The 144,179-nt window shown below is 45.1% G+C and overlaps 1 protein-coding gene and 1 pseudogene across 1 annotated transcript; both read right to left on the bottom strand.

Annotated features, from left to right (window-relative positions):
• Positions 1-38,406: 38,406 nt before the first annotated feature.
• LOC123161716 (ras-related protein Rab-2-A-like) lies at positions 38,407-94,320 on the bottom strand (annotated as a pseudogene).
• Positions 94,321-102,853: 8,533 nt separating this feature from the next.
• LOC123162343 (probable high-affinity nitrate transporter 2.4) lies at positions 102,854-106,837 on the bottom strand. Its single transcript, XM_044580137.1, has 2 exons — positions 105,520-106,837; positions 102,854-103,523 (listed from the first exon to the last, which is right to left on the bottom strand). The coding sequence occupies exons 1-2, from the start codon at positions 106,698-106,700 to the stop codon at positions 103,244-103,246; spliced, it is 1,461 nt and encodes a 486-aa protein (XP_044436072.1). The 5' UTR covers positions 106,701-106,837; the 3' UTR covers positions 102,854-103,243.
• Between the last annotated feature and the right edge of the window lie 37,342 nt (positions 106,838-144,179).

Here is a 144,179-nt window from a genome sequence, read left to right as displayed (position 1 = left end):
GTCTGCAACTTTCGGAATGAATGAAACGTCAAGAAGTATGTTTTCTGGTTTAATATCACAGTGTATAATGCAGTCTCGACAACTCTGATGCAAGTAGGCTAACCATCTGACAACACCCAAGGCTATATGGTACCTAGTAGTCCAATTCAACAGGGTAGAATTGCTTTGAAATAGATTTACATCAAGAGAGCGATTTTGACATGTGTTCATAAACAAGCAACCTCTTAAAACTCTCACAACAGAAGCCAACAAGCTTGACTGGATTGATGTGTTGGATGGCTCCAATCGAGCTTACTTCTGCTTTAAATTGCTTCTCTCCTTGATAAGTGTCGTCAAGCCTTTCATTGCTATGTCAATTGAGTTATCTATAAATCCCTTGAATACGGAACCAAAACTGCCTCCCCCCCCCAACTTTTCTGTGAATTTTTTTGTGGCACATTGTAAATTTGTGTATCTAAATGCAAGGATTCCGTTAGAACCTTGAGCACCATTCAGTATGCGACCAGACATCTTCCTTTTGTTTCTCCAAATCATTAGTATGAGGATGAGTCCAAATAAGCCTAGAGCAGAAACACATGTACCAGTGGAAACTCCAATAGCAACACCTCTTCTCTTGTTTTTCAAACTTTGAATATCTTTAGCAGAAAGGCGAAGGTAAAGAGTTTCTTCATTTGAATTGGCCGTGTCTCTACATTGTAGTTGTTTTAAGTTTAGCAATTCATTGTACCAAATAAAACATCCACTGTCGATGTAGGAATATGCAGTGCAAGAGCAGTTATTCAGACAAACTTTTACGCACGCAATCACACTTGTAGCAGATTCTAATTTTGGGGCATTTTGAGGCAACCTAACACATGACACAGAGTAGAACTTGTTTGTGGTCTGTGTTGTGCTTTTGTTGCTAATGCAGTCTAATGGAGTAGTCCTCGAGCACCCACCAGTTCGATCTTCTAGCTCCCAATGCTGGGGGGATGTTATGGCGAAGCCCTCCATGTAGTTGTGATGTGGAACGACGTTATCATTGCAATTTGCGAAAGGTCCACAAATTGCATAGACATCACACTGAGTTTTCGGTTGGGAGTAGAAAATTACCCAATCATGTGAGCCCTCAAACCAAATGAACATCCTTAATTGACATAAGACGTCAATGACAAATGGCTAACCATATTTTCATGCATTAAGCTATCTCTACTCTTAATGTTTGAGTTGGTTGAATAGTACGGTTTATTTTTGTCCCATCACTTTCAACCGTTTTATTTTGCTGGTTTTTTTCATCCCCTCCCCCACCCCACCGGTTTATTTTCGCATCACTCTCTCACACAATGAAAAAAATCTGAACAGATCAGAACTTTCCATACTGACGCAAGTTATTTAGTAATATCTTTATGTGAAAGAATCAATCACGATCAATTTCTAAAGTTCAAATCTAAATTAATTACCTCAAATCGCTCAATCACATTAATTAGGAAACAAATAACCAATTTTAAGAAATCTCATTATTAAAGCATTTATGTACCTACTTAATTTGTAATGGAATATTATCTCATTATTCTCTACTCCTAATGTCTCAGTACGTACGTCGCTTCGTTCGCTCGTTCCCTCCCCTCTACATCGATCGAAAGAAGTCGCCAGCCCTACCCCTCGCACGATCTCCTCCACGTTTCTAGTTTTCTTTTTTTATATCCAAAAATATCAGATCGCAATCCATCTTTCCTTTAATGCACATCTCTCCTGTAAAAAATCGGGACACATGCCCTTCCTTCTCATTAACATGCGTTTCTCCTGGATATCTGGGGTGCAATCCTCTCGTTCCCACTAATCTCTTATATATATGCCTTTCCTAAAGATATCTCGGTCCTGCCCGGCTTGATCTAATTCAATTTAGACGAAGGACACCTTCAGAAACAAGACGATCTACTCAAAGGCTGGCTTGCTCCACGGCCTCCACCTGCTTTTTCAACTCACGATGATTACAACGTGAGCTACATGCATTTATACTACTCCCTACATTCCCTTATATAAGGCCACTATCAAAAATACATTTTGCATCAATATAAGGCCACCAACAGTAATTGAGGCAAAATTTAATGATGTTTTCTCGTACTAGCAACTTTTTAATACTTACATGCATGTAGTCATAATGACACTCAGTCACTTTCTTCCCATTCATTCGTTGCATGCTTGTGGTGTATTAATGAACCCGGTTAACAAAAAGAAAAGTTGACTTGCGAAGGAGTCATTAAATTTTATCTTGGTACCTGTAATATGAGTTTGTGGCCTTGTATAAATAGAGTTAGGATTTCTATACTACTCCCAAAAATAGATTGGCGTTGACTGAGGACACATGCAAGCGTTTGGATGGCTGCCCAAAATTCTGATGTAGTGACAATCAATGAGATCTATACTACTCCCTAAGTAGAGTTAGGATTTCTATACTACTTGGACAATCAATGAGATCTATAGGAAAGCGGAAGAGAGAACTAGCAAGCCGGTGATTTTACTGCTTTATCTAGATTCATTGTGCTAAATCAAGTAGTTCTAACCTAGCTGTTACAGGATTCACCGATTTAGTCCATGTTTTGCTTTTCCATTTTTTTGTTAATGGAGTGAATTTTGAAATCTCATATTTCGGTTAGTTTTTGGTCGGTCAGCTTGAGTAGTAGGGTCCGTTTGGATGGAAGCCAATGACAACCCTGCCAAAAAAATGGCGTTGACTGAGGACACATGCAAGCGTTTGGATGGCTGCCCAAAATTCTGATGTAGCCAATTTTTTGGTTAACACATTCAGTTTTTCACAAACCGCGGGGTGATTCGGCGGTGGAGAAACCTTCCGCTAAAAAGTTGGCACGCCTAGCATTGGCAGGGCGGCTGCAGGCGCTATCCAAACAAGCCCGTATTCTCTCTTTTTTGTCCCAGTTGGTATTTCATATAGGCTACCTTGCTATGTTATATATGTTATATAAGATACTTCATATAGGAGGTCAAGCTTGAAAAAGGTAGAATTTTCAACAAGTCAAGAATCATGTTAACCAGGCTGTCATGATATTTCCCCTGCTTCAAAATGCTCCATGAGATGTTAGTTAACATGCCTCTGAATGTTGATTGCTTTTTACAGAATTTTGACTGTTTATGTAGACTTTGGTTCATTATGACAACGACAAATATCACTTTGAGGCGCTCGCCGTGGCAGACGGGGATGGGATGGCGCTGGGTACACTGCTGATAACAAAATGTTGTGACGGTTCCAAATGAGAACTGAACTTACTGCATAAATATTCAGTTATATATCAATGCGGCAAATGTTTGCGTGTTCTGTAAAATAGCATGGCAAATTTTAATCCAAATGTTGTCTGTCTTCAGTCATCTAAAAACTAGCATGGCAACTTTGTACATGATACAATCTTTCAGCGTGGCAAACTAGTTAATAAATTGTAAAAAAGATGGTACCAAATAAACTTATATACGGTCATGTAGCATCCTAATTTTTCGTATGGCAACTAAGCCATCAGTATCCTTCCAATGGTTTACTAAATCGACATCTGTTACTGAATTTAGAGATCAAGAAAGCATCAGGTTACCTGTGAAAACTCATGCAGGGAAGAGGTGTTACTGCTGCTCATTCCACACATCGTCTGCCGATGCACCTCCTTCCAGTGCGTTGTTCACTGCTGCCTCTCCCGACGCATTGTCCGCTCCCTACTCCTCCCTCCAACAGGTCACCCAGAACCTCCTGCATGGCGTGCTGGTGCAGAACCTCTGCTGCACTCCTCATTCCCTCACGATTGTTGTTTGGATAGCAACAGTGGGTAAAGAGGGCTGACGTGAGCAAATGAAGCAGCAGGTGAACCGCAGCCTGCTCCACCTGTCCGATAGGGACCCGAGGTCATGGCCACCAGCGAGATGGACGCTATTGTGCACTGACGGGCTCCTGGTCTTCCTCGCCGCCGTCTTCGGCACGCCCCATCCCCCGTCCACCAGCCTGTCCCCCCCGCATTCCCCCGCTCGCGTGATGCGCCCGGCAGCTCTACCTTGCGCTCCCACCCTTGCTTCTCCCCTCACGACGCATCTTGGTGAGGGGTCCGACTGAATCACCGAGAGAGGGGAGAGGTTCCGCCGGAAGACCGGGAGCTCATCAGCATTTAGCGCCATGGTCCTTCTGCATTCTTCAACACCCGCCCTCTGCACAGCGTCGCCACCGGGTCCCCCACCCATCGCTCCCCGGATCTGGTCGCGATCCATTATCTGGCCGCTGCAGCTCGCCGTAGTATTAGTCGGAATCGAGCTAAATTGAGGATCGCCGGGAGAGAGAAAGTGAGGGAGAGTGGGAAATGTGTGACCACTTCGCTGGGTGAGGGATAGAGGAAGTGATGGGTCGTGTTGTTGGATTCGGTCGGTCTCTGGAACGAATGACCCCTGCCGATGACGTGGCAATACTTGTGCGTTAGGATTGGTGCTTAGAGTCCAACGGTAACAGATGCCTTGAGGACGAGATCGTTAAAACCTGAAATTCAGTTGTTATCTTTTTCGGAAAATAGTTCAAAAAATTGTGTGGGTGAAAATGGATCGTTCCTAAAAAACTGGATCCGGCTGCGGAGCAATACAAACCGACCTCCTGCCCCACTCCATAGAGCATCTCTAGCAGATTCGGTATACCGCGTCCCGCAAAAATAGATTTACAAAACATTGCAAAATGCTTTCTTGCGCATTTTTACGGTAGTTTTGTTCCGACAGAACAGATCTCGTAAAAATATTTCATGGTCCCGGCAAAATTACACAACCGCCCTTAAAACGCCCGCTAAATTAAAATTGGGTACGCCTTGGCCGCTTCCACCACGAGGATCTCGTCAGGATGGACAGAGGGCCATTGCTGGAGCTCACAACAAGAAGAAACCATCTGCATCGATCTTGTGGCGGCGGCAGCAATAGCTAGCTAGCACAGGCCGCCGCAGCAGCACCTAGCTAGCTAGCGGCGGCAGTAGCTAGCTCGCAGAGCTGCAACTAGGGTGCGGTGGTCGCTGACATTGAGGCTTTGAGGCGAGGTCGCGCTCGGGGAAGACCATGGCGCGAGCTGAAAGTTCCCTCCTGCCAACTGTTTTTTATTTTTCAGGTCCAGTAAAAATTGCCCCCATTCCCATAGATATAGCGGAGACGGCCGCAAAATATGCAGGATCCCGCAAAAAAATCCAGGATGGTTGAATATACATGATCTCTCCGGGGAAAAAAACATGCCTCCATCCCATTAACCGGCAGTTATTTTGTGGATGGCCCAGTTTACACTAGAGATGCTCTTAGCCCGAAAAGAAAAACAATCGAGACCTGACACACGCCACACAGGGGGATAGATGGAGCGAGCGAATAAACCAAAGAGAAAAGTCTGGAAAAAAATCCTGGACTTCATAGAGCCGATCTGAATCTAACCCTGAATTCTCAGTCCTTGAAATTAGCACCCTGTACTTGTCAATCCTGGCCAATCTGTCTTTAGACTTGTTTGTCACGCCGGGAAAAAGGTCAACCCCGAACGAGATGCTCACGTGTCATCTACATGTTCTTCCTCACTCTCTAGCGCATGACCATGCAAACCCAAGAATACATGGGCAACACTGCTAACTTGTCGCAAATAATAACTGTGTTACTTAGCAGTGGTTGTCTCTCCATTTGCATGGTGGAGGAAGAGATTAGCATGATTGACATTGTGGATATGCATGCCATACATGTTTGTGCTCTTCAAGTGGGGAGAAGAAGTGTGTAACAGGTGGACTAGCTTAGTCACTGAGAGAAGTTATGATCTCACTAGGGATTGTCTGTTTCTCAGCACCCCAAAATTGGTCTAGATTGGGAGAAGGTCAGGATTGACCGGGATCGATAAGTACGGAGTGCTAATTTTAGGGATTGAAAGTTTAGGTTTAATTCAAACCGGCTCTACGAGTTAAAGGTTTTGCTTTAGATTTTTCTCTAAACCAAATAGCGCTACGATTTGTGCAGATCCGACGGTCACAAAAAATAGCCTGAAGCAAATTTAAAAATAGACGACTCAAAATTAGAAAATTTGTTATTTTATACATGCAAAATTTGACATGAATTATCTTTATAAATGTCACCACACAAAATTCAAAAGGCCCGTGACAACGCACGGGCATTGTACTAGTAGGTGTAGTACTTCTCTTGGTCATTTTTGGCGAATTTAGAACGGAAAAGGATAACATGTCCTGCACTCTCTGGAATTGCGGAAAAGTATTTGCCGTTCCATGCACCCATGGACCAATATGGCGTTGATGAGTTAAATGGTGCAAGTAATAACTGGTCGGCGCCACTAGGATCTAATTCATACCAATATGCACCGGTAGCTGGGTTGATCAAGTCTTTCCAAGAAACTGTACGACGTTTCAAACCGGTGATCCTGTCCCATCCAATTTTTGCCTCAGGGAAAAATGTATCTGTGAGAGCATAGCAGTGGTGCCATGTTTTGTCATTTTTGCTTGTGTGGACCAAATTATTGACTTGGTAGACGGGTTTTGGATGACAAGGTTGCCATCGTGGGAGATTGTGAGCTCTAACAAGGTGGTGTTCTTGATTGGCTTATCCCTGTTTGCAACCAGGCTGAAGTAAATTTGGGGAATGTACTGAACCATATGCCAAGGTACCAGTTGGCAGTGCTTCCGTAGGATTTGTTGCTTGTTTCGAAGAAACCAAGCACGTCCCTCTGTTCCAAATAAATTACTCAACTTTGTATTAACTTTAGTACAAAGTTAGTATGAAGTTGAGTCATCTATTTTGGAACGGAGGGAGTACCTGCCATTTTTGGAGACGAGCTTGTCGTTGACGGTAAGCACTTGGCCTGACAAGATGGTGTCCGTCACACCAGCTGGGGTGCATAGGTACAAGAGTATGGTGAAAACAATGAGGAGAGGCATGGCGAATTGAAGGTGAGGGCATGCAGAAAGTTGTGGTGCAGAGGATGGAAATGTAGACCGGGTACTTAGGGCGTGTTTGGTTTAAGTTTTGAACAGTAGTTGCATTGCATACACTTCTTAACCCAACCTGGTTGAGAAAAAACAGGTCCTAATACGCCATATGCAACTTGTTTGGTTGCCTGCATCTAGTGTCCCTGCATTAGGTAATACGAAAGTGCACTTTGTTTGGTTGGCTGCATTGGCCCTAGCGGCACATGAACACGGCGTTTGGTTGCATACGGCGTACATTGTTGTGCTTATCTTGTACCCTAGTTGGTGAGCTTACCCACAATGATCACACCTAGCACACCAATGCCACAACACAGCAATGGTGACGAACTGGGCGAAGATGATGAAGTTCTTCAGCTTCAAGCCGAACTGACGATCCACCTTAGCAGCTTCCACTTTGACAGCTCTAACCTTGGCACTATCGACACTGCTGCCTCCGTGCTTTCGCGCCCAGGCGGAGTAAGCTTGTTCTGCTGCCTACCTAGTCTTGAACCCTCTATAGTTGCTGTTACTATACGATGCCACTTGTGCATTGGCTTCTTCCCATGAACTATAAACCCCTGGAACCTCACCGATGAACACGGCATACCACTTGCCCTAGCAATGCACAAGAGCAACAGTTGAAGCAGCAAATCAATGGAGCACAAGTAGGAAGCAAAGTAGCACACAAACAACAATGGAGCAGAAGAGAAGTAAAGCATGCATGATCATACGGCATAGCAAGTTAAACCTAGCACTACCTTGGTGTTAACCTACCACCACATCCAAAAGAGGGTGTCGTCCTACCACCGCAAGTTGACCATCAACGTGAGGGGTTAGTATATACCACCTCACCAAAATATACAGACCATCAAATAGTTTTTGAGCCCTAGCTACACAAAATGTACGTCCTCATCGTCATCGTCGTCGTCGTCGCCACCGACATCGCTGTCGGGGATCATGCACGCTCACAGGCAGCACTACTCTAGTAGTAGTGCTTGCCCAGCCAGCTCCTGAGCCACAACACCCTATGAGCGTTGGCCATGGCAACGAACCCAACACCCTGGGCCTTGTTGTCAAGCAGGTGGCTGAGAGCTGCCATGAGAGCCTCGTCGTTGAATCCACCCTGGGTCATGACAGCGCCATACAGGTCAGGGTGGACGTCGAGGGGCTTGCACTCCCTGATGGCTATTGCCACCTCCTTCACCGCCTCAGTCATGCTGCAAAAGACATTGATCTCCTCCTCCATCAGGCCTCCTCTCTTCCTCTTCCTATCATGAACGGGGTCAAATGGCTTGTCGAAGGGCTTCACAGCGGGCTTATCAGGGCCATCAAGGACCTCGACGTCCGGTGTCCCAGGGAAGTCTGGCATGGGAGAACCAAGAGGCTCACCCGAGCCCATGGCATGCTTCCAAGTTGCCAGCCCGAAGGAGAAGATGTGCTGCATCTGGTTGTAGTTCTGGATGGGTGTGTTGAGGAACTCAACGTCCCTTGGATGGTCCTAAGAATGAAACACAAGTGTTGTTAGTTGCAATTAGGAGTAGGCAACGGTGGACAGTATGAAAAGGAAGAGGGATGTGAGCTAACCGCGACATGGCCGTCGTAGTGCTCTGCCTCCAGAACTATGGAGCAAGTGTTCTCATCCCATGAGGCGCCGCTAAGGTCTCTCAGCTTGGACACTTGGATCCATCGACTTCTCCACTTCCTCAGGTGGTTGTACACCTGGGTGGCAGACACCTCTCGTCCACAGAACTTGAACACCTGCTTCGCAATGATGTTTAAGTGCACCTCCTTGAAGTCTTTGTCAGTCATAATTCCACTAGAGATGAGCTCACACATCTTGTTTAACACGAACGTGGACATGAATGGCTGCCACTTCATGTTGTTGGACCTATCATCCTTCTTTGCCTTTGCTGCTGCTAGCTTGATTGCAGCGGCAACAACAGCAGCAGCAGCAGGAGTTGGCTCAACGAGCACTACTGGCACATAGAGGGAATCAGACTCGAACACCTCTGAATTAGGTGCCATCTCGGACATAGGCTGCGAGTCCTCGACAAATGATGGAGCAAACTGGCTGTCAGACACGACAAGGGCCTGACTAAGATCTTGCGTCTGCGTGGTCATGTCCTACAATCGTAGCACGCATTGACAGTGAGTATAGCACACAACATACCGGACATTTCATGAAAGCAGGAGCATACATGTACATGGTTCATCACTATCATAGCAAGCACATGCTTCATCACTATCATACTAAGCATACCAGACAATCTATGAGCAGGAACATACATCTACAACAAACAACATGCTACAAATGGACCACCAATAGCTACAAATCACAGATCTAAGCATGATTCAACACAAGCACAAGGTTCAACTTCAAACTCTACTACTAATCTAGCCTACCACATGCTTAAACATCTAGCCCTATCACAAATTGCAACCGCAGCATAGCAACCAACCATATCAGCTCACAGATCATACCACTAATCAACCATGCATCTAGATCAAATCCTAGCTGCAGCTCAGATCTAGCTAGAAGGAACAGGGAGAAAGGGGGATTGAACTCATAGAGGCCATGGCTGCAGCTTGAGGACGAGGGGGGATGGTCGTGGAAGATGAACGCCGGCCGGTGAAGAAGCTCTGACGCCGTGGACTGCCGACCGATGAAGATGCGCCGCTTACCTGCTCGTCGGTGTGGATGTGCGTCGGTGGAAAAGCTCAAACAGAGGAAGAATGGTGGCGGGAGTTGGGGCGGTGAGGGAGGGGCTAAATAGGGGTGGAGCGGCGGGAGGTGAGCCGAAATCCTCCCACCAATTTTTTGGTGACGCGGGCGAGCTCGCGCCATCTCCCCTGCTCGCACGAGGGGAGAAGCACGTCGCCCTCCCTGCCTCGCGCGAGCCAAGCTCGCGAGTTACTGCCGACTCGTGCGTTTCCCCTGGGCCTGGCCTAGACGTGCTTTAAGTTTCGGATGACGCGGGCCACACAGTGAATGCAGGAAACCAAACGGGCCAAATTCTTCCCGCCCGGGCCAGGCTGGGCCTAATGCGGGCAACCAAACACACCCTCAGTGGTTATGGTAATAAATAAGCACGGTGGAGTCGAGCACAACCGTGATACTAGCGGAGTGGATTTTTTTATTCCAGTGGTCAACTGCATCTTGCATAGCATGCACGGCAGGCCAACGATGTAGCCTAGTCTTCTGGACTGAATTTGACTGGTGGAAAGGAAAGGGTGAGAGCATCTCTAACACACGCGCTATATAAGCGCCGCGTAGAAAAATTAGTGTTTTTTTGCGCGTAGCGCTCCGGCGCTCCAGCGGAGGCGCAAAAGTATCACGTGCGCGACATAACTAGTTCAGCGCGCGGGTCGAAACGCCATCACGCACCATTTATTTGCTGCGCCCGCTCCCGCGCGCTGGACACTCGAGCGCCCGCTCGCAACTCCACCTACCCCATCCAGCCGCTGGCGCTGCCGCCGCCCGCGCCACCCCATTTCTTCCGGCGACCGTTCCGGTGCTTCCCCGACCTATTCCCGCACCGCCGCTGCTTCCTTCATCTCCCTCTAGTCACCGCCGCCCCTCGCGCGCGGCAGTCCTCCGACGAACAGCGCTCGGCTGCCCACTACCGCTCGGCGCCCGCAAGGTGTTCGACAAAACAACTGCAAGGTATGTATTGCTTCAACTTCACATTTTTTACATGAATTTGGTGCATGTTGTTTGTAGTTTTTATAGCGTAGTTTAAATTGAACAATGTAGATGAGTTCGTCATATGATTCTTTCAAAGAAGAATTTGATATGAAAGAGGAGTAGGATCTTGCAATGATCCTAACTATGCACATCAATAAAAAATCAAAGCACGGTGGTTCGGTTATGGGTCGGCAGAAAATTTGGAGGGATAGGATCGATGCCCACAACAGATTGATGAGGTACTATTTTATGGAGAATCCCACATATCCCCGAGTCATACTTTCGTCGCCGGTTTAGGATGAGCACCGAGTTGTTCAGGCGCATTGCAGAGAAACTAGCGAGCCATGACCGGTTTTTCAGCAAAGGAGGAATGCCGCCGGAGAGCTCGGGCATAACACCTTTCAGAAGGTGACAGCCGCTTTGCGTATGTTGGCACGGTATACCGTTGATCTAGTTGATGATCACTTGGCCATGGGTGAGAGTCAAGCCATCATGTGTGTCAAGCGCTTCGTGGTCGGAATTATGCAAGTGTTTGACCAGGAGTATTTGAGATCTCCCAATGCTGAAGATGCCGCAAGGCTATTGAAGATGAACAAAGCTCGCGGCTTCTCAGGTATGCTTGGCTCAATAGATTGCATGCATTGGAGTTGGAAGAATTGTCCTAAGGCATGGCATGGGCAATTCCACGGCCAAAAAAGGGTTCCACTATAATCCTTGAAGCGGTGGCCGATCAAGAGACTTGGGTTTGGCATGTTTTTTTGGAATGCCTACATCTTTGAATGGCATCAACCTTGTCGACAGGTCACCACTGATGAATAAGATTGCAAATGGTGAACTGCCACCGGTGCAATTTGTAGCAAATGCCCGTACATACAACTATGGCTACTATCTTGCGGATGACATCTACCCAAAGCGGCAAACATTTGTGAAGCCGTTAAAAAAACCGGAAGGTAAGAAAAATCTTGCTTTCCACAACGCTCAGGCGGCGACTAGAAAAGATGTGGAAAGGGCTTTTAGAATTTTGCAAGCCTAATTTGCTATTGTGAGAGGACCGGCTAGATTTTGGAATCAAAAGATGCTTTGGTACATCATACACGCTTGTGTGATCATGCAAAAACATGATCATCGAGAATGAGCGTGGCCAAGATGTAGACTACTCTCACTATGAGCTCTTGGGACATCCCATGCGAGTGCGACAGAGGGCTGAAAGGGTGGCCCATTTTGTTGCCTCCTATCATGTCATTCAACGTGCCGAAACATATGATGATCTTCGGAAGGATCTCATTGAGGAGTGGTGGGCATGGAATGGCCGGCAAAGAGCATCATGATTTGTGTGTTTGATGTTGTATTGTTGAACTATTTGTTGTATTGAAAGATAAACTATTTGTTTGAGTTGTAATAACAAAATTGAACTATTTATTGTTGATTTATTTTATTTGTGTTTGATTTTCCTTGTTTGTGTTTGGAGCGCATATATTGTTTGTGTGAGAGTGCGCGCTGCACATGGTGAAGCTACGCACGTGCCAAAGTTTACAGCGATCGCTGGAGCCAGCGCTCCCCGCCGCGCCAAAACAGTTGATCGGCGCGCTATAAACGTATTTTTAACGCGCTGCGCGTTGAGCGGGTGTTGGAAATGCTATGAAGGAAGAGGAAAAAGAAAGAAGGAGCCAGGAGATGTGGACGCCAGGCATTTGGGTACAAGTCAAAATCTGGACGCTGTCCTCGGTTCGGTTACCTGGCGAACGGGCCAAAAAAAGGTCTTTGGACTTAAATAGCTACTCTAGACACTTCTGACACTCAGTTTTTATAATTTAGTACATATTTATTGCAGTTGTAGTGCATATGCACAGATCAATTTGCATAGTTTAGTGCCACTTGCTTATATCAATGTCATCTTACGTACTTCTGATCATGAGTTCAGCGTTCAGATCCACCATGGGGAACTTTCTTTTTGTGATCTTGGACAGGACAGGGTATTAATCGACGCAGAACTAGATTTATATTTCTTTTTCACCATACAGTGAGATTGAAAACCTGGTCTTTGGTTCTAGTTATGGTTTTCTTAGAGCAACTGGGCTATGCTGAGGCTGCAAAATGTGGAATTGGCGCGCAGCGCTCTGCTCACTATGACAAAATTAGCACGGTGGAGTCAAGCACAACATCCAAACAGGTGGAATGAAAACTGTTGTGTCAGAGGCGGTGATCAGCTCTATAGCCTCCACGGCAGGGCAACTATCTCCTCCGGTCTAGTCTTGCTCTCGACTGGATTTGCGTGGTGATCGACGAGGGGACGATGAACGACAAAGAACTGGTCAGAGATCGGTCTAGTCCTGCTGGCCTGGGCACCAGGTATTCTCTGGCTGCCGTCCAAGATCTAACACGCAGTATTATTACATTGGTTATCCTGCAGTGTTCGAGTCGAAATGTGGCTTCTTCATTGACTCACAACACCCTCCTTCACCTTCTGGTCTGTCTGCCAATACTTAAATACTACAGTATTTACCTATAATTACAAGGCTAAAGTTTAAGTGCCCTCAGTACTGTGGGTGAATCATGGGCCTATCTACTAATACATACTCACTCAGCTTCAAAATAAATGTCTTAAACTTTAATACAACTATAAAGTTGAGACACTTATTTTGAAATGGAGGAAGTGTATTATTACATTGTCCATATTCGGGGCAATTTCCTTATTGGAAGAACTGTTCTATCATCATCAACATGTCTTCATTGGAAAAAGAGAGACTAGGAGATGAAAATGTGCCAATAGGAAAAGACCCATATCATCAAAAACTGGCCCTGAAGGGGCATCGCAGCACCAATGCGAGGGTTGATGCAGTCGCAGGGACGGCCTGTAACGGCAGCGTGGACCGCGTGTCGTGACGCTACGACCCGAAGGGGTTACGCAGTGCGCGGGTTGATGCAACTGCGGTGACAGCCTCTGGACGACGGTGGACCGCAGGCAGCGGCACTACGACTCGAAGGGGGAGGATGCAGGCGCGCGTCGGTGGAGCCGTGGGAAGAACCGCAGGGCGGCGACGCTACGGCCTGACGGGGGACACAACAACCCATTGCTCAATCGGTGGACGAATGCATGTGCTCCACGATGATCTTCACTAGATCCTTGCAGTTGATCCGACGAGAAGGCACAACGTGATGTAGATCGGTGCTGCGTGCGGCGTCCAAACATCTGTGTCCAGCGTCAAGAAGGATGCGTCGCTGCTGCACATGTGTATGTGCACGTAAGCTAGCTAGCGTGGATGGGAACCGCGCACGCGTAAGGCCACGAAGCATCGGGGGCACGCATTGCGGCAGTACGCACCCGGCCGCCACACTGTTGCGCGCCTGTGTGATATCTAGAGATGACGAAGCTGCCGATGGTAGTCAACTCAGATGGTGGGAATTTTCGTTAAAAAGGACCACCTACCCAGTAAAATTGTCAAAAAAGACTACATGTGAACGAAAATGTTAAAAAGGATCACCTGTACCATGCTGGCAGGTGTGCCAGTTGACACGTGGCACATGCCGCCATGGTGTCTGGCGGCGGCACCTGCCGCCACCGACTCAAGCAGCAGCCTCAGTTGCACAGAATTTTGTCCCATAGCACACGCGAAAACGGAATGGATTAGGGACGTGGCACCTGCAACCACGCTCCTTGGCGGCAGCCTGTGCTGCTTTTCTGCCTTGCGCTGTGTCAGAAGCCGCTACTCCATCACTAAGACTACCCACAGTGGGAGTAACATAAATAGTAACATCACACATATCTAGATAAAATAGATGATGTGGTAAGCAATAAATGAAGAAAGAGAGGCATGTGGTAATATAACTAGTTATTAGTAGTATGAGTAACATCACACATATCAAGACAAGATGAGTCTATAGCCTAATAAATAAAGTGTTGCATGTTATCACAAATATGTTACTTCCCACTATAGAGGTAGTAACATAGCCGCACTCTAGTAACATAGACAAGTAACATAGGGGGTGTTTGGTTCAGAAGTCCTAGGACTTTTTTTAGTCCCAGGGACTAATCAAAAAAGACTCTCTAGTAGAGTCTTTTTCTAGTCCCTGTAGAAAAAGTCCCTCCCGTTTGGTTTCTAGGGACTTTTTAGGGACTTTTTTTAGTCTCTGGGACTAAAATGTCCCTGAACCAAACATCCCCATAGGCATGTTACTAGTCTAAGTTACTGTTGAATCATGGATGGGCTTTAGGCCCATATGAACAATGATTCCTAGTTAATCTTGAGGCTCATGTATGGTATGGCAGGTGGTGGGAAGTTTAGTCCCACCTTGCTAGTTGAGGAGAGTTGAGACCTCTTTATAAGGGCTGCTCTACCACTTGCCATTGGGAGTTTGGGAAGAGGAGTGGTACACGCGCGCTCCTCCTCCACCGCCTGCCTCTCCTCGCCACGCCACGCCATGCCACGCCATGCCACGGGTTGCGGCAATGAGCCGAGCCGGAGCTTATTTTTGCCACTTAGGAACGAATTAATTAATGAGGGATTAATTAACAAATCTTTAACAGGTGGGCCACAGTCTGAGACGTTGGACTGTTTCGACGCTTGCGTCGACTCGGCCGTGGGCCTTCGATGGCCTATATAAGAAGGCTCTGCCCAGTGGAGTGACCTAGTTCAATTCACTCACTCCCTCTCGCATAACCTAGCCGTTATCTACTGTTCCTTGCTTTGTGCTGCCTCCGACGACCCCATCCCGACGACCGCGCGCACGGTTGGTCGGGAGAGCAGGTGCCTTTGGAACCCTGCCGTCCGAGATCCTGCCCGGGAGAACGACAATAAGGTTTTTGGGAAGCGTCTTGGTGCGACTGATCCCGATCCGTCCCTAGCTCCGTCAACCTCTGCTTCCACTACTTCCCCTGCATGAACACCATGGCCGACGCCGTCGCCGCCAAGAAGAAGGCCACCGACGAAGCCGAGGTTGCCGCTGCATTGGCCTGGCCAACCGAAGGGTATGATCTGTTCATCCCTCACTTACTCGTGCCTGGCCGTATATGTGCTGATCATAGATGGTTTGCTTCTATGTTCTGTATGAAGGAAATATGCCCTAGAGGCAATAATAAAGTTATTATTTATTTCCTTATATCATGATAAATGTTTATTATTCATGCTAGAATTGTATTAACCGGAAACATAATACATGTGTGAATACATAGACAAACATAGTGTCACTAGTATGCCTCTACTTGACTAGCTCGTTTATCAAAGATGGTTATGTTTCCTAGCCATGGACAAAAGAGTTGTCATTTGATTAACGGGATCACATCATTGGGAGAATGATGTGATTGACTTGACCCATTCCGTTAGCTTAGCACTTGATCGTTTAGTATGTTGCTATTGCTTTCTTCATGATTTATACATGTTCCTATGACTATGAGATTATGCAACTCCCGTTTACCGGAGGAACACTTTGTGTGCTACCAAACATCACAACATAACTGGGTGATTATAAAGGAGCTCTACAGGTGTCTCCAAAGGTACATGTTGGGTTGGCGTATTTCGAGATTAGGATTTGTCACTTCGATTGTCGGAGAGGTATCTCTGGGCCCTCTCGGTAATGCACATCACTATAAGCCTTGCAAGCAATATGACTAATGAGTTGGTTGCGAGATGATGTATTACGTAACGAGTAAAGAGACTTGCCGGTAACGAGATTGAACTAGGTATTGGATACCGACGATCGAATCTCGGGCAAGTAACATGCCGATGACAAAGGGAACAACATATGTTGTTATGCGGTTTGACCGATAAAGATCTTCGTAGAATATGTGGGAGCCAATATGAGCATCCAGGTTCCGCTATTGGTTATTGACCGAGAATAGTTCCAGGTCATGTCTACATAGTTCTCGAACCCGCAGGGTCCGCACGCTTAAGGTTTCGATGACAGTTTTATTATGAGTTTATGAGTTTTGATGTACTGAAGGAGTTCAGAGTCCTGGATGAGATCGGATACATGACGAGGAGTCTCGAAATGGTCGAGATGTAAAGATCGATATATTGGACGACTATATTCGGACATCGGAAAGGTTCCGAGTGATTTGGGTATTTTTCGGAGTACCAGAGAGTTACGGGAATTCGCCGGGGAGTATATGGGCCTTATTGGGCCATACGGGAATAGAGGAGAGATGCCAAAAGGAAGTAGGTGCGCAGCCCCTCTCTGGTCGGAATTGGACAAGGGGTGCAGCCCCCTTTTCCTTCCTCCTCTCCCCCTCTTTCCTTCTCTCCTACTCCAACAAGAAGGGGGGGGGGGAGTCCTACTCCCGGTGGGAGGAGGACTCCTCCTAGCGCGCCCCTCCTGGCCGGCCGACCCCCTCCCCCTTACTCCTTTATATACGGGGGCAGGGGGGCACCTCTAGGGACAACAACAATTGATCCTTGAGATCTCTTAGCCGTGTGCGGTGCCCCCCTCCACCATAATCCACCTCAATAATATCATAGCGGTGCTTAGGCGAAGCCCTGCGTCGGTAGAACATCAAGATTGTCACCACGCCGTCGTGCTGACGGAACTCTCCTTCGACACTCGGCTGGATCGGAGTTCAAGGGACGTCATCGAGCTGAACGTGTGCTAGAACTTGGAGGTGCCGTAGTTTTGGTGCTTGATCGGTCGGGCCGTGAAGACGTACGACTACATCAACCGCGTTGTCATAACGCTTCCGCTTTCGGTCTACGAGGGTACGTGGACACTCTCCCCTCTCGTTGCTATGCATCACCATGATCTTGCGTGTGCGTAGGAATTTTTCTGAAATTACTACGTTCCCCAATAGTGGCATCCGAGCCAGGTTTTATGCGTTGATGTTATATGCATGAGTAGAACACAAGTGAGTTGTGGGCGATACAAGTCATATTGCTTACCAACATGTCATACTTTGGTTCAGCGGTATTGTTGGATGAAGCGGCTCGGACCGACATTACGCGTACGCTTACGCGAGACTGGTTCTACCGACGTGCTTTGCACACATGTGGCTGGCGGGTGTCTGTTTCTCCAACTTTAGTTGAACCGAGTGTGGCTACGCCCGGTCCTTGCGAAGGTTAAAACAGCACTAACTTGACGAACTATCATTGTGGTTTTGATGCGTAGGTAAGAATGGTTCTTGCTCAGCCCGTAGCAGCCAGGTAAAACTTGCAACAACAAAGTAGAGGACGTCTAACTTGTTTTTGCAGGGCATGTTGTGATGTGATATGGTCAAGACGTGACGAGATATAAGTTGTTGTATGAGATGATCATGTTTTGTTGAAGTTATCGGCAACTGGCAGAAGCCCTACGGTTGTCTCTTTGTTGCATAAGATGCAAGTGCCAAATAATTGCTTTACTTTATCGCTATGCGATAGCAACAGTTACAAGAGCAATAGTTGGCGAGCCGACCATTATAGATCAAGATGATGGAGATCATGGTGTCATGTCGGTGACAATAGAGATCATGACAGTACTTTGGAGATGAAGATCAAAGGCGCAAGATGATCATGGCCATATCATGTCACATATTTTGATTGCATATGATGTTTATCTGTTATGCATCTTATCTTGCTTTGATTGACGGTAGCATTTTAAGATGATCTCTCACTAAAAATTATCAAGAAGTGTTCTCCCTGAGTATGCACCGTTGCGAAAGTTCTTCGTGCTGAGACACCACGTGATGATCGGGTGTGATAGGCTCTACGTTCAAATACAACGGGTACAAAACAGTTGCACACACGGAATACTCAGGTTAAACTTGACGAGCCTAGCATATAACAGATATGGCCTCGGAACACGGAGACCGAAAGGTCGAACGTGAATCATATAGTAGATATGATCAACATAGTGATGTTCACCATTGAAACTACTCCATCTCACATGATGATCAGACATGGTTTAGTTGATTTGGATCACGTGATCACTTAGATGACTAGAGAGATGTCTGTCTAAGTGGGAGTTCTTAAGTAATATGATTAATTGAACTTAAATTTATCATGAACTTAGTCCTGGTAGTATTTTGCAAATTATGTTGTAGATCAATAGCTCGCGTGGTTGCTTTCATATGTTTATTTTGATATGTTCCTAGAGAAAAATTATGTTGAAAAATGTTAGTAGCAATGATGCGGATTGGATCCGTGATCTGAGGTTTATCCTCATTGTTGCACAGAAGAATTATGTCCTTAATGCACCGCTAGGTGACAGACCTATTGCAGGAGCAGATGCAGACGTTATGAACGTTTGGCTAGCTCAATATGATGACTACTTGATAGTTTAGTGCACCATGCTTAACGGCTTAAAATCGGGACTTCAAAGACGTTTTGAACGTCATGGACCATATGAGATGTTCCAGGAATTGAAGTTAATATTTCAAGCAAATACCCGAGTTGAGAGATATGAAGTCTCCAACAAGTTCTATAGCTAAAAGATGGAGGAGAATCGCTCAACTAGTGAGCATGTGCTCAGATTGTCTGGGTACTACAATCGCTTGAATCAAGTGGGAGTTAATCTTCTAGATAAGATAGTGATTGACAGAGTTCTCTAGTCACCATCACCAAGTTAGTAGAACTTTGTGATGAACTATAGTATGCAAGGGATGACGAAAACGATTCACGAGCTCTTCATGATGTTGAAATCGACGAAGGTAGAAATCAAGAAAGAGCATCAAGTGTTGATGGTTGACAAGATCACTAGTTTCAAGTAAAGGGCAAAGGGAAAGAAAGGGAACTTCAACTAGAATGAAAAACAAGTTGTCACTCCCACGAAGAATCCCAAAGCTGAACAAAGCCTGAAACTGAGTGCTTACACTGCAAAGGAAATGGTCACTGGAAACGGAAATACCCTGAATATTTGGTGGATAAGAAGGATGGCAAACTGAACAAGGGTATATTTGATATACAAGTTATTAATGTGTACCTTACTAGTGTTTATAGTAACCCCTGAGTATTTGATACTTGTTCGGTTGCTAAAAATTAGTGACTCGAAACAGGAGTTATAGAATAAACAGAAACTAGTTGAGGGTGAAGTGACAATGTGTGTTGGAAGTGATTCCAAGATTGATATGATCATCATCGCACACTCCCTATACTTTTAGGATTAGTGTTAAACCTAAATAAATGTTATTTGGCATTTGCGTTGAACATGAATATGATTTGATCATGTTTATTGCGATACGGTTATTCATTTGAAGTCAAAGAATAATTGTTGTTCTATTTACATGAATAAAACCTTCGATGGTCATACACCCAATGAAAATAGATTGTTGGATCTCGATCGTAGTGATACACATATTCATAATATTGATGCCAAAAGATGCAAAGTTAATAATGATAGTGCAACTTATTTGTAGCACTGCCGTTTAGGTCATATCGGTGTAAAGCGCATGAAGAAACTCCATAAAGATGGATTTTCGGAATCACTTGGTTATGAATCATTTGATGCTTGCGAACCGTGCCTTTTGGGCAAGATGACTAAAACTCCGTTCTCCGAAACAATGGAACGAGCTACTGACTTATTGGAAATAATACATACCGATGTATGCGATCCGATGAGTGTTAAGGCTCGTGGCAAGTATCGTTATTTTCTAACCTTCACAGATGATTTGAGCAGATATGGGTATATCTACTTAATGAAACATAAGTCTGAAATAGTTGAAAAGTTCAAAGAATTTCAGAGTGAAGTGGGAAAATCATCGTAACAAGAAAAATAAAGTTTCTACGGTCTGATCGTGGAGACAAATATTTGAGTTATGAGTTTGGTCTTCATTTGAAACAATGTGAAATAGTTTCGCAACTCAAGCCATCTGGAACACCACAATGTAATGGTGTGTTCGAACGTCGTAATCGTACTTTACTAGATATGGTGCGATCTATGATGTCTCTTATCGGTTTACCACTATCGTTTTGGGGTTATGCATTAGAGACAACTGCATTCACGTTTAATAGGGCAACATCTAAATCCATTGAGACGACACCGTATGAACTATGGAGCAGTAAAGCTAAGCTGTCGTTTCTTAAAACTTGGAGTTGCGATGCTTATATGAAAAAGGTTTTCAACCTGATAAGCTCGAACCCAAATCAGAGAAGTGCGTCTTCATAGAATACCCAAAGGTAACTATTGGGTACACCTTCTATCACAGATCCGAAGGCAAGTTATTCGTTGCTAAGATGGATCCTTTCTAGAGAAGAAGTTTCTCTCGAAAGAAGTGAGTGGGAGGAAAGTAGAACTTGATGAGGTAATTGTACCTTCTCCCTTATTGGAAAGTAGTTCATCACAAAAATCAGTTCCAGTGATTCCTACACCAATTAGTGAGGAAGTTAATAATGATGATCATGAAACTTCAGATCAAGTTGCTACCAAACCTCGTAGGTCTTCCAGAGTAAGATCCACACCAGAGTGGTACGGTAATCATGTTCTGGAAGTCATGTTACTAGAACATGATGAACCTACGAACTATGAGGAAGCGATGATGAGCCCAGATTCCATGAAATGGCTTGAGGCCATAAAATTTGAGATATGATCCAAAGTATGGACTTTGATTGACTTGCTCGATGATCAGCAAGCCATGTTAGATAAATGGATCTTCAAGAGGAAGACGGACACTGATAGTAGTGTTACTATCTACTAAGCTCGACTTGTTGCGAAAGGTTTTCAACAAGTTCAAGGTATTGAATACGGTGAGTTTTTCTCACTCGTATCGAAGCTTAAGTCTGTCTGAATCATGTTAGCAATTGCCACATTTTATGAAATCTGGCAAATGGATGTCAAAACTGCATTCCTTAATGGATTTATTAAAGAAGAGTTGTATATGATGCAACCAGAAAGTTTTTGTCAATCCTAAAGATGCTAACAAAGTGTGCAAGCTCCAGCAATCCATCAATGAACTGGTGCAAGCATCTCGGAATTGGAATATACGCTTTGATGAGTTGATCAAAGCATATGGTTTTATACGGACTTTTGGAAAGACCTGTATTTACAAGAAAGTGAGTGGAAGCACTACAGCATTTCTGATAAGTATATGTGAATGACATATTATTGGAAATGATGTAGAATTTTCTGGAAAGCATAAAGGAGTGTTTGAAAGAAGTTTTTCAAAGAAAGACCTCGGTGAAGCTGCTTACACATTGAGCATCAAGATCTATATAGATAGATCAAGACGCTTGATAAGTTTTTCAATGAGTACATACTTTGATAATTTTTTTGAAGTAGTTCAAAATGGAACAGTCAAAGAAAGAGTTCTTGCCTGTGTTGCAAGGTGTCCGCACGCTTAGGGTTTTGATGACAGTTTTATTATGAGTTTATGAGTTTTGATGTACCGAAGGAGTTCGGAGTCCTGGATGAGATCAGATACATGACGAGGAGTCTCAAAATGGTCGAGATGTAAAGATCGATATATTGGACGACTATATTCGGACATCGGAAAGGTTCCGAGTGATTCGGGTATTTTTCGGAGTACCGGAGAGTTACGGGAATTCACCGGGGAGTATATGGGCCTTATTGGGCCATACGGGAATAGAGGAGCGAGGCCGAAAGGAAGGAGGTGCGCAGCCCCCCTCTGGTCCAAATTGGACAAGGGGTGCATCCCTCTTTTCCTTCCTCCTCTCCCCCTCTTTCCTTCTCTCCTACTCCAACAAGAAAGGGGGGGGGGGAGTCCTACTCCCGGTGGGAGGAGGACTCCTCCTGACGCGCCCGTCCTGGCCGGCCGACCCCCTCCCCCTTACTCCTTTATATACGGGGGCAGGGGGGCACCTCTAGGCACAACAACAATTGATCCTTGAGATCTCTTAGCCGTGTGCGGTGCCCCCCTCCACCATAATCCACCTCGATAATATCGTAGCGGTGCTTAGGCGAAGCCCTGCATCGGTAGAACATCAAGATTGTCAGCACGCCGTCGTGCTGACGGAACTCTCCTTCGACACTCGGCTGGATCGGAGTTCGAGGGACGTCATCGAGCTGAACGTGTGCTAGAACTCGGAGGTGCCGTAGTTTCGGTGCTTGATCGGTCGGGCCGTGAAGACGTACGACTACATCAACCGCGTTGTCATAACGCTTCCGCTTTCGGTCTACGAGGGTATGTGGACACACTCTCCCCTCTCGTTGCTATGCATCACCATGATCTTGCGTGTGTGTAGGATTTTTTTTGAAATTACTACGTTCCCCAACACTATACGTGCTAGTATACTTAGGAATCGGTATGAGATGCATACCGTATTTGCCATGCTTACTGTTTACTCGTGGATTAGCCTAATCGGAAAAGTGCTAATATTTCTAACAATCCAAAAACGTTATTTTAGGCACTTTTCGATTCAAGGCTTTGCTGCGACACTGAAACCCGAAAAGTTTTCTGGGACTTATTTTATGCATTGGCAGACAAGGACCACCTTGTGGCTCACAGCAATGAACGTGTTGTGGGTTGGTGCTGTGTCTCCCACAGAAACGATTGTGCCTGAACAGGAAAAGGCATTTAGGGAGGCAACCACCATCTTTGTGGGAGCCGTTCTTACTGTGATCGAAGACAAGTTGGTTGACACATATCTCCATATGCGTGTTGCCAAAAACTTGTGGGATGCGCTCGAAGCTAAGTTCGGCGCAACCGATGCTGGGAGGGAACTCTATGCCATGGAGCAGTTCATGATTACAGGATGGTTGATAACCGTTCTGTATTGGACCAGGCTCATGAGATACAGTGCATCGCTAAGGAGCTGGAGCTCCTGAAGTGTGAGTTACCGGACAAATTTGTCGCGGGTTGCATTATTGCAAAACTCCCTCCTGGATGGAGGAACTTTGCTACTTCTCTCAAGCACTTGAGACGTGAATTCTCTGTTAAGGATGTCATCGGTCATTGATGTCTACTACACAACCTTCTTCTTGTAGACGTTGTTGGGCTTGCAAGTGCACAGGTTTGTAGGACAGTAGCAAATTTCCCTCAAGTGGATGACCTAAGGTTTATCAATCCGTGGGAGGCGTAGGAAGAAGATGGTCTCTCTCAAACAACCCTGCAACCAAATAACAAAGAGTCTCTTGTGTCCCCAACACACCCAATACAATGGTAGATTGTATAGGTGCACTAGTTCGGCGAAGAGATGGTGATACAAGTGCAATATGGATGGTAGATAAACGTATTTGTAATCTGAAATTATAAAAACAGCAAGGTAACTAATGATAAAAGTGAGCGTAAACGGTATTGCAATGGTAGGAAACAAGGCATAGGGTTCATATTTTCACTAGTGCAAGTTCTCTCAACAATAATAACATAGATAGATCATATAACAATCCCTCAACATGCAACAAAGAGTCACTCCAAATCCACTAATAGCGGAGAACAAATGAAGAGATTATGGTAGGGTAGGAAACCACCTCAAAGTTATCCATTTTGATCTATCTATTCAAGAGTTCGTAGTAAAATAACATGAAGCTATTCTTTTCGCTCAATCTATCGTAGAGTTCATACTAGAATAACACCTTAAGACACAAATCAACCAATACCCTAATGTCACCTAGATACTCCATTGTCACCTCAAGTATCTGTGGGCATGATTATACGATAAGCATCACACAATCTCAGATTCATCTATTCAACCAACACAAAGTACTTCAAAGAGTGCCCCAAAGTTTCTACCGGAGAGTCAAGAACGCGTGCCAACCCCTATGCATAGGTTCATGGGCGGAACCCGCAAGTTGGTCACCAAAACATACATCAAGTGGCACATGATATCCCATTGTCACCACAGATAAGCACGGCAAGACATACATCAAGTGTTATCAAATAAAAGACTCAATCCGATAAGATGACTTCATAGGGGAAAACTTAATTCATCACAAGAGAGTAGAGGGGGGAGAAACATCATAAGATCCAACTATAATAGCAAAGCTCAGGATACATCAAGATCGTGCCATAGAGGGAACACGAGAGAGAACACGAGAGAGAGAGAGAGAGATCAAACACATAGCTACTGGTACATACCCTCAGCCTCGAGGGTGAACTACTCCCTCCTCGTCATGGAGAGCGCCGGGATGATGAAGATGGCCACTAGTGAAGGATCCCCCCTCCGGCAGGGTGCCGGGAAGGGCTCCCGAGAGGTTTCTGGTGGCTACAGAGGCTTGTGGCGGCAGAACTCCCAATCTATCTTGATATTCGATGTTTTTAGGGTACGTAGGCTTATATAGGCGAAAGAAGTCGGTCAGGAGGTGCTCGAGGGGCCCACGAGACAGGGGGGGGCGCCCCTATCTCCTGGCCTCCTCGAGGATCTTCTGACATAAACTCCAAGTCTCCAGGATGATATTCTTCCCAAAAATAACGCTGCCGAAGGTTTCATTCCGTTTGGACTCCGTTTGATATTCCTTTTCTTCGAAATACTGAAACAGGCAATAAAACAACAATGGGCTGGGCCTCCGGTTAATAGGTTAGTCCCAAAAGTAATATAAAAGTGTATAATAAAGCCCGTAATCATTCAAACAGATAATAAAATAGCATGAATGCTTCATAAATTATAGATACGTTGGAGACATATCAGCATCCCCAAGCTTAATTCCTACTCGTCCTCGAGTAGGTAAATGATAAAGAAAGAATTTATGAAGTGTGAATGCTACAAGGTGCACAAGTTTGATCAATGATAATTTCAATCACCTTTCTAGCATGATTATATGTCATAACAGTAGTTCATCTCATAAAACTTTTCATGAACTAGTAACAAGCAATTCACATGTTAAAGCATAGACCATAAACTTTCTTGAAAACTAGCAAACTTCATTCTTAGTCATCAAACAATTGCAATTCATCTTACTTTCAGGAAGAGTCTATGTTAGAGCTTTGATTTAGCAAACTTCACATACTCAACTATCATATAGTCTTCTACAATTGCTAACACTCACGCAATACTTGTGGTTATGAAGTTTTAATCAGACACAGAGAAAGATTGGGGCTTGTAATGTTGGCTCCAAATGTATTCACCTTTGGGTGATGTCAACAATAATAGTTCATGCTAACATACATCCAATTGGATATATATATCAGGATCACTCTAATACAAAGTGCTTGCCAAAGGATAAAATAAAAAAGGGAAAGGTGAACTGCATAAAGTAAAAGACATAAAGTAAAAGATAGGCCCTTCGCAGAGGGAAGCAGAGGTTGGCATGCGCTTTTAGGGTTGGATACACAAAATCTTAATGCGAAAGAACGCCACTTTATATTGCCCCTTGTATATGGACCTTTATTATGCAGTCCGTCGCTTTTATTTCTTCCATAACAAGATCGTACAAAGCTTATTTTCTCCGCACTAATAAGTCATGCATATTTAGAGAGCAATTTTTATTTCTTGCACCGATGACAACTTACTTGAAGGATCTTACTCAATTCATAGGTAGATGTGGTGGACTCTCATGGCAAAACTGGGTTTAAGGATATTTGGAAGCACAAGTAGTATCTCTACTTGGTGCTAGGAATTTTGGCTAGCATGAGGGGGAAAGGCAAACTCAACATGTTTGAATGATCCATGACAATATACTTTAACTGAGATGTGAGAAAACATAACCCATTACGTTGTCTTCCTTGTCCAACATCAACTCTTTAGCATGTCATACTTAATGAGTGCTCACAATTATAAAATATGTCTATGATAATATATTTATATGTGAAATCTCTCTTCCTTCAATATTCTTTCATGAATTGTTCAAATGACCAATACAATGCTTGCTAATCGTCAATAAATTTACAACCTCTACTTATTAGATGTGAAGTCATTTCTCCCCATGGGATAAGCAAATGAGACATATATAATTTCAGATTTGTGACATTCAACTCAATCAACCATTTACTCATAGGATATAAGTGAAGCACACGAGTAAATGAAAAACTACTCCAAAGAAATATAAGTGAAGATCAATGAGTAGCTAAATAATTATGCAACTATGTGAAGACTCTCTCTCAATTAAGAATTTCAGATCTTGGTAATGTATTCAAGCAGCAAGCAAAGAAAAACAAAATGATATTGCAAGGATAGCACAACTCATGTGAAGAAACAAAAACTTAGGTTCAACTGATACTAGCCGATAGTTGTTGAAGAAGAAAGGTGGGATGCCTACCGGGGCATCCCCAAGCTTAGATGCTTGAGACTTCTTGAAATATTATCTTGGGGTGCCTTGGGCATCCCCAAGCTTGAGCTTTTGTGTCTCCTTAATTCCTTTCATACCGCGGTTTCTCTTTTTATCACAAAGTTTCATCCACACCAAACTCAACAAGAACTCGTGAGATCGGTTAGTATAAAACAATGCAAAACCTTATCATTTTCTACTGTAACAAATCACTAAGATTATTATTCAACATTGAATACTAAATGTCTCTGCATATTTAATACTCCTATCCTCAAATAGAATCATTAAACAAGCAAGCATATGCAAACAATGCAAACATAACAGCAATCTGCCAAAACAGTAAAGTCTGTAAAGAATGCAAGATTCATCATACTTCCCTAACTCCAAAAATTATGAGAAACATACTACGCGGTAAAAGATTTATCAGATCTCATTATGCAAAAAGAATCAACATTATATCAAACTCTGACTTTTCTAGGGAATTTTTGCAACAACGGTAAACTTTCTGTTTTCAAACAGTAACATGTATACTAGCAAAATAAGCATGGCAAAGGCTATCCTTGACATTTTTATTGAAATAAAGATGCAAAACATTATTCTTAATAACAGCAAGAAAATACTAATAAAGTAAAATGACGCTCCAAGCAAAACACATATCATGTGGTGAATAAAAATATAGCTCCAAGTAAAGTTACCGATGAACGACGACGAAAGAGGGGATGCCATCCGGGGCATCCCCAAGCTTAGGCTCTTGTTTGTCCTTTAATATTACCTTGGGGTGCCTTGGGCATACCCAAGCTTAGGCTCTTGCCACTCCTTATTCCATAGTCCATCGAATCCTTACCCAAAACTTGAAAACTTCAACCACACAAAACTCAACACAAAACTCGTAAGCTCCGTTAGTATAAGAAAATAAACCACCACTTAGGTACTGTAATTAACTCATTCTAATTCATATTGGTCTTAAACCTACTTTATTCCAACTTTTCTATGGGTCATACCCTTACATACTAGCCATAGATTCATCAAAATAAGCAAACAACACAATGAAAACAGAATCTGTCAAAAACAGAACAGTCTGTAGTAATCTGTATCAAACGTATACTTCTGGAACCCCAAAAATTATGAAATAAATTGGTGGACCTGAGGAATTTGTCTATTAATCATCTGCAAAAAGAATCAACCTAAAATAACTCTCCAGTAAAAAATGGCAGCCATTCTCGTGAGCGCTAAAGTTTCTGTTTTCTACAGCAAGATCATATAGATTTCACCCAAGTCTTCCCAAAGGTTCTACTTGGCACTTTATTGAAACAAAAGCTATAAAACATGATTAATACAGTAGCATAATCATGTGGACACACAAAAACATTAAGGGTAAATATTGGGTTGTCTCCCAACAAGCGCTTTTCTTTAATGCATTTTTAGCTAGGCATGATGATGACAATGATGCTCACATAAAAGATAAGAATTGAAACATAAAGAGAGCATCATGAAGAATATGACTAGCACATTTAAGTCTGACCCACTTCCTATGCATAGAGATTTTGTGAGCAAACAACTTATGGGAACAATAATCAACTAGCATAGGAAGGTAAAACAAGCATAACTTCGAGATTTTAAGCACATAGGGAGGAAACTTGATATTATTGCAATTCCTACAAGCATATATTCCTCCCTCATAATAATTTTCAGTAGCATCTTGAATGAATTCAACAATATAACCAGCACCTAAAGCATTATTTTCATGATCTACAATCATAGAAAATTTATTACTCTCCACATAAGCAAAATTCTTCTCATTCGGAATGGTGGGAGTATCATAAGAGACTTGAACACTAAAAATTGTTTCCACATTAAAAGAGTAATGTTCAGAAAAAGGGTAATCATAATCATGACAAGTTTTATAAATATAATCATCACTACTTTTTATAGCATAAGTTTCATCATAATAATCATCATAAGTAGCAACTTCATTCTCATCATAATCGATTGAAACCTCTCCCAAGATAGTGGAATCACTAAATAAAGTTGACACTCTTCCAAATCCACTTTCATATTCATCACAATAAGATTCAACATCCTCCAAAATAGTGGGATCACTACTTCCTAAAGTTTACACTCTTCCAAACCCACTTTCATCAATATAATCATCATAAAGAGGAATGCTATCATCATACAACTTTGCATATCAAAACTTGGGATGCTAAAAATATCATCTTCATTAAAAGTAGCATCCCCAAGCTTGGGAAAAACATTAATTCCAGCAAATATATTCTCAAATATTTCATCCTCATCAAACATAATCACTCTCATCATCAGAAGTATGGATAGCACCAATAGTATAGCAATTATCATCATGACAATGAGTAGTAGGAGCAACATCATCTGGGAGAGATACCTTTTTACCTTTGCTGCTCCTTTTCTTCCTTTTCTTATTCACATTATGTGTGGATTTAACCCTCTTCTTTGAGCTCCTTATTGATGAGATTGGTTGAATAGAAAGCTCCTCCTCGTTACCTGATTCATCATAAGAAATAATAGGAGAAGATTGGGAAGTCTCTTCCCTTTGATTAGTATTATCATCATCTTCTATTTGCTTTCTTTTCTTTAGGTAATTGGCAATATAAGGATTTTCAATGCAATTCACCATACAATACATATAAATCTTCTCTAGATCAATATCAAGGAAATGCCCAAGATTAAATTTTGGAATAAGCTTAGTTGCACGTTTCAATTATTCATAACCCAAAAGCAAACTAAGTTCATTGTAATGAGCAAGGAGATCAAATCATCACAATTTTTGGACACGATTCGAGCATGAAACAATTTGCATTGGAGATGTAAATGATCACGTTCATTACAAAGTTCACAACGATAAAGATATCTTAAATTTTCAGTGCTAACATTGAGCCTTTCTTGAAACCATTTAGTTTCTAAATGCTTATGCATCTTGCAATATATGTCTTCTCTATTCGGTGTGTTCATGCAAACATGCACTCCACAAAAGTTGGCATGCTCATAAGAGACATTTTCGTCATGACTAGTGCAATCATCATTAGTACTATGGATGTTCAAAGAGTTCATACTAACAACATTGCAATCATGCCCATCATTCAAAGATTTGCTGCCAAACATTTTATAGATTTCTTCTTCTAGCACTTGAGCACAATTTTCCTTACCATCATTCTCATGAAAGATATTAAAAAGACGAAGCGTATGAGACAAACTAAATTCCATTTTTTGTAGTTTTCTTTTATAAACTAAACTAGTGATAAAACAAGAAACAAAAAGATCCGATTGCAAGATCTAAAGATATACCTTCAAGAACTCACCTCCCCGGCAACGGCGCCAGAAAAGAGCTTAGTTGACAGGGCGTGAGTGCCTCTTACCTAGCCTCCCCGGCAACGGCGCCAGAAAAGAGCTCAATGTCTACTACACAACCTTCTTCTTGTAGACGTTGTTGGGTCTGCAAGTGCACAGGTTTGTAGGACAGTAGCAAATTTCCCTCAAGTGGATGACCTAAGGTTTATCAATCCGTGGGAGGTGTAGGATGAAGATGGTCTCTCTCAAACAACCCTGCAACCAAATAACAAAGAGTCTCTTGTGTCCCCAACACACCCAATACAATGGTAGATTGTATAGGTGCACTAGTTCGGCGAAGAGATGGTGATACAAGTGCAATATGGATGGTAGATAAAGGTATTTGTAATCTGAAATTATAAAAATAGCAAGGTAACTAATGATAAAAGTGAGCGTAAACGGTATTGCAATGGTAGGAAACAAGGCATAGGGTTCATATTTTCACTAGTGCAAGTTCTCTCAACAATAATAACATAGATATATCATATAACAATCCCTCAACATGCAACAAAGAGTCACTCCAAAGCCACTAATAGCGGAGAACAAACGAAGAGATTATGGTAGGGTAGGAAACCACCTCAAAGTTATCCGTTTTGATCTATCTATTCAAGAGTTCGTAGTAAAATAACATGAAGCTATTCTTTCCGCTCAATATATCCTAGAGTTCATACTAGAATAACACCTTAAGACACAAATCAACCAAAACCCTAACGTCACCTAGATACTCCATTGTCACCTTAAGTATATGTGGGCATGATTATACGATAAGCATCACACAGTCTCAGATTCATCTATTCAACCAACACAAAGTACTTCAAAGAGTGCCCCAAAGTTTCTACCGGAGAGTCAAGAACGCGTGCCAACCCCTATGCATAGGTTCATGGGCGGAACTCGCAAGTTGGTCACCAAAACATACATCAAGTGGCACATGATATCCCATTGTCACCACAGATAAGCACGGCAAGACATACATCAAGTGTTCTCAAATAAAAGACTCAATCCGATAAGATGACTTCAAAGGAGAAAACTCAATTCATCACAAGAGAGTAGAGGGGGGAGAAACATCATAAGATCGAACTATAATTGCAAAGCTTGGGATACATCAAGATCGTGCCATAGAGGGAACACGAGAGAGAGAGAGAGAGAGAGAGAGAGAGAGAGATCAAACACATAGCTACTGTTACATACCCTCAGCCTCGAGGGTGAACTACTCCCTCCTCGTCATGGAGAGCGTCGGGATGATGAAGATGGCCACCGGTGAAGGATCCCCCCTCTGGCAGGGTGCCAGGAAGGGCTTCCGAGAGGTTTCTGGTGGCTACAGAGGCTTGCGGCGGCGGAACTCCCGATTTATCTTGATATTCGATGTTTTTAGGGTATGTAGGCTTATATAGGCGAAAGAAGTCGGTCGGGAGGTGCTCGAGGGGCCCACAAGACAGGGGGCGCGCCTAGTAGGGGGGGGGCTATCTCCTGGCCTCCTCGAGGATCTTCTGACGTAAACTCCAAGTCTCCAGGATGATATTCTTCCCAAAAATAACGCTGCCGAAGGTTTCATTCCGTTTGGACTCCGTTTGATATTCCTTTTCTTCGAAATACTGTAACAGGCAATAAAACAACAATATGGGCTGGGCCTCCGGTTAATAGGTTAGTCCCAAAAGTAATATAAAAGTGTATAATAAAGCCCGTAATCATTCAAAACAGATAATAAAATAGCATGAATGCTTCATAAATTATAGATATTTGGAGACGTATCAGTCATCTTAGTGTTGAGCAGAACTCGAGAGCAAGGGACTCACATGTGAAAGGGGCAGAGGGTTCTTCTAGTGCCAATGTGGTGCAGAAGAACTTCCACAAGTTCAAGGGAAAGAACTCTGTCCAGCAGAATACTACCTTTAAGAAGAATGGTAAGAAGAAGGACAAAAAGAGAGATGGCTGCTTTACTTGTGGTTCAGAGGAACGCTGGAAAAACAAGTGCCCAAACAAGTACAAGAAGTCAGGACAGGACTCCAAGTCTGTCAATGTCACTCTGAGCAACAATGATGCGTCATCTGGGTATGGTAACCTGTTTACCATACTTTCAGTTTGTCAGTCCATCGATTGATGGGTTGACACTGGGGCCAATATTCATGTGTGTGTGTGTGCAGATGTGTCTTTGTTTTCTTATTACCAGGTCTCACGAGATTGTTTCGTCCTGACGGGGAATGGCTCACATGCTTCTGTTCATGGTGTTGGCACGGTCGATATGAAGTTTACTTCGGGAAAGATCGTGCAACTGAAGAACGTGCAGCATGTCCCCGCCATCAAGAAGAATCTTGTCAGTGGCCCCCTTCTATGTAAAGAAGGGTTTAAGTTAGTATTTGAGTGTAACAAAGTAGTCGTATCTCGGTATGGACTATTTGTTGGAAAAGGATATGATTGTGGTGGTTTGTTCCGCCTTTCCCTGGAGGATTTCTGTAATAAAGTCGTGAACCAAATTCATTCTAATGTGAACAAATATGAGGTTTGGCATTCACGTCTTTGTCACATAAATTTCGGTTGTATGACGCAGCTAGCTAAAATGGACTTAATCCCGAATTTCACTTTAGCCAAAGGCTCTAAGTGACATGCGTATGTGCAAGCTAAGCAACCTCGTAAGCCTCACAAGCTTGCGAAGGAGAGACACCTAGAACCGTTATAGCTCATACATTCAGATCTCTGTGAGATGAATGGTGTATTGACTAAAGGTGGAAAGAAATACTTCATGACTTTGATTGATGATTCCACTAGATTCTGCTATGTGTATTTGTTAAATACTAAGGATGGGGCTCTACACTACTTTAAAGTCTATAAGGCTGAAGTTGAGAACCAACTTGAGAAGAAAATAAAACGAGTCTGGTCTGATCGTGGTGGAGAGTACTTTTCTAATGGGTTTGATTTATTCTGCGTGGAACATGGTATTATTCATGAGAGGACGCCTCCCTACTCACCCCAGTCAAACGGGGTTGCCGAACGGAAAAACCTAGTCTAACTGATTTGGTTAACGCCATGTTAGATACATCGGGTTTATCCAAGGCATGGTGGGGGGAGGCTGTATTGACATCATGTCATGTCCTGAATAAAGTTCCCACAAAGGATAATGAAACTACTCCCTATGAGCAATGGAAAAAGAAAAGAACTACAGTCTCTTACTTACGCACTTGGGGCTGCTTGGCGAAAGTCAACGTGCCGATAACCAAAAAGCGCAAGTTGGGACCAAAGACTGTGGATTGTGTTTTTCTTGGCTATGCCAAGCATAGCGTTGGCTATATATTTCTAGTGGTGAAATCTGATGTACACGACGTGAAGGTCAATACGATCATGGAGTCTAGGGATGCTACATTCTTTGAGGATATTTTCCCCATGAGAGATATGCAAAGCACTTCTAGACTGGAATCTGATGAGACTCTTGAACCTGCCATTCCTATGGAATATTATGAACATAAAAGTGATGAGAGTTCCACGTAGGATGACGAGGAAGCTCCTGTTAGGAGCAAGAGACAATGGACTGCAAAGTCTTTTGGTGATGATTTCCCCGTGTACCTCGTGGATGATGACACTCCTAGTTCCATTTCAGAAGCTTATGCATCTCCGGATGCTGACTACTGGAAGGATGCGGTCCGTAGCGAGATGGATTCTATCTTGGCTAACGGGACATGGGAGATCACTGATCGTCCTTATGGTTGTAAACCATTGGGATGTAAGTGGGTGTTCAAGAAGAAGCTTAGGCCCAATGGTACTGTTGAGAAGTACAAGGCTAGGCTTGTGGCCAAGGGTTATACCTAGAAAGAAGAAGAGGGTTTCTTAGACACTTCCTCACCTATGGCTAGACTAACAACCATTCGAGTGTTACTCTCTTTGGCTGCCTCGCATGGTCTCCTCGTTCATCAGATGGACATTAAGACAGATTTCCTTAATGGAGAGCTAGACAAGGAAATTTACATGCAACATCCAGATGACTTTGTAGTAAATGGTCAGGAAAGAAAGGTATGCAAGCTAGTGAAATCCTTGTATGGCCTGAAACAAGCGCCTAAGCAATGGCATGAGAAGTTCAACACTACTCTGACATCTGCTGGCTTTGTTGTTAACGAAGCTGACAAATGTGTATACTATCGCTATGGTGGGGGCGAAGGAGTTATACTCTGTCTGTATGTCGATGACATACTGATATTTGGGACCCATCTCAAAGTCATTGAGGAGGTCAAGGCTTTTCTATCTCATAACTTTGAAATGAAAGACCTGGGCGTGGCTGATGTTATCTTGAACATCAAGCTACTAAGAAACTCTGAGGTTGGAATTACACTTTTGCAATCCCACTATGTTGAAAAGTTTTTTGAGCCGTTTTGGATATTCAGACTGCAAACCTTCTGCAACACCATATGATCCTAGCGTGCGGATTCGAAAGTTCAAAGGCACTGCTATAGATCAATTGAGATATTCTCAAGTGGTTGGTTCACTCATGTACCTAGCATGTGCTACTCGTCCTGACATCTCATTCGTTGTGTGCAAACTGAGCCGGTTTGTTTCCAATCCGAGAGATGTGCATTGGCATGTTGTTGAGCGAGTGATGCGTTACCTGCAAGGTACTGCAAACTATGGGATTCACTATTCTGGGTGCCCGATGGTACTTGAGGGGTATAGTGATTCGTATTGGATATCTGATGCTGATGAGATGAAAGCCACAAGTGGACATGCCTTCACACTTGGTGGTGGTGCTGTTTCCTGGAAGTCTTGCAAGTAGACGATATTAACCAGATCGACTATAGAAGCAGAACTCACATCATTGGACACATCATGCATCGAAGCAGAATGGCTTCGAGAGCTTTTGATGGATTTGCCGGTGGTTGACAAACTAGTGCCGGTTGTCCTTATGAACTGTGACAATCAAACGATGATTGCCAAGGCTAAGGGTTCAAAGGACAACATGAAATCACAAAGCACATAAGAAGAAGATTGAAATCTGTCAGAAAATTAAGAAACTCTAGAGTAATAGCGTTGGATTATATCCAGACGGCTAAGAATCTTGCAAACCCTTTTACTAAAGGGCTATCACGGATTATGATAGAAAATGCATCGAGGGAGATGGGTATGAGACCCACGTAAGTTGCCATGGGGGTAACCCAACCTATGTGATCGGACATCCCGTGAATTAGGACCTGGGAAAACAATCCAGCAGTCAACTGAGGAGAGTATCCTTAATAAACCCACTCCGTAGGAGATGCAATACAACTCTTAATTCTGTAAGGCAGGCTGACTTTTGTCTTAATGTGTTCCAAAGCTTGTGCAAGCAAGATGCTAACCTACAGAGCATTCTTTGGAGGAACACACCTATGTGAGCCCGACTGCTGGTCATGGTCTATGAGATTGGGTAATCTTTAGGAAGCTCATGAAAAGGTACGGAGTATGACTAATAAGCTCCACCCGTGGGGTTTAGCCTTTGGCAGCCACGTATCAGCTGACAATAGGCGAAACCTTTGCACGACAAACTGACAATTCAAGGCATACTCCATTGTTCAGTTGTGAAGAAGTCTAATCCTGTTGCTCTAGGTGGAAGTTCAACTTAACAGTCTCCACTAAAATTTCTGATATATCAAACATTGTTTGGAACAGTTGACAAACTTATGTGCCTCGAGATCTGGTGGGGGATTGTTGAATCATGGATGGGCTTTAGGCCCATATGAACAATGATTCCTAGTTAATCTTGAGGCCCATGTATGGTATGGCAGGTGGTGGGAAGTTTAGTCCCACCTTGCTAGTTGAGGAGAGTTGAGACCCCTTTATAAGGGTTGCTCTACCACTTACCATTGGGAGCTTGGGAAGAGGAGTGGTACACGCGCGCTCCTCCTCCTCCGCCGCCCGCCACGCCTCACCTCACCTCGCCTCGTTACGACGCACGCGCGCGCCACGGGAATGAGCCGAGCCGGAGCTTATTTTTGCCGCTCAGGAATGAATTAATTAATCGGGTATTAATTCCCTTGCCGGGGAATGCGTTGACTCGGTCGTGGGCCTCCGACGGCCTATATAAGAAGGCTCTGCCCAGTGGAGTGACCTAGTTCGATTCACTCACTCCCTCTCGCGTAACCTAGCCGTCATCTACTGTTCCTTGCTCTGTGCTGCCTCCGACGATCCCATCCCGATGACCGCGTGCACGGTTGGTCGGGAGAGCAGGTGCCTCCGGAACCCTGTCGTTCGAGATCCTACCCGGGAGAACGGCAATAAGGTTTTTGGGGAGCGTCTCGTTGTGACTGCTCTTGATCCGTCCCCAGCTCCGTCAGCCTCTGCTTCCACTACTTCCCCTGCATCAACACCATGGCCGACGACACCGCCGCCAAGAAGAAGGCCACGGACGAAGCCGAGGCTGCCGCCGCGTTGGCCTGGCCAACCGAAGGGTATGATCTGTTCATCCCTCACTTACTCGTGCTTGTGCTAGCCATATATGTGCTGCTCATAGATGGTTTGCTTGTATGTTCTGTACGTGCTAGTATACTTAGGAATCGGTATGAGATGCATACCGTATTTGCCATGCTTACTGTTTACTCGTGGATTAGCCTAATCGAAAAAGTGCTAATATTTCCAACAGTTACTCCTCATTCTGGCTAGTCTAAAAGATGCCAAAGGCCGTCGGTTGCACACATGCAAGATTATGATTACTTTTTCTAAAAGGAAGTACTACCACTACGGACGGCTTGTAATCTTATACAGTAGCACAGTTAGAAATCATTAGAATCTGCCGCGTGGTAGGACACGCTGCCGCCAGGATGCGTGGCGGCAGGTGCCACATCCCATGTCTGTTCTGTTTTCGCGTGCGTCATTAGTCGAAATTCTGTGCAGCTAAGATTGCCGTCCAGGCCACGTGGCGGCAGGTGCCACGTGTTGGCTGGAGCACCTGCCGCCATGGTACAGGTGGTCCTTTTTAACATTTTCGTGGTCCTTTTTGATAATTACAATGGGTAGGTGGTCCTTTTTGACAAAAATTCTGATGATGGATCAGAGGCACGTTGGACGGACGGCGGCGGGTAACTCAAACCGATCATAGATTAAGGTCGCAGGATCCCGCGCGTGCGGATTGTTTTACCTTTACGTTTTAGGGCCCTAATAACTTTGTTTTTTTTTTCTGTTCGATCTTGGCTTCGGTGACGGCGACGGTGATGCTGAGTAAAGAAGCTTCAGATTCTTCTCCGATGAGGCAATCATCTCTATGGTCGGTGATGGATTTAGAAACTAGTCTGCTCAAGCGGGGATATTGTGGCGGGAGCGTCCTTGTGGTGAACTTGTGTCCTCAGGCTCCGCCATTGCGTCCGCGTCTGCTCCAGCATTGTTGCGAAGGTTGAGAGGTAGTTCAGGAGTGGATACAGATTATGGTAATTGGCATCTTCCATTCATCTACCAGGCGTACTACGACGATGCTTTGGACGCCTGGGTTGGGTTTCAGCACTCTGACGGCACAGCTGGTGGGATCAAGGGCTATTACCATCTCTCCTCCTGCAACGTGCCGTCCCTCGGCGATGGCATGACGCCACGGCCGGCTTGGAAGCTTTGCAAGGAGCCCCTGACGTTCCTGCAGGCCCCGTTGAGCGCCATGTGCCGGAGGCTCGTCCACATAGGACATAGGACATGGAACGTTCTGCCTCGTCGAGATCGCGAGGCGCTGCTCGTGTGGCCATCAAGGCAATCTGCTCCGCATGACGGTGTTCACTGCCAGCTACCGAAAGAACGGCACGTGGCCACACAATCCGGGCCTGGTCGCTCTTATCTACTCCAGTAGTTATGCTCCTCTCTCAACTTGCGATCCTCCTGCGTTCTGGATGTGACAACGAGCACGGAATGGAAAATTTGTGTAATCACTCTATTTTAGTAGTACTTTCGATCCAAACATACTTGAATAGGGGTACTTATGCTGCATGGATATTTAGATGCACTTATGCTGCATGGAAAGTAGGAGGTGCCGTTTGAAATATTGTTCTCGAGTGTGAGTGTGTGACTAATCGATTGGGTTTGGCTACTCATAATGTGGACCAGGAGAAGAAAAAAACAGCATGTCCAATTTCATTGCAAATTGAAGTGCACAGTGGAGAAAACATACAAGAGAAACTGGACTGAAATTGTCGACAATTGAACAACGCAACATAGTGATCACATAGCACTCTTGAATCAGCCTAATTAAAGGCGTCCCTGCTTGATCTCAAGGGAAATTTTTGTAGTAGAAAACACAACTACATAAATATCCTAGGCAGGAACTAGGCCAAGCCTACGAGCGGGGGCGTCTCCCTCTAGTCAAAGCACTTGTTCACCACGTGCTCATTATTCACTAAGCATACCAAATTGATGATAGACTTTTGAAGTTTCAACTTATTAGAAGACACCATCCTGGATTTTCTTGAATATGACTCGAGCAGTCTGAACGAAACCCTGCATTTGATTTATTTTTGGAAAAGGGGTGTAACCCCGGTCTCTGCATCAGAACGATGCATACGACCACATTTATTATAAGCAAATAAGTTCAACAAAGATCATGAAGTCTTAAACAAATGAACCACAAAACGGCTCACGAAGAGGGAAAAATAAAAGCCACAGCCGGTAGGCAAAATGAAGACAGGAAAACTAATTGCCTATCCTATTACATGACCGCCATTCAAACCGGCTGAATATAGCCTGAGCTACCATCTCCCATCGGGTAGATCCAGTAACCAAATGCTCCATGGCCTCCGTCTGAGTGAGTAGCGACCACATACGGATCAACGTAGTGGCTCGGAAGATAACCTGCAAAAAATGAGTATTTGTTGTTCTGTTAAAAACCAAATCATTCCTGCAGTTCCAGACTGCCCAAAGTAAAGCACATACTCCTACACGAACGTGTCTCGCTGTTTGGGGCTCTATCCCGTCAAGCCACGTCCGAAATAACGTGTTGATATTATTCGGAGGAGTAATATTAAAAGCAATGTGAACAGTCCGCCATAGAACCTTTGCCATCGGACAATCAAGAAAGAGGTGTTTGATGGTCTCATCGCTATCACAAAAACTATATCTCGTAGAACCGGTCCAGTTGCGCTTTGTCAAATTGTCCTTAGTTAAAATGACTTGTTTGTGTACAAACCACATAAACACTTTAACCCTCAAAGGTACTTTGACATTCTAAACATGTTTGGAACTAACTAGGAATAAAGCTAAAGTTGATCACATCTAAATACATAGATTTAACCGTGAACTCTCCATTCCTGGTTAGCTTCCAGCTCAACGTATCCGGTCGTTGAGAAAGCTGCACATCTATCATTCTTCTCACCAAATGGAGCCAGGCTTCCCAACGTGCTCCGGCAAGTGTTCTCCTAAATTGGATATTGAGGGGAGTGGATCGAAGCACGGTAGCAACGAAAGCGTCTCTTCGTTGCACGATGCTATAAAGAAATGGCATGAGAGAATGCTTAGAGAGGCATTAATTTGACATAGATGCGCCAAAGGATCGATCACTCTGTCACCTCCTCAACATTTTGCGCAGTTTTCGCAGATGCCTCCACAAAGATCAGACCATGCTCATTTGCGAACTTCCTACCTTCCTCATAGCTCACAGCACGCCTCAGAGATAGATCACATTTGTTTCCAACTAGCATTATTGTCATGTTGTCCTTTGCAAGTCGCCTCACACCCCTTAATGAGCTTGTGAGATGATTGAACGTTTCCCTCCTGAAGATCATCGTAACAGAAACACCGTGATAAAAGTTCAGGAAACCATGCACTTCATCTAACTAGGTAGCTTTTAGATTGGACAAGTACCTGGTGATGTCATAAACTAGAAGAGCTCCATCAACTTCATCGTAGTACGATCGAGTGATCGATCTGAATCTGTCTTCGCCTGGCTGTAATGTGAGATGGTCATTTGCCTTGAGAACTCAATGTGATGCTAATGTTTATGGCACGGCAAACCTTGTATACACTAGTAGAAAAAGGGTCTAATGTGCACCTCATTAGTCCCGGTTTGAAATTGAGTTGGCACTAATGTGACCATTAGTGCCGGTTCCAACGGCTAGGCGGGCTGCTCTCAGTAGTATCGGTTCATGGAGAACCTTTAGCACCGGTTCGTGCCATGAACCGGTACTAAAGAGAGTGGTGGCAGGATATTGTCAGACTGGGGCCCGTCCAGCACCTTTAGTACCGGTTCGTGGTACGAACCGGTACTACAGGTCATCCTACATATAAATCCTTCGTCCAGCTCGCTCTGTTCTCCCCCTTTCCCCTCTCCTCTCTGTTCTTCCTCTCTTCCCCTCGAGCTCATCACACATTTTGTCCAAATTTTGTCAAGATTTGAAGGCCCCCATCCATTCAAGTAATCACAAATGTTAGCAACTTTGTCCTTTCATCTCTCATTGCTAGATAGCTCTTGCAATGCTTTATATAGTGATTAATTTGTGGGTTTTAGTAATTTGGGAGGAATTATATGTGATAGTTTATTTGATTTATATGCAATTTGAGCTTAAAATAACTCTTAGTTTGCATATGTAGGTGTGGTTTACTTAGTGCCTTCCCGTCTCCGTCGTAACCACCGTCGATCGTCCGCACCGACCTGTCGCCGGCACCACCTTCTGGTGAGCCTCTTGTTCTTATCTTTTTTATATATAAAAAATCACGTTTGTGTGATTTAGATATATAGTTACTTGTATAATTATCTTACCCGTACATTGTTTGTTATACATAGTGCCATGGTTTTGATATCCGTCCCCATCGGCCCTCGTCCGTGTTATGATTCGAATGTGGTATATTATCTTTTAAAACTATTTGTTGCATTTCGTGTGTATGACAAATTCTGCCCATCAAGTTAACATAGATATTTTTATCTAGGAGGTATGTGAACCAGAAATTCCAACCGACCCTATTGTCGAGAGGTTAAATTTACTTGAAAGAGAAAACGAGTATTTGAAAGAAAATTTGAAAAGAATTGAGGGGGAGAAGATGGAATTGGAGTTGCATGTTGCCGATGTCGTCGATGATCACAAGATCAAGATGGAGAAAATGCGGTTGAAGATTAGAAAGATTAGAAAATATGCCATTGATAGTGAGGCTTGGTATCATTATGCTCTTGGATCAATTGTTACCTTAGTTGCGATCTTGATCGCATTTGTTGTTGCATTTAAATGCTTTAGCTAGAGAGTTATTTGTATGTTGCATTTAAGTGTTGTATGAACTTGTATTAATTTGGTCTATTCGTTGGTGTGTAATGAAGATGCGTCGGCAATGGATGTACGATGGCCGATGCTCTCCCCAGTTTGTTGATGGCGTGCATACTTTTCTGATTGCGGCTCAGGCAATCAAGCGGGCGGATGGTTTGATGCCTTGTCCATGTGCTGGATGTAAGAATGATTACAATTACTCTAACTCAAGAACCATTCACTTCCACCTGTTTGAGTCCGGTTTCATTCCCCACTATAATGTTTGGACCAAGCATGGAGAAAGAGGGGTTATGATGGAAGACAATGAAGAAGAAGAGGACGACGATAGCTATCCTGGCCATGGGTTCCCTGAATACGATGATACAACAATGGGGGAAGAAGCTGAGCCGGCCATGCGGGAAGAAGCTGAAGAAGAGGCATCAAATGAGCCCGCTGATGATCTAGGTCAGGCCATTGCCGATGCAAAGAGAAACTTTGCAAGTGAAAAGGAGAAGAAGAAGTTGCAGCGCATGTTAGAGGATCACAAGAAATTGTTGTACCCGAATTGCGAAGGTGACAAGAAAAAGCTGGGAACCACACTGGAATTGCTGCAATGGAAGGCAGAGAATGGTGTATCTGACAAGGGATTTGGAAAGTTGCTGGTAATGATAAAGAATATGCTTCCAAAGGACAACGAATTGCCCGAGAGTACATACGAAGCAAATAAGGTTGTCTGCCCTCTAGGGTTAGAGGTGCAGAAGATACATGCATGCCCTAATGACTGCATCCTCTACCGTGGTGAGTACGAGGATTTGAACGTGTGCCCGGTATGCGGTGCATTGCGCTATAAGATCAGCCGCGATGACCCTGGTGATGTCGAGGGCGAGCGCCCCAGGAAGAAGATTCCTTCCAAGGTGATGTGGTATGCTCCTATAATACCACGGTTGAAACGTTTGTTCCAAAACAAAGAGCATGCCAAGGAGATGCGATGGCACAGAGAAGACCGTAAGAAAGACTGAAAGTTGAGAGTACCCGCTGGCGGGTCGCAGTGGAGAAAAATCAAGAGAAAGTACATGAAGGAGTTTGCATGTGACCCAAGGAACGTATAGTTTGGTCTAAGCGCATATGACATTAATCCTTTTGGAGAGCAGAGCAACAACCATAGCATGTGGCATGTGACTCTATGTTTGTATAACCTTCCTCCTTGGTTGTGCATGAAGCAAAAGTTCATTATAATGCTAGTGCTCATTCAAGGCCCTAAGCAACCCGGCAACGACATTGATGTGTACCTAAGGCCATTAGTTGAAGAACTATTATAGCTGAGGAATGGAAAAGGTGTACATGCATGGGATGAGCACAAACAGGAAGAATTTGACCTAAAGGCGTTGGTGTTCGTGACCATCAATGATTGGCCTGCTCTCAGTAACCTTTCAGGACAGACAAACAAGGGATACCGCGGATGCACGCACTGTTTGGATGATACCGATAGTATATATTTGGATAGTTGTAGGAAGAATGTGTACCTGAGACATCGTCAATTTCTTCCGAGCAGGCATCCCATAAGAAAGAAAGGCAAGCATTTCAAAGGTGAGGCGGATCACCGGACGAAGCCTCGCCACTGTACTGGTGCTGATGTACATGATATGGTCAAGGATTTGAAGGTAATCTTTGGAAAGGGTCCTGGCGGACAACCTGTTCCGAAGGACGCTTATGGATGCGCACCCATGTGGAAGAAGAAATCTATATTTTGGGACCTGCCCTATTAGAAAGACCTAGAGGTCCGCTCTGCAATCACGTGATGCGCGTGACGAAGAATCTTTGCGTGACCCTGCTTGGCTTCTTGGGCGTGTATGGGAAGACAAAAGATATACCAGAGGCATGGAAGGACCAGCGACGTATGCACGAAAAAGACGGCATACATCAGGGTCATGCCAGCTATGCTCTTACCAAAGAAGAGAAGGAAATCTTCTTTGAATGCCTTCTCAGTATGAAGGTACCGTCTGGCTTCTCGTTGAATATAAATGGAATAATAAATATGGCAAAGAAAAAGTTCCAGAACCTAAAGTCTCATGACTGCCACGTGATTATGACGCAAGTGCTTCCGGTTTCATTGAGGGGGCTTCTACCGGAAAATATTCGGTTAGCCATCGTGCAGCTATGTGCATTCCTGAATGCAATCTCTTAGAAGGTAATCGATCCAGGAATCATACCAAGGTTACAGAATGATTTGGTGCAATGTCTTGTCAGTTTCGAGTTGGTGTTTCCACCATCCTTTTTCAACATCATGACGCACATTCTAGTTCACCTTTGCAAAGAGATTAACGTTTTGGGTCCTGTATTTCTACACAATATGTTCCCCTTTGAGAGGTTCATGGGAGTCTTGAAGAAATATGTCATAACCGTGCTAGGCCAGAAGGAAGCATCTCGAAGGGCCATAAAAATGAGGAGGTCATTGAGTTTTGTATTGACTTTATTCCTGACCTTAATCTAATTGGTGTTCCTGAATCGCGGCATAAGGGCAGACGGGATGGAAAAGGCACGCTAGGAGGGGATCAAATAATATGTATGGACGGGCATTCTCTCACTGAAGCACACTACACAGTTCTACATAATTCCGCCTTGGTGGCTCCGTATATGGAGGAACACAAGAATTTTCTACACTCCAAACACCCGGAGCAGTCTGACGACTGGATTACATGTGAACAAACGAAGACTTCCGCCGGTTGGTTGCAGACACGTGTCATGCATGATAACGATATTGAAGATGACCTGTACTTGCTGTCCCAACCATCTTTGAATAAAATGAATTTCAAAGGGTACGAGATAAATGGGAATACATTTTACACGACCGCCCAAGATAAGAAGAGCACCAACTAAAACAGTGGTGTCCGCTTTGATGCAACAACCAACATGGGAAAGGAAACATATTATGGTTACATAGAGGACATATGGGAAATTAACTATGGAGGTGATTTGAAGGTCCCTTTGTTTCGTTGCAAATGGGTCAATATGACACGAGGCGGGATAACGGAAGACCCGCAGTACGGAATGACAACAATGGATCTCAACAATCTTGCGTATGTAGACGAACCATTGGTCCTAGCCAATGATGTGGCACATATTTTCTATGTGAAAGACATGTCTACCAGGCCGAGAAAAAGAAAAGATAAGGAAGTGAATGCATCATACGATGAGCCAAGGCGCCACATAGTTCTTTCAGGGAAAAGAAACATCGTGGGAGTGGATGACAAGATAGACATATCAGAAGATTATGAAAAGTTTGATGAAATTGCTCTATTCACAGTGAATATTGATCCGAGCATCCAGTTAAATGATGAATATTATCCATGGTTTCGGCGCAAAGGGACATACGCGAAGAAAAAGTTTCACACCCAAAGATCCCACTCTGGGATGTGATAGGCTTCACCGTCATCACTTTCTTATGTAGTGACTTTCCGGACTTATATATTTGAAAAGTGCCGCTTCGAACAAACCGGAGGGAATCTTCGGAATAGTTAGGGTACTTATGTGTTTTGGTATTTGAAACGCGAAGAAATTTTATGTGCAAAAGCTGAATGCACTTCGTCTACAAATTAGTTCGTCAAATAATTCAAATTTAAAAACTACTGGCATTAACATAAAGTTTGTAATTTTTTGTACCTAAAGAAAAAATATTCAGAAATAAATAAATTAGAAAAAAAACTAATTTTTTTGAGACAAAAACTAAATAAAAACGCCCACCTACTAGGCCACAACGGCCTGCATACGACTAGTAACCCAACCTGTAGTTGGGCCGGGATGCAGGCCCGCAAGGCCTAGTAGGCCCACAGGGCAGAGAGGCAGAGTTAGGCCCAGAAGCCTTCTATAGATAGGAGTTCGAGAGAGGAGCCGCGCCGGGGCTTTTAAACAGGTGCGGGCGCCCCTCGGCTAGCGAGGTGGGACTAAACTTGCCCGCACCGCACCTACGCCAGCGCACCCCCTTTATTACTGGGTTGTGGCTCCAACCGGTACTAAAGGGGGGGGGGCTTTAGTACCGATTATGGCCACCACCCGGTACTAAAGGGGGCGTGCTTTCCGCCGCTTCGCCTGGCCAAAATAGACCTTTTGTACCGGTTAGTGGCTCCAACCGGTACTAAAGGTAGGTTCTATATAAGAAAACACTTCAAAAAAAATTGTCAGTTCATTCTCCCTCTGCTTCTCTGCCCCGTTGCCGCCGCCCCTCGTTGCTGTCCCCGTCGTCGTCCCCGTCACCGACGCTGCCGCCCCCATCGCCGTCCCCGTCGCCGTCCGCCGTCGTCGCTGCCGCCGCCATCCCCGTCCCCATCACCGTCCCCTCTGCCTCGCCGTCCCATCGCCTCGCCGTCCCATTGCCTCGCCATCGCCGTCGCCCGCACTGTGAGCCCCTCGCCCCGGCCCCTCTCCTCCCTCCAATCGAAGCCGCCGCGCCGCCGGTGCCGTAGGTGCATACACGCGCGCGCACACACACACACACACACACACACACGCGCGCGCGCGCCCATGCACACACACACGATTCTGTTTTTAGATTTTAGTTTTTTATGTTTTTTCTGTTTTCTATACAAATGTTTTAGATGAGTTAATTAATTAGATTAGATTAATGTCAAATACTATATAGAAATGTTAGAAATGTTATAGAAATGTTAGAAATGTTAGTTTTAGCTAGATGAATTAGATTAATTGCAAATTGTTATAGAAATGTTTGTTTTTAGTTTCTTATAATTTTAGTTATAGAAATTTCGAATTTGCATATAAGAAATCACAATCCAATCATTTAAAAAATGTTACTTTTGCGGCGTATAGTATTTGTTCTCGACGATGCCCGAGCCGCATCCTCGCCGTCGACCCATTCTCGATGACGTCATGCTTCAGAGGACCCATGTCCGTGACTGGGCTCCGTCGGGCTGGCACTGGGAGGTGCTACCTTCAGGGGCTCGCCGCTTGGTGAGGAACCTGGGTCCCGTCGTCGACCCTGAGCTCCTTTGGTGACGTTCCCGTGGGCCACTTTCGGTGTGGAGGGAGTCGGCCCCGCTGGAGGTGGTGCGTCACCGTGTCAGGGAGGAGGACGAGCACGTCCGTCGCTACATGGCTTCTATGGATGTCAGGTTCTCCAATACCTGGCAGGGTCTTTGGGGAGATGACCGGAGCTATGATCCTGTGATGATTCCTTCTCTTTGGGTGTCCAGCGCCCGCGCCTCAGGAACCGCGAGTGGCCTAGATTATTCTGTAGTATTTGATCTTTATTAGCTAAGTAGCTAGTGATGTATTTGATATATAATATTCGAGACGATGTATTCGAGATTATATATTATTCGAGACGATGCATATTATGTACTACTTCCACCGTTCCTTTATCTAAGGTGTATTATTTTTGGCACGGTGACCAAGGAACATAATTATAAACATGTTAAGACAAAATTAACCTTAGCAAATTTGTTGGTTAGTTGTAAATAAATCAGTTAGTTCAGAAAAATAAGAGATACATGCAATCGACAGAGAGATAACTTTCCTTCTTTTGCTACAAGAAGAGATATAGACAATCAAGAGACAAACACTTTTCCTTTTTCTGGAAGGCTAACAAGGGAATTATGAGGAATTAGGAGAAATGCACCTTACATTGTGAAATTTTATCAAAAAACAAATACACCTTATATAAAGGAACGGAGGGAGTATGATTCAGGATTTCCTTATTGATTGCATGCATGCATTGTAATTTGAATACTAAATTGTTTTATATTTCTTCTGGATTAGTTAAATAAAAGCTATGGCAGACAATATCGGGAGAAGAGGCCCTGTTCGAGATCATACGCTCCCCTCGCGCGTCAGATGATCGAAATGAAGAAGATGATGGCTCTCAATATCTAAACAATACCGGGGAGGGCGATGATATGATATTCGATCGCGATGACCAAATTGATGAAGTCATGGATGACAACTTTGATTATGATGGCAAAGAAATTAATGATTATGATGGCGAAGAAAATGTTGATCTTGAAATAACAGAGACCGATGAGGTATATTTATATAAGCAGGCATCTGGTGATCATCACATGTTTTAAATGATTTGAAGATATATTAACGAATCAATCTTTTTTCTTTCAGCCCTCCGGATCGAGCAAATCTTCTACAAGCAGAGTGCGAGGCCCGGGAAAAAAGTTGAAGGAGGGCGTAAAGTACAACATCGATGCCAGCAAAACTAATGGCGAACCTATAGCGCCTAAGAACATTGTGAACAAGTTCGTTCGTCAATGGGGAGTTCTTGTGAAGGACAAACTCCTGATCTCCCTTCAAGAATGGAAAGAGCCATCAAAGCCCCGTCCAGATCTTACTTTTGTCGACGACAGAGCAAAAACTGCACTTTGGGAAAATCTCATGGAACATTTCACCCTACCAGATCATTTCACAGCTACAGATGTGGAGAAAGTCAAGGACGCTGCTCTTAGGAAGATGGAAATTGCATTCAACAACCACAAGAAAACTGTATGGAATAACTACGTCAAAGTAGGAAAGAAGACTCTAGAATTCAAGGGAACACTGGAGAACCAAAGAGAACACTAGGACGATTTCGTGAAATTCAACGAATCAGAATTATCTAAGGAACTATCTAGAAAAAACAAGGCCAATGCCGAAAAAATGAAGCAATTCCATAGGCTGGGGCCAGGTGGCTACGCGGTGGCAATGCCTAAGTGGGATAAGTCTGAGCAAGAGATGCTGGCCGCACAGGTCACTCCAGTTACATTGAGCTGGCCCCCCAGGTGCAGAACTTGGTTCTATGCGCATGGGGGGCGTTGGACCCAAAGACAGGCGAGGTTTCGAAGAAGGCATGTCTTAAAGGAGCCGATGTTAAGTTAGTTGAAGCAATAGAAGAAGCTCGAGAAGGGGTGTTCACGCCCAATAGAGAGAACGACGAGCTTACGTGCGCCCTGAGAAATCCTGAACACCCGGGAAGAACACGAGGCAAGGGCGTTGTTCCGTGGTATGAGGGCTTTTCTGAGTGGAACACCGACTACAGAAGCTGTGCGAGAAGGAAGATGGAGGAGGAGAAGAAGAAGAAGCTGGAGGACGAGCAAAGGAAACAGGAAGTAGAACGCCTTCAAGGCCTAGAATCAGCGCACGCGGACTTGGCACTCAAATTGCAGTGGCAGCAGCAGCAGATCGACTCCCTTAGCCAGGAAAGGGGTCTCAGCAGCGGCCATAGCTAGTAGATGATCCAGCATTGGGTAGCACTGCCCCATCCATATCGAAAAGCAGCATGGGTTCCGCCCAGGGTGACGCACTGCTGGATAGATACCCTGTGGATGACATCATGGAGAACACTAATTGTGAGCTACACTTCAAAATAAAGAACATATCCATGAAGGCGGCGGACGTCGTTGCTTATACAAATCCCCCCGGAGCAACCTACCATTGTAAAACGATTCCATCCGGCTATGCTAGTGTCATGGTTGATGAGGTGGTGGGCCAATATTCGGGGCTACAGCTTGACATTCCTGGAGGTGATGAGGAGCACACACTGGGAGAGGCCATACATCGTATCATCCTATGGAGAAAGGATTGCATCATCTTTCGAAGTCCACCAACACCACGTCAGCTAGAGCTTGACATTCCAGGAGGTGACGAGGGAGCAGACGACTCACGCTCCTCCAAGTCTGGCACAGCTTCAGGCCACTCCTCCTGCTTCAACTCAGCCAACGCGTGAGGCCACTCCTCCTGCTTCAACCCAGCCAACGCGTGAGGCCACTCCTCCTGCTTCAACTCAGCCAACGCGTGAGGCCACTCCTCCTCCTCCAAGTCCACCAACGCGTGCCACTCCTTCTCCAAGTCCGACACCGCATCAGCCGTCTCCGCTGCCTCAGCAATCGCGGAAGAGAGCCACCACAGCTATGGTGCGTAGTGCTACAAGTCGAGGTAGTACATGAGGTACAGGCGGAGGCAAGCGATTTCAATATGGTCCAAGCCTCACGCCTCTTCCGCAGAGGCCTTACGACATGACCTAGGAGCAAAACGAAGCCATAGTGAAGGCCCAAGTGGACACCCATTTTGGACCGAAATCGTCACCGCCGCCAAGGGAGAAAGTGCCCGAGGATAAGATTGACCACTTTATTCGTATGGCTAAAGCACCAGCTCCCAAGCCTGTTGACTCAGACTATGAGCACCAAATCAGGAAGGCACATCAAGCACGACAAAAGGAGTCGAGCTCGAGCTCGAGCTAAGAAGCTAGCCAAAAATGTGGGAAAACCGTTCCCTAGCTAGGAGAACAGGCGGCGTAATCGACCCCCCCGCTTGTTGTATCAACACGTGAGAGTACCGGCGCCGGTCAGGTGGTAATAACCGACGAGCATAGAAGGTAGGCCGAAATGCTCGGTATCACTGTTGGACAACTTCTCGAGATTGAGCCCATGCCTCTGCCTAGACCCCAGGACATAAAACAGAAATATGTCCGAGGCCAACCTTTGGTCAAGCCTGAGGAGGTCAAGAACCTGCCAACGAAATTACCAAGAGTACCAATCAAGAGTCCCTCATGGTGAAAGTCAAGGAAGAGTATTACTTCCATAAGCTAGCTCTGGCCATTGAGTATTCAGAACTATTTCAGTTATTCAATCAAGACACACTCGACAAATCTCTCGTCAGTTTCTATTGTCTGTAAGTGATTTCTTTCTATAATTTAAGTCTCAAGCTAGCGGTAGTGCTCATTGATCGATCATTACCTGTAATTATCCTCACTATATTCTTTTCTGTGGTATTATGCAGGATGAAGATGTATGAAATGAAAAAAGGTGGACGCTATGGCATTGGGTTCATTGACCCAAATACCATTAATGAACAAACATGGAAATATCCATGGTATAAAATAGAAGTTGAGAAAAACATGTTAGAGTTCTTGAAGCGCCTCAATACCAATGAATATATACTACTTCCTTACAACTTACCGTGAGTCACACTGTCTTGTACTACAAATTCTGTTTTTACTTACTAGCTAGCTAATAATTAAGTGTATAGGGTTTAGGGTAGTTGATGAGTGTTATGCACATGCCCGCTTAATTAAGACATGCAAACGTGTGTGCATGCAGTTACCATTGGATCTTGTTAATCATTAAAGTTGACGAAGAAACAGTTAAAGTACTGGACTCACTACTTAAAAAAAAGAAAGACTACACAATGGTGAAGGGGATGGTTGACAGGTAATTTCAATCATTATTAACTACTAGCACCAATCCGCGTGCGTTGCAATGGAAGAAAACAATAATTCCTATGAACCATGTGCCCGAGCCAAGAAAATTGTGGGACAACGATCGCCGTTGAGAAAAAACAATGAATCATTTGAGGACAACAACAATCAAACCAACCTAAAATAACAATTATAGCACCAACAACAGCAAGCAAACAAACCTAGATGGATAGTAATTGCGAAAAACTTCCACAATTTAACATATATATTTGGTCAAATCCAACTTCATCATGCAAACATAAAGAGTTTCATAAATAATGAGTCATTGACTTCACATGAAATTAAATTGCATAAGTAGTTTAACTGTAATTGTGGTGAATGGATTGGGGAGTCTATATGGAAGTAGAAAAACACACATGGAAGCAAACAAAGAAATCATCAAAAGGAAGTGAGGAAAAAAGAGTGGATAAAAATCAGTGGTGGAAGACTGCCTCTCGTTCGAGGGGTTAGTGGATGCAGTCAGATATTTTATGTACCTTTTTTGTTTTGTGATCCAGTCACATGTAACCGATCGAGTTTATTATAACGGCTGCATTCTTGGAGTCTCCTACAAGAGAACACGTGTTGCCATATATGCATGCCCCACAGGAATCCATAACCATAATTTGTTTAGTTAACTTGCCATTATGATTAGTCGATCATAGCTATATGCGTCATGCATGTCTCTCAGAGATTGCCATATATTCCGTTTAATTAGCCCAACATTAATTAGCCAATCATAATTATATGCAGCATGATGTCTCGTCTCTTGGGAATCCCATTCAATCAGCCCACCGTTAATTACCATAATCTGTTTATTTAGCCAATCATAATTATATGCATCAAGTCTCTCTCAGGAATCCCATTCAATTATCTCACCATTAATTACCTCATTCTCTTCCTTCTTTATCAAGTTATGTTACGCTCTTCCTTTCCTTATTATCTCTGGGCCACGTTGTTTGAAATCCCAAATCCTCAATCTCTCCTTACTGAAACCGTAACACGTACACGACCGAGGAAAGATGACAAAAGGAAACTGTCCGCTTACTTTTCACACAACAGGTGCTAGATTAGTTGGTTTACGCGTACATACGTGCAGATAATGGTTGGTGTGTCAAAAAAAAAAATTAACGCGACGTACGAAACTGCAAACGACTGATACGTCTTTGTCATATCTATAATTTTTTATTGTTCCATGCCAATATTCCATAACTTTCATATACTTTTGGCAACTTTTTATACTATTTTTGGGACTAACATATTGATCGAGTGCCCAGCGCCAGTTCCTGTTTGCTGCATGTTTTATGTTTCGTAGAAAACCCACATCAAACGGAGTCCAAACGGGATAAAAAGGACGGAGAATTATTTTAGAATATTTATGATTTTTGGGAAGTAAAATCAACGCGAGACGATGCCCGAGGGGGCCAGGAGATAGGGGGCGCGCCCTGGACTCTCCTGGCCCCCCGTAAGGCGGTTGACGCTCTTCTTTTTCTACAAGAAAGCTAATTTTATGAGAAAGATCTGGTCGAAAGATTCACCCCAATCGGAGTTACGGATCTCCAGATATAAAAGAAATGGTGAAGGGGCAGAATCCGAGAACACAGAAACAGAGAGAGACAGAGAGACAAATTTAATCTCGGAGGGGCTCTCGCCCCTCCCACGCCATGGAAGCCAAGGACCAGCGGGGAAACCCTTCTCCCATCTAGGGAGAAGGTCAAGGAAGAAGAAGAAGAAGGGGGGCTCTCTCCCCCTTGCTTCCGGTGGCGCCGGAACGCTGCCGGGGGCCATCATCATCACCGCGCTCTTCATCAACAACTTCACCGCCTTCATCACCAACTCTTCCCCCCTCTATGCAGCGGTGTAACTTCTCTCTTACCCTCTGTAATATCTACTTAAACATGGTGCTCAACGCTATATATTATTTCCCAATGATGTATGGCTATCTTATGATGTTTGAGTACATCCGTTTTGTCCTATGGGTTAATTGATGATCATGATTGGTTTGAGTTGCATGTTTTATTATTGGTGCTGTCCTATGGTGCTCTCCGTGTCGCACAAGCGTGAGAGATCCCCGCTGTAGGGTTTGCAATATGTTCATGATTTGCTTATGGTGGGTGGTGTGAGTGAACAGAAGCACTGACCCAAGTAAATAGGTTGTTTGCGTATGTGATAAAGGGGACTTGATGCTTTAATGCTATGGCCGGGTTTTACCTTAATGAATCTTTAGTAGTTGCGGATGCTTGCTAGAGTTCCAATATAAGTGCATATGATCCAAAAAGAGAAAGTATGTTAGCTTATGCCTCTCCCTCAAATATAATTGCAATAGTGATTACGGGTCTAGTTATCGATTGCCTTGGACAAATAACTTTCTCATAACAAAAAGCTCTCTACTAATACTTACTTTATTGCATCTTTATATAAACAGCCCCTACTTTTTATTTACGTGCTCTTTATTATCTTGCAAACCTATCCTATCACACCTACAAAGTACTTCTAGTTTCATACTTGTTCTAGGTAAAGCGAACACTAAGCGTGCGTAGAGTCGTATCAGTGGCAGATAGGACTTAAGAGAATATTTGTTCTACCTTTAGCTCCTCGTTGGGTTCGACACTCTTACTTATCGAAAGAGGCTACAATTATCCCGTATACTTGCGGGTCATCAACGACCGAGAAAAAGAGAACCACGTACGAAAAACACTACAATTAACAAAAAAAGTGGAGATACAATCCATCCTTTATTATTAGGTAAAGATATGTCAGCCTCTTTAGTTCGTCATTTCCTGATATCAACTATTTAATAACTCGTTTATTCATTTTCTTTGCTGGCGGGCAGGTCTTGGGAAAAGTTCAGGAATTCGAAAGAGGTTCCAGGCGAATGGAGAGAAAAGCTGTATTGGCTTCGACCCAAGGTATAATTAATTAAGTAGTACTAGCTAGCTACAATGCATCTCCTTAATTCTAGTTTCAATACCATTAATTATCATGCTTGATTAATTATTATCTGATTAAATTCTATTCTCGTAAAGGCCCTGAAGTAGGCGCCGGTGACTGATGTGTTTGCCATGTGGTGTCCCTTTAGCGGCGGTTACAGAACCGGCACTAAAGGCCCTTACGAACCAGGGCTATATCCCGGTTCTGCACTAGTGATAACTCAAAATACACATCTGCACTACTTCTATCTCATGACTCATGAGAACTACTAATTCATACCAAAACGGAAAGGTGTGGCTACTCCCGGGTGAACAACACATGAAAAAAACTTAAAAACAAAATTTAAGAACTACGAAATTTTAGAACATCAATAATCAAAAATTTTAGGTTCTTGCAAAATTTCATGAACAAATAACATTTGAGGAGCTCTCAACAAAAAATCACTGCTCAAATAGTGCACAAAGCTTTGAGCCGTGATTTTGTTTTTTCTGTTGAGAGCTCCTCAAATGTTATTTCGTCATGGAATTTTGCAAACGTCTAAAACATTTGATCATGTTTGATGTCACAAAATTTTTGAATTATTGGATTTTGTTTCATAGTGTATTTCAATGTACTGATCACCTGTGTCGGGAGTAAAAAAAACAACATTGTCGGGCGGAAACTCACAAGTGTCAACGATGAAGCCATCATCAACATGTGTCTACAAATTATAGCTGGCCAAATGGGCCAGGCCAATCAGGCCAGCCCACGAGCACGCCAGCACGACCCGCCATGGGCCAGGCATAGCATGGGCTAAACGGGCTGGGCCTGGCACGCGACACGCCCTGAGCTGTGCTTGGGCCGCTAGGCTGAGCACGCGGGCTAGCACGGCACGACCCGATTAACTTCTTTTATTTATTTTTATTTTTTATATATCTCTATATGGCTTAATACTAGCCCAGTAGAAAAAATCGGCCCAAAAATGTCAAATAGGCCAAACAGCAGGTGGGCCAGCGTGCCTGGTGTGCTGGCGGGCTGGTCCGATTACCAGCTGGGTCGTGCCTGGGCTGTAGGATGCAGCATGCGGGCCGGCACGGCATGACCCGTATAATAATTGTGCCCTGGCGGGCTGGGCCGTGCTAGGCACGATTACAATCGGCCAGGCCGTGCTGTGTCAGGCCGACCCGTTTGGCCAGCTCTGCTACAAATGGCAACTTTTAATTCCCAAGCATGCTTCGATAATCCTAAAGTTTCATATTTTTAACCAATAGCTCCCCCGTCTACAGTTGGTACGTACGTATAGTGCAAAGGACCTATCGATCTAGGCACACTCAGAAAAAGAGGTACACCATCGTACTGTGTCCGAGATCTAAAGCTTGATGGGCTTTCTATTGACGGTGATCATCTTGGAGGCAAAGACGTCGAACTCGGTGTCGATGGTGGGTGTTAGAAGGGATAGAGAGGGATTGGTGGAATTTGATGGATTTATTGCTTGAGCCTCATGGGCATATATATAAAGTATAATGATTAACTTGAAGTACAAGACAAGGCAGGACAAATCCTAGTCTATCTTATGTTTCCTAATGAATCAATATACTCAATATCCCCCGCAGTCACAACGGTAGCAACACAGACGGTGAGACTGGAGAAGAATCTAAAGGCAAGCCGACGGACACCCCCATTACTGTTGGGGAACGTTGCAGAAAATTAAAATTTTTCCTACGGTTTCACCAAGATCCATCTATGAGTTCATCTAAGCAACGAGTCAAGGGAGAGAGTTTGCATCTACATACCACTTGTAGATCGCGTGCGGAAGCTTGCAAGGTGATGATGTAGTCGTACTCGACGCGATTCGAATCACCGATGACCAAGCGCTGAATGGACAGCACCTCCGCGTTCAACACACGTACGGGACGGGAGACGTCTCCTCCTTCTTGATCCAGCAAGGGGAAGGAGAGGTTGAGGAAGACAGCTCCACCGGCAGCACGACGGCGTGGTGATGGTGGAGAAGCAGTACTCCGGCAGGGCTTCGCCAAGCACACAACGGAGGAGGAGAGGTGTTGGGGAGGGGAGGGCTGCGCCTTGCAGGGTGGTGCGGCTGCCCTCCCCTCACCCCTCTATTTATAGGGGGAAGGGAGAAGGGGGGCCGGCCCCCTAGAACCCATCTAGGGGGGTGCGGCGGCCAAGGGGAGAGGGGGAGAGGGTGGCTTGCCCCCCAAGCCAAGGGGGGCGCCCCCTCTAGGGTTCCCCCCTCAACCCTAGGCGCAAGGGCCCAAGGGAGGGGGTGCGCACAGCCCACCAGGGGCTGGCTCCCTGCCCCACGCAGCCCATGTGGCCCCCTGGGAGGGGTGGCCCCTCCCGGTGGACCCCCGGTACCCTTCCGGTGGCCCCGGTACAATACCGGTATGACCCCGAAACTTCCCGGTGTCCGTTTGACAACTTCCCATATATAAATCTTTACCTCTGGACCCTTCCGGAGCTCCTCGTGACGTCCAGGATCCCATCCGGGACTCCGAACAACATTCGGTAGTCACATACTAGTCTTCCTAATAACCCTAGCGTCACCGAACCTTAAGTGTGTAGACCCTACGGGTTCGGGAGACATGCAGACATGACCGAGACGCTCTCAGGTCAATAACCAACAGCGGGATCTGGATACCCATGATGGCTCCCACATGCTCCTCGATGTTGTCATCGGATGAACCACGATGTCGAGGATTCGATTAAACCCTGTATACAATTCCCTTTGTCAATCGGTACGTTACTTGCCCGAGACTCGATCGTCGGTATCCCAATACCTTGTTCAATCTCGTTACCGGCAAGTCACTTTACTCGTACCGCAATGCATGATCCCGTGTCCAACACCTTGGTCACATTGAGCTCATTATGATGATGCATTACCGAGTGGGCCCAGAGATACCTCTCCGTCATACGGAGTGACAAATCCCAGTCTCGATCCGTGTCAACCCAACAGATACTTTCGGAGATACCTGTAATGCACCTTTATAGTCACCCAGTTACGTTGTGACGTTTGATACACCCAAGGCACTCTTATGGTATCCGGGAGTTACACGATCTCATGGTCGAAGGAAGAGATACTTGACATTGGCAAAGCTCTAGCAAAACGAACTACACGATCTTTTATGCTATGCTTAGGATTGGGTCTTGTCCATCACATCATTCTCCTAATGATGTGATCCCGTTATCAACGACATCCAATGTCCATAGTCAGGAAACCATGACTATCTGTTGATCACAACGAGCTAGTCAACTAGAGGCTCACCAGGGACATATTGTGGTCTAAGTATTCACACGTGTATTACGATTTCCGGATAATACAGTTATAGCATGAATAAAAGACATTTATCATGAACATTGAAATATAATAATACTTTTATTATTGCCTCTAGGGCATATTTCCAACAGTCTCCCACTTGCACTAGAGTCACCAATCTAGTTACATTGTGATGAATCTAACACCCATAGAGTTCTGGTGTTGATCATGTTTTGCACGCGAGAGAGGTTTAGTCAGCGGATCTGCGACATTCAGATCCGTGTGTACTTTGCAAATCTCTATGTCTCCATCTTGAACATTTTCACGGATGGAGTTGAAACGACGCTTGAAGTGCCTGGTCTTCTTGTGAAACCTGGGCTCCTTGGCGAGGGCAATAGCTCCAGTGTTGTCACAGAAGAGTTTGATCGGCCCCGACGCATTGGGTATGACTCCTAGGTTGGTGATGAACTCCTTCACCCAAATCGCTTCATGCGCTGCCTCCGAGGCTGTCATGTACTCCGCTTCACACGTAGATCCCGCCACGACGCTCTGCTTGTAGCTGCACCAGCTTACTGCTCCACCATTCAACATATACACGTATCCGGTTTGTGACTTAGAGTCATCCAGATCTGAGTCGAAGCTAGCGTCGACGTAACCCTTTACGACGAGCTCTTCGTCTCCTCCATAAACGAGAAACATGTCCTTCGTCCTTTTCAGGTACTTCAGGATATTCTTGACCGCTGTCCAGTGTTCCTTGCCGGGATTACTTTGGTATATTGCTACCAAACTTACGGCAAGGTTTACATCGGGTCTGGTACACAGCATGGCATACATAATAGATCCTATGGCTGAAGCATAGGGGATGACACTCATCTCTTCTTTATCTTTTGCCGTGGTCGGTGACTGAGCCGAGCTCAGTCTCACACCTTGTAACATAGGCAAGAACCCCTTCTTGGACTGATCCATTTTGAACTTCTTCAAAATCTTATCAAGGTATGTGCTTTGTGAAAGACCTATGAGGCGTCTCGATCTATCTCTATAGATCTTGATGCCTAATATATAAGCAGCTTCTCCAAGGTCCTTCATTGAAAAACACTTGTTCAAGTAGGCCTTAATGCTGTCAAGGAGTTTCGTATCATTTCCCATCAAGAGTATGTCATCTACATATAATATGAGAAATGCTACAGAGCTCCCACTCACTTTCTTGTAAACGCAGGCTTCTCCATAAGTCTGCGCAAACCCAAACGCTTTGATCATCTCATCAAAGCGAATATTCCAACTCCGAGATGCTTGCACCAGCCCATAAATGGATCGCTGGAGCTTGCATACTTTGTTAGCGTTCTTAGGATCGACAAAACCTTCCGGCTGCATCATATACAGTTCTTCCTTAAGATGCCCGTTAAGGAATGCTGTTTTGTCGTCCATCTGCCATATCTCATAATCATAGTATGCGGCAATTGCTAACATGATTCGGACGGACTTTAGCTTCGCTACGGGAGAGAATGTCTCGTCGTAGTCAATCCCTTGAACTTGTCGATAACCCTTAGCGACAAGTCGAGCTTTATAGATGGTGACATTGCCATCCGCGTCTGTCTTCTTCTTAAAGATCCATTTGTTTTCTATCGCTCGCCGATCATCGGGCAAGTCTGTCAAAGTCCATACTTTGTTTTCATACATGGATTCTATCTCGGATTTCATGGCTTCAAGCCATTTGTTGGAATCTGGGCCCGCCATCGCTTCTTCATAGTTCGAAGGTTCACCGTTGTCTAACAACATGATTTCCAGGACAGGGTTGCCGTACCACTCTGGTGCGGAACGTGTCCTTGTGGACCTATGAAGTTCGGTAGCAACTTGATCCGAAGTACCTTGATCATCATCATTGGTTTCCTCTTCAGTTGGTGTGGGCATCACAGGAACATTTTCCTGAGCTGCACCACTTTCCCGTTCGAGAGGTAGTACTTCATCGAGTTCTACTTTCCTCCCACTTACTTCTTTCGAGAGAAACTCTTTTTCCAGAAAGCATCCGTTCTTGGCAACAAAGATCTTGCCTTCGGATCTTAAGTAGAAGGTATACCCGACAGTTTCCTTAGGGTATCCTATGAATACGCATTTTTCTGACTTGGGTTCGAGCTTTTCAGGTTGAAGTTTCTTGACATAAGCATCGCATCCCCAAACTTTTAGAAACGACAGCTTAGGTTTCTTCCCAAACCATAATTCATACGGTGTCGTCTCAACGGATTTAGACGGTGCCCTATTTAAAGTGAATGTAGCTGTCTCTAGAGCGTATCCCCAAAATGAAAGTGGTAAATCGGTAAGAGACATCATAGACCGCACCATATCCAATAGAGTGCGATTACGACGTTCGGACACACCGTTTCGCTGAGGTGTTCCAGGCGGCGTGAGTTGTGAAACGATTCCACATTTCCATAAGTGTGTACCAAATTCGTGACTTAAGTATTCTCCTCCACGATCTGATCGTAAGAATTTTATCTTTCGGTCACGTTGATTCTCTACCTCATTCTGAAATTCCTTGAACTTTTCAAAGGTCTCAGACTTGTGTTTCATTAAGTAGACATACCCATATCTACTCAAGTCATCAGTGAGAGTGAGAACATAACGATATCCTCCGCGAGCCTCAACGCTCATTGGACCGCACACATCGGTATGTATGATTTCCAACAAGTTGGTTGCTCGCTCCATTGTTCCGGAGAACGGAGTCTTGGTCATTTTGCCCAAGAGGCATGGTTCACACGTGTCAAACGATTCATAATCAAGAGACTCTAAAAGTCCATCGGCATGGAGCTTCTTCATGCGCTTGACACCAATGTGACCAAGGCGGCAGTGCCACAAGTATGTGGGACTATCGTTATCAACTTTAAATCTTTTGGCATCTACACTATGAACATGTGTAATATTACGCTCGAGATTCATTAAGAATAAACCATTGACCATCGGAGCATGACCATAAAACATATCTCTCATATAAATCGAACAACCATTATTCTCAGACTTAAATGAGTAGCCATCTCGTATTAAACGAGATCCAGATACAATGTTCATGCTCAAACTTGGCACTAAATAACAATTATTAAGGTTCAAAACTAATCCCGTAGGTAAATGTAGAGGCAGCGTGCCGACGGCGATCACATCGACTCTGGAACCATTCCCGACGCGCATAGTCACCTCGTCCTTTGCCAGTCTATGTTTATTCCGCAGCTCCTGCTGTGAGTTACAAATATGAGCAACGACACCGGCATCAAATACCCAGGAGTTACTACGAGTACTGGTAAGGTACACATCAATCACATGTATATCAAATATACCTTTGGTGTTGCCGGCCTTCTTATCCGCTAAGTATTTGGGGCAGTTCCGCTTCCAGTGACCCTTCCCCTTGCAATAAAAGCACTCAGTCTCAGGCTTGGGTCCATTCTTTGACTTCTTCCCGGTAACTGGTTTACCAGGCGCGGCAACCTCCTTGCCGTCCTTCTTGAAGTTCTTCTTACCCTTGCCCTTCTTGAACTTAGTGGTCTTATTGACCATCAACACTTGATGTTCTTTCTTGATTTCAGCCTCTGCTGACTTCAGCATCGAGAACACTTCAGGAATGGTCTTTTCCATCCCCTGCATGTTGTAGTTCATCACAAAGCTCTTGTAGCTTGGTGGGAGCGACTGGAGGATTCTGTCAATGACCGCCTCATCTGGGAGGTTTATGTTCAGCTGGGTCATACGGTTGTGCAACCCAGACATCTTCAGGATGTGCTCACTGACAGAACTGTTTTCCTCCATCTTACAACTGTAGAACTTGTCGGAGAAATCATATCTCTCGACCCGGGCATGAGCTTGAAAAACTAGTTTCAGCTCTTCGAACATCTCATATGCTCTGTGGTGCTCAAAACGCTTTTGGAGCCCCGGTTCTAAGCTGTAAAGCATGCCGCACTGAACGAGGGAGTAATCATCAGCACGAGACTGCCAAGCATTCATAATGTCTTGGTTCTCTGGGACGGGAGCGTCACCTAGCGGTCCTTCTAGGACATATTGTTTCCTGGCAGCTATGAGGATGATCCTCAGGTTCCGGACCCAGTCTGTATAGTTGCTGCCATCATCTTTCTGCTTGGTTTTCTCTAGGAACGCGTTGAAGTTCATGTTGACATTAGCGTTGGCCATTGATCTACAAGACATATTTGCAAAGGTTTTTGACTAAGTTCATGATAATAAAGTTCTAATCAAATTATGAACTCCCACTTAGATTAGACATCCCTCTAGTCATCTAAGTGTTACACGATCTGAGTCGACTAGCCCGTGTCCGATCATCACGTGAGACGGACTAGTCATCGTCGGTGAACATTCTCATGTTGATCGTATCTTCCATACGATTCGTGTTCGACCTTTCGGTCTCCGTGTTCCGAGGCCATGTCTGCACATGCTAGGCTCGTCAAGTTAACCCTAAGTGTTTTCGCTGTGTAAAACTGTCTTACACCCGTTGTATGTGAACGTAAGAATCCATCACACCCGATCATCACGTGTTGCTTAGAAGCGACGAACTGTAGCAACGGTGCACAGTTAGGGGGGAACACTTCTTGAAATTTTTGTAAGGGATCATCTTATTTACTACCGTCGTCCTAAGTAAACAAGATGCATAAACATAATAAACATCACATGCAATTATATAGTTGTGACATGATATGGCCAATATCATATAGCTCCATTGATCTTCATCTTTGGGGCTCCATGATCATCTTGTCACCGGCTTGACACCATGATCTCCATCATCGTGTCTCCATGAAGTTGTCACGCCAACGACTACTTCTACTTCTATGACTAACGTTTAGCAATAAAGTAAAGTAGTTTACATGGCGTTATTCAATGACACGCAGGTCATACAAAAAATAAAGACAACTCCTATGGCTCCTGCCGGTTGTCATACTCATCGACATGCATGTCGTGAATCCTATTACAAAGAACATGATCTCATACATCACAATTCATCATTCATCACAACTTCTGGCCATATCACATCACATGATCAATCGCTGCAAAAACAAGTTAGACGTCCTCTAATTGTTGTTGCATCTTTTACGTGGCTGCAATTGGGTTCTAGCAAGAACGTTTTCTTACCTACGAATAACCACAACGTGATTTTGTCAACTTCTATTTACCCTTCATAAGGGCCCTTTTCATCGAATCCGCTCCAACTAAAGTGGGAGAGACAGACACCCGCCAGCCACCTTATGCAACTAGTGCATGTCAGTCGGTGGAACCGGTCTCACGTAAGCGTACGTGTAAGGTTGGTCCGGGCCGCTTCATCCCACAATACCGCCGAAGCAAGAAAAGACTAGTAGAGGCAAGTAAGATGACAAAATCCACGCCCACAACAAAATTGTGTTCTACTCGTGCAAAGAGAACTACGCATAGACCTAGCTCATGATGCCACTGTTGGGGAACGTTGCAGAAAATTAAAATTTTTCCTACGGTTTCACCAAGATCCATATATGAGTTCATCTAAGCAACGAGTCAAGGGAGAGAGTTTGCATCTACATACCACTTGTAGATCGCGTGCGGAAGCTTGCAAGGTGATGATGTAGTCGTACTCGACGTGATTCGAATCACCGATGACCAAGCGCTGAATGGACAGCACCTCCGCGTTCAACACATGTACGGGACGGGAGACGTCTCCTCCTTCTTGATCCAGCAAGGGGAAGGAGAGGTTGAGGAAGACAGCTCCACCGGCAGCAAGACGGCGTGGTGATGGTGGAGACGCAGTACTCCGACAGGGCTTCGCCAAGCACACAACGGAGGAGGAGAGGTGTTGGGGAGGGGAGGGCTGCGCCTTGCAGGGTGGTGCAGCTGCCCTCCCCTCACCCCTCTATTTATAGGGGGAAGGGAGAAGGGGGGCCGGCCCCCTAGAACCCATCTAGGGGGGTGCGGCGGCCAAGGGGAGAGGGGGAGAGGGTGGCTTGCCCCCCAAGCCAAGGGGGGCGCCCCCTCTAGGGTTCCCCCCTCAACCCTAGGCGCAAGGGCCCAAGGGAGGGGGTGCGCCCAGCCCACCAGGGGCTGGCTCCCTGCCCCACGCAGCCCATGTGGCCCCCCGGGAGGGGTGGCCCCTCCCGGTGGACCCCCGGTACCCTTCCGGTGGCCCCGGTACAATACCGGTATGACCCCGAAACTTCCCGGTGTCCGTTTGACAACTTCCCATATATAAATCTTTACCTCCGGACCCTTCCGGAGCTCCTCGTGACGTCCAGGATCCCATCCGGGACTCCGAACAACATTCGGTAGTCACATACTAGTCTTCCTAATAACCCTAGTGTCACCGAACCTTAAGTGTGTAGACCCTACGGGTTCGGGAGACATGCAGACATGACCGAGACGCTCTCAGGTCAATAACCAACAGCGGGATCTGGATACCCATGATGGCTCCCACATGCTCCTCTATGTTGTCATCGGATGAACCACGATGTCGAGGATTCGATTAAACCCTGTATACAATTCCCTTTGTCAATCGGTACGTTACTTGCCCGAGACTCGATCGTCGGTATCCCAATACCTTGTTCAATCTCGTTACCGGCAAGTCACTTTACTCGTACCGCAATGCATGATCCCGTGTCCAACACCTTGGTCACATTGAGCTCATTATGATGATGCATTACCGAGTGGGCCCAGAGATACCTCTCCGTCATACGGAGTGACAAATCCCAGTCTCGATCCGTGTCAACCCAACAGATACTTTCGGAGATACCTGTAATGCACCTTTATAGTCACCCAGTTACGTTGTGACGTTTGATACACCCAAGGCACTCTTATGGTATCCGGGAGTTACACGATCTCATGGTCGAAGGAAGAGATACTTGACATTGGCAAAGCTCTAGCAAAACGAACTACACGATCTTTTATGCTATGCTTAGGATTGGGTCTTGTCCATCACATCATTCTCCTAATGATGTGATCCCGTTATCAACGACATCCAATGTCCATAGTCAGGAAACCATGACTATCTGTTGATCACAACGAGCTAGTCAACTAGAGGCTCACCAGGGACATATTGTGGTCTAAGTATTCACACGTGTATTACGATTTCCGGATAATACAGTTATAGCATGAATAAAAGACATTTATCATGAACATTGAAATATAATAATACTTTTATTATTGCCTCTAGGGCATATTTCCAACAACTACCACAGTCATAACGGTCGACGCATCGCAGAAGGCGTGGCTGGAGTGGAAACCGATGAGGTTCTCAAGCAAGGCGGTAGCCCTTTGTGCCGTTATCGAAGTGGCCGAGAGCGTAGGGTGGTGTAGCCATGGTTGAGGTAGCCGTGTGAAGAACATCGTGGTCGATGTCGAGTCGGGGTAGCCGGTGTTGAGGACGTCGCCTTGGAGCCGCGGGCGCAAGAAGGCGCCGTGTTAGTCATAGGCGCAGTGGTATCGAAGTTGTGGTGCGCTGGGAAGAAGACGTTGTTAACGACATGTCGCGCCGGGTTTGCCAAGCCCCGGGACACATCATGGACGAAGTCACGCATCAGTGTTTTCAGAACGAGGCATGCGTAGAAGGATGAAGCCAAAGTTGACGAAGCGCCGACCAGGCTTGCCAGGCCAAGGGACACATCGTGGATGAAGGCACGCATCGGTGTTGCCTGCACTGGGCATGCATAGACGAGGGACCTGCACAAGCTGTACGCCATGTCTAGGAGTCGGAGGGCCAACAGAGAAGAAGACTCAACGACGGTTGTGGCGCCAATCAGCGAGGGGCTGATGTCACCAACGGTGGTCGGAGTAGACGAAGTGGTTGGGGAAGATGACGACGACACTGGCGACGGGCTGATACTGGACAAAGACGAAGGGCGTGGACGGGCGGCGGCTACAGGGGTAGCAGCGGTGGCGGCCAAAGAAGAGTGGTGGTGGCATCCTGACGGCGGCGGTGGCGACAAGAAGGGATTAAAGAGGGGATTCGCGGAATATGATGGGTGTATTATTGAGCCTCAAGAGCGAGCATATATTGAGTACAAGACTTGGAGGGCAAGAAGCCTCTCCTAGAGATAAGGTAGGAGACGAATTACAAATCCTAAACTACCAAATACATGTATCCCAAATATATCTCTAACATATTGAGTATATTGATTCATTAGGAAATATAAGATATACTATGATTTGTCTTGCCTTGCCTTATACTCCAAGTTGGTCATTGTACTTCTATATATATGCTGATGTTGGCTTGAACTACATCGGTATTTCCTCAAATAGGAAGGGATGATGCAGCACAACAACGATAGGTATTTCCCTCAGTGATGAGATCAAGGTTATAGAACCAGTAGGAGAACCACGCAACACTACGTAAACGGTACCTGCACACAAAGAAGAAATACTTGCGACCCAACGTATTGAAGGGGTTGTCAATCCCTTTCGGGTAGCGGTGCCAGGAATTGTCAAGTTGACGGGATAAAATTGTAGTAAATTAATAGATGCAAATAAAAGTAAATAAAATTCAGCGAGGTATTTTTGGGTTTTTGGATTAATACATCTGAAAATAAAAGCGAATAAAAATAGATATCGAAGGAAAATATGATAAAGAAAAGACCCGGGGGCCGTAGATTTCACTAGTAGCTTCTCTCGAGAAAATAGCATACGGTGAGTAAGCAAATTACTGTTGGGAAATTGATAGAACTTCAAATAATTATGACGATATCCAGAAAATGATCATTATATAGGCATCACGTCCAAGATTAGTAGACCGACTCCTGCCTGCATGTACTACTATTACTCCACACATCGACCGCTATCCAACATGCATCTAGTGTATTAAGTTCATGAAAAAATAGAGTAATGCAATAAGAACGATGACATGATGTAGACAAGATCTATTCATGTAGGAATTAGACCCTATCTTGTTTATTTAATGGCAACGATACATACATGTCGGTTCCCCTTCTATCACTGGGATCAAGCATCGTAAAATCTAACCCATCACAAATCACCTCTTCCCATGGCAAGAAAAATGATCTAGTTGGCCTAACTAAACCAAAGATTCGAAGAAAAAATACGAGCCTATAAGTAATCATGCATATGAGAGATCAAAAGACTCAAATAACTTTCATGGATAAAAACATAAATCTGATCATAAACTCAAAGTTCATTGGATCCCAACAAACACACTGCAAAAAGGAGTTACATCAAATAGATCTCCAAGACACCATTTTATTGAGAATCAAAAGAGAGACATGAAGACATCTAGCTACTAACTATGGACCGGTAGGTCTACAATGAACTACTCATGCATCATCGGCGATGCACCAATGAGGATGATGAACCCCTTCGTGATGGTGTCTAGATTGGATCTATGGTTTCTGGAACTGGTGGCGGCTAGAATCGATTTTAGTCGACTTCCTTGGGGTTTCTGGAATATTGGGGTACACTACTGGAATCAGGATCTTTGTCATCAGCCAGATCTTTGCCGTCAGCCAACTGACGGCAAAGAAGGTCTTTGCCATCAGCTTATAGAAAATTGACGGCAAAGAAAGAGCTGACGACAAAGATCATGTTTGCCGTCAGCCAGCCCTTTGTCGTCCGCTAGCGGACGACATAGAAGATTTGCCGTCAGCTAGCAGACAGCAAAGAGGAAGGGTGGCCCACTCGCAAGAGCCATCTAACAGCCACTTTCGTTGCCTTCTGCCAGCAGACGGCAAAGAAAGTGACCAAACTAACGTCCGTTAGCTAGGCTCTTTGCCATCGTGCCCTCACTAAAATGCCAATGACGCCCGCGCCCCATCTCTTTGTCCCACCTCTCTCTCCGTCCTGTGCCCGAGCTGCCACTGCCCCGCGCTACCCCGCCCCCGTGCTGCCGCTACCCCTCCCCCGTGCTGCCGCTACCCCGTGCCACCCCCATCGCAGCGCCGCCACCGCCGCCCCGGTGACCCCCTCCTCCGTCCCATGCACCCCCGTCGCCGCGCCGGCCCGCCCCGCACCCGTGCCCGTGCCACCGCCACCCCGCGCCACCCCCATCACCACGACACCCCATCCTCCACCCCGGTGGCGCTGGCGCCCTCTCCTCCACAACCGCGGCCGCCCCACCGCTCCGGCGCCCCCTCCTCCACCCGGCCGCCCCGGCACCCCTCTCCTCCACCATCGCGGCCGGCCCGCCGCTTCGGCGCCCCCTCCTCCACTCGGCCACCCCGGCGCCCCTCTCCTCCACCCGTGCAGCCGCCCCAGTGGAGAACCTGGACACGGAGGGGCTGGAGTAGGCCTCCGTCGACACGCGGCTCGCCGCCACCAACGTCGGCTTCAGACTACTGCAAAAGATGGGATCCAAGTCCGGCAAGGGCCTCGGCAAGAACGTGCAAGGTTTCTTTCTTTCCTTTGCTCTCACCTGCTTGTTTACCCTCTCTCTAGGTTTGATTCAGTTCAGTGGTTCGACATGTGGTTCTGTCAAGTGTTGTCAGTCATCATCCCTGGCTGTTTCATACTCCGTCGTCATCCTGTTCGAGCTCATCAGTTAGCAATTCGTTTGAAAAATTGACATGATTGGTAGAATCAGTAGCCCAAGAAGTATAGAAAGAGGCTGTTGTTGATGCCGCGGCCGCAGGACCGATGGTGCCAATGTTGATTGCGTTGGTTTTGTTAGCTAACTGGCTGGCCACCATGTTAGTTTCCTTGGTTGTGGTTTTCATGAATTTTATAAGCTTGTCAAGGACAAGTGTTGGAAAGTTATAAGGCGTGAATTGTTTTGGGTTTGCAGATAGGAGATAGTGGTGGAACATGTACTTCTGTGTTGCGTTGCCAATCATCACCCTTGGTTGTTTTATACTCCGTCGTCATCGTATTCAAACTCATCGGCTAGTTATTCACTGAAAATTGCCATGTTGTAGGTAAACACTGCTACACTTTGAATAAAATGAGGATAACACACTTGATTTAGAACAGTTCGTGTAGAAATTGCCATGGACCACAACGTCAAATCTGCTATGTTCCTGAATTTTTTGCCATGTCACCTAGTAAATTTCCGTGTAGTGCAATGACAGTAGTTCCGCGGGGGTTTATGGCTGATTTAGAAGTTGAACCATATAGGCATGGCATTTTTGTAAAAATAACAAGTCTAAGGGTATATTTGAGCATATACATGGAAGATTGAGGCACACAATAATGGGTCTAAGGGTATATTTGAGCATATACCACTATACAGATTGCTCCCTTGAGATTTATTTTTGTGCCTATCAATCTTAACATATCTAGAAGCTAAAGATTGTGAGGATATATATTCTCTTACATTTGATGAGCAAGAATATATGGAATAACATGCTACTAGTAAATCTTGTTCTCAGCTCTAGTATGTCAACCTAGAGCCACCTAAAATATGCTCTATTTTTTAGATTACTATCCTTTGTTTTTCAACATTTTCAGTTTTCTTTCATGTCTAAACAAATCCCTAGTTTTGAAGGGTGCCAATTGCCATTGCCAACTAACCTACCAAATTAATTAAGTGTTGTTGATGTTGTTGAGCACAAGTGCATTGCTTTTTTTTCTTAGTTTTCTTTCATGTCTAAAAACTTGGCTCTGTTCCAACTATTGCCAACTAACCTACAAAATTAATTAAGTGTAGTTGATTATCTTCTGCTCAAAACTTGTGCTGCTGTAATGTTGTATGATAATGTTGTAAGGGTAGTAATTGGTCCCTTCTGCTACTTATCAGAGATGGGGGGAGGCCGCCACCACAGACTGTGCTCTGCCACACCGGAGTACGACTTGGAAGGTTTTGAGTTCTTCATGATCATACTTGAGAATTCCTCTAGGAGGTAGGCCCCTTCACCCATCTCTTTATCATAACTCTGCTATTTGCTACATCACTACTTGACCCACACTGCAGAGGCTGCCTGACACTCTGATGAAGATGTTGGAAGGCCATCGGCCAAAGAATGTGAAGCTGCGACAGGCCGACAGCGAGCTTCGCAGGCTGTGGGACGTGGAGGTGGTGATCAGGTACAACCAGATGTACCTGTTTCGTGGCTGGGAGCAGTTCGTCCGTGCCTACGACCTGCGACATGGGTACTTCCTTGTCTTCAGGTACGACGGCAACGCCATGCTCACCGTGAAGGTGTTCAACATGAATATGTGTCGCATGCTCTACCAGGACGATGATGATGCCAGTACGCCTCTTCTTCCTCTCCATTTGGCTTTGTCTCACATAGATTGTTAAAAAAACTTTGTTGCAGGCAATGGGAGCAACAATAGCGACTCTGGCTACAGCAAAAGCAGCATCGAGGATGAGGAGGAACAGAGTGGGGGAAGAAGAGGAGCAGAGCGGGGATGACCTCATGATGGTGGTGGCTGACGATGGCCATGCGATGGTGGTGGCTAACGATGGCCTCATGATGGTGGTGGCGTGGTGCTTGACGATGACCTAGCAACGATGGTGCCTGAAGATGGCCTCGCGATGGTGGTGGTGCCTGACAATGACCACACGATGGTGGTGGCGCCGACGATCCCATAGCTGGGGGACTACAGGACCATGCTAATTGTGGTAGAGGAGTACATCCCACTGCCTCGCTGCTCTAAGCGCATCAAGATGATGAAGGAGAAGAGGAAGGAGGAGTGAAGATCTTTAGTTTAACCATTTTAGTGTAAACCTTTTAAGTATGATAGTGTTGAACTTTCTTTATATGTGTGCTCATGAATTGAAATTATGTGCATGCTCATGGATGCTCACGAATTGAAATTATGTGTTTTTGTGCTTGCTCATGGATGCTCATTCATTTAATAGTTTCTGATCAAATTATATATCTGTGAAATTCTGTGAAATTAAATGAATTTAAGAAAAAATAGGAAAAACAGGGGCTATACAGGATCTTTGCCGTCCGCTGGCAGACGGCAAACAGCTTTGCCCTATGCCAGCAGACGGCAAAGCTGCCATGTGGCCGCCACCTGTGCAACCTGGGGTGCACCGGGCTGGCCTATTTGGCAGCTTTGTCGTCCGCTGGAAGACGACAAAGATGCAAAGATGTTTGCTATGTGCCAGCTGACGGCAAAGCACGCAATTAACCCCTTAACAGAGCTAAGGTGCCACGTGTGCCGTCCAAGCTCTTTGCCATCTGCCAGCAGACGACAAAGGCCTTTGCATCTTTACCGTCGGCCAGAGGATGACAAAGAGGCCTTTGCTGTAGCTTATTCAGCCAGACCTGTTGCCGTCAGCTGGCTGACGGCAAAGGCCTGTGCAGTCTGCCAGACATGCCTTTGCCGTCAGCCATGGCGGACGGCAAAGTGCCTGATTCCCGTGGTGGTATTTATAGAGCAAAGAGGCGGTGCGGGAGGCGGCCGAGGTGGGAACAACCCACCTAGAGGCGCCTGGGCCCCCAGGCGTGCCCTGGTGGGTAGTTCTCCCCTCGGAGCCCCCTCAGGTACTTTCTTAGCCCATAGTGTGTCTTCTGGTCCAGAAAAAATCACCAAAAAGTTTTCCTGCGTTTGGTCTTGATTTCCTGCAAAGTAAAAAATCAAGCAAAAAACAACAATTGGCACTGGGCACTATGTCAATAGGTTAGTCCCAAAAAATGACATAAAGCTGCTATAAAATGATTGTAAAACATCCAAGAATGATAATATAACAGCATGGAACAATCAAAAATTATAGATACGTTGGAGACGTATCAGCATCCCCAAGCTTAATTCATGCTCGTCCTTGAGTAGGTAAATGATAAAAACAGATTTTTTGATGTGGAATGCTGCCTAACATGTTCATCACACATTCTTTTCTTTGTAGCATGGACATTTGAAATTTCATATGATTCAAAACAATAGTCTAGTTTTGACATGAAGATTTCAATACTCAAACATATCAACAAGCAACCATGTCTTTCAAAATATCAACACTAAAGCAAGTTATCCCTAGCCCATTATGCTCAATCATTGATCCATTCATGAAACACACTCCCATATTAGCTACAACCAATGCTCAAGTATGATCATAGTGCCCCTTAGTTGGTGCTTTATAAGGGAAGATGGAGACTCAAATAAAAATAAAAATTTGCATAAAGTAAAAGAAAGACCCTTCGCAGAGGGAAGTAGGGATTTGTAGAGGTGCCAGAGTTCAAAACAAAGAAGATAGAGATAAAACATTTTGGGTGGCATGCTTTTCCTGTCAACGAAAACGATCGAGTAGTTCCCAATACTTTCCATGCTAGATATATCATAGGCGGTTCCCAAACAGAAAATAAAGTTTATTCCTTTTTCCACCATACTTTCACATTCAATGGCTAACCGAATCCACGGGTGTTGTCCATACCAACACTTTCCAAGGAATTTATTATTTGACAACATAAAGTAAATTCATTTTTCATTTCGGGACTGGGCATCCCTAATACCGTTGCTGTACTCTCGTGCAATGACAAGTGAATAAACACTCATCTTGAGAATAACACATCTAGCATGGAAAGATATCAGCCACCCCCTACTGTTTCATGAGCGGTACGAGCACACAAAAGAGAAATTTATTTTGAAATTTAGAGAGGGCACATAAAAATTTGCTTAGAACGGCAAAAGAATACCGCATATAGGTAGGTATAGTTGACTCATATGGCAAAACTGGGTTTAAGGATTTGGATGCACAAGTAGTGATCATACTTAGTGCAAGTGAAGGCTAGCAAAAGATTGAGAAGCATCCAACAAAGGAACGAAAAATCTCATAAGTGAGCATTAAGCATAACTAACACCAAATAATGCAGCACAAGTAGGATGTAATTTCATTGCATAATTATTGACTTTCGTGCTTCAATAGGGAATCACAAACCTTAACACCAATATTCTTACTAAAACATAATTACTCATTAACATGGCTCACATATTATATCATCATATCGCAAAACTATTACAAAGAATCAAGTTTATTTTGTCCAATGATCTTCATGAAAGTTTTTATTATATCCCCCTTGAATATCTATCACTTTGGGACTAATTTCATTTGTTGCTATTGATAACTCACACAAATCTAAGTGAAGAACATGAGCATAAAAATTTCTTCTCTCAACATAATTTAAGTGAAGTGATACGTCTCCAATGTATCTATAATTTTTGATTGTTCCATGCTATTATATTACCCGTTTTGGATGTTTATGGGCTTTACTATACACTTTTATATCATTTTTGGGACTAACCTACTAATCGGAGGCCCAACCCGAATTGCTGTTTTTTTTGCCTATTTCGGTGTATCGAAGAAAAGGAATATCAAACGGAGTCCAAACGGAATGAAACCTTCGGGAGAGATCTTTTTGGAACAAGTGCAATCCAGGAGACTTGGAGTGGACGTCAAGAAGCAACCGAGGCCGCCACGAGGTTGCAGGGCATGCCCTAGGGGTGTTGGCATGCCCCCCTCCCTTGTGGGCCCCTCGTGGCTCCCCTGACCGACTTCCTTCACCTACATATACTTGCATACCCTGAAAACATCCAGGAGCACCACGAAACCCTATTTCCGCCGGCGTAACCTTCTGTACCCGTGAGATCCCATCTTGGAGCTTTTTCCGGCGCTCCGCCGGAGGGGAATCGATCACGGAGGGCTTCTACATCATCGCCTAGGCCTCTCTCACGAGTTGTGAGTAGTTTACCACAGACCTTCGGGTCCATAGTTATTAGATAGATGGCTTCTTCTCTCTCTTTGAATCTCAATACAATGTTCTCCTCGATCTTCTTGGAGATCTATTAGATGTAACTCTTTTTACGGTGTGTTTGTCGAGATCCGATGAATTGTGGGTTTATGATCAAGTTTATCTATGAGAAATATTTGAATCTCCTTTGAATTCTTTTATGTATGATTGGTTATCTTTGCAAGTCTCTTCAAATTATCAGTTTGGTTTGGCCTACTAGATTGATCTTTCTTGCAATGGGAGAAGTGCTTAGCTTTGGGTTCAATCTTGCGGTGTCCTTTCCCAGTGACAGCAGGGGCAGCAAGGCATGTATTGTATTGTTGCCATCGAGGATAAAAAGATGGGGTTTATATCGTTTTGCTTGAGTTTATCCCTCTAGATCATGTCATCTTGCCTAATGCGTTACTCTGTTCTTATGAACTTAATACTCTAGATGCATGCTGGATAGCGGTCGATGTGTGGAGTAATAGTAGTAGATGCAAAATCGTTTCGATCTACTTGTCGTGGACGTGATGCCTATATACATGATCATGCCTAGATATTCTCATAACTATGCACTTTCCTATCAATTGCTCGACAGTAATTTGTTCACCCACCGTAATACTTATGGTATCTTGAGAGAAGCCACTAGTGAAGCCTATGGCCCCCGGGTCTATTTTCCATCATATAAGTTTCCAATCTACTTTATTTTGCAATCTTTACTTTTCAATCTATATCATAAAATATTTATCTTATCTTATTATCTCTATCAGATCTCACTTTCGCAAGTGGCCGTGAAGGGATTGACAACCCCTTTATCGCGTTGGTTGCGAGGTTTTTGTTTGTTTGTGTAGGTGCGAGGGACTTGCGTGGAGCCTCCTACTAGATTGACACCTTGGTTCTCAAAAACTGAGGGAAATACTTACGCTAATTTGCTGCATCACCCTTTCCTCTTGAAGGGAAAACCAACGCAGTGCTCAAGAGGTAGCAAGAAGTATTTCTGGCGCCGTTGCCGGGGAGGTCTTCGCTCAAGTCAAGACATACCAAGTACCCATCACAAACTCTTCTCCCTCGCATTACAATATTTTCCATTTGCCTCTCGTTTTCCTCTCCCCCACTTCACCCTTGCTGTTTTATTCGCCCTTCTTCCATCTAATCTTGTGTTACCATGTGCCTTCTTTTTGCTTGCATCTTCGCTTGCTAAAAGTTTATGGATCTTCATCCACTTGCTAATCTCTTTAAGAGATCCAATTATGATGAACCTATTGCTAGTGAGTTGAGTGCACTAGATTATCTTTATGAGGTTTTGCTTGAAATTCGTGAATCGGAAAATTGTGATGAAGTACTTTATGAAGCAATTCACGATACATCTTTGAATAAAAAGCATGATTGCAATGATTTTATTATAAATTCTATTGATGTAAATTGTGCTAATAATATGCACAACCCAAAGCTTGGGGATGCTAGTTTTGCTATGTCCTCTACTTGTTGCAATGATCATGATTGGGGTGGTTCTTCGTATGCTTTTGAAAATTTATTTAAGCCCCATGATGAATATGAGATTGATAATAATGTTTGCAATAATATTGAAAGTGGGTTTGGAAGAGTGTCAAATTTAGATCCCACATATTTGGAGAATGTTCAATCTTATGGAATTTTTGATAAAAGTGGGTTTGGAGAGGTCATGACTTTAGTTAATGTTAATCCCACTATTTTGGAAGAGTGTCAACTTTGCATGCATGTGGATCGTGTTGGAAATAGTTTATGTGATAATTATTTTGTTGAATTTGCTTATGATCCCACATGTAATTATTATGAGAGAGGAAAATATGATTGTTGAAATTTTCATGTTACTAAATTACCTCTTGTTATGTTGAGATTGCTATTGTTTCTTTTCGCTTCCTTGCATATGCTAGTTTTTGCTTGTTATGACAATTTGTTTTCCTATAGGATTCCTATGCATAGGAATTATGTTAGACTTAGATGTGTTTGTCACGTGTTTCATGATGCTCTCTTTGTGCTTCAATTCTTGTCTTTCATGTGAGCATCATTGAAATCTCAATGCCTAGCTAGGGGCGTTAAACGATAGCGCTTGTTGGGAGGCAACCCAATTTTATTTTTGTTCCTTGCTTTTTGCTCATGTTTAGTAATAAATAATTCATCTAGCTTCTGTTTAGATGTGGTTTTATGTTTTAATTAGTGTTTGTGCCAACTAGAACCTATAGGATCATCTTGGGTGATAGTTAATTTGATCTTGCTGAAAAACAGAAACTTTTGTGCGCACGAGAAGAATTTTAATAAATCACAGAAACGTGATTTTTAGTTGATTCTTTTTGCAGTAGATCAATAAACAAATTTCCTAGGACTTACTATTAGGAGTTTTAGAGTTCCAGAAGTATTTGAAAGTTACAGATTGCTACAGACTTTTCTGTTTTTGACAAATTCTGTTTTTCGTGTGTTGTTTGCTTATTTTGATGAATCTATGGCTAGTACCATAGAGAAGGTGGAATATAGTAGGTTTAACACCAATATAAATAAATAACAAGTTCATTACAGTAACTTAAGTGGTGGTTTTTCTTTCTTGCACTAATGGAGCTCATGAGATTTCCTGTTGAGTTTTGTGTTGTGAAGTTCTCAAGGTTTGAGTAATGATTTGATGGACTATGGAATAAGGAGTGGCAAGAGCCTAAGCTTGGGGATGCCCATGGCACCCCAAGATAATTCAAGGACAACCAAAAGCCTAAGCTTGGGGATGCCCTGGAAGGCATCCCCTCTTTCGTCTTCGTTTATCGGTAACTTTACTTGGAGCTATATTCTTATTCACCACATGATATGTGTTTTGCTTGGAATGTCTTGTATGATATGAGTCTTTGCTTTTTAGTTTACCACAATCATCCTTGATGTACACACCTTTTGGGAGAGACACACATGATTTGAAATTTATTAGAATACTCTATGTGCTTCACTTATATCTTTTGAGCTAGACAATTTTGCTCTAGTGCTTCACTTATATCTTTTAGAGCACGGCGGTGGTTTTATTTTGTAGAAATTATTGATCTCTCATGCTTCATTATATTATTTTGAGAGTCTTTTAGAACAGCATGGTATTTGCTATGGTTATAAAATTGGTCCTAGAATGATGGGCATCCAAGTTGGGTATAATTAAAACTATCATAGAAAGTGCATTGAATACTAGGAGAAGTTTGATGCTTGATGATTGTTTTGAGATATGAGGATGGTAATATTAGAGTCATGCTAGTTGGGTAATTGTGAATTTGAGGAATACTTGTGTTAAAGTTTGTGATTCCCGTAACATGCACGTATGGTGAACCGTTATGTGATGAAGTTGGAGCATGATTTATTTATTAATTGTCTTCCTTATGTGTGGAGGTCGGGATCACGCGATTGTTAACTCCTACCAACCATTCCCCTAGGAGCATGCATGTAGTACTTTTTTTTGATTACTTGTAGATTTTTGCAATAAGTATATGAGTTCTTTATGACTAATGTTGAGTCCATGGATTATACGCACTCTCACCCTTCCACCATTGCTAGCCTCTCTTGTGTCGCGCAACCTTCGCCGGTACCATACACTCACCATATACCTTCCTCAAAACAGACACCATACCCACCTACTATGGCATTTACATAGCCATTCTGAGATATATTGCCATGCAACTTTCCATCGTTCCATTTATTATGACACGCTCCATCATTGTCATATTGCTTTTGCATGATCATGTAGTTGACATCGTATTTATGGCAAGGCCACCATTCATAATTCTTTCATACATGTCACTCTTGATTCATTGCATATCCCGGTACACCGCCGAAGGCATCCACATAGAGTCATATTTTGTTCTAAGTATTGAGTTGTAATTCTTGAGTTGTAAGTAAATAAAAGTGTGATGATCTTTATTAGAGCATTGTCCCAAGTGAGGAAAGGATGATGGATACTATGATTTCCCCACAAGTCGGGATGAGACTCCGGACTTTATGAAAAATAAAAGAGGCCAAAGAAGCCCAAATAAAAAAGAGGCCAAAGAAGCCCACCAAAAAAATGAGAGAAAATGAGAGAAGGGACAATGTTACTATCCTTTTTCCACACTTGTGCTTCAAAGTAGCACCATGATCTTCATGATAGAGAGTCTCCTATGTTGTCACTTTCGTATACTAGTGGGAATTTTTCATTATAGAACTTGGCTTGTATTTTCCAATGATGGGCTTCCTCAAAATTGCCCTAGGTGTTCATGAGCAAGCAAGTTGGATGCACACCCACTTTGTTTCTTTTTGAGCTTTCATACACTTATAGCTCTAGTGCATCCGTTGCATGGCAATCCCTACTCACTCACATTGATATCTATTAATGGGCATCTCCATAGCCCATTGATATGCCTAGTTGATGTGAGACTATCTTCTCCTTTTTTGTCTTCTCCACAACCACCATTCTATTCCACATATAGTGCTATGTCCATGGCTCACGCTCATGTATTGCGTGAAGATTGAAAAAGTTTGAGAATACTGAAGTATGAAACAATTGCTTGGCTAAAACCGGGGTTGTGCATGATTTAAATATTTTTTGTGATGAAGATAGAGCATAGCCAGACTATATAATTTTGAAGGGATAGCTTTCTTTGGCCATGTTATTTTGAGAATACATGATTACTTTGTTAGTATGCTTGAAGTATTATTACTCTTATGTCAATATGAACTTTTATCTTGAATCATTTGGATCCGAACATTCATGCCACAACAAAGAAAGTTACATTGAGAATTATGCTAGGTAGCATTCCACATAAAAAATTCTGTTTTTATCATTTACCTACTCGAGGACGAGCAGACGACAAAGGCCTTTGCATCTCTGCCGTCGTCCAGCGGACGACAAAGAGGCCTTTGCCATAGCTTATTCAGCCAGACCTGTTGCCGTCAGCTGGCTGATGGCAAAGGCCTTTGTTGTCCACCAGACATGCCTTTGTCGTCAGCCATGGCGGACGGCAAAGTGCCTGATTCCTGTGGTGGTATTTATAGAGCAAAGAGGTGGTGCAGGAGGCGGCCGAGGTGGGCACAACCAACCTGGACGCGCCTGGGCCCCCAGGCGTGCCCTGGTGGGTAGTGCTCCCCTTGGAGCCCCCCACGGGTACTTTCTTATCCCAAAGAGGTGGTGCGGGAGGCAGCCGAGGTGGGCACAAACAAGCAAAAAACAACAACTGGCACTGGGCACTATGTCAATAGGTTAGTCCCAAAAACTAATATAAAGCTGCTATAAAATGATTGTAAAACATCCAAGAATGATAATATAACATCATGGAACAATCAAAAATTATAGATACATTGGAGACGTATCAGCATCTCCAAGCTTAATTCCTGCTCGTCCTTGAGTAGGTAAATGATAAAAACAGATTTTTTGATGTGGAATGCTCCCTAACATGTTCATCACACATTCTTTTCTTTGTAGCATGGACATTTGTACTTTTATATGATTCAAAACAATAGTCTAGTTTTGACATGAAGATTTCAATACTCAAACATATCAACAAGCAACCATGTCTTTCAAAATATCAACACTAAATAAAGTTATCCCTAGGCCATTATGCTCAATCATTGCTCCATTCATGAAACACACTCCCATATTTGCTACACCCAATGCTCAAGTATGATCATAGTGCCCCTTAATTGGTGCTTTATAAGGGAAGAAGGAGACTCAAATAAAAATAAAAATTGCATAAAGTAAAAGAAAGACCCTTCGCAGAGGGAAGTAGGGATTTGTAGAGGTGCCAGAGTTCAAAACGAAGAAGATAGAGATAAAACATTTTGGGTGGCATGCTTTTCCTGTCAACGAAAACGATCGAGTAGTTCCCAATACTTTCCATGCTAGATATATCATAGGCGGTTCCCAAACAGAAAATAAAGTTTATTCCTTTTTCCACCATACTTTCACATTCAATGGCTAACCGAATCCACGGGTGTTGTCCATACCAACACTTTCCAAGGAATTTATTATTTGACAACATAAAGTAAATTCATTTTTCATTTCGGGACTGGGCATCCCTAATACCGTTGCTGTACTCTCGTGCAATGACAAGTGAATAAACACTCATCTTGAGAATAACACATCTAGGATGGAAAGATATCAGCCACCCCCTACTGTTTCATGAGCGGTACGAGCACACAAAAGAGAAATTTATTTTGAAATTTAGAGAGGGCACATAAAAATTTGCTTAGAACGGCAAAAGAATACCGCATATAGGTAGGTATAGTTGACTCATATGGCAAAACTGGGTTTAAGGATTTGGATGCACAAGTAGTGATCATACTTAGTGCAAGTGAAGGCTAGCAAAAGATTGAGAAGCATCCAACAAAGGAACGAAAAATCTCATAAGTGAGCATTAAGCATAACTAACACCAAATAATGCAGCACAAGTAGGATGTAATTTCATTGCATAATTATTGACTTTCGTGCTTCAATAGGGAATCACAAACCTTAACACCAATATTCTTACTAAAACATAATTACTCATTAACATGGCTCACATATTATATCATCATATCGCAAAACTATTACAAAGAATCAAGTTTATTTTGTCCAATGATCTTCATGAAAGTTTTTATTATATCCCCCTTGAATATCTATCACTTTGGGACTAATTTTATTTGTTGCTATTGATAACTCACACAAATCTAAGTGAAGAACATGAGCATAAAAATTTCTTCTCTCAACATAATTTAAGTGAAGTGATACGTCTCCAATGTATCTATAATTTTTGATTGTTCCATGCTATTATATTACCCGTTTTGGATGTTTATGGGCTTTACTATACACTTTTATATCATTTTTGGGACTAACCTACTAATCGGAGGCCCAACCCGAATTGCTGTTTTTTTGCCTATTTCGGTGTATCGAAGAAAAGGAATATCAAACGGAGTCCAAACGGAATGAAACCTTCGGGAGAGATCTTTTTGGAACAAGTGCAATCCAGGAGACTTGGAGTGGACGTCAAGAAGCAACCGAGGCCGCCACGAGGTTGCAGGGCATGCCCTAGGGGTGTTGGCATGCCCCCCTCCCTTGTGGGCCCCTCGTGGCTCCCCTGACCGACTTCCTTCACCTACATATACTTGCATACCCTGAAAACATCCAGGAGCACCACGAAACCCTATTTCCACCGGCGTAACCTTCTGTACCCGTGAGATCCCATCTTGGAGCTTTTTCCGGCGCTCCGCCGGAGGGGAATCGATCATGGAGGGCTTCTACATCATCGCCTAGGCCTCTCTCATGAGTTGTGAGTAGTTTACCACAGACCTTCGGGTCCATAGTTATTAGATAGATGGCTTCTTCTCTCTCTTTGAAACTCAATACAATGTTCTCCTCGATCTTCTTGGAGATCTATTAGATGTAACTCTTTTTACGGTGTGTTTGTCGAGATCCGATGAATTGTGGGTTTATGATCAAGTTTATCTATGAGAAATATTTGAATCTCCTCTGAATTCTTTTATGTATGATTGGTTATCTTTGCAAGTCTCTTCAAATTATCAGTTTGGTTTGGCCTACTAGATTGATCTTTCTTGCAATGGGAGAAGTGCTTAGCTTTGGGTTCAATCTTGCGGTGTCCTTTCCCAGTGACAGCAGGGGCAACAAGGCACGTATTGTATTGTTGCCATCGAGGATAAAAAGATGGGGTTTATATCGTATTGCTTGCGTTTATCCCTCTACATCATGTCATCTTGCCTAATGCGTTACTCTGTTCTTATGAACTTAATACTGTAGATGCATGCTGGATAGCGATCGATGTGTGGAGTAATAGTAGTAGATGCAGAATCGTTTCGATCTACTTGTCGCGGACGTGATGCCTATATACATGATCATGCCTAGATATTCTCATAACTATGCACTTTTCTATTAATTGCTCGACAGTAATTTGTTCACCCACCGTAATACTTATGGTAGCTTGAGAGAAGCCACTAGTGAAACCTACGGCCCCCAGGTCTATTTTCCATCATATAAGTTTCCAATCTACTTTATTTTGCAATCTTTACTTTTCAATCTATATCATAAAAATACCAAAAATATTTATCTTATCTTATTATCTCTATCAGATCTCACTTTCGCAAGTGGCCGTGAAGGGATTGACAACCCCTTTATCGTGTTGGTTGCGAGGTTCTTGTTTGTTTGTGTAGGTACGAGGGACTTGCGCGGAGCCTCCTACTGGATTGATACATAGGTTCTCAAAAACTGAGAGAAATACTTATGCTACTTTGCTGCATCACCCTTTCCTCTTCAAGGGAAAACCAACGCAGTGCTCAAGAGGTAGCATGAAGCATGATAGAATTTCTTTAAAATTTACTAACTCTCGAATAAATCTAAGTGAGGCACGAGATCATTTCTTCAAAAATAATAAAACACACCATGCTCAAAAAGATATAAGTGAAGCACTAGAGCAATTCCATAGCTCATAAAGATTTAAGTGAAGCATAGAGAGCAATTCTAACAAGTCGTAGCATAATTTTGGCTCCATCAAATAGGTGTGTACATCAAGGATAGATGACACAGAATAAAAAGAAAAAAAATCAAAGACTCATAAAATACAAGACGCTCCAAGCAAAACTCATGATATGTGACGAATAAAAATATAGCTCCAAGTAAAATACCGATGGTTGTTAGAAGAAAGAGGGGATGCCACTCGGGCATCCCTTAGCTTAGTTGCTTGCTTCTGTTTTAGATAATATATTGGGATGCCATGGGCATCCCCAAACTTAGGCTCTTCTTACTCCTTATTCCTCATCCATCGTGATCTCACCCAACACTTGAAAACTTCAATCACACAAAACTCAACAAAACCTTCTTGAGATTCATTACTATAACAAAGCAAATCACTACTCTAAGTACTATTGCAAACCCATTCATATTTTATTTTTGCATTATATCTACTGCATTCCAACTTTACTATAGCTTATACCCTCCAATACAAACCGATTCATCTAAATAAGCACACAATGCAAAGAAAACAGAATCTCTCAAAAACAGAACAATCTGTAGTAATCAGGGAACTTCGTATACTTCTGTAACTCCAAAAATTCTGAAAACTTAGGACAACGTGGGCAATTTGTATATAAATCCTGTGTAAAAAAATTCAAAGCAAAATCATGTTTATGTGATTTATGAAAATTATTTTACTGGGCGCGAAAGTTTCGGTTTTCCAACAAGATCAAAGCAACTATCACCCAACCTGATCCCAAAGGCTTTGCTTGGCACAAACACTAATTAAAACATTAAAAACACAATCATAACAGAGGCATAATTATGCAAACTCTCAACAATAGAAATAAAAAGGTAAAAATAAATTTTATTCATTGGATTGCCTCCCAACAAGCTCTTTGTTTATAGCCATTAAGATAGGCTTGAGATTTCAATGATGCTCACATAGAAGACAAGAATTGAAGCACAAAGAGAGCATCATAAAGCATGTGACCAACATATTTAAGTCTAACATGCTTCCTATGCATAGGCATTTTGTAGGCAAACAAATTATCAAGACAAGAAATATTTAGCATATGCAACGAAGAAGAAATAAATAATAGCAATCTCAACATAACGAGAAGTAATTTAGTAACATGAAAATTTGTACAACCATATTTTCCTATCTCATAATAATTACATGTAGGATCATTTCAAATTCAACAATATAGCTATCAGATAAAAATTTCTCTTCATGATCCACATGCATGCAAAGTTGACACTCTTCCAAATAGTGGGATTATCATCAAATAAAGTCATGACTGAGGGAGTCCTGGATTAGGGGGTATCCGGACAGCCGGACCATATACATCGTCCAGACTATTGAAGCGTGAAGATACAAGACTCAAGACTCCGGCCCGTGTCCAGATGGGACTCTCCTTTGTGTGGAAGACAAGCTTGGCGATCCGGATATTATATTTCCTTCCTTGTAACCGACTCCATGTAAACCCTAGCTCTCTCCGGTGTCTATATAAACCGGAGTGTCTATATAAACCGGAGAGGATGGTCCTTAGAAGGCCGATCACAATTACAATCATACCATCATAGGCTAGCTCTTAGGGTTTAGCCTCTACGATCTCGTGGTAGATCTACTCTTGTACTACTCATATCTTCGATATTAATCAAGTAGGAAGTAGGGTTTTACCTCCATCGAGAGGGCCTGAACCTGGGTAAACATTGTGTGCCTTGCTTCCTGTTACCATCAGCCTAAGACGCATAGATCGGGACCCCCTACCTGAGATCTGCCGGTTTTGACACCGACATTGGTGCTTTCATTGAGAGTTCCTCTGTGTCGTTGTTGCAAGGCTTGATGGCTCGTCTCGTTGTCAAGGATGACATCATCTCTGGAGGAGCGCTGGCTGTAGGCCAGATTCTCCGACTTGGCGGCTTCATTATGGCTGCCCCATTTGCTGTCACGCCAACGATGGCCTCTCGGGTCATCACACATAACCTTCGCATCGATTCGGAGCTTGCCGAACAGATGGATCCGATAGAGCTCACCTCTCTTAATGAGCTCTTGGATCGCATCGTCTCTTTGGGAGTCGCTACGGACTATGACCGGATTGGGCTTAAACCCGACCAGAGGGACATTAGATCCTCGCCGGCCACCCATGAGATAGCGGTAGTGGAGGAACCACACACGGGTCACCCCTCAACTCTGAGGACGAATTATGTCCGGATCACCGAACTTAGTAAGCCGAACACCTACTCAAAGGAAGACATGACCCGAGCCCCGGACTTAGAATCGGGCATCGGGCCGAAGAGAGTGGGTGATACTCCGGCCCCCGAACTGTCGGGCTCGAAACCTTCCGTGCCCCCGGGTGTCAGATCGGACCAAAATCCGGATTCAGCCAACGACACTCGCTCGGACTTAAACCGTCTCTCCCGCATCAGGCAAGAGCCCCTGGGCCAAATTCCTCCTTGCGCTTAACAAGGTCGAGGACTGCCACAAGGAGGACGTAGTCTCGCTTTTCTGCAAAAACTGCACGAACAAAGGACTCCTTAATGCTATAAGTCGCCGTGACATAGTACACTTTGCGGACTTGGCAACCATAGTACAGAACTACTGTGCGATGAAAAGCGCCTGGAAGACCCAAACCAAATTTTGGGATAGTACGGCCCTCACCAGAACCTTTGTCCAAACTAAACGGCCGAACTCTCGTAAGTCGACCAATTCAATTCCCAAGAAACCAAAGCCCGCCCCAGGGCGTGGAACCGTATTGGAAGAATGGCTCAATGGGCCATGTAAGCTTCATAGTACGCCGGATGCAACACCAACCCATAGCCTTAGGGAATGTTGGATACTCCGGTAGGTAGCTAAAAGTGGCGAGGATCTCCTCGAGAGCCATAAAGCAGAACAACATACCACCAAGGAACACAATACGGTACTAACAGTCTTCGAGAGCCATGAAGCTTAAAATGCTCGGACCCAATGGAATCATCACTCTAGCTAGTGATCCGGACGTCACACTCTGCACCGAAAACAAAACCGCAGCACTAGCCTTGGAAGCACTGTCCGAAGCCCTAGCAGCAGAAGAATTAACAACGCTGCACGCCACCGTGGACAGGGACGACGTGATACTCGACAAACGACCCAAGTCCACCTCATTTAAACCCGCAGATGAGATAGTCAAATTCCAAGTCCACCCAACGGACCCCACGAAGAGAGCTTCCATCGGGACACAGTTGAGCCCCGCTATGGATGCTGCACTGCGAGATTTCTTATGCGAGAATTGGGACATTTTCGCCTGGCACCCATCGGACATGCCGGGCATCCCGCGCGAATTGGCCGAACACAGCCTTAACATACTAAAGGGATACAAACCTATCAAACAGACCCTAAGGCGATTTTTAGAGCCCAAACGGCAAGCCATGGGGGAGGAGCTAGCCAAGCTACTTGAGGCCGGATTCATCAGAGATATCAAACATCCGGATTGGCTGGCAAACTTGGTAATGGTACCAAAGAAGGACAAATCCCGATGCCTGTGCGTCGACTTCAAAGACCTTAACAAGGCTTGCCCCAAGGATCCCTTTCCCCTCCCTCACATCGATCAAATCATCGATGCCACAGCAGGACACGACTCGCTGTGTTTCCTCAACGCCTACTCTGGATACCATCATATAAAGATGGCAGAGTCCGACCAAGCTGCAATAGCTTTCATAACGCCATATGGCCTTTTCTGCTTCAACACTGTGCCTTTCGGGCTTAAGAATGCCGACGCAACCTACCAACGCATGATTCAAACATGCCTGGAAAAGCAAATCAGCAAAACAGTGGAGGCATACATGGACGACGTATTCATAAAAACAAGACACGTCGAAACCATAATAGATGACTTGAGGCTTACGTTCGATAACCTTCGAACATACGACATCAAGCTGAATCCAGAGAAATGCGTTTTCGGCATCCCCTCTGGAAAACTGCTGGGCTTCATCGTTTCCAATAGAGGAATTGAAGCTAATTCAGCAAAAATCTGAGCTTTGTCGCAGTTGGCTATACCAATAGACCTCAAACACATCTAGAAACTAGTTGGATGCGTGGCTGCTTTGAGCCGCTTTATCTTCAGGTTAGGAGAAAAGGCATTACCTCTTTACCGCCTTCTTCGGCGCACCGAACACTTTGTGTGGATAGATGCAGCCGCGGCCGGACTCGATGAAATAAAGACCTTATTGGCCAATAATCCAGTCCTAACAGCGCCAAATATCGGCGAACCTATGCTGCTGTACATAGCTGCAACACATCAAGTTGTAAGCACAGTACTTGTCATCGAACGAGAGGTTGACGGATACAAATTACCTCTACAGAAGCCGATTTATTACGTATCCATGGTCCTTACCCCATGCAAGTCCCGATACCCACACTATCACTAGCATACGCGGTCTTCATGGCATCCCGAAAGCTATGGCAGTACTTTCAAGAGTGTTCGATTACGGTGGCCTCCGAAGTACCACTAAATGATATAATAAATAACCGCGATGCCACGGGTCGGATCGCTAAATGGGCCATCGAACTCCTCCCGTTCGACATAATATACAAGCCTCAGTGGGCTATCAAGTCGCAAGTATTAGCTGACTTCGTCGCCGAATGGACGGAAGCCGCACTCCCTAAAGAGTACGACGCGTACTCTAACTGGATCATGCACTTAGACGACTCTAAAATGCTGGCCGGATTGGGAGCAGGTGTAGTCCTGACGTCTCCCACCGGAGACACGGTCCAATACGTCCTCCAAATATTATACATAGACTCCAACAATGCAGCCGAATATGAGGCTCTATTGCATGGTCTTCGGATGGCAGTCTCTATGGGAATTCAATGCCTAGTGGTGCGCGGGGATTCAAACCTGGCAATATCACAAATCAACGGAGACTTTGATGCCAAGGATCCGAAAATGGCGGCCTACCGTAATGCCGTCCTGAAAATGTTAGCTCTATTCGAGGGGCTCGAATTTCACCATGTGGCTCGAGAAAACAATCAAGCGGCAGATGTCCTTGCCCACATCGGCGCTAAACGCTACCCTGTCCCACTAACATATTCCTGGAAAGGCTCTTCAAGCCATCTGTGGTATGGGAAGGGGAGTCCGGCAATATCAGCACGGATCTGAATACATCCCCAGATTCTGAACTATAAGACATAATCGGAGGCTCTACCACCGAAATAACATCGTCATCCCACAAAATAATGGTTGTCATCGCCCCGTGGACTGAGCCTTTCTTGGCCTACCTAAATAGGTAGGAGCTCCCCGAAGATCAAAATGAAGCACGCTGCATCGTCCGGCGTTCTAAAGCTTACAAAGTCCATGAAGGGGAACTCTATAAGAAAAGTGCGACCGGAGTGCTCCAATGGTGCATCTCCGAAGAGGAAGGGCGGCAGCTCTTGGCTGAAGTCCATGCCGGACTGGGCGGGCACCACGCCGCGGCTCGAGCACTAGTCAGCAACGCCCTCCGTACAGGTTTCTATTGGCCGACGGCCCGAGAAGACGCATAGGACCTTGTCCAACACTGTGCCGGTTGCCAGCTCTTTGCCAATCAGAGTCATATGCCCCCTACCGCTCTCCAAACAATCCCCATAACTTGGCCCTTCGCGATCTGGGGGCTGGATATGGTTGGACCCCTTAAAGGGGGAAGCCACAAGAAAAAATACTTATTGGTCATGGTAGATAAGTTCACCAAATGGATAGAAGCTAAACCAGTGAAAATGGCCGAATCCGGACCAGTAATAGACTTTATATCCGGGGTTGTACACCGATACGGTGTCCCCCACAGCATCATCAGTGATAATGGCTCAAATTTCACGGCCGATGAGGTGAAAGCTTGCTGTGGCAAAATGGGCATTAAGCTTGACTATGCTTCCGTGTACCATCCTCAAACAAATGGCCAGGTCGAACGGACAAACGGTCTCATCATGAGCGACATCAAACCTAGACTAGTGCGATCCTTGACAGAGTCGGATACTCATCGGGTCGAGGAGCTCGACTTCGTACTCTAGGGGCTGCGGACCATGCCGAATTGCACCACCGGATATACACCATTTTTTATGGTGTATGGTGCGGAAGCAGTACTAACTTGCGACATACTACATGATTCGCCACGCGTACGCATGTACGAAGAGAAGGAAGCCGAGTTAGATCGGCAGGATAACTTGGATGCCTTGGAGGAGGAGCGCGATGTCGCTAAGGCCCGTTCCGCATTCTATCAGCAACAGGCTCGACGATACCAAAGCAGAGAAGTGCGGGCCAAAACTTATAATATTGGCGACCTCGTTCTACGCTTACCGGAGAAGGAGAAGGACAAGCTCAAACCCAAGTGGGAAGGTCCCTTCGTCATTGACAAAGCTCTCACCGGAGGAGTGTACTGCTTACGTAATGCGTCCGATAACAGACTCGAGCTGAACCCATGGAATGCGGCCAGACTACGGAGATTCTACGCCTAGCGCCGAACTCGGTGTTTGTCTCCTTACCTCCCCCTTTTTTAATTATGCTCCCTCCCTTTTCCTTTCTCGATCTTTTTCTCTTCACACAAAGTATTTAATACAGTGCGGACTCCCGGATTATTCCGGCCGCACTATGTGTGTAAGCAATACCTGGGGGCTTCCTATACGGAAGCTAAACATAACTTACTCTAAAAGGCTTTTTGCCCATCACACATGCGTTTTCCATGTGTGCCTTTTCTTCACCATTATATGCATCGATATGACTTAAGATGTGGCCAAGCTTAGTTGCCTGGCTCCTGTGTTTATGTCCTACGTTCCCATTAATTCGGCTAGGGCATAAGGGGAGCACCTCTGCGATTGTTACTGCCGGTTCAGCCGGATGTGTACCTCAGACTGGGTGAAGCCGAAAGCTAGTTTCCTTAAGAGAATATTCAGTCGGTGAACAAAAGATGTCTTCATTTATCATAACATTAATCCCCAGAAGTTTTGTATCCTGCGCTATGGTTTGCAGTCCGGACATGTGCCTTGTCGCATGCTTACCTAGGGAAAGGAACCCTTAACGGAACTATTCTCCCTGGAAGATGTTTCTTACTATCCATGTAATATAACATAACTAGTTGGGTACTTGTCTGTTCAAGCACTTATGACCCCTACGCCTGGTTTCCATGCATACTCCGGTTTTGTATAACCGAGCGGGTATTCGGGCACACCCCGGACTGTAGGATCCGGGGGCTAAAGCGAAAAGGTCCGCCATGACAAATGATTTTAATTCGGCTAGGGGCTACTTATGTCCATTGAATTACACAGTCACTTGGACTGACTATATTCCTCCTCTATACCATCCAACATGCTATCTAGCTTACAATCCTATTGAGAATACTTCGCGGCTAACGCCACCTGGTCATATACCAGACTCACAGGAATTTCTTGCCCATCTGGCCCTGCCGGTCCGACTTCGGCCATATGGTTCGGGTCCATCTTGGTGTAGCGCGTCTTCACCATAGCCCATGCTTCCCTTGACCCTGCCAGCAGGCTGACATCTTCCATAGTCGGAAGCGCCGCCATGCTCCTTGAAGCATGTCCACAAGCTCTCCCATGCCATTAGGCAGGAAGCTTGATGGTCATAAGGCCTGCGCTACGTCCCGCATCGCCTGTCGAGCTCGCTCGTGTAGCTGTGAGAGGTCTTGCAGTAAACCGCCTGCAGATGCGGGCATCTCCTCCTCAGGGCGACCCGTCAGCATTCCTACAAGCAAAACTCTTTCAATACACCTCCTCGCTGAACTATGCTACAGTTCATTCAGGCACTTACCATAAATGCCGCGGCGAAGCCTTTCGTTCTCCTTCATGGAGTCCGCCAGCTGCGCACGAACGTCTTTCAATTCCACGTCCAGCCGAACATTGGCATCTTGGAGAATATTCTTCTCCTGCTTAACTTGCGTCAGAATGCGCTCGCCAGCCTTTAGTTACCTCTGGAGATGCGACTCGTCATCCCTCCCGCCCTCCAGATTTACTCCGGGGTTATCTGCAGAATATTCTGTTCAACTATCAGCCAGTTGCTAACTGGTACATTTTCGTACAATCGAGATAAATGTTACCAGATGAGGCCTTCTGGGATTCCTCTAGCTTGGCAACCGTGGCCCTCAGTTGGGTCTTGCACTCCTCTAGCTCCCGAGACAATTGCTCATTCTTATCTACAAGAACCTGTGCATAAATTGATACTTAAAACTGTTGTGCCAACCGTTTCAAGTCTCAGGGGCTACTGCTATACATGCTTATCAAACTTTCTTACCTGTATATCTTTGGTATACTGGTCCGTCGCCCGGGCGAGCCCGCCTTGAGCAGCTCGGATGTATGCGTCTCCCGAATTGAAAGCATTAAATGCCTCTTCGGAAAAGATGTTGTTGCGAAGCACGGCCCGTCGGCGCCGGTGATTCATGGCGCTCTCTACTTCAGAATTCGTGGCAGAGAGCATGTCTGCGTCCTCTGTCGGAGGACTATGCGGCATCGGCCCTACGTCCGCCTCCTCTCTCGAAGTCGGTTCTGGAGCCCGACTGGTGGAGGCGTGGTTGGCAGGATCCCCGGATATAGTCCAGATACTCCTCTTCCTGCCAGGATGTAAAGGGCGCTGTTATACTTCAAATAACAATAATTACATGACAGGTTGTTTCCTAACCTCTGTAGAGGCGTGTAAGCCCTAACCGCCTTCCTCTTGAGCCTACCCAACCCGCACGCCTGTGGCTGACGGGACCTTAGGGGCTCGGCCTGTGCTCCAAACGTCGCCTCTGCAAAAACACGACGCTTCAGGGATAAGGCGTGACACCAGGAGAGAATCCTCTTCAGAGGATCAAGTCTTCGGCTTGGCTTACACGCGACGAAGGTAGCAGTCCAGGATAATCAGCAGTAATAGCCACTGAGGCGCCGTCATGGCTCGCCCAATAAAATATCCCGTCGACAAGCTCCACGACCGCATCCGGGTCTTCTTCGAGTCCTGGATCCAGGGCCCTTTTGGGGTCCTCTGGCTGCAGGGAAGGGCTGGAGATTCGTTCTACAGCCCTCCTCAGTTCCCGCTCGTAAATATGAAGGCAGGTAACCTTAGCAAAGAACGCCACAATAAGTGAAGCGAGAAAATAAATGACGACTTACCCAGTTTGGGGGATTGTACATGGAGAATCCGTCCCGCGGTTTGATATGGAGGAAGTCTTCCTCTTCTCGTTTGTACAGGTCGGACAGTATCCTTGCGAGAGCGGTGGCAGAATCTGGACCCTTACGGCCACAACGGGTGGCATCGTCTGTCCCGTTGAAATACCACATGGGATTGCCCCGATATTGAAGCGGTTGCACTCCCGGCATTATGCATATAGCCATGACCTCGACTATCGTCAGTACGGATTTGGCAAGTAACTTTATCCTGCTCATCAGGAAATGTATTTCCCTGGTATCCTCTTCTTGGGGGCCTCGGGGGCGCCAGCTTAGGCGTGCCCTCGGCGGGGCATTACTGAACTTGGGGAGTCCTGTCCGAACTGGATCCAGAAGGGGAGCGTCATCAATATAAAACCACTCTGAAGCCCAATTCTCTGGTGCCTTCTTGGGAGTGTCGGATAGGTATCCGGTCTCGCGATACGCCATACTTCGGCCCCACCCACTTGACATAGGGACTCTCCCTGGTTGCGGGGGACAAGGCGGAACAACTTCTTCCACAAACCGAAATGAGCTTCGCATCCTAGAAATAGCTCACAAAGGGCGACATACCCTGCTATATGTAGTACGGAGGCTGGGGTAAAATTGTGCAACTGGAGGCCGTAGAACTCCAGGAGCCCACGAAGGAATGGATGAATAGGAAACCCGACGCCCCTTAATAGATGCGGAATGAGGCATATTTGTTCCTCTGGAGACGGATTAGGGGATTTCTCCGCTTGTTCTCCGTCGTCATAGGTGGCTATTCCGGCTCGGACGGGTACCACAAACGCCGGTGGGAGAAGCCCTTGGGTTTGTAACTTTATCAAACGGCTATGAGAAACTGAACACTCTCCCTAGTCCCCCGGCTTGGGGCAAGGGGAGCGAGCAGAAGAGCTGCGACGACCAGCCATGTTGGGATGGTTTTTCGGGCGCTCTGTTGGATGCTTGCTTGTGGGGGAAGAGTGAGGTTTGGATCTGGGAATCCCCGTCTCTTCAAATAGACGGTTAGCCCGAAGGACCGAGGGTGGCAAATGCAAAAATGCCTCGATTCCTCGCATTCGCTCGTCACGTGGAAATGGTCATTATTGAGACACTGCAGCCGAGGAGTACAACATTGATGAGATGCCGGACACTGTTCGTCGTGATAGGTACATTGGAGTATTCAGAGAAGGAACCCGCCTTGCAATGCCGAAGACAAGACTGCGCGCCGGACTCACCCTCATTGAAGCCTGGTTCAGGGGCTACTGAGGGAGTCCTGGATTAGGGGGTATCCGGACAGCCGGACTATATACATCATCCGGACTATTGAAGCGTGAAGATACAAGACTCAAGACTTCGGCCCATGTCCAGATGGGACTCTCCTTTGCATAGAAGACAAGCTTGGCGATCCGGATATCATATTTCCTTGCTTGTAAGCGACTCCATGTAAACCCTAGCTCTCTCCGTGTCTATATAAACCGGAGAAGATGGTCCTTAGAAGGCCGATCACAATTACAATCATACCATCATAGGCTAGCTCTTAGGGTTTAGCCTCTACGATCTCGTGGTAGATCTACTCTTGTACTACTCATATCTTCAATATTAATCAAGCAGGAAGTAGGGTTTTACCTCCATCGAGAGGGCCCGAACCTGGGTAAACATTGTGTCCCATGCTTCCTGTTACCATGAGCCTAAGACGCACAGATCGGGACCCCCTACCCGAGATCCGCCGGTTTTGACACCGACAATGACCTTTCCAAGCCCACTTTCATCAAAAATTTCATAAGATTGAACACTCACCAAATATGTGGGATTATTTTTACCTAAAGTTTACTCTCTTCCAAACCCACTTTTAATATCATCACAAGCATATTCATCATGAGGTTCAAATAAATTTTCAAGATCATTAGAATCATTATCACCCTAATCATGATCATTGCAATAAGTAGTGGACATAGCAATATTAGCATCCCCAAGCTTGGGGTTTTGCACATTATTAGCACAATTGACATTAGTAGAATTTATAATAACATCATTGTAATCATGTTTATCATTGAAAGAGATATCATGAATCACTGTATCAAATTCTTCTTCCAACACTTCATCACAATCTTCAGATTCATGAATTTCAAGCAGAACTTCATAGAGATAATCAAACGCACTCAACTCAGTAGCAATTGGTTCATCATAATTGGATCTTTTGAAAAGATTAGCAAGTGAATGATGACCCATATCAATAGCTTTTTAGCAAACAAATAGAAGACACATGGTAACACAAGCAAACAAGAGATCTGACGAGAAAAAGGCAAACAAAAAAGAAGGTGAATAAAAAGGCAATTTTTGTGAAGTGGGGGAGAGGAAAACGAGAGGCAAATGGCAAATAATGTAAATTGCAAGGAGATTAGATTTATGATTAGGAACCTGGTAGATGTTGATGATGCTTCCCTGGCAACGACGCCAGAAATTCCTTTTGATGTTGGCTTGAACTACATTGGTATTTCTCCAAAGAGGAAGGGATGATGAAGCACAACAACGGTAGGTATTTCCCTCGGTGATGAGACCAAGGTTATCGAACCAGTAGGAGAACCACGCAACACTAAGTAAACGATACCTGCACACAAAGAACAAATACATGCAACCTAGCATCTTAAAGGGGTTGTCATTCCCTTTCGGGTAACTGTGAAGTTGACGGGATAAATTGTAGTAGATTGATAGATGCAAATAAAATTCAGCGAGGTATTTTCGGGTTTTTGGATCAATAGATCTGGAAATAAAAGCGAATAAAATAGATCTCGAAGGCAAATATGATAAAGAAGAGACCCGGGGGCCGTAGATTTCACTAGTGGCTTCTCTCGAGAAAAATAGCATACGGTGGGTAAACAAATTACTGTTGGGCAATTGATAGAACTTCAAGTAAGTATGATGATATCCAGACAATGATCATCATATAGGCATCACGTCCAAGATTAGTAGACCGACTCTTGCCTGCATCTACTACTATTACTCCACACATCGACCGCTATCCAGCATGCATCTAGTATATTAAGTTCATGGAAAAATGGAGTAATGCAATAAGAACGATGACATGATGTAGACAAGATCTATTCATGTATGAATTAGACCTCATCTTGTTATCCGTAATGGCAACGATACATACATGTTGGTTCCCCTTCTGTCACTAGGATCAAGCACCATAAGATCGAACCCATCACAAAGCACCCCTTCACATGGCAAGAAAAATCCTAACTAAACCAAAGATTCGAAGAAGAAGAAATACGAGGCTATAAGTAATCATGCATATAAGAGATCAAAAGACTCAAATATCGTTCATGGATAAAAACATAGATCTTATCGTAAACTCAAAGTTCATCGGATCCCAACAAACACACCGCAAAAAAGAGTTACATCAAATAGATCTCCAAGAGATCATTGTATTGAGAATCAAAAAAGAGAGAGAGGAAGCCATCTAGCTACTAACTATGGACCCGTAGGTCTACAATGAACTACTCACGCAACATTGGAGAGGCACCAATGAGGATGATGAAACCCTCCGTGATGGTGTCTAGATTGGATCTCTGTTTTTTGGAACTTGTGGTGGTTGGAATTGATTTTTGTTGACTCCCCTGGGATTTATGGAATATTGAGGTATTTATAGAGCCAAGAGACGGTGCGGGAGGCGGCCAAGGTGGCCACAATCCACCTGGGCATGCCCTAGTGGTTCGTGCTCCCCTCAGAGCCCCCCTCAGGTACTTTCTTGGCCCATCGTGTGTCTTTTGGTCCAGAAAAAATCAACAAAAAGTTTTGCTGCGTTTGGACTCCATTTGGTATTGATTTCCTCCGAAGTAAAAAAAAACAAGCAAAAAACAGCAAGTGGCACTGGGCACTATGTCAATAGGTTAGTCCCCAAAAAGATATAAAATTGCTATAAATGATTGTAAAACATCCAAGTATGATAATATAACAACATGGAACAATCGAAAATTATAGATACGTTGGAGATGTATCATATGCCCACGAGGCTCAAGCAATAAATCCGTCAAATCCCACCAATCCCTCTCTATCGCTTCTAACATCGTATCAGAGCCAAGAGGTCTTAAGTTCAAGACCCTTCCAACATAGTATTGAATAAAACAATTCTGCAGTCTACACCGATCCCATGTCTAAGGATTAAAATAATCTAGACGGGAGGGGGAGTGTTGAAATATATTTTCCGCCTTTCCTCCATCAATTCAGACTTCTGGATGAGTTGGCTGGTGCATGAATTCAACAGTGGGGTCATGCAGGGGCTGGAACCACTTGTCGGTGAACTGCAACAGCAGGCACGACTTGCCAACACCTGCACAGACATGCATTCAGATGAAGGCAGGTGGGATAGATCTCCTAATCAATGAGAGCAACCAAGAGCTTAGGGATCCATGAGGAACCCCCTTCGGGAACGAGCAGGAAGAGAAAGGGTCAACCGGGGGAGCATCTGAAGCGGACCTGTGTCACCGATGATGATGTACTTGAAGAGGTGGGCATACGACATCTCCTCCACCGCTGCTCGGAGAACTTGCGTGGGGTTTAGAGGACTCTGTGTGACTCTGCAAGGCCGAGGCGATGCCGAGAGGGCTGGAGGAAGGAAACTGTTATAATCGGTGGAGCGGGCCATGGGGTACATCTCGTAAAAAAAGGTGATGGAGTAGCTACTACCAAAGAGTCCGCATCCTTTGGAAATTGCAATGGTTTGATGCGTTGTGCGGCCCAAGGCTGAGTTAGGTGGCGTTTGGCTTTATTTGCTACTCCATCAATAGCTAGTTTTCTGATGTCTCCTACGCTTTGGTTTGCAGGATGATATAGATTCAGATGATAAAGATGACTCCCAAATGTGTTCGGCCGGTACTAGCCGTCGGTCGATTGATCCTAGTAAAGATCGGTTCCATCTAGAGCTGTCGATCGTGATGGTCCCAACTGCATGACCGATTGTCCCCACTTTCCCCTCATTCTGTGTATGATGGTCCCCGGCAGCAATGCACACTCGACAGTGGAAGCGCTGGGGTCTTCCTGGGAATTCCATGAAATACCAAATAATTTGGCTCCAAAAAATGACTACATATGTTGTACGGAGAACATTCGGCCCACGAACAGAAGTCCAGCCAAAATGACACCCACGGCAGCCACGCACCAAACCAAACAATCTGGTGAGGTGGGTGAGAACCAATGTAGTCGCACCTCATCTCCTACTCTACCTTCCCCGATTCCCAAAGCAATCCCCAACCTAGTTGGCGGTGGCGGAAATCGATTTCAGGTCCGGTGGGTGATGACCCACAAGTGTAGGGGATCTATCATAGTCCTTTCAATAAGTAAGAGTGTCGAAACCAACAAGGAGCAGAAGGAAATGACAAGCGGTTTTCAATAAGGTATTCTCTGCAAGCACTGAAATTATCGGTAACAGATAGTTTTGTGATAAGGTAATTTGTAACGGGTAACAAGCAATAAAAGTAAATAAGGTGCAACAAGGTGGCCCAATCCTTTTTGTAGCAAAGGACAAGCATGGACAAGTTCTTATATAGAGAAAAGCGCTCCCAAGGACACATGGAAATTATCGTCAAGCTAGTTTTCATCACGCTCATATGATTCGCGTTCGTTACTTTGATAATTTGATATGTGGGTGGACCGGTGCTTGGGTACTTCCCTTTCTTGGACAAGCATCCCACTTATATTAACCCCTATTGCAAGCATCTGCAACTACAAAAGAAGTATTAAGGTAAACCTAACCATAGCATGAAACAAGTGGATCCAAATCAGCCTCTTACGAAGGAACGCATAAACTAGGGTTTAAGCTTCTGTCACTCTAGCAACCCATCATCTACTTATTACTTCCCAATGCATTCCTCTAGGCCCAAACAATGGTGAAGTGTCATGTAGTCGATGTTCACATAACACCACTAGAGGAGAGACAACGTACATCTCATCAAAATATCGAACGAATACCAAATTCACATGACTACTAATAGCAAGACTTCTCCCATGTCCTCAGGAACAAACGTAACTACTCACAAAGCATATTCATGTTCATAATCAGAGGGGTATTAATATGCATTAAGGATCTGAACATATGATCTTCCACCAAATAAACCAACTAGCATCAACTACAAGGAGTAATCAACACTACTAGCAACCCATAGGTACCAATCTGAGGTTTTGATACAAAGATTGGATACAAGAGATGAACTAGTGTTTGAGAGGAGATGGTGCTGGTGAAGATGTTGATGGATATTGACCCCCTCCCGATGAGAGGATCGTTGGTGGTGATGATGATGATGATTTCCCCCTCCCGGAGGGAAGTTTCCCCGGCAGAACAGCTCCGCTGGAGCCCTAGATTGGTTCCGCCAAGGTTCCACCTCGTGGCAGCGGAGTTTCGTCCCGTAAACTTGCTTATGATTTTTTTTCCAGCGTAAAAGACTTCATATAGCAGAAGATGGCCACCGGAGGGCTGCTAGGGGGCCCACGAGGCAGGGGGGGCGTGCCCAGGGGGGTAGGGCGTGCCCCCACCCTCGTGGATGATGGGTGGCCCCCTCAGGTATTTCTTCAGCTCAATATTATTTATTAATTCCCAAAATGACTTTCGTGGAGTTTCAGGACTTTTGGAGCTGTGTAGAATAGGTCTCCAATATTTGCTCCTTTTCCAGCCCAGAATCCCAGCTGCCGGCATTCTCCCTCTTCATGTAAACCTTGTAAAATAAGAGAGAATAGGCATAAGTATTGTGACATAACGTGTAATAACAGTCCATAATGCAATAAATATCGATATAAAAGCATGATGCAAAATGGACGTATCAGTAAGTGATGGAAAATGGCCCGACCCTCTTCCTCCCCAGCTCCCCTCCCCTACGGCCCTTCCCTCCGCCTTCGGCCACCCCAGTCCCCCAACAGGCGCCGTCCACAGCTGACGGCTCATTCTTCGGATGGACACTACTAGTGTCAAGAGGGTATTTTCCTCACTGAAATGCATAAGAATCCACTAAGAAACAAAATCAGTGATAAATATTTGAACAATTGCTTGGTTACAATTGTTGAGATAGAATTTGTCAAGTAAGTGAAAGATGAGCCCCCCCCCCCCCCCCCCGCAAAAAAGTAAAGATGAGGATGTCATCAACCTCTTCCAAAAAGGGGATCGTAAGTTTATATTGTAATTTCCATTGTTGTTTGTAAACTTTCTTAATTGTTAGACATATTGCCACAATGATATTTTGCTACTTAATTTTGATGTATGATCATTGAGTCATTGTTGTTTCCATTTTACTATACATTTGTTGTTCTATTATATTGCTTTGGAAAAAATAAGAATACCAGAACCAAATACCTTGCTCCACCACTAACACTCAACTCAATTTTTTGTTGACTCGTAAGCTATTTTTCCGCTGCTATACTTTTTTAGTTTAGGGCATCTCAAACGTTGACCCTCAAACTGCCTGCATCCATCCGCATAGCAGTCCGGACGTCCTTTTTACCGCAAACCGGAAGCAAATAGGGGGTGTGCTTTGCGGGTTTCCGGATAGCTGTCACGCACGCGTCCGACACCCTGAACCATCTCCCTCGTCCATGCCTTTCCTCCTAAAATGGCCAGCTCCGCATTCATGCCGGCCAAGAGCAGACTCGACCTCTCACTAGAGTCGGCACTGAAGCGACACAGCGGCCAAGAGTGTTGCCTACACCACGTCCCGATGCAGGCGCCCTTCTCTCCGCATTCAAACAACACTCATCCGTCTACTTCCCTACATGAAACATGTGTGGCTACCGACCTACTCCGGCGGCACCTGTCTGTTCATCTGCCGGATAACATTAAACACCTCGCCGCTTGGCCTGGCATCCAGATGCTATTTAAACATGCCTAGCACTCGGCAACAACTGCATCACACCTCCGCTCTCGACCTCCTCCTCCTCCGTGCAACACACCCACCATGGCCTCAAGCTCGAAAGCCCGGTGAGACAACCATTCCCGTGAATAGAAGAAGGAGCTCTCCGGTATTGCGGCCGGCTGGCTGGCCTGCCGAGCCAGCCGGATACAGGTTGGCTTGCCGGTGAGCTCTCCAAAGAGCAGCAACGCAGACAAGCCAACGAACGACAAGCTGCCGCCATCGCCCTCGTCGTTCCAGGCTAACATCATCATGGGTGAGGCGCGGGCGCACGTCACCGACATGGTGATAGAAGAGGGAGAGGCGGTGCTCCGGTAGGCGTAGGCCGACCAGAGGTACAACCTCTGGCTCCTCAATGAGCGCCATCCCGTGGAAGAGCAATCGCCAGCATGGGCAGCGTCATGGACGTGGATGAGCAAAAGGCGCTGCTCCTGTCCTACCACGTCTCCCACAAATTCCGCCTCGTGTGATGGCGGCTCCATGTTCTTCGGGAGGAGAAAGAAGCTATGTCACACAGATCGATGCGGTGGGTGAAGGAATTTGAAGGCGTCACCGATGATGTCGCCCGCTCCACATCGGTCCCGCCGCCACGATGACGAGGCTGGCACGTCCACGGCCGCCGCTGATAGCAAGGAAGAGCAGAATATGGGATGATGTTGGTGCTTGGGTCCCAGGAAGGCCACTTCCACCATCGTACCGGGCCTCGGAGGTCACAGCCAGCGAGTTTGCCCGCTTTGTGGAGGTGAAGGCCACTACTCTTACCCTCCCGCTGAAGCTAAACCTGGTGGGCTCATAATCGACCGGTGAGCTTGCCCACTTCGCGGAGGCGGAGGCTATTCTTCATGGGATCATGGCCGGCTAGCGAGCTTGCTGCCAGACATGCGGAAGACATGTCATGGGGAATGAGCGCCGGTGATCATTTACAGTAGGTTAGAATAGGGTTTAGTTGAAATATGTCAAAAATGTAATGAATTTGATCTGTTTTAGATGCAAAACATCAGGTTTTATGTAAACATTATCTAATTTTGACCGAAAGTTGCCCACTTCGTTGAATTTGCAACAAATGTGACCAGACAATTGCGACTAGTTTGGATGGCGGGCTCCCGTATCAGTGCCCGGACACATGTCCAGACTGGTTCATGAATGGATACGGTGTCCGATTTAGGGGTCGGCCTTGGAGATGTCGTTACTTGTCAAGTTCTCCAAAGAACCTCCTAGAAAGTCATTTCTTAAAAATTGCCCAGTTTCTTTTGTGATGTGACTATTAGGGATGGCAATGGGTAGGGTATGGGCGGGTACAACCTCCTTCTACCCAAACCCATACCCATAGAAACTTTCTATACCCATGGGTATAAACTAACACCCATGCCCATACCCATCGGGTATCCTATACCCAATGGGTATCCATTGGGTACAATATATAGCATTCAAATTCTTAAGAGGTAGAGACATGAGTTCAAAATTCAAATGGTCATGGTAGAGTAGTATGGCATGGATGCGGCCTCCTCCGGTGGGTGGCCTCTTGGAGGCATCAGGGGAGTATGAGTAGCGGTTGGTGGAAGACCGACGAAGTGGAAGGCGGTGATGGGAATTGGGGATCGCTGGATCGAGAGTTCGACAAGAGTCTGGTAGCGAAGAGTCGATATTTCATATTTTTGAGGAGTCACATAGGACGTAGGAGGAGTGGCAAGCAGGTGATTATGCACCTATGAGCTATGACTTGTTTAAGGAATACAAGATTTAGGGTTGGACCATATGAGTTTGATGTTAACCGCATTGGTTACCCATGGGCACAATTTCTCACCCATGCCCTACCCACATATTTTGCGGGTATGGGCACCCATTATCCATGGGTACAAAATCTCTCCAAGTCTTGCCCATACCCATTGTTTTCGGATAGGGTACCCACGGGTACCCATACCCATGGGCAAAACTGCCATCCCTAGTGACTATTCAAGCTCCCACTCCCTCTAGTCTATACTACTATTAAACAAGAAAACATATTCATCGCTAAGTGTACCCGGCCTTAGGCACACATAACAACACAAACCAATTACATCCACACGATCAGCGCCATTTAATTAATCTAACCGTTCAGATTATATACTAATCCTCGTCAAAACTGCCTTTAGCAATTTGCCGGGCGGACCAAAACTCTGCCGGTTCCCGTCCCGCATCCCGTTCGTATCCTATAAACTAGGAAACCAACACTGCGTGGAGAATAAATTAGACGTTTGAAAAAGAGAAAGTAAATAACTGACATGCATGCGGAGGAGCAATCGGTGGAAGCTTACCACACGGGACATGCATGCGGAATGTATACTACTATTAAACAAGAAAACATATTCATCGCTAAGTGTACCCAGCCTTAGGCACACATAACAACACAAACCAATTACATCCACACGATCAGCGCCATTTAATTAATCTAACCGTTCAGATTATATACTAATCCTCGTCAAAACTGCCTTTAGCAATTTGCCGGGCGGACCAAAACTCTGCCGGTTCCCGTCCCGCATCCCGTTCGTATCCTATAAACTAGGAAACCAACACTGCGTGGAGAATAAATTAGACGTTTGAAAAAGAGAAAGTAAATAACTGACATGCATGCGGAGGAGCAATCGGTGGAAGCTTACCACACGGGACATGCATGCGGAATCTATACTACTATTAAACAAGAAAACATATTCATCGCTAAATGTACCCAGCCTTAGGCACACATAACAACACAAACCAATTACATCCACACGATCAGTACCATTTAATTAATCTAACCGTTCAGATTATATACTAATCCTCGTCAAAACTGCCTTTAGCAATTTGCCGGGCGGACCAAAACTCTGCCGGTTCCCGTCCCGCATCCCGTTCGTATCCTATAAACTAGGAAACCAACACTGCGTGAAGAATAAATTAGACGTTTGAAAAAGAGAAAGTAAATAACTGACATGCATGCGGAGGAGCAATCGGTGGAAGCTTACCACACGGGACATGCATGCGGAAGAGCAATTGCATGCATCAAGTAGTTACCGCTCCCGCTAATCAAGGTACAAAACCAAGAAAATAAAGCAAGACCATATTGGATATTCCTCCCAAAACTCCTTCTAAAACATTCCGCAAATTAATACGAACAAAGTCATGGCCCAGCGGCTCTTCACGTCGCTCACCGGCGCAGCAAACATGCTCGCCACCGACGTCCACACATGCCGCGGGCGGGAGCCCGAACCGCTTGGGCTACTGGCACACCTTCTCGACATGGTATTCCACGGCCGACGCTGTCAAAAGCGATCTCTTCATCCAATCGGACAAGAACCTCTCCGCCGCCGCTGAGCGCGTCTTCAAGCTACTCGGACATGCGTGTGATGCCTTCTCCTCCTTCGACCCCTATGACGCTGCCGCCGTCTCCCAACGTGCAAGATTGGTTTCAATCGGACCACCCGGCGAAAAGAAGTGTAGGTCTCGCTCGGTCGGACCAAAACTCTGCCGGTTCCCGTCCCGCATCCCGTTCGTATCCTATAAACTAGGAAACCAACACTGCGTGGAGAATAAATTAGACGTTTGAAAAAGAGAAAGTAAATAACTGACATGCATGCGGAGGAGCAATCGGTGGAAGCTTACCACACGGGACATGCATGCGGAAGAGCAATTGCATGCATCGAGTAGTTACCGCTCCCGCTAATCAAGGTACAAAACCAAGAAAATAAAGCAAGACCATATTGGATATTCCTCCCAAAAATCCTTCTAAAAAAATTCCGCAAATTAATACGAACAAAGTCATGGCCCAGCGGCTCTTCACGTCGCTCACCGGCGCAGCAAACATGCTCGCCACCGATGTCCACACATGCCGCGGGCGGGAGCCCGAACCGCTTGGGCTACTGGCACACCTTCTCGACATGGTATTCCACGGCCGACGCCGTCAAAAGCGATCTCTTCATCCAATCGGACAAGAACCTCTCCGCCGCCGCTGAGCGCGTCTTCAAGCTACTCGGACATGCGTGTGATGCCTTCTCCTCCTTCGACCCCTATGACGCTGCCGCCGTCTCCCAACGTGCAAGATTGGTTCCAATCGGACCACCCGGCGAAAAGAAGTGTAGGTCTCGCTCGGTCGGCGCGCATGCAGAAGAACCTGGATGGTCAGACGAACTCAGACCCCCGCCGGAATCACCATAAACGTAGGTGAGTACCGCTTCTTCGAGGGCACTCGGAATTTTTCCTCGATGACAGGAGGCTCGCCATGTCACCAGGTACAGGTCGTCAAGACGGATACAACACCTTCAGGCTATACTCTTCCTCTTCATCTTCTCCACCTTCATTGCACTGGAATCCTACCCAGCTGCACTCACGTGTCCCCAGCGGCCCCGTCTCCATGTCTGATGGGATGAATCCCTACAATATGGATGCATCTTGTCGACTCAATCCCCTCTTATATTCTTTAAATCTCCATCACGTTTGAGGCAGGAACTGCAATTACTTTAGCCAGTGGGATCTATGATGTGAGGGAACGGACATCCATAGGGCACATGTGAGTACCCTGGGTGCTCTTTGTATTACTACTCTTATTTTTCTGTTGGTTCTAATCTTCTTGATCCTTTTCCCATGACAATACCCTGCATGTTTCTGCTGATGTGCTATCTATTGGCACCATATCTGACATTTGTTGTCTTTTTGCACATCACGTTTCTGTGTTTTTTTTTTCGCAAAAAAAAGTTTCTGTGTTTTGTGTTTTTGTCGAAACTGCTATGACTAATAAAAGGTGAAGTGTTTAAATTTCAGGGGTTTGGTGTGCTACTATGAAGTTGTAACATTTCTTACCCCTAGCTATTTACATGTTCTTGCATACTATTCTCTTTCAACATAGCATATTTAGACCCCTAGCTAACTTATAATCTTTGATAACCCATTAGAATGCACTGATGTATATGAACTTGAATCATGTTTCGTTCTACTACTGTTACTTTACATGAAAATATGTTCCTACATTCGAACGAGCTTAGACCCTTTCAATTGTTGCACACTACTTATCTATACCTTGCAGGTAATTTTTCAGACATGTGTACATGTGCAATAAAATCATATGTTGAATTTTCCAGACGTGCATTGCACGTGCAAGGTTACTAGTACTTCAAAACTCAATCCTAACGACGGACAAATGGGAAGTGCCCTTGGTGCCATGGTAAAAAAATCGCCCCATTTTTCCTACCAAATCGAAAAATTGGGAGGACACATGTGAGCTTACCCTTGCCCTTAGCCTACCTCTAGAGTCAGTTCTTTTGCTGGCTTCTAGAATAAGCTGGAATAAGCTGCTCCCTACCCAGCTTATTCTAAAAGCCCAATCAAAAATATTTTTGGTTGGACTTTTAGAATAAGCTGGGCAGGGGACAACTTATTCTGGAAGCCCAAAAAAGCCACCAAAAGAACTGGCCATTAGTAGTGCAACAAGTCATCACATGTAGTTCAGAGTCTTGAGAGATTGTGTGGAGTTTTCCTTTCCATTTCAGAAGCATGTACCTATCCATCTATCCTTATATTTACGGGCTGAGCTACCAAGCTGCCACATCATTTTAGAAGCATGTAATCATCATCCTTGTTTACATCATCGTCGTCGTCGTGACCATCATGGTCGACGGTGGCGGATTCCGAGGGGCCGCAAAGCATTCCTCCCAAGCGTGGGAAATAGATGAGCGCCACAGGGAGAGTGCAAAGGAGGCTGGTGAGGCCGGTGAAGGAGATGGCCTCCTCCACCGTGTACCTGGAGCTGCTGAAGAACAACCGGTTTGTCACGATCGCGCCGACGGCCCCGCCGCTCGCCGTCATACCAGACACCACGCCCATCGACCTGCATAGATTAATTCAACAAATCCATTTTAACTAGATGATAACACATGCCTTGTTGTAGGAATTGGCTGCAGTATATTTTAAATGAAATTTAGTTGTATGTAACATGAGTATTTTGATAACAGTATGTGAACAGAAACTGAACATGCATATAATCTATTGTATTTGATTATTGTATAGTCGTAAAAATATTTACTGACTAAAGTTGCATAATCTAGTGGAAATGACTAAGTATTTCCTGTGCAACATTATATGTTGCGTGGACCTTTCACTTGCATAGTTGCACATTAAGGTGACATGTTTGCACCCTAAGAGAAATAGAATAAGATGATCACTTAGTTATATTAGATTACCCGCTTATTGTGTGAATACATAGAAAATTGGGACATTTACATCTGTGCCCCTAACTCGAACCCACTACTCAGATATGCCCCTAATTTTGAAGCATGCTCAAATTTGCCCCTCCGCCGTTAAATCACTACTCAGAAATACCCTTCCATACAGTACTGTAGCACTTTCCGTCCAATACTGTAGCACTTTCCGTCTGCTACAGTACACATGGGCCTTTGACGGTCAAAGGCCTTTGACTGGCCGAAAGGGCATTTCTGAGTAGTGACTTAACGGCAGAGGGGCAAATTTGAGCATGCTTTGAAATTAGGGGCAAATCTGAGTAGTGACTTAACGGCAGAGGGACAAATTTGAGCATGCTTTGAAATTAGGGGCAAATCTGAGTAGGTGGTTCGAGTTAGGGGCAGAAATGCAAATGGCCCTAGAAAATTTGGTTGGTTTCTTGAGCAAGTTATGTCATAATTTGTTGCATCATAATCTTAACTTGGTTGTTCTGACCTTATTTATTTATTTTTGCGAGAAAAGGAGGGGAAATGCACAAGAGCTCCTGGGTGCTCCACACTCCTACATGAATATTAAATTTTAAAAGTACCAAAAAATGCAAAACAATCTGGAATTTGGGGATATTGAACCTGGGTGCCCAATCTACTCCTGTGTGAAGTTTCGTGAAAAAATATCAGAAAATGTATCCATGGCAAAGGAAATACAGCCATCCAAATAGTTTTTTTAATATATAGGATTTTTTTGTGTTTTATTGTCATGGATATGTTTTCTGGTATTTTTCCACAAAATTTCACGCAAAAGTAGATCGGACAACGAAGTTTGATATCCAAAATCTCTTTTTTTTTTCAAATTTCCTAATAGTTTTTGAACTTAATATTCATATAGGGGGTGGAGCAACCTGGTGCTATAAATCCTCTTCCAGAAAAAAGGAGACCTTATATTAGCTCTGTAGGCGCACATGATCTAAAACAAAACAGTGACTCCTTGATTGCCGGCCTCCACATACATGCATGGTAGATCTCTTACTGGTCAAGCATGATCATATATGTGCACCACACCTTACGCAACAACCGCGTCTCTTTCTGTTTATAAATGGGATTTCAACTAATTTTACCAGGAATCTCCACCCGTTGCTATCTTTGAATAAATGCAAGAAAGCAACGTCGACGTCAGCGACACTGTGCTACTACACAAGGATTCTGTTTTAGATTCTTTTAGATCCACCGGAAGCTTGTCGTCGGCGCGAATCCTCCTAGCTGACTCGTGGTTCAGGCGTTGCTAGCTAGTCAAGTACTCAACACCTTTCATCTCACGCTAGGTAAGCTACCAGCTTCATCTTTTCATCAATCGCCAACTTGTATATTATTGTTATTTTTTTGAGGTTGATTAATTACCACATTTAGCGGTTTGAAATATCTTATACTCGGTATTATTTCATCCTCACATAATATAAAAACGTTTTTGACACTATTATATTATAAGAAAGGAGGGTGTATAGAATCATAACTATACATATGTAAGTGTACCATGCATCCATAAAACGTTATAACCATAAATATTTCATAAATATAAACAAGCTAAATGATACTGTGTAGCGAATTATATGTAGGTATTTGATTAAGGATTAAGCGGAAAATTGTCTTTACCTCTTGGAGACGAAGGGAACGATGCCGAAGGTAAGCCCCGAGGCGGCCTGCACGAACGCCCCGCACGCCACCATCACCGCCATCGTGGCCGCCAGCGACGGAGCCTCCGTGGCGCCCATCCTGCCGACCAGAACGCAAAGGACCGCACCGGTGCTCTGCACGGCCCAGAGCGCCCACAGCCTCCCGCGCATACCGAAACGCCTTCCCACCTCGTCGGACGCCACCCCTCCCGCCGGCCGCGCCACGGTGTTCATCACGCCGAAGCACGCCGCGGCGGCGCCCGCAGCCTCCATGGGCAGCCGGAACCGTCTGCGGAAGAAGTCGGCCGCAACGTTCTCCATGATGAGCTCCACGCCGTAGCAGTAGCCGTAGGTGAGCGCCAGCACCCAGGCCCGATAGTCGGAGACTCCCCCTCGCACCACGTTCCAGAAGCCCTCCCCTTTGGCGCGTTTGGCGCCTCCAGCATAGGCGCAGCCGCTCGGGAGATCGTATGGGAAGGCGAGCACGGCGAGGCCGGTGGTGATGAGCATTGCGCACGGGATAAGGTAGGCGACGCGCCACGCGACGGTGATGGGCACGCCGAGGCGGAGCACGATGAGGTCGTAGGCGAGCGGCATGACGACCTGCGCGGCCGCGCTGCCGACGTTGGCCCAGCCCGCCGCCACGGCGTTGGCGAGGCCGACGCCAGATGGCGCGAAGATGCGGGACATCCAGTGCTGGTTGGCGACGAAGTTGGAGAGCGAGAGGCCCGCGCAGAAGCGCAGCGCGACGAAGCCCGCGGGCGAGGACGCGTACACGGCGGCTAGGGCGAGCGCGAGCGCGCAGACGAGGCTGGCGACCCCGGACGCCCGGCGCGGGCCGAGGAGGTCGCAGGCGGGCCCCATGGCGAGGCGGCCGACGAGGGCGGCGGAGAGCGAGCCGACGGCGGCCGCAGAGGCGTCGGCCGGCGCGAGGACGAGCGCCGGGCGCAGCGCCGGGAGGATGGGCGGCGCGGCGAAGGCGGCGAAGAAGCAGGCGAAGAGGGAGAGCCAGGCGAGGTGGAAGGCCTGCGTGTGCGGCCGCGACAGCGCCAGCGGCCGCAGCTCCGTGGCGCGGCCGTCGGCGTCGACGCCGTGGTCGATGTGGGCCCAGTCACTGTAGTAGCTCTGTTCTTGGTCTACCTTCTTGCCCATGGTGACCATGCCTGCTTCTGCTTAGACCGAGCTAGGCACCGATCAAGCAGGCACGCAGTCGCAGTGATCGATCGGTCAGTGTGTGATCGAACGATCTCTAGACCCTCTGGCGCCCGATCGACCTTGTAGTTGTAGTACTAGGCTGCTACTGGCTAGCCAATGAGGCGAGGGGTTTAGATTTGGGTGAGTGTGTGTGGTTTAAATAGCGGGAAGGAAAGGAGCGGCCACGATACGACGGGAGGGTGGGTGGCAGCTGGGAAGGTGGTGGAATGGAACGGCTGCATACATGCAGGGCGCCGCATGCACGAGAGGAGAGGCTCTCGGGCGGCTCCAAGAGGGAGAGTGATGATTAACGCGCGCTTAGCGTCGCAATCAGTCTAAAGCTTGCACGACACTGTGCTTATTTAGCGGTGGCTCGCGAGAAGTTATGAAAAGTAATAGTGGAGCTACGACGAAGGTAAGGCCTATTTAAGTATTTTTCTCTAAAATCATGAAGAAAACTGAAAACAAAAATATACAATCACTAGTCTGAACCGAGTTCTCTCTCTGGCGCCGCTCCCGCGGGCGGCTCGGGAGAGGAAAACCTAGCACGCCGCCGGGAGCCCACCACCACGCAGCTACTCCCCTCGCCGCCGCCGGTGTGCGCAGCCGGGCAAAGCCCGGGCAGCGTCGTCGGCGGCGGGGCCGTTGGTCTCCTCTGCGCAGGACCGAGCGACGCGGGCGTCTCGATTTGGCGGGGGCTGGTGCTCGGCTCGTCGGGGCTCCAGTGCGGCGAGCTCGCGAGGCTCTTGCGCCATAGCACGCTACGGGTGCGCCCGCGAGGAGACGTGCGTGGATCTGGCGCGGGAGCGTGGAGGCGGAGCGGGGCGGCGGGGCGGGACGGCGGCTGGGTGGCTCGCTGCTGCAGCGGGCGCCCTTGGCGGCGGGGCGGCGGATCCAACGAGCGTGTCGGGGTCCCTTGGCTGGCTGGGTGCGGCCGGATCTGACGGGCCTTGCCGGCCGGATCTGGCGCTAGCATGGCCGGAGGTGGCTGTCGCAAGCGGTTTGCTTGGCAGCGGGCGGCCCCTGGCTGGGTGCAGCCGGATCTGGCGCCCTGGCGGCTGGGGGTCTGGAGGCAGCTCGGGCGGCGACGTGGTCGGCGCCACTAGCCGTGCAGACGAAGCTGTGGGAGATGAATGGCACCTTGCTCGGTGTTGCATCCTCTCGCTGGTGGTCGGGTGAGCTCGACGCTGCTGCGGAGGACGAGATGGTGGTGGCTGGAGGAAGAGGAATGGCGCCGCGGCAGTTGTTGCATCCTTCGTCGAGAGATGAATGGCCTGCAGGCGTTGCATCCTCGAGGATACGAATGGCGTGCTGCTTGGTTGCATCCTTCCGATGGGAGAAGAATGGCGCCACTGCGGGGGTTGCATCCTTCGTCCAGTGGGGGACGCGGACGGAAGGTTGGAAGCATTTCGAGCTTGCCGGGAGGTACGGTTGGCCGTGGAGGCAGAGGTAGTGGCTGGTGTGTAGGCTGATTGGATTCTGGGATCGGGCTATGGAGGTGGGACTGTCGGTGAAAGTCGTACTCCAGTTGTGGTCGGAGTCGTCGATGGCGGCGCCTTCTGGCGTCGCTCCCTTGTTGGAGGCATTGATGTAGCAGCTCCTACCTTGCCTTTCCCGACGTGCTCCGGGGGAAACCCTTAATCTAGTTTAGATCGGACGATGGCGGCGCTATTCGGCGTCGCTTTCTCTCTTGGGGGCATCGTTCTGGAGGTGGATCCGGTCAGAGGGACTCGTGGCCATCGGAGTCGGAGCTGCGCTGCCTTGTACTGGGTGGATGACATTCCGTGGAGTGTAGTGTTGTTATGCGACCAATAGGGTTGATGTTTATCTTTTTCTTTGATCTTCAGATCTTCACTATGTTATGTTTTCCGTTGCTTCCTGCTAAATCTGAATCAAGCCAGCAATTGCTGGATCTTTCAAAAAAAATGTTTAAACACACAAAATTGAGGACTGAGACATGCTAATTCAATAAGTAAGTTTCCAATTAGTATAGTGCAGCAATATACAAAACAAGAAGGAAGAGTGAGGCAGATGGATGGCTCCGTGGAACTTACTTGTGTTCCTCCTATGGTTGGAGCGGCTTAGCGACACTAAATGACTTTAAATTTGGTTCTATAGCAGGATTTAGCAGGTTATTAGTTATTTTCATCTTAACATTAAAAGTACATAGCTTAGCGGGAGCACTTTCCAAAAGCTATTACAACGCCATAGCAGACTTTTTGTTTCACGAATACACAAAGCTCGCGTAACATTTCATAGATAGAAGGAAGAAGAAAGAGTACAATAAAAGATACAACACATGTCATGAACGCAAGAAGGCATAAGCATGGTGTCCAGAGGAGAGAGAGTCGGGGCGCTTAGCCCGAACAGGATGAAGGACATAACTAAACCCACCAAACCTAAAACTAGAGGAGCAGACCAAATCAACAGGACGTCGAACATCTTCAATTCCAACACCGGGACACCACGAGCTAGCAAGATAGTGCCTTTAAGAATGGGAACGATGTCGGGACGCCGTCGCCATCCGATCCGGAGAACCGAACCTAGGGTTTCCCCGATACTCGAAGGGATGCACAGACAAAGGCCATGGCAGCGCCTCCAGGAAGGGAAACGACACCCACGGGTGTCGCCGCCGCCAGCATCGGCAAGCCGAGCATAGATTTCGCCTAGCCAAGTTCGAGCAATCCCAAAGCCACCAGATCAGGATCCAAAGATGCCGGAGACAACCTGCTTGTCGACCGCTACCTCACATGAGGGTGAGGCTGCACATGTCGCCGACGAAAAACGCGAGCTTTTATACATGCCTACATCAAACTCTAGATTTTCTTTTCTTTTTAATCTCAAGAAAATAGTTGATTAGACTTACACAGCTACTGGACGACAGAAATGTGAACTAGCGGTGCTCGTAGCCTCATAGCTGCAATATACATATGCATGTATTATCACTGTTTTGTTGCGCACTCCCATCGTGAACAAGTATTTCACGTACTCTGTGTTGAGTTTGAGTATCGTGATTAGTTAGGAAATATGAGATAGGCTAGAACTTGTTCTGGCTTGTCTTGTACTCCCAGTTAATCGTGTATTCCTACATATACGCCCATGAGGCTCAAGCAATAAACAACGATTCCACTAATCCCTCTTAACAAGGTATCAGAGCCAAGAGGTCTTGAGTTCAAGACCTGGCCGATGCAATTAAATTGCAGTCCACTTTCGGTCCACATTTAGGTCTGAGTGAGCCACCCATGAGGGGAGTGTTGACGTATAAATGTATTGTCTAGTATCTTCCATCAGATCGATCTTTCGGTTGCATTGACTAGGGCATGCTACGCTCTCGGCTACATCAACATCGGCACAAAGGTCTACCACCTTACTTGAGTAATCTCGTCGGATTCCTCTACAGCCATGACCTCCGCGATGCATCGATCGTTACGATGAAGGAAATATGCCCTAGAGGCAATAATAAAGTTATTATTTATTTTCTTATATCATGATAAATGTTTATTATTCATGCCAGAATTGTATTAACCGGAAACTTAGTACATGTGTGAATACATAGACAAAACATAGTGTCCCTAGTATGCCTCTACTAGATTATCTCGTTAATAAAAGATGGTTATGTTTCAAAACCATAGACATGTGTTGTCATTTGATGAATGGAATCACATCATTAGGAGAATCATGTGATGGACATGACCCATCCATTAGCTTAGCATTATGATCGTTACAGTTTCATTGCTACTGCTTTCTTCATGACTTTTACATGTTCCTCAGACTATGAGATTATGCAACTCCCGAATACCGGAGGAACACCTTGTGTGCTATCAAACGTCACAACGTAATGGGTGACTATAAGGATGCTCTACAAGTGTCTCCGAAGGTGTTTGTTAGGTTGGCATAGATCGAGATTAGGATTTGTCACTCTGTGTCCCTCCCGGTAATAATCATCACTATAATTAAGCCTTGCAAGCAATGTGACCAATAAGTTAGTTGCCGGATGAAGCATTACGGAACGAGTAAAGACACTTGCCGATAATGAGATTGAACTAGGTATGATGATACCGACGATCGAATCTCGGGCAAGTACCGATGACAAAGGGAACAACGTATGTTGTTATGCGGTTTGACCGATAAATATCTTCGTAGAATATGTAGGAGCCAATATGAGCATCCAGGTTCCGCTATTGGTTATTGATCGGAGACGTGTCTTGATCATGTCTACATAGTTCTCCAACCCGTAGGGTCCGCATGATTAACGTTCGATGACGATTTGTATTATGAGTTATGTGTTTTTGATGACCGAAGTTTGTTCGGAGTCCCGGATGAGATCACGGACGTGATGAGGAGTCCCGAAATGATCGAGACATATATATATTGATATATTGGAAGGCTATGTTCAGACACCGGAAAGGTTTCAGATAGGTTCAGGCATTTTCCGGAGTACCGGGAGGTTACTGGAACCCCCCGGGAGAAGTAATGGGCCTTATTGGGCCATACGGAAAACGAGGAAGCAGGCCAAGGGGAGGTGGCGCCCCCCCATATATCCGAATTGGACTAGGGGAAGGGGGCGGCGCCCCCCTTGCCGTTTCCTACTCCCTCTCTCTTTACCTCTTTCCTTCTCCGCTACTCCAAAAAGGAAAGGGATTCCTACTAGGACTTGGAAGTCCTAGTAGGACTCCATATTCTTGGCGCGCCCCCTCTAGGGCCGACCTCCTTATCCCTCCTTTATATACGGGGGCAGTGTTGGGGAACGCAGTAATTTCAAAAAAAAATCCTACGATCACACAAGATCTATCTAGGTGATGCATAGCAACGAGAGGGGAGAGTGTGTCCACGTACCCTCGTAGACCGAAAGTGGAAGCATTAGTTAACACGGTTGATGTAGTCGAATGTCTTCATGATCCAACTGATCCAAGTACCGAATGTATGGCACATCTGCATTCAGCACACATTCAGCTCGGTGACGTCCCTCGTACCCTTGATCCAGTTGAGGCCGAGGGAGAGTTTCGTCAGCAGGATGGTGTAGCGACGGTGATGATGAAGTTACCGGTGCAGGGGGTTGCCTAAGCACTACGACGATATGACCGAGGTGTGTAACTATGGAGGGGGGCACCGCACACGGCTAAAAGATCAACTTGTGTGTCCTAGGGTTCCCCCTGCCCCCGTATATAAAGGAGCAAGGGGAGGCCTGCCGACCCTCCTAGGGCGCTCCCCACAAGGGGAGTTCTACTAGGACTACTAGTCCTAGTAGGATTACACCAAGAGGGAGAGAGGGAGAAGGAAGGAGAGGGAGAGGAAGTAGGAAGGGGGGGCGCCGCCCCCCTTCCCTTGTCCTATTCGGACTCAAGTGGGGGCGCGAACAGCCTCCTGCAGCCCTCCTCTCTCTCCACTAAGGCACATCGAGGCCCGTTAGTTCCCTCGGGGGGTTCCGGTAACCCATCGACACTTCGGTTTTATCCGAAACTTCTCTGGAACACTTACGGTGTCCGAATATAGCCGTCCAATATGTCAATCTTTATGTCTCGACCATTTTGCGACTCCTCGTCATGTCTATGATCTCATCCGGGACTCCGAACAAACTTCGGTCATCAAATCACATAACTCATAATACAAATCATCATCGAACGTTAAGCGTGCGGACCCTACAGGTTCGAGAACTATGTAGACATGACCGAGACACATATCTGGTCAATAACCAATAGCGGAACCTGGATGCTCATATTGGCTCCTACATATTCTACGAAGATCTTTATCGGTCAAACCGCATAACAACATACGTTGTTCCCTTTGTCATCGGTACTTGCCCGAGATTCGATTGTCGGTATCATCATACCTAGTTCAATATCGTTACCGGCAAGTCTCTTTACTCGTTCCGTAATACTTCATCCCGCAACTAACTCATTACTCATAATGCTTGCAAGGCTTATAGTGATGAGCATTACCGAGAGAGCCCAGAGATACCTCTTCGAAACACGGAGTGACAAATTCTAATCTCGATCTATGCCAACCCAACAAACACCTTCGGAGACACCTGTAGAGCATATTTATAATCATCCATTTACGTTGTGATGTTTGATAGCACACAAGGTGTTCCTCCGGTATTCGGGAGTTGCATAATCTCATAGTCTGAGGAACATGTATAAGTCATGAAGAAAGCAGTACCAATGAAACTATAACGATCATAATGCTAAGCTAACGGATAGGTCATGTGCATCACATCATTCTACTAATGTTGTGATCCCGTTCATCAAATGACAACACATGTCTATGGTTAGGAAACTTAACCTTCTTTGATAAATGAGCTAGTCTAGTAGAGACATACTAGGGACAATATGTTTTGTCTATGTATTCACAGATGTACTAAGTTTCCGGTTGATACATTTCTAGCATGAATAATAAACATTTATCATGAAATAAGGAAATAAGTAATAACTTTATTATTGCCTCTAGGGCATATTTTCTTCAGGCAGGGGGCACCCTAGGACACACCAAGTCTTCTCTTAGCCGTGTGCGGTGCCCCCCTCCACAGTTACACGCCTCGATCATATCACGGTAGTGCTTAGGCGAAGCCCTGCGCCGGTAGCATCATCATCACCGTCGCCACACCGTCGTGCTGACGGAACTCACCCTCGTCCTCAACTGGATCAAGAGCACACAGGACGTCATCAAGATGAACGTGTGCTAAACGTGGAGGTGCCGTACGTTCTGTACTTGGATCGGTTGGATCGCTAAGACGTTCGACTACATCAACCGCGTTAACTAAACTCTTCCGCTTTCGTTCTACGAGGGTACGTGGACACACTCTTGAAAGTGAAACAATCCCTAGGTGGTTTTGGTAATTCCTAACAACATATAGCTCATTGAGCTAACATCATTCCAAGATGAACATTTCAGGAAAAGCTAAATGTGTAGGACCTTGAAGTATGTCTAGAGGGGGGGGGGTGATTAGACTACTTGACCAATAAAAACTTAACCTTTTCCCAATTTTAGAGTTTGGCAGATTTTAGCTGTTCTAGGACAAGTCAAGCAATCATCACACAATACAAGCAAGCATGCAAAGAGTGTATAGGCAGCGGAAAATAAAGCATGCAACTTGCAAGAAAGTAAAGGGGAGGGTTTGGAGGATTCAAACACAATTGGAGACACAGATGTTTTTGGCATGGTTCCGATAGGTGGTGCTATCGTACATCCACGTTGATGGAGACTTCAACCCACGAAGGGTAACGGCTGCGCGAGTCCACAGAGGGCTCCACCCACGAAGGGTCCACGAAGTAGCAACCTTGTCTATCCCACCATGGCCGTCGCCCACGAAGGACTTGCCTAACTAGCGGTAGATCTTCACGAAGTAGGCGATCTCCTTGCCTTTACAAACTCCTTGGTTCAACTCCACAATCTTGTCGGAGGCTCCCAAGTGACACCTAGCCAATCTAGGAGACATCACTCTCCAAGAAGTAACAAATGGTGCGTTGATGATGAACTCCTTGCTCTTGTGCTTCAAATGATAGTATCCCCAACACTCAACTCTCTCTCATAGGATTTGGATCTGGTGGAAAGAGGGTTTAAGTGGAAAGCAACTTGGGGAAGGCTAGAGATCAAGATTCATATGGTAGGAATGGAATATCTTGGCCTCAACACATGAGTAGGTGGTTCTCTCTCAGAAATGGTAAGTTGGAAGTGTAGGTTTAGTCTGATGGCTCTCTCCACGAATGAAGAGGAGGTGGAGGGGTATATATAGCCTCCACACAAAATCTAACCGTTACACACAATTTACCAAACTCGGTGGGACCGAATAGTTAAACTCGGTCGGACCGATTTAGTAAACCTAGTGACCGTTAGTGATTTTCGGTGGGACTGACATGCATCTCGGTGAGACCGATTCGGTTAGGGTTAGGGCATAACGTAATCTCGGTAAGACCGATTACACAAACTCGGTGAGACCGATTTGGTAATAAGCTTTCCAGAGAGTTGGTCAGGTAAACTCGGTGGGACCGATTTGCTCTTTTCGGTGAGACCGAAATGTTACAAAAAGGAAACAGAGAGTTTACATTGCAATCTCGGTGGGACCGATCGCTCACTTCGGTTAGACCGAAACGTTACGAAGGGAAACAGAGAGATTACAATCCCATCTCGGTGAGACCGAGATCCCTATCGGTAAGACCGATTTGCTTAGGGTTTGTGGCAGTGGCTATGACTTTTGGAATCGGTGGCGCCGGATTGAAAGAATCGGTGTGACCGATTTTGGCTTTAGGTTTAGGTCATTTGTGGATGTGGGAAAGTAGTTGAGGGTTTTGGAGCATATCACTAAGCACATGAAGCAAGAGGCTCATTAAGCAACACCTCATCCCTTCTTGATAGTATTGGCTTTTCCTATAGACTCAATGTGATCTTGGATCACTAAAATGTAAAATGAAGAGTCTTGAGCTTTTGAGCTTGAGCCAATCCTTTGTCCTTAGTATTTTGAGGGATCCACTTTCATCATCCATGCCATGCCATTCATTGAGCTTTCCTGAAATAATAGTCTTGGAATAGCATTAGCTCAATGAGCTATATGTTGTTATGAATTACCAAAACCACCTAGGGATAGTTGCACTTTCAATCTCCCCCTTTTTGGTAATTGATGACAACATATAGATCAAAGCTTCGACAAATGATAATAAAATTTAAATAACATCGTCGCTTTGAGAAGTATGTGATAAGCAAGAGCTCCCCCTAAATTTGTGCATAGTTTTAGATTTGCTTTGGACTGCAAATGCACAATGAATTAGGCTCATGGGTTACTCTTCCATGTCACATACATCTTGGTGGAGCGCTCAAAATAATAAACAATGAATACATGCACTCATCACCAAGCATAGTGAGTGATCACATAAGATAGATAGGATAATATCAAGCATGCATAAGTGTAGCTTATGATCAAACACATGATCATCAATGTCTCACAAGCATAGTATCTCAACCAAAAGCAAACAAAGATAAAACCACCAAAAAGCAAGAGAGAACAAAAGCAACACTCTCTCTCTCGAAGCCTATGATCTATACATTTTTCTCCCCCTTTGGCAACAAGTTACCAAAAAGTTCATAGAAAATGCATAGTGCTAGATCGACTCTCAGGCTTGATCTTCTGGTGGTGGTGTCCTGATGACTCCAAGGACGAAGGCTTCAGTTGATGTAGAGGGTGCTGGAGTTGATGCTGAAGCTGGTTGCACTGGAGCTGAAGGGGCAGTAGCTGGTGCTGAAGATGTTGCTCTAGTGTCTGTCACTGGCACTGCAACTGACCTCTGGGCTCTGGGCACTCTGGCAAACACATTGGTGGTTGTCTTGCCCTTCCTCTCCTGCATGTCATCCTGCAGCTGCTCCACAACTGACTGAATCTCAGTTACCTTGACATCTAGATCATAGAATTTTTGTTCCATGATTCTTTCCAGGCTCTCCTGGTTTTGAGTTAGGGTGGCCAACCCCTTCTCAATCCTCAGAGATGATGCTATCAAGTAACCAAGCTGCTCCTGTTTGGTTTTCAAGAAATATTCAGATGCCTCCTCTTGAGTTGGCATCTTGGCAGCCTTCTCCTTCCTTGCCTTCTCCTTCTTCTCCTGAGCTTGAACTGATGATGGATCATCTTCATTCATGACAACCTCATTGTCCTCAAAGTCTGGATAAAGTGGAAAGTGTTCCTTATCCAACTGATATTTGCCTGTGCCCATCTTTGAGTTGATCAATTCCTGAATCTGAGGTGCATATCCACAGCTCCTCTTCTGATCTGCTGCAGTCCTCTTGATAGTTTCAACTATAAGGCTCATGACTTTGAATTTTTGTGGCACATCAAATAAATGCAACATGTTGATGGCATGCCCTCTGATCATGTTATGGTCACCTGACTTGGGCAACAGAGTGTGCCTCAGAATCCAATTGATAGTAGCCAGCCCTGATAGCAGAAAGTGGACTGATCCAAAAGAGAAAGTCTCTAGGGCTTTGTCTGGGATCTCCTTGTACATGTGAGCCATGGAATTGTGTCCCATCTTCTTCTTTGCATAAATGTCCAGATCATCATCATTTTCCTTTGGGGCATTAATCAGACTTGCCCATTCTTCAACAGTGGATTGGTACCTTGTACCTTTAGACATCCAAACAATTCTCCCATCTGGATAAAAATGTGTTGTGGAGTAGAATTGCATGATAAGTTCATCATTCCAATTTGTGAGCTTTTGCCCAACAAAATCTGCAACTCCACAACCAACAAAGCTGTCTTGCACTCCAGGATAGTGCCGTTCATTCTCCTTGATGTATTTCCAGTCAACCCACCTCATGTCACAAACTATGGGCTTCTTGTCCAACAAGATTGTCTCATAGAAGTCCTGCTGTTCCTTTGTATGGAACCTGTAATCAACAGCAGTTCTTCTCCTTGTGGCATATGGATCTGCCATTCTCCACAGTCTCATCCCTGAATCCTTCCTGATTTTCATGTCCTCAGCCACAGGATGGGCATCATTGTGGTCTGGTATCTAGGGCTTGAGTTTTCTTAGAACCTGCCCTTCTTCATCTTCCTCCTCAGCAACATTGGGCACTGGGGCCTTGTTCTTCTCAGCAGCTGGAATACTCCTGGTATTCCTCTTTGGTGCAGACTTGGCCTTGGGGGAAGCTTTGGGTGCTTCCTTGGGCTTAGATGTTGCAGCCCCTGATCTGATTGCATCCCCCATAAGCTTAGGTGCCTTTGGTGCTGGTGCAGCAAAGCTCTTCCTCTTCCATCATGGAAGGTTGCCCAACAACTCTGGCCATGGTCTTCTTGACCCTTTCCTTCCTCTTCTTGCTTTCATCAGCTGGCTCTTTGGGATCAGGATTTTCAGGCAGTTGAGTTGATGCTCTGGCCTTGGGCATAGGTTGCCTTCTTGCAGGCCTTTTAATCTTCATGCCTGGCTTTATATCCTTTGCTGAGCCATATTCCTTCTTGAGCACCACTTTCTTGGAAGTAGCCTCATCTTCCTCAGCCTTGTAATCTTCATCCTCTGAATCTGAAGTTCTTTTCCTCCTTTGCCTAGTTGCAGCCTTAGGCAAATTGCTAGGAGTACTTTTGCTCCCTTCATCTGAAGTACTGGAGGGACTAGTGCCGTCACTCAAGTCCATCTGCTCTTCTGGCCTGTTCTGGCTGTCACTTTGATCAGACATACTGCAAAAGCTGACTGCTGACCCTGTGAAGAGTTATAGATGAGATAGAAAAGATGAGCATCACAAAATGCAGAGGTTTTTGCAAAAGAATGACTCAAAAGTTCAGTTTTAGTTTTCCACAGAAAGCATTTCGGATCCACCGATTTTCAAACTCGGTGATACCGAAGCAGTTTTGGAACCTAAACTGATGATCTCGGTTGGACCGAGTTTCAGTTCGGTGGTACCGAGACTGCTAGGGTTTCACAGAATCCTCAAATCGGTTGCACCGATTAGTAATTCTCGGTCAGACCGAGAGTCACTAGTGCAATGGCATAAGCCAAATCGGTGAGACCGAGTTTTTCAACTCGGTGGGTCCGAGATGGTTTCGGCGGAAACCTAAACCTAAAAATTTGAATCACATCTAATCTATGAACTACTTTGGCTGGATAGAAGAGTTTCAATCGTGGCAAGATTCAATATGAAAACAATGTGCTAGGAATCAGACGTGGATAGCACAAAGATCAAGTCCATACCCTAACTTGGCGGTGGACTTGCTACGGCGGCAACGGCGGGGACGAAATCCGTTGACGGCGGCGAAGACCAGCGACAGGAGGCTGCTGGCGACGAGGAGACGATCCGGAGACCACGATGGCAGAGCGAGCTGTTGCGCGGGCGAAGGGTTTCGGAGAAATTTCCAAAGTTTTGCCCGTGGCTATATATAGCCCGACCCTGTCGGTGTGACCGAGTGGAACAACTCGGTGGCACCGAGATGCATAACTGTGTTCAGTTACAGCAAATCGGTGAGACCGAAAAGTTCAAATCGGTTGCACCGAGATTGAAAACTCAGATCAACTTGATGATCTCGGTAGGACCGAAATGGAAGGATCGGTCAGACCGAGAATCACTAAGAGGTTTTGGAAGTTTAAGTCTATGACGAATCGGGGACTCCGAGTGCTCCTCACACAGAGTGGTTCGAATCTGACTTGATCAAATTTTGTGATGTAGCATGAATAGAGTTTGAGACGAGAAAAGCATAGATAGCTAAAGAAGGTTCTTAGGCATTCTTGTCCATCCACTTGGCACAAAGAAAAGAACCAAACAATCAAAACAACAAGTGGATGTCCTTGAATGAGTAAAATATGCACCAACATGCTCACACAATAAGATGGCAATTGAAATATGTGGCAAAGCATGCACAACCAATTCTAGCATCTATCAAACAATTGGCGATGACTAGGTCATCTATATATGAGTATATTGACTTAGGAGTCAAATGAGAACATTTGATCATAGGTCATACTCATCGTTTAAGCTCAAGTGGGGTTACCACTTTTACATAATGCATTAATGTGTTCACACCATTAGAGTTGCTTTGACTCAATTCTTAGAGTTAAGCTCCCCCTAGATGTGAGATCCCCCCTTAGAGGGATGAACTAACCTTGGGTTTTGTCGATGATGACTTCATGTAGGTGTTGAAGATGTAGATGCTCAATGTTGATGTAGATCATTTGGAGCAATCCTTTGGAGTGAGTTGCACTTTCAACTTGCCTACATGGGTTAGTCCCACAAGGAACAAACAAGAATATCCATAGACATAGAGTGATGCACACACAAGATGATGTCCATGAAAACATTAGGTTACCTTGTCCCTTGCCTTACCAACATGAGGGTTTGTGACTCCTTGAACTAGTGCAAGATGTGAAGTTGATTGCACTTGTTCTTGCCAAAATGATATGAGTGAAGAATGTTGGCGGAGTCACCCTCAAGAACTCTCTAGTTCTTCTTCTTCGGGATCCACATCATCTTGATGGGAATCCTTGGAGTTGTAGTTGTACTTGATGAAGTAGAACTTGACGTAGTCTTGGGGACCCACTTGAACGAGGCTTTAGGTGCTTCTTCAAATGCATCAATCTCTTCTTGAAGCTTGTCCTTGCCTTTGTTCTTGTGGTCTTGTGGTGGAAGATCATCTTGAGCTTGTGTCCCCTTGAAGGAAGTAGGATCATACTTCTCTTGTTGAGGAACAAACTTTGTCTTGGGGTATTGATCTTCTTCCCACTCAACTCCATTGGCGTTGAACTTTCGTTCAAAACCAACACCTTGATTCTTCCGGTGCCTTCCTTGCTTGCGTACAATTTCCTCGAATTGCTTACTCCCGGCAAGGCTCTTGTAAACACCTTTCTCTATAATTCCCTTCAATAAACTATTTTCTTGCTCAAGTGTAACTTGGCTAAGAGAATCATTAGTGGAATCAAGAGAACTACTAGAAGCAACAATATTGGATTTAACATTATTATTGTTACTACTAGAGGAAGTATCTTTCTTGTACTTGTTACTAGACTTGACTTGAGGCATGTAAGTAGATAAGAGTAAACGCTTGGCAATGTAAGAAGAACTTTTCTTGCGGAGATCATCATTGATTGCCTTTAAGAACTCATGCTCTTGCTCAAGATTGAGCTTTTCAAAGCGTAACTTCTCATGAGCCCTTAAAAGTTCTCGATGATCTTCGAAGATAGTTTCATGAGCCAACTTAAGAGTGTTTAGTTCTTTAGTTAGAAGCTCAATTTTCTCCTTATCATTGTCATTCGTTTGATTAGCATGATTAATTGACGTTTCATCATAGTATTCATCACTAGAGTTGTCAACAAGTAAATCATCATCCACAAGCAAGTCATCTTCATCACTATTAAAATCAACATACTCGGGATGTGTTACCTTTGGACCTTTGGCCATGAAGCATCTTCCAATTCCTTCATTTGGTGAATCAAATATGTCGTAGGAGTTGGTTGACACAAGTGCTAGACCGGCAACACCTTCATCTTGAGTATATTCGGAGTCGGAGTGATAGCTTCTCTCGGAGTGTTTGTCGGAGTCGGAGCCGGAAACCCATTCACCAACATGAGCTTGATGTCTTCGTTTTGTGTAGCTCCTTGATGACTTGTCCTTCCTTTCCGAATCCTTGCTTCTCCGTGAGGGTCTTCGTTCATAACGATCATCTCTACTCCTCCTCTCTCTTGGTGGTGATTCTTCTCTTTTGCTCCTTCTTCTTGGAGAATCTTCTCTTCTTTTGTAGGGTGCCGTACACTCATTGGAGTAGTGTCCAGGCCTCCCACAATTGTAGCAATTGCGCTCTCGACTAGAAGATCTCTTGTCATTGTAAGACCTTGACTTGGAGCTTCTTTCTTTGCTTCTACTCTTGTAGAATTTGTTGAAGTTCTTCACCATTAAGCTCAATTCTTCATTGAAGGTTTGTTTCTCACTTGATGATGTGGGGGCTTCACTTGAGGCTTTGTAAGCACCACTTGACTTGTTGTGAAGTTCCTCCTTATCCTTGAGTGACATCTCATGAGCAACAATCCTTCCAATGACTTCCGTTGGCTTGAGATCTTTGTAGTTTGGCATCATTTGGATCAATGTGCACACGGTATCATACTTTCCATCCAATGCTCTTAGGATTTTCTTGATGATGAATTTGTCGGTCATCTCTTCACTCCCTAAGCCGGCAATCTCATTTGTGATAAGAGCAAGCCTAGAGTACATTTCAGCGACACCTTCACCATCCTTCATTTTGAACTTGTCAAGCTGACTTTGGAGCACATCCAACTTGGATTCCTTGACGGACTCGGTACCTTCGTGCATATCAATCAAAGTATCCCAAATTTCCTTTGCATTCTCAAGACGGCTGATTTTGTTGAATTCTTCGGGGCACAATCCGTTGAAGATGATGTCACATGCTTGAGCGTTGTATTGCAGCATCTTCAATTCTTCCGCATTAGCTTCACGGTTCGGTTCTCTCCCATCGAAGAATTCACCTTGCAAGCCAATACAAATAATTGCCCAAACGGCGGGGTTATGTCCAAGAATATGCATTTTCATCTTATGCTTCCAACTAGCAAAATTAGTACCATCAAAGTAAGGACCTCTACGGTGATAATTTCCCTCGCTAGACGCCATACTCTCCTAGGTTGTGAAACCAAGGCTATGACCACCAAAAGCTATGGAAATCAAAGCAAATGGAGACCAAGGCTCTGATACCACTTGTAGGACCTTGAAGTATGTCTAGAGGGGGGGTGATTAGACTACTTGACCAATAAAAACTTAACCTTTTCCCAATTTTAGAGTTTGGCAGATTTTAGCTATTTTAGGACAAGTCAAGCAATCATCACACAATACAAGCAAGCATGCAAAGAGTGTATAGGCAGCGGAAATTAAAGCATGCAACTTGCAAGAAAGTAAAGGGAAGGGTTTGGAGGATTCAAACGCAATTGGAGACACGGATGTTTTTGGCGTGGTTCCGATAGGTGGTGCTATCGTACATCCACGTTGATGGAGACTTCAACCCACGAAGGGTAACGGCTGCGCGAGTCCACGGAGGGCTCCACCCACGAAGGGTCCACGAAGAAGCAACCTTGTCTATCCCACCATGGCCGTCGCCCACGAAGGACTTGCCTCACTAGCGGTAGATCTTCACGAAGTAGGCGATCTCCTTGCCCTTACAAACTCCTTGGTTCAACTCCACAATCTTGTCGGAGGCTCCCAAGTGACACCTAGCCAATCTAGGAGACACCACTCTCCAAGAAGTAACAAATGGTGCGTTGATGATGAACTCCTTGCTCTTGTGCTTCAAATGATAGTCTCCCCAACACTCAACTCTCTCTCATAGGATTTGGATCTGGTGGAAAGAGGGTTTGAGTGGAAAGCAACTTGGGGAAGGCTAGAGATCAAGATTCATATGGTAGGAATGGAATATCTTGGCCTCAACACATGAGTAGGTGGTTCTCTCTCAGAAATGGTAAGTTGGAAGTGTAGGTTTAGTCTGATGGCTCTCTCCACGAATGAAGAGGAGGTGGAGGGGTATATATAGCCTCCACACAAAATCTAACCATTACACACAATTTACCAAACTCGGTGGGACCGAATAGTTAAACTCGGTCGGACCGATTTAGTAAACCTAGTGACCGTTAGTGATTTTCGGTGGGACCGACATGCATCTCGGTGAGACCGATTCGGTTAGGGTTAGGGCATAATGTAATCTCGGTAAGACCGATTACACAAACTCGGTGAGACCGATTTTGGTAATAAGCTTTCCAGAGAGTTGGTCAGGTAAACTCGGTGGGTCCTATTTGATCTTTTCGGTGAGATCGAAATGTTACAAAAAGGAAACAGAGAGTTTACATTGCAATCTCGGTGGGACCGATCGCTCACTTCGGTTAGACCAAAACATTACGAACGGAAACAGAGAGATTACAATCCCATCTCGGTGAGACCGAGATCCCTATCGGTAAGACCGATTTGCTTAGGGTTTGTGGCAGTGGCTATGACTTTTGGAATCGGTGGCGCCAGATTGAAAGAATCGGTGCGACCGATTTTGGCTTTAGGTTTAGGTCATTTGTGGATGTGGGAAAGTAGTTGAGGGTTTTGGAGCATATCAATAAGCACATGAAGCAAGAGGCTCATTAAGCAACACCTCATCCCTTCTTGATAGTATTGGCTTTTCCTATAGACTCAATGTGATCTTGGATCACTAAAATGTAAAGTGAAGAGTCTTGAGATTTTGAGCTTGAGCCAATCCTTTGTCTTTAGTATTTTGAGGGATCCACTTTCATCATCCATTCCATGCGATTCATTGAGCTTTCCTGAAATAATAGTCTTGGAATAGCATTAGCTCAATGAGCTATATGTTGTTATGAATTACCAAAACCACCTGGGGATAGATGCACTTTCAAAATGAATGGCATGGCATGGATGAGGAAAGTGGATCCCTCAAAATACTAAGGATAAAAGGATTGGCTCAAGCTCAAAAGCTCAAGATTCTACATTTTACATTTTAGTGATCCAAGATCACATTAAGTCTATAGGAAAAGCCAATACTATCAAGGAGGGATGAGGTGTTGTTTAATGAGTTTCTTGCTCCACAGTGCTTAGTGATATGCTCAAAAACACTCAACTACTTTCTCATATCCACATATGACCCAAACCAAAAGTCAAACTCGGCCCCACTGATTCTTTCTATCCGGCGCCACCGAGTTCAGATGTCATAGCCACTGCCACAAACCCTAGGCAAATCGGTCTCACCGAGATGGGATTGTAATCTCTCTGTTTCCTTCGTAATGTTTCAGTACCGCCAAGATGAGCGATCGGTCCCACTGAGATTGCAATGTAAACTCTCTGTTTCATTTTCGTAACATTTTGGTCTCACCGAAATGAGCGAACCGGCCCCACCAAGTTTACCTGACCAACTCTCTGGTTAGCTTATTACCAAAATCGGCCTAACCGAGTTTGTGTAATCGGTCTCACCGACATTACGTTATGCCCTAACCCTAACTATATCGGTCCTACCGAGTTGCATGTCGGTCCCACCGAAAATCCTAATGGTCACTAGGTTTACTAAATCGGTCTGACCGAGTTTGTTGATTCGGTCCCACCGAGATTGGTAAATTGTGTGTAACGGTTAGATTTTGTGTGGAGGCTATATATATACCCCTCCACCTCCTCTTCATTCGTGGAGAGAGCCATCAGAACAAGCCTACACTTCCAACTTACCGTTTTTGAGAGAGAACCACCTACTCATGTGTTGAGGCCAAGATATTCCATTCCTACCATATGAATCTTGATCTCTAGCCTTCCCCAAGTTGCTTTCCACTCAAATCTTCTTTCCACCAAATCCAAATCCTGTGAGAGAGAGTTTGGTGTTGGGGAGACTATCATTTGAAGCACAAGAGCAAGGAGTTCATCATCAACACACCATTTGTTACTTCTTGGAGAGTGGTGTCTCCTAGATTGGCTAGGTGTCACTTGGGAGCCTCCGACAAGATTGTGGAGTTGAACCAAGGAGTTTGTAAGGGCAAGGAGATCGCCTACTTCGTGAAGATCTACCACTAGTGAGGCAAGTCCTTCGTGGGCGACAACCATGGTGGGATAGACAAGGTTGCTTCTTCGTGGACCCTTCGTGGGTGGAGCCCTCCGTGGACTCACGTGATAACCCACAAGTATAGGGGCTCGCAACAGTTTTCGAGGGTAGAATATTCAACCCAAATTTATTGATTCGAAACAAGGGGAGACAAAGAATATTCTCAAGTATTAGCAGCTGAGTTGTCAATTCAACCACACCTGGAAACTTAGTATCTGCAAGCAAAGTGTTTAGTAGCAAAGTAATATGATAGTGGTGATAATGGTAACAAAAGTAAAGACAAGAAAAGTAATGTTTTTGATATTTTGTAGTAATCGTAACAGTAGCAACAGAAAAGTAAATAAGCGAGAACCGGTATATGGAAAACTCGTAGGCACCAGATCAATGATGGATAATTATGCCGGATGTGGTTCATCATGTAATAGTCATAACATAGGGTGACACAGAACTAGCTCCAGTTCATCAATGTAATGTAGGCATGTATTCCGAATATAGTCATACATGCTTATGGAAAAGAACTTGCATGGCATCTTTTGTCCTACCCTCCTGTGGCAGCGGGGTCCTATTGGAAACTAAGGGATATTAAGGCCTCCTTTTAATAGAGAACCGGAACAAAGCATTAGCACGTAGTGAATACATGAACTCCTCAAACTAAGGTCATCACCGAGAGTGGTTTCGATTATTGTCACTTCGGGGTTGCCGGATCATAACACATAGTAGGTGACTATAGACTTGCAAGATAGGATCAAGAACTCACATATATTCGTGAAAAAATAATAGGTTCAGATCTGAAATCATGGCACTCGGGCCCTAGTGACAAGCATTAAGCATAGCAAAGTCATAGACACATCAATCTCAGAACATAGTGGATACTAGGGATCAAACCCTAACAAAACTAACTCGATTACATGATAAATCTCATCCAACCCATCACCGTCCAGCAAGCCTACGATGGAATTACTCACGCACGACGGTGAGCATCATGAAATTGGTGATGGAGGATGGTTGATGATGACGACGGCGACGAATCCCCCTCTCCGGAGCCCCGAACGGACTCCAGATCAGCCCTTCCGAGAGAGATTAGGGCTTGGCGGCGGCTCCGTATCATAAAACACGATGATTTCTTTCTCTGATTTTTTTCTCCCCGAAAGCCAATATATGGACTTGGAGTTGGCGTCGGAGGGCCACCAGGGGGCCCACGAGGTAGGGGGGCACGCCCAGGGGGCGCCCCCCACCCTCGTGGACAGGGTGTGGGCCCCCTGGTCTTCAACTTTGGCGAGGATTTTTATTAATTATCCTAAGATATTCCGTGGAGTTTCAGGTCATTCCGAGAACTTTTATTTTCTACGCATAAAACAACACCATGGCAATTCTGTTGAAAACAGCGTCAGTCCGGGTTAGTTCCATTCAAATCATACAAGTTAGAGTCCAAAACAAGGGCAAAAGTGTTTGGAAAAGTAGATACGACGGAGACGTATCAACTCCCCCAAGCTTAAACCCTTGCTTGCCCTCAAGCAATTCAGTTGACAAACTGAAAGAGAAAAAGAAAAACTTTTACAAACTCTGTTTGCTCTTGTTGTTGTAAACATGAAAAGCCAGCATTCAAGTTTCAGCAAATATTATGAACTAACCATACTAACAGTAACACAAAGGTCTCACAATTACTCATATCAATAGCATAATCACCTAGCGAGCTATAATAACAAAACTCGGATGACAACACTTTCTCAAAATAATCATAACAAGATATAACAAAATGGTATCTCGCTAGCCCTTTCTGAGACCGCAAAACATAAATGCAGAGCACCTTCAAAGATCAAGGACTGACTAAACATTGTAATTCATGGTAATAGAGATCCAGTCAAGTCATACCCAATATAAACCAATAATAATGAATGCAAACGACAGTGTGCTCTCCAGCGGGTGCTTTTTAATAAGAAGGGTGATGACTAAACATAAAAGTAAATAGATAGGCCCTTCGCAGAGGGAAGCAGGGATTTTGTAGAGATTCCAGAACTCGATTTTAAAAATAGAGATTGAATAACATTTTGAGCGGCAAACTTTTGTTGTCAACGCAAAAACTATGAGATGACGATATCTTCCATGCTAAACAAATTATAGGCGGTTCCCAAACAGAATGGTAAAGTTTATACTGCCCCTCCTCCACAAGCATCAATCCATGGCTTGCTCGAAACAACGAATGCCTCCAACATTCAACGGGTCCCAGGGGGAGTTTTGTTTGCAGTTATTTTGATTTAGTTTGCATAAAGCATGGGACTGGGCATCCCGGTGACCAGCCATTTTCTCGTGAATGAGGAGCGGAGTCCACTCCTCTTGAGAATAACCGCCTAACATGGAAGATAAGGGAAGCCCTAGTTGAGACATGAGCTGCTCGAGCGTACAAAACAGAATTTCATTTGAAGGTTTGGAGTTTGGCACATACAAATTTACTTGGAATGGCAGGTAAATACCGCATATAGGAAGGTATAGTGGACTCATATGGAACAACTGTGGGGTTTAAAGCAGTTTGGATGCACAAGCAGTATTCCCGCTTAGTACATGTGAAGGCTAGCAAAAGACTGGGAAGCGGCCAACTGGGAGAGCGATAACAGTCGTAAACATGCATTAAAATTAATTTACACCGAATACAAGCATGAGTAGGATATAATCCACCATAAACATAAATATCATGAAGGCTATGTTGATTTGATTCAACTACATGCGTGAACATGTGCCAAGTCTAGTCACTCAATTCATTTAAAGGAGGATACCATCCCATCATACCACATCATGATCATTCTAATAGCATGTTGGCACGCAAGGTAAACCATTATAACTCATAGCTAATCAAGCATGGCACAAGCAACTATAGTCTCTAAATGTCATTGCAAATATGTTTACTTCATAATAGCTAACTCAGGAACGATGAATCATCATATTTACAAAAACAAGAGAGGTCGAGTTCATACCAGCTTTTCTCATCCCAATAAGTCCATCATATATCATCATTATTGCCTTTCACTTGCATGACCGAACGAAGTGTATAATAATAAGAGTGCATGTGCATTGGACTAAGCTGGAATCTGCAAGCATTCAACTCAAGAGAGAAGACACGTAATATGGGCTCTAAGTTAAATAATCATTCATGCATATAAGAGCCACTTCAACAATTTAATCATGGTCTTCTCGACCCCCAAAGAAAAGAAAAGAAAAGGAATAAAAACTATTTACACGGGAAAGCTCCCAACAAGCAAAAGAAGAACGGGAAATATTTTTGGGTTTTCCTTTTTAATTACTACAGTAAAGAAATAAACTACTACTAATTTTTTTTGGTTTTTTCTTAAAGTTTATCAAACACACAAGAAGAAAGCAGGAAAAAGAAAATAATCTAGCATGGATATTACAGTGAAAGATTATGAGCACTGACATCTAGCAATGAGTGTGTGTGAACATAAATGTAATGTCGGTGGGAAAATACGTACTCCCCCAAGCTTAGGATTTTGCCTAAGTTGGTCTATTGCCAGGGATAGCCTGGCGAATACCCGTAGGTGAAGCTGGGGTCATACTGTGATGCAGCGGCTATCGCCTCCTGAGCTGTAGCGTAGCGTCTAGCTGCCTCCGCTCTCCTCTCGTATTCATCTGCCTCCTCTCTGGTAATAATATATCTTCCTTTTGTCTGAAAATCAAAGAAGGCAGGGGCAGGAAGAGCAATGTGGACTACATGACGTTTGTTAAAGATTAGTCGATACTGGAGAGGTGGTTCTGTCCTCTCAACAAACTGGTGAGAAACCATAGAATCAAAATCTAAATAAGAAGGGGGTAACTCCATATCACCCTCACGAATGTCTATCTCAAGAAAATTAGCTAAAGGGGTTGCATAAATTCCTCCAAAGAAATCTCCGTTATGTCTATTCTGATGCAACCTACGAGCTACAATGGCTCCCATATGGTAAGATTGGTCTCCTAACACAACACTCCTGAGAATGCTGAGATCGGGGACACACATGTGACATGCTTCATCCTTAGCATTTATGCATCTACCTATGAAGAGAGAAAAATAATGTATAGCTGGAAAGTGAATACTCCCTAAAGTGGCTTGTGTTATATCTCTAGATCCCCCCCCACAGTTATTATAGCAAGAAAGTCTCTATATTCAGATTTAGGGGGATCCCTGACACTAACCCATGATGGAAGTTTGCAAGCAGAAGTGAAATCCTCTAAGTCCATGGTATAAGATTTGTCATAAAGGTCAAACATGACTGAAGGAGAATTACGCGAAGCTGAAAACTCAAACCTCCTCACAAATGAACTCGTGAGATCATAATACTGAGAGCATTTGTCAGCCTCAAAGTCCTCAAGACCGGCGTTGCGCAAATATGCGCTAAATTCTTCTTTGATTCCCACTTGATTCATAAAATTTTCCAAAGGCCATTCACAAGGCCTCACAGGAGCATCTCTTGGTGGTGTCTCGTCAGCATCACGTATTGCAAGCTTGGGACCTTGCTTCCTTGAAGGGCCACCTTGGAACATCCTCCTAAACATATCGCTTCCTCTAAGAAATTTTTGAAAATTTTAGTAACTTCAAATAAAAGTGAACCAACTTCAATAGAATTGATAGCAATAACTCCTACAAGTGCCTAGAGCCTATATAAAGCATTGGAACTACTTGGAACCACATAAATTTGACATGCAAGCTCAAGAACATGGTCACCTATGCTACACAAATTTGCAATGAATAAAGCACTAGAACAAAAACTAATTGGACCAATGGAGGAGTCACATACCAAGGAACAATCTCCCCAAGCAGTTTTGTGAGAGGTGCTTTGAGCAAGGAGATCGAAAATCACAGCAACGGGGGTTGGAACTCGTGCTTGAGTTGGTTTTTTGTGTTTGTGTGAGGCAGAGGAAGAAGATGAGTGCAAGGATAAGTGGAGGAGGGCCACCGTAGGCCCACGAGGTAGGGGCGCGCCCAGGGGTTAGGGCGCGCCCTCCACCCTCGTGACCAGGTGGCAGCTCCCCCCGCGGTGATTTTTGCACAGTAAATTCTTAAATATTCCCAAAAAAACATATTAAATTGGCACGACATTCTGAGGACTTTTATTTTTGGTATATTTTTAAATTGCACGGATAAGTCAGGAGACAGATGGAAAAAATACTATTTTACTTTATTTCTACTAAATAACAGAAAATATAAAGAGGGTACAGAAGGTTGTTCTTCTATGTTCATCCATCTCATGTTCATCAAAAGAATCCACTAACAAGGTTGATCAAGTCTTGTTAACGAGCTCATTCCGATTAACACGGAACCGAAGAAATTTCGAATAGCACTAAGTTACGTCAACGGGGATATGAAAATCCCCAATAATAAGAATATCATACTTTTTCTTGACAGTAGGGAGAGGAAATTCAAAACATCCAAATATAATCGATGGAATTTTTCCAATAGAGTTGATACTATAAACTTGAGGCTGTTTCCTCGGAAAGTGTATCGTGTGCTCATTGCCATTAACATGAAAAGTGACATTGCCTTTGTTGCAATCAATAACAGCCCCTGCAGTATTAAGGAAAGGTCTTCCGAGAATAATAGACATACTATCGTCCTCGGGAATATCAAGAATTACAAAGTCCTTTAAAATAGTAACGTTTGCAACCATAACAGGCACATCCTCACAAATACCGACAGGTATAGCGGTTGATTTATCAGCCATTTGCAAAGATATTTCAGTAGGTGTCAACTTATTCAAGTCAAGTCTACGATATAAAGAGAGAGGCATAACACTAACACCGGCTCCAAGATCACATAAAGCAGTTTTAACATAATTTCTCTTAATGGAGCATGGTATAGTAGGTACTCCAGGATCTCCAAGTTCCTTTGGTATTCCACCCTTAAAAGTATAATTAGCAAGCATGGTGGAAATTTCAGCTTCAGGTATCTTTCTTTTATTAGTAATAATATCCTTCATATACTTAGAATAAGGATTTGTTTTGAGCACATCAGTTAATCGCATACGCAAAAATATGGGTCTAATCATTTCAGCAAAGCGCTCAAAATCCTCATCATCCTTTTTCTTGGATGGTTTCGGAGGAAAAGGCATGGGTTTCTGAACCCATGGTTCCCTTTCTTTACCATGTTTCCTAGTAACAAAGTCTTTTTTATCATAGCGTTGATTCCTTGATTGTGGGTTATCAAGATCAACATCAGGTTCAACTTCTACATCATTATCATTACTCGGTTGAGCATTATCATGAACATCCTCACTAACATTTTCACTAGGTTCATGTTCATTACCAGATTGTGTTCAGCATCAGACATGGAAATATCATTTGGATTCTCAGGTGGCTCAGCAATAGGTTCACTAGAAGTTTGCAAAGTCCTATCATTTTTATTTTTATTCCTTTTAGAAGAACTAGGTACATCAATATCATTTCTCTGAGAATCTTGCTCGATTCTCTTAGGGTGGCCTTCAGGATACAAAGGTTCCTAAGTCATTCTACCGGTTCTAGTAGCCACTCTAACAGCATAATCATTTTTCTTACTATTCATTTCATCGAGCGCTTCTTTTTGAGCTTTAAGTACTTGTTCTACTTGAGTGGTAACCATAGAAGCATGTTTGCTAACAAGTTTAAGTTCACCTCTAATATCAGCCATATAATCACCCAAGCATTTAATCATATAAGCATCTTGTTTTAATTGTCTACCAAAATAAGCATTAAAGTCATCTTGCTTAAACATAAAGTTATCAAACTCATCCAAGCACCGACTAGGATTTTTAGTAGGAGGGGCTTCAGCTTTATCATATCTATAGAGAGAATTTACCTTTACTACCTGTGTTGGGATATCGGGAGGTTCTTCAGTAAATAAGTAATTGAGATCATATACTTCTTCAATAGGCGGTAAATTAAGACCGTGTATTTCTTCAATAGGAGGTAAATTCTTAACATCTTTAGCTTTAATACCTTTTTCTTTCATAGATTTCTTTGCCTCTTGCATATCTTCAGGACTAAGAAATAGAACACCTCTCTTCTTTGGAGTTGGTTTAGGAATAGGCTCAAAAATTGGCTCAGAAATTGGCTTAGGAGCTGGCTCGAGAGGTGCCCAATTATTTTCATTTGTCAACATATTGTTCAATAGAATTCCCGCTTCATCCGGTGTTCTTTCCCTAAAAAGAGAACCAGCACAACTATCCAGGTAATCTCTGGAAGCATCAGTTAGTCCATTATTAAAGATATCAAGTATTTCAGGTTTCTTAAGAGGATGATCAGGCAAAGCATTAAGTAACTTGAGAAGCCTCCCCCAAGCTTGTGGGAGACTCTCTTCTTCAATTTGCACAAAGTTATATATTTCCCTCAAGGCAGCTTGTTTCTTATGAGCAGGGAAATATTTAGCAGAGAAGTAATAAATCATATCCCGGGGACTTTGCACACAACCAGGATCAAGGGAATTAAACCATATCTTAGCATCACCCTTTAATGAGAACGGAAATATTTTGAGTAAAGAAAGGTAGCACGATCTCTCATTATTAGTAAACAGGGCAGCTATATCATTTAACTTAGTAAGATGTGCCACAACAGTTTCAGATTCATAGCCACAGAAAGGATCAGATTCAACCAAGGTAATTATATCTGGATCAATAGAAAAATCATAATAATCCTTATCGAGAACACAAATAGGTGAAGTAGCAAAAGCAGGGTCGGGTCTCATTCTATCTCTAAAAGATTCTTTAGTCCATTTAACTAGCAACCTCTTAAGTTCATATCTATCCTGGCAAGCAAAAATAGCTGCAAAAGATTCTGCATCAAAAAGATAACCTTCAGGAATAGGAGGCATATTTTTATCATCACTCTCATCATCGTATTCAGGTGAAATAATTTCTCTTTCTCTAGACCTAGCAATTTGCTCATCAAGAAATTCACCAAGGGGCACAGTAGTATCAAGCATAGAAGTGGTTTCATCATACATATCATGCATAGAAGAAGTGGCATCGTCAATAACATGCGAGATATCAGAATTCATAGCAGTAGCAGGTTTAGGTGTCGCAAGCTTACTTATAACAGAAGGAGAATCTAGTGCAAGGCTAGATGGCAGTTCCTTACCTCCCCTCGTAGTTGAGGGCAAAATCTTGGTCTTAGCGTCTTTCAAGTTCTTCATAGTGTCCAGCAGATATAAATCCCAAGTGACTCAAAGAATAGAGCTATGCTCCCCGGCAACGGTGCCAAAAAAGGTCTTGATAACCCACAAGTATAGGGGATCGCAACAGTTTTCAAGGGTAGAGCATTCAACCCAAATTTATTGATTCGACACAAGGGGAGCCAAAGAATATTCTCAAGTAGTAGCAGCTGAGTTGTCAATTCAACCACACCTGGAAACTTAGTATCTGCAAGCAAAGTGATTAGTAGCAAAGTAATATGATAGTCGTGATAACGGTAACAAAAGTAAAGACAACAAAAGTAATGTTTTTGGTATTTTGTAGTAATCATAATAGTAGCAACGGAAAAGTAAATAAGCGAGAACCAGTATATGGAAAACTTGTAGGCATCGGATAAATGATGGATAATTATGCCGGATGTGGTTCATCATGTAACAGTCATAACATAGGGTGACACAGAACTAGCTCCAGTTCATCAATGTAATGTAGGCATGTATTCCGAATATAGTCATACGTACTTATGGAAAAGAACTTGCATGACATATTTTGTCCTACCCTCCCGTGGCAGCGGGGTCCTATTGGAAACTAAGGGATATTAAAGCCTCCTTTTAATGGAGACTCGGAACAAAGCATTAGCACATAGTGAATACATGAACTCCTCAAACTAAGGTCATCACCGGGAGTGGTTCCGATTATTTTCACTTCGGAGTTGCCGGATCATCACACATAGTAGGTGACTATAGACTTGCAAGATAGGATCAAGAACTCACATATATTCGTGAAAACATACTAGGTTCATATCTGAAATCATGGCACTCGGGCCCTAGTGACAAGCATTAAGCATAGCAAAGTTATAGCAACATCAATCTCAGAACAAAGTGGATACTAGGGATCAAACCCTAATAAAACTAACTCGATTACATGATAAATATCATCCAACCCATGTAACACCCCAAAAATTTAACCAGGTTTTAAGTATTAAAACTTTGCCAAGAATTTAAATTTTTTGCCTGCAGGAATATTTCTGTTGATTTCAGAACCTTTCTTTTATTATTGAGGAGTTTTTCCCAAGTGGATATTTCTAAAATATATTGGACTTCTATGCTCTCTCTATGTATCATTCCTTGATCAATAGATTTATTTATTTAATTATTTCACCCTGAGCTATATTCATTAAGTGACTTTCTTTAGTTTTGGAGCTCTTTTTGAACTATAGCCCTTTGATAAATTTAACTAAAATTCCAACAAAAATTTGGAGATGTCATGTGATGTCTCTAAACCACTTTTATGCAATAATATATTTCTTCCATTGCATATTTTGAGTTTTACACGTGTTTTTCAAACCTGGTCCAGTGGACATTTTTGCACTATAGCCTAATTAAATATTTCCTTGGAGCCTCCACCAAAATTATGGGATGTCAGTGGTAGCATGCCATCCAACTTTATGCAAAAACCTAGTGATGTTCTTTGGAAAAATTGAGTGAATCAACCTCTTTTCCATTCTGAACCAGCCTTGTATTTTCTACTGCAACCCTTTTCATTCTTGCTCTAGTGACCTTGTGCTTTCTCCTGCTTGTAGTCAACCCTACAAAACCCCTAAGTCCAGGAGCATGCTCTCTTTGGGAAATTTCTGGTTCATGTAATGATGCCATTTACTCCCTGTCCAGAATTGCAGTTTTGCAAAACTTGCACTAGCAAGTTTCTTCATTTGGCAAACTAACCTCACCACCCTCTCTTTCATCTAAAGAGACCCCACTCTGGGAGATTAGGCCACTCCAAGAACAGCCTAGGAGTCTTTGGCATTTTGTCAAACACCTTGAGAGCATGGACAGTTTTGGCATGAGTTTTTGTTTACATTATGAACTTGATCCCCTGTCCAGACCAGCATGTCCCATAGTTTTGCCCTAGCCTATAACCCCACCCTGCTAACTCTCTTGTGGTTTAGATCCCCCTCACATGCCTTAGCATTCTGTCGAGCACATTCCGTGCATGCTCTGGGCACGCCCAGAGCGCGAGCGGAGCATGCATTTTGCACATGCCAAGACCGAGCCGCCGCGTCTCGCCCCGCACTCACTCTGGTTCGTGGCCGACCGCAGCCAGCACGCCACGTCCCCTTCTGCTCCCCACGAGCACCACAGCCCTCGCCACGTCTCCGGCAGGCTAGCAGCTAGCCGCCACGACCGCCCGACAGCCCCTGCAATGGCCAGCGCCGCCCGAGCCACTCCCACTCGCCAGCTCGCCCTTGGAGCAGTACCCGCTCGTCCGCTAGCTCCTGCCGCCATCCCCAGCCTTGCCATGATGCCTGCAAGCTACAGAACGTCGGTCGCCGACGAGCTCATCCACTGCCGCCACGAACCGACGTGGGAGAGCTATAAAAGGAAGCCCCTCGAGCCCTCCAAGCACGCAAGCAGCCTCAAAATCACCCCCCTCGTTTCCCCGTAGCAGCCAGTCGACCCGGGGAGGTTTTCTCCCCCGCCTCCGGCAACCACAGCCACCGTCGCCTCACGGCTCCGTTCGGCGCAACCAGGGCCTCCCCCTCTCCACTCTCCTCACCAGGAACCCCCTCTCCCTCTCGTGAGTCCATCCCCCTGCTCAATTTGGATCGGGACTCGCCGCGGGCAAAAACTCACTTTTCCCGACAGCCACCGTCCGTCGCGGAGCTCGCCGCCGGCAGCTCCATCCACCCTAGAGACCAAAGCGACCACCAGAGTGACCGCCTCGACCCCCTGAGCATGCGGGTGACCTCTGTTTCTCGAACGGTGCCGCCGTTCGCCGGCGAGCGTCGCCGGAGTCCCACCCCCCCTCACGGGCAGAGGAAGAGGAGGGAAGGTGGACTAGTCAAACCAGACCAGTGGGCCAGGCAGGCCCACTGTCAGTGACTCAGGCGCGGTCCACGTTGGATAAGTGGAAACGTGTTGCCAGAATACGCTTTCGACGGGTACGTATATATTCGAATCGTTTTCTTTTTCTGTTTTATTTTTAATTAACAGATTTTGACCAAAACTTTGACCAGCTGTAACTTTTTAAATATAACTCCAAATGAATTGATTCTTTTTCCTACCTCTCTCATATATTTTCTAGTTTATTTCAAGATTTTTTTTAAAATTTTCCAAAACAACTTTTTGTGCTGTTTTGAATTTGTGTGTTAATTCAAATATATTTTTAAAATAGGATTTTGAAGAGAAGAGAAAGATTTCAAGAGTTTTGGAATGCACCTTGCCTCCCCACGACTTGAAGGCAAGCATTCTGAACCCTGGCATAGTTTTTGTGTGTGTTGTTTGACACGGTGACAACACCACCTCGACACGAGCTTACGTCATTTTATGTGAGGATGTGTTCCTACTCATGAGTGCATATTAATGATTTTTATGCTGATGGAGTTGATATGGTTGTGATGGAAATCACCGTCATATGCCTTTCATGCATACCGGAAGGGAAGCCGGGAAGGCCTCTGTCTTGGGTAGACACGGTCTTGTCCCTAGTCCTCCATCGAGATGGTCGTGTCCGGTATGGCATGAGGGGGTATGTCGCGTGGTGTTTCTATCTGTTGGTTGAGGTATATTTTGTTATACTAATCATGCAGAGAATATTACAACCTCCCGAGTCGACTGTAGATCGAGTCTTGTGCCAGTAACCCCCATACTTGCTTTGTACTACCACTCGTCTCTACAACAAGTAGGGTACGGTTCAGTAAGTTGTCAACCCCTTTCCTAGCACACACCATATAGAGAGGCCATGGTGGAAGATACTGGAGGCATCCGGTAGACATGCCACCTGGTCCGGGAGCATGGGTGTTTCGGTTGTAGCCGAAGGGGGTAGCTCCCCTAGTTTGCGCGCGGTATAAATTTTTGTGATCCCATGTTACGTCGAGGTTGTAGCCTCCCCACTTAGGGTTTTGCTTGACAGGTGTCATGGGTGATTCCAGACACATGTGAGTTAAGCTGGTGTGTGCAAGTTAGGTGTGTTTCCAACTAAAAGACCGTAGACGGAATTAGTCCAGATGGACTAAAGGAATTCGTTACTCGTGGGTAAAGAGTACACCCTCTGCAGAGATTAAACCTATTCAAATAGCCGTGTCCATGGTTGAGGATTACAGTCTGGGATGGGTCAAGTGTCAGTCTTAGTGTCAGTCTTCGGAGGTGAAACTAAACCAGAACTGAAATTACGACTTGAGACTTGTGATGTTTATGATTATTATTTTTGTTATGGTCTAACCCGTTATATTATTGGTAATATCGAATATCCTTGGGATGGTTCTACCTCCCGGATATTCACTGTTATTTTATTTTTTTATAAGCCCTTTATGTGGTGTCGCTGAGACGCCCGACTGTGGCATTTTATTTTTATAAGCCCTTTTTGTGGTGTCGCTCAGACGCCCGACTGTGGCATTTTATTTTTATAAGCCCTTTATGTGGTGTCGCTCAGACGCCCGACTGAGGCATTTCTTTTCCTTACCAACCTTTCGAGGTGTGGCTTCAGACACCCGATCGGTGCATTATATTTATATATATGTCATTGCATATTCATAAATAACCTGCTGGCATGCATCAGAGTTTTTATTAACTTTCGTGACTGACGTCTTGAGCATAGATATTTATCAGCACATCTTTGTTATATTATGCCCGTGTTCATAATGTTTGCGAGTACATTCAAAGTACTCACTGGCTTGTCCTTGTCTATTGTCTTGGCCAGATTTCTTGCGCGGAGAGGAGCGACTGTGACGACAGTCCCGGAACCTAAGCACGGTGATAGCAGCCTCGCGAAGATAGGAGATAACCTGGTCAGCTGTTCCTGTGGGAAATGGAGTCCCATAGACACTGATGATCCACAAACCGCTTCCTCCGTCAACCACTAGACACCATATTGTTGTACTCACAGGCCAGAATGGTCTTGTACTACATACTTTGTGTTTTGCTTGGAATTTCTGTAACAAGTTGGTGCCTCATCAGCTAACAGTAATCCTGGGGCTGGTGAGCACAAAGGCCATTTTCTAGGAATTTAATACTTGGAAAAATCGGTCGCCACAAACTTGGTACTAGAGCCATGCTAACCATTGGCTAATCCTATCTTAGCCAGGTTGATAAACCTCGGTAAACAAACCTTCAGACCTTAACCAAAACCCCGCAAAGCTTCTCGTGCAAGATAGCCACACAGTGACCCCAACACTATTTGGCAGTCGGTGCCCAACCTACCAACCTAGCCTGTCGATCACACACCAGTGACCGATGCCCAAAATGTCTCATTCGCAAGCGTGCGAAGGAAGACTCCGCTCCCTTTTCTATAAAAGGGGCACGCTAGCCTCAACCCAGCACAACACAGCCTCTTCCCCGAATCTAGCCACTATGCCTGGTCCCATAGTGCACAACGATACCACAGCAACCAACCTTGGAGGTTTTGTGACCATACTCGCAAACCTCACCCGTCGTGCCTATGCATTAGAGGAGCCCCCAGAATATGTGGTGTACCAAGGAACCATGAGCGGTGAGAGCCGTCAATTCTGGGCCACTGTGCACACCTACGGTAGGTGTCTGTCACCAGAACGCCCGTACAAGTTCACCGGAAGAACAACTTCCTTCGAGCCACAAGCAATCCAGCTAGCTGCTCGAGAGGCTATAGTTCAACTCCAGCAGTTGTCGCCCAGAGTTAACTGTCGCTCGTTCTACTACTACCCCGGGCATGAAGGGTATGGTAGACCACCCCAAGTTGCCAATGGAGATCACGAGACGGATCCTGCATTGTTGCACCTAGTACGCTATGTAAGTGCACTAGAGGCACTGTTCGATCAGATCACCATTGATCTGATCGCAGCTCGAGGAGAGCTGGTTCGCCGAGCCCCGACAAGCAGGGAAGCCGAGCCCGACGTCGACAACCCAGTCGTGCTGTTCGGACACCCGATCGAGACCCTAAGGTCAGCCCCAGCCAGCGGCCAAGGTACTTTGATGACCCTAGAAGTACTTCATCACCTTTTGGGAGCACACTCCAACGGAATTGTGGCCAACAATCCCCGCGATGGTCATCATCGCCACCCCGACCCTGCAGTCCCTCCATCATCTCCGACTAATCCCGACAGTGAGACACGTGGAGAAGCCTCGACATCCACCAGGCATGCCCGTTTGGACATAAACGAGGTAGACTAAGCCGTAAGAGTAGTATCGAGTCTCAATGTATCCTCGCTTTGTAATCGTGTGACCTTGTAAGTAAACGCAGCCTGTTGTTGTGCCTCTATTCTAAATGGTAGCCTTGCGTATTTTTGTCAGCACACAGTTGCATATTTTTTTTCAGGCACAGCTACCAAAACCGACCCCGACGACACCCACAGTAACACGTCTCTTTATGAGATATGTGTATCTCTGACACTGACCCCAACCCTTGGAGCTGATCTGACAGATTTATTACTTTTCACCGCGGTAAATAAACCAGCCCAGATGCTATATAAGAAGGCCACCTTGTGACCTTACCCAGCACCCCTCACCTCGTGCACCACTCTCACAACCATTTCTTGCCATGCCAAGCCCTAGTATTTATTTGAGAACCCTAGATGCAACCCCGGGTAGCTTTGTCAAAATATTGTGGGACTTTACATGTAGTACCATGGGTTCTACCCAGCCACCCCAATACGAGCTGTTCAAATCAAGAATCACCCCTTCCACCTCGGAATATTGGGCAGCAGTACACATCCCTCCCGTAGACTCCAACCAAGATCCAACGGAGGTCTCCTTCGTGGGGAAATCTATGTCGACCCCACGCATGGCCATAGAAGCCGTTGCGTATGAAGCGATTGCTCGTCTTCGATTCGCGGTACCCTATGCCAGCGAACGAGGATACTATTACTTCCCGAGCTATGCAACACCCGGAGGAGTAACATCTTTTTCCGGTGGACGGATTGAGAGGGACCCAGTACTGGCCAACCTTATCCAATACATCGTCGCTCAAGAACATTTGAACCAGCGAGTAATGGATTATCTCCAGAGTCTCGCTGATTTGAATCCTCAGATTGCCATCAGCAGACCACTGAGGCCCGACCCGGAGAGACACATACATCGACTGGTCAATCCACTTCCTCCAATAGAAGAGGAGTGTATCCCATTACCATTGACATTTTCTCGGGACCCTGTCCAATTACCGTTCTCTTTTTAGACGTCATTGCGGTGTTTGCTATTGCAGCGTTTATTATTGCGTTGTAACTTATGCATGGTGCCTCGAATTTGTGCAACGAGTCGAGTATTTAGTTCCTACTAATATGAGTTGTTTTCATTGTGATAAACCATTGTAATCGCGAAAAAAATCCTGGAGGGAGATTTCTTTTCCCTGAGTTGCTGCATCGTTTATCCTCTCACTATATGGTTTATTTTTATTCACGCTGCACCACGGCAGCAGACCCACAACCACTCGGACTCTTACACTGCTTGCAAAAACACGTAACCATGTTGCATCTCACCGACCACCTCCCTAAGCGCACCACAGCCTCCAAAGGAGAGATTAGTGGATAATCATCCATATACTAGTCACCTCCGACACACCGACAACAGTTAACACCCGGCATTTCGCCTAGTCCTCGTGATCACCGCCACCGTGGAGAGCCAGCACCCGAGCGGCAGCATGATGGCTATCATCAAGGATCATCGCGCCCAGGAGCACGGAGAGCCCCAGCACTGCGCCAACCCTCCACACACCAGGATCGCGTACCAGTCCGGCACCACCTCCGCCATTAGAGCCTCGTCTCAAGCTCCGGTAAGCAGAAATGGAGGAGAAGGAGGAGGAGAAACGAGGCCAGGAGCGAAGAAGAAGAAGGAGCACCGCGGTCGTTTTATAGCTCGAGATCGGTGTACGGTGGGCGAAGTCCACCAGCGCCGCTCGTCGCCCGATCGCCGGTGTTCGGAGGCAAATCCGCGAGCAGCTCCGACAGCGCACTGGCCCGCGAGGTGAGTGCACACTGCACCGGCAGCAAGCACGCCGTGCACTAGCGCAGTACGGCCCTACGCGCTAGACGTCGCCGATGCAGAAAACCCAGGAAAGCGCGCGGGAGAGAGGAAGAAGAGAGAGCCAGAGGATGAAGGAGAGACTGACAATGTGCCCTGGGTCCACCTTTCAGCCAGAGGGAGCACTGTGCTCTCGGGTACGACCAGCGTATTTTATAATTTAGAATTTACTCTAAATTTGCTGCGTCCAACATAGAAATCGCTCGTTTTTCCTAAGCGTGGATTTCTCCACACAATGCCAGTATCCCACACTGTAGTTATTCACCACTTATTGCCCTCTCACTGTAGACGCATTTTTTTTACCGCTTAAGTTAAGTGATCTTTTGATCTGGTAAAAGTAAATTATTTTCAAAAGCAACCCTTAGCAAATCTCGAGGACGAGATTTTTCTTAAGGGGGGGTAGTATTTGTAACACCCCAAAAATTTAACCAGGTTTTAAGTATTAAAACTTTGCCAAGAATTTAATTTTTTTGCTTGCAGGAATATTTCTATTAATTTCAGAACCTTTCTTTTATTATTGAGGAGTTTTTCCCAAGTGGATATTTCTAAAATATATTGGACTTCTATGCTCTCTATGTATACCATTCCTTGATCAGTAGATTTATTTATTTAATTATTTCACCCTGAGCTATATTCATTAAAGTGACTTTCTTTAGTTTTGGAGCTCTTTTTGAACTACAGCCCTTTGATAAATTTAACTAAAATTCCAACCAAAATTTGGAGATGTCATGTGATGTCTCTAAACCACTTTTATGCAATAATATATTTCTTTCATTGCATATTTTGAGTTTTACACCTGTTTTTCAAACCTGGTCCAGTGGACATTTTTGCACTATAGCCTAATTAAATATTTCCTTGGAGCCTCCACCAAAATGAAGCGATGTCAGTGGTAGCATGCCATCCAACTTTATGCAAAAACCTAGTGATGTTCTTTGGAAAAATTGAGTGAATCAACCTCTTTTCCATTCTGAACCAGCCTTGTGTTTTCTACTGCAACCCTTTTCATTCTTGCTCTAGTGACCTTGTGCTTTCTCCTGCTTGTAGTCAACCCTACAAAACCCCTAAGTCCAGGAGCATGCTCTCTTTGGGACATTTTTGGTTCATGTAATGATGCCATTTACTCCCTATCCAGAATTGAAGTTTTGCAAAACTTGCACTAGCAAGTTTCTTCATTTGGCAAACTAACCTCGCCACCCTCTCTTTCATCTAAAGAGACCCCACTCTGGGAGATTAGGCCACTCCAAGAACTGCCTAGGAGCCTTTGGCATTTTGTCAAACACCTTGAGAGCATGGACAGTTTTGGCATGAGTTTTTGTTTACATTATGAACTTGATCCCCTGTCCAGACCAGCATGTCCCATAGTTTTGCCCTAGCATATAACCCCACCCTGCTAACTCTCTTGTGGTTTAGAGCCCCCTCACATGCCTTAGCATTCTGTCGAGCACGTTCCGTGCGTGCTCTGGGCATGCCCAGAGCGCGAGCGGAGCATGCATTTTGCACGTGCCAAGACCGAGCCGCCGCGTCTCGCCCCGCACTCACTCTGGTTCGTGGCCGACCGTAGCCAGCATGCCACATCCCCTTCTGCTCCTCACGAGCACCACAGGCCTCGCCACATCTCCGGCAGGCCAGCAGCTAGCCGCCATGACCGCCCGACAGCCCCTGCAATGGCCAGCGCCGCCCAAGCCACTCCCACTCGCCAGCTCGCCCTTGGAGCAGTACCCACTCGTCTGCTAGCTCCTGCCGCCATCCCCAGCCTCGCCATGATGCCTGCAAGCTACAGAACGTCGGTCGCCGACGAGCTCATCCACTGCCGCCACGAACCAACGTGGGAGCGCTATAAAAGGAATCCCCTCGAGCCCTCCAAGCACGCAAGCAGCCTCAAAATCACCCCCCTCGTTTCCCCGTAGCAGCCAGTCGACCCGGGGAGGTTTTCTCCCCCGCCTCCGGCAACCACAGCCACCGCCGCCTCACAGCTCCGTTCGGCGCAACCAGGGCCTCCCCCTCTCCACTGTCTTCACCAGGAACCCCCTCTCCCTCTCGTGAGTCCATCCCCCTGCTCAATTTGGATCGGGACTCGCCGCGGGCAAAAACTCACTTTTCCCGACGGCCATCGTCCGCCGCGGAGCTCGCCGTCGGCAGCTCCATCGACCCTAGAGACCAAAGCGACCACCGGAGTGACCGCCTCGACCCCCTGAGCCCGCGGGTGACCTTTGTTTCTCGAACGGTGCCGCCGTTCGCCGGCGAGCGTCGCCGGAGTCCCCCCCCCCCTCACGGGCAGAGGAAGAGGAGGGAAGGTGGACTAGTCAAACCTGACCAGTGGGCCAGGCAGGCCCACTGTCAGTGACTCAGGCGCGGTCCACGCTGGATAAGTGGAAACGTGTTTCCAGAATACGCTTTCGATGTGTACGTATATATTCGAATCGTTTTCTTTTTCTGTTTTATTTTTAATTAACAGATTTTGACCAAAACTTTGACCAGCTGTAACTTTTTAAATATAACTTCAAATGAATTGATTCTTTTTCCTACCTCTCTCAAATAATGTCTAGTTTATTTTAACATTTTTTTTAAATTTTCCAAAACAACTTTTTGTGCTGTTTTGAATTTGTGTGTTAATTCAAATATATTTTTAAAATAGGATTTTGAAGAGAGGAGAAAGATTTCAAGAGTTTTGGAATGCATCTTGCCTCCCCACGACTTGAAGGCGAGCATTCTAAACCCTGGCATAATTTTTGTGTGTGTTGTTTGACACGGTGACAACACCACCTCGACACGAGCTTACGTCATTTTATGTGAGGATGTGTTCCTACTCATGAGTGCATATTAATGATTTTTATGCTGATGGAGTTGATATGGTTGTGATGGAAATCACCGTCATATGCCTTTCATGCATACCGGAAGGGAAGCCGGGAAGGCCTCTATCTTGGGTAGACACGGTCTTGTCCCTAGTCCTCCCTCGAGACGGTCGTGTCCGGTATGGCATGAGGGGGTATGTCGTGTGGTGTTTCTATCTGTTGGTTGAGGTATATTTTGTTATACTAATCATGCAGAGAATATTACAACCTCCCGAGTCGACCGTAGATCGAGTCTTGTGCCAGTAACCCCCATACTTGCTTCGTACTACCACTCATCTCTACAACAAGTAGGGTACGGTTCAGTAAGTTGTCAACCCCTTTCCTAGCACACACCATACAGAGAGGCCATGGTGGAAGATACTGGAGGCATCCGGTAGACATGCCACCTGGTCCGGGAGCATGGGTGTTTCGGTTGTAGCCGAAGG

This window comes from Triticum aestivum, chromosome 7B (genome assembly GCF_018294505.1).
Source record: "Triticum aestivum cultivar Chinese Spring chromosome 7B, IWGSC CS RefSeq v2.1, whole genome shotgun sequence".
Lineage (NCBI taxonomy): Eukaryota > Viridiplantae > Streptophyta > Magnoliopsida > Poales > Poaceae > Triticum > Triticum aestivum.
The sequence above is the reverse complement of the archived record's forward strand: the minus strand, read 5'-3'. Positions and strand labels throughout refer to the sequence as shown.

Bases quoted from the DNA above. Each gene is read 5' to 3' on its own strand.
- LOC123162343 (XM_044580137.1), bottom strand. From the start codon at position 106,700: ATGGTCACCATGGGCAAGAAGGTAGACCAAGAACAGAGCTACTACAGT. The intron at 103,524-105,519 runs GTAAAGACAATT...TAATCTATGCAG, and splicing joins GTTCCCTTCGTCTCCAAGAG to GTCGATGGGCGTGGTGTCTG.